The 108,874-nt window shown below is 47.4% G+C and overlaps 1 protein-coding gene across 8 annotated transcripts; it reads left to right on the top strand.

Annotated features, from left to right (window-relative positions):
• The first annotated feature begins 6,745 nt into the window (after nucleotides 1-6,745).
• On the top strand, nucleotides 6,746-101,433 carry SPIN1 (spindlin 1). 8 transcript variants are annotated; one of them, XR_005530101.1, is made up of 8 exons: nucleotides 7,418-7,480; nucleotides 43,132-43,341; nucleotides 57,064-57,112; nucleotides 66,061-66,314; nucleotides 70,638-70,871; nucleotides 75,799-76,995; nucleotides 96,170-96,173; nucleotides 101,410-101,429. XR_005530101.1 is itself a non-coding variant. In XM_039241531.1 (6 exons), exons 2-6 carry the CDS (start codon nucleotides 43,290-43,292, stop codon nucleotides 75,996-75,998), a joined length of 789 nt encoding a protein of 262 aa, XP_039097462.1. In that variant the 5' UTR covers nucleotides 6,746-6,862; nucleotides 43,132-43,289; the 3' UTR covers nucleotides 75,999-79,561. The 8 variants fall into 8 exon arrangements, 4 of the variants coding, with proteins under 4 accessions (XP_039097462.1, XP_039097461.1, XP_039097463.1 ...); XR_005530103.1 differs by lacking the exon at nucleotides 96,170-96,173 and having other exon boundaries at nucleotides 101,410-101,433; XR_005530102.1 differs by lacking the exons at nucleotides 96,170-96,173; nucleotides 101,410-101,429 and adding an exon at nucleotides 84,116-84,123.
• Nucleotides 101,434-108,874: the final 7,441 nt, after the last annotated feature.

Raw genomic sequence — 108,874 nt, 5'->3', positions numbered from 1 at the left:
TAGAGTCCTCTGACTTGCTCATTTTAGCCACTCTGACTGGCGTGAGGTGGTATCTCAGTGTGGTTTCGATTTGTATTTCCCTGATGAGGAGGGATGCTGAGCATTGTTTCATGTGTCTCTTGGCCATCTGGATGTCCTCTTTGGAGAAGTGTCTGTTCATATCTTCTGCCCATTTCTTCACTGGGTTGTTTGTTTTTTGGGTGTGGAGTTTGTGAGTTCCTTATAGATTCTGGATATTAACCCTTTATCTTATATAAAAGACTAATATTCTTCAATGTTTAAAGAGTCTTATAAAGAAGAAAAATTAAAAAACCATCCAAATAGAAAAGTAGACCGAAGCCATAAACAAGAAATAGCTATCCAATGACTTTTTTCTGTTTGATTCTTTTATTTAAAACAATTAAAAAATTTTCGTTAATGTTTTATTTATTTCTGGGAGAGAGACAGCATGAGCAGGGGAGGGTCAGAGAGAGAGAGAGAGAGAGAGAGAGAGACAGAATCTGAAACAGGGTTCAGGCTCTGAGCTAGCTGTCAGCACAGAGCCTGACGTGGGGCTCAAACCCACGAATGGTGAGATCATGACCTGAGCCGAAGCCGGACGCTTAACTGACTGATCCACTCAGGTATCCCTAAAACAAATTTTTAAGTTTATTTATTTTGAGAGAGAGAGAGAGAGAGGAGAGAGCCTTCGCACATGTAGGGGAAGGAGCAGAGAGAGAGGGAGAGAGAATCCCAAGCAGGTTCTGCACTCTCCACACAGAGCCTGAGTGGGACTTGAATTCACAAACCTCGAGATCATGACCTGAGCAGAAGCCAAGAGATGCTTAACCAACTGAGCCACCCGGGCACCCCATGTTTTAAGATATAATTCACATACTAGACACTTCATCCACTTAAGATGTAAAATTCAGTGGCTTTTGGTATATTCATATCATCCATCATGACAATTCTAGAACATCTCATTACCCCTTAACTTCCCCGTCCCCAGTGGTGGGCAGCCATTCATCTACTTTCTGTCTCTGTTGATTTGCCTATTAGGGAAATTTATAGAAATGGAATCATACCAAATATGGCCCTTTTATAGGTGATGACATTGCACATCTTTTCCTGTGCTTACTGGCCATTTGCTTATTGTATTGGGAGAATTATCTACTCTAATCCTTGGTCCATTCTTAACTGAGTTGTTTGTTGCTTTATAATTGTAAGTTCTTGATATGTTCTATACACAAGTCCTCTGTCCCAATCAGGGCTCCACATCGTCAACGTGGAGACAGACACAGGGCTTTAACTCATGACTGTGAGATCATGACCTGAGCCAAAATCAAGAGTCGGACACTCAACCGACTTGAGCCCCCCAGGAGCCCCTGTAGGAAGTTTTAAAATTGAGAAGTGTGATTCCTCAAATTTTATTCTTTTTTTCGAATATTGCTTTGGCTATCCTGGATCCCTTAATTTTGTATTCAAATTTTAGGATCAGTTAGTCAGTTTTTGCAAAAAGAGTCAGCTGGGATTTTGATAGGGATTGCCTTGAACCCATAGATCAATTTGGGGAGGACTGCCATCTATAAACATTGTCTTTTAGTCTGTGACTCAGTTCTTTAATTTCAACACAATATATTTGGCAGTTTTCAGGGTATAAATTTTGCACTTCTTTTATTAAATTTATTCCTATTTTATTATTTTGAGATCTATTATAAAAGGACTATTTTTAAAGTCTTTTTTTTTTTTTTTAGTTTATTTATTTTTGAGAGACAGAGAGAGAGAGCACACACGAACACCAGTCAGGGAAGGGCGGGGAGAGAGAGATAGAGGAATACCAAGCATCCAAAGCAGGCTCTATACTGTCAGCACAGAGCCCAGTGTGGGGCTCAAACTGATGAACCAGGGATCATGACCTGAGCTCAAGTTGATGCTTAACCAACTGAGCTGCCCAGTTGCCCCAGGAATATTTTATTACAAAAATTTTTTTCATTTCTCTAAAATGAAGTGTCGTAGACTCTAGGTCTAAAGTTCTCTCTTGGCCAGCAAGAGAGCAGAAGCAGGATTAAAATGAGAGAGAGGCTAATGTCTGGGAGAAGACAAGAGCCCTGAATAAGTGTTCTTGCCCTGTATTTATTAAGATCAGAAGGCTTACAAATGTGATGGGCATGCACAAAGAGACAATGAATCTGTAAACATTAACTAATGGGCATGAGGGAAAGGGGGTTTTGAAGATATATGGTATTTGGGTCAATATAAAACAAAATCCTGGTGCTGGGCAGATAGGCAGATGTTGGTTAACTGCAGGCAGGAGGCATCATGTCTGTTTATCTTAGTTAGCCTAGTGGGTAAGATGCATAGGACACTAGGACATGTGACCTCAGGGTTAACAAGGCACCTTTCTTTTGTTAATCACCTCCGCTCAGGAAGCTTCACCCCACCCGCAGTTCAGGCAGTTCAGTTCGCTATTGAGCCCTGAGCCTGGCCCTGCACTGACAGCTCAGAGCCTGCTTCAGATTTTCTGTCTTCTCTCTCTCTCTGCCCCTCCCCTGCTTATACGCATGCCATGTATGCTCTCTCAAAAGTGGATGAATATACATCTTTAAAAAAAGATCTACAATTCTGATGTCATTGTATAAGTGTGAAATCTATGAACACATGTACTTCATTCATCAACCCCACTTCCAGGGGTATAACCTATAACAGCTGTCTTTCAGGTTGCACAGAGCACTACTGGCGACGCACAAATGCTACTGAAGGAGTAGGTGGTATGCAGGCACATCTGATTCTGTTTTTGTAATGTTTGAAAACGGGCAAAACTAATCTGCTGAGAGAAATCAGCAGAATGGTATTAGTCTTGTAACAGTTAACCAAGATCTTCAGGATGTGTTTTAAATGAGGAGGATTTTGTTCTTCTTAACCTGACAGTAATGCCACCCAAGGAAGCAGTAACTCCCCACTACGATTGAGTATTCAGTTTGCTGGTGGTTTGGAAGTTATCATTATATTATCCTTCCTGTAAGCACTCTGTTCAGCCCAAATCCTGTCCCCCAGCATTATTACTGGGGCCTTCCACATTGTCTCCTGTATTTCCTGATTCTCTAAATTCTCCTCTCCGTCGCCCCAGACGGACTCGGCAGCCACCCCACAAAGCCGACTGAACATCTCCAGTCATCTCTTCCTGGATGGCTTAACTCCCTTGTGTGTGTGTGCAGCTGTACAGGATTTATTTTGATCCTTGACATAACCTTGTGAGCGTAGGTAATGAGAACTGAAACTTATCAGCGTCCTGGCATTTGAGCCCTTCATAAGCTCTGTGTCCTAATAAATCCACATGATCGGGTATTCCCAGAACAAGTCCTACCTTCACATAATAAACAGCTGTTGGGTGCTTCCTGCTCTGTATAAGGTACACTGATGAGGACAATGGTTCTTGTCCCTGCCATCTGGACTTTATAATGAGAACAGGCAACACACGCGTAAGCCAGTCAGTATGGTACGTGATCACAAACAGGCATCCATGCTCCAAAGAGACCAGAGAGAAAGTTCTACTTGGGCTGGTGGGCATGGAGGCTTCTGAGGAGACGTTTGAAGGCCTTTGTGTGGAAAATGATCTGGAGGGAGGCGGGAGCTGACCAGGTAGGAAGTTGTGCAGTTGACCAGACAGCTGACCTCTGCTCCTGCGGTTTCTCTTGGGGTCACTCTTTCAGCGAACATTTCCCTAGAGCCATGCGAGGTTCCCTCCACCGAGTGTAAATATTCCTGTGGACACAGACATCCTGTCCCTTCTTTCTGGTCCCACTGCTGACTGTTCATGCAGGCTCTGCTCACCTCTGCAGTGAATGACAACTCTAGGGCTCTGCAGAGTGTGGCTTTCAGTCAGAGACCTGGCCCTAGTGCCTTATCAGGAGCAGCGGAGAATAGACAGTTCTGTACTGGCAAGACCACCATCTCATCAGGATTCACACAGTGCTGCCTAGTTAGCATAGTCATAAACCTGTAGCCATAGGTGGGAGTGGAAGGGCTCTGATCTTAAGGACTGATGTGTCAGACATGGAAGAACCCTGAGTGTTCCCAGTTCATCAGCCTCTGTCCTCACTGTCTGGGAGTAACAGGCCATTGGGTCAATTGTGGGGGGGGAGTGACCCAGGTAGCCAATGGGGAGAGAGCATCCTTACCCATAAGGTGACTGGCAGACCATCAAGCTCATCCACCTGGAGGTTACACAAATACAGAGAATTATCCCTGTGTGTGGTGTGCATGATGCACTTAGAATACTTTTTGCTGTGTTCAAAAATCGGATTATTTTATGATAAATATAACCACTCTGAAAAAGCTTCTGACGATTGGTTTCCAACGATCACATCAACATCAGTGGGATAAGTAGACCAACACACCAAGGTTTGCTGTGAGTCTGAGCGTGCCCCACTCTCGCATTACAGATGTGTTCATCTCTGGGGAAGAAATTCCCTTCTCCCCAAGGAGGAGCCCAGGGACTCAGCATTAAGAGACACAGGCCTAGTAGAGGTTTGGAATGGTTAACGTGCCAATTTATCTTTGCCAGAAATAAAGTTCCTGCAGGGGACAAATATGTGTAGGCTCTTGTGGCCAAATCTCCAGAAGTCAAGTGTGGTTTAGAAACTGCAGAAACTAGCTCTGTATTTGAGTTTCTGAAAATGGTTGGACAACAGCAGTGGCTGTTTACTTAGCACACTAGAGGTTTGGGACATAACTGGGGCTCCACCTACTTTTCCAACCTGTTATTTTGAAAAAATTTCAGTTTTCCAGAGACTCAGTTGAATTGGACAATGCACACACTCATTCACAAAATGTTGGCATTTTTGTTACATTTGCTTTATCTGTGAAATACATCTACTTCTTAACCACCTAAAAGTAAGCTGTAGCCACCAGGACTCCTGATTTTTCAAATAATTCAAGACAGATCTTCTAAGAACAGGGCATTCTTGTGAACAGACATCATTACACCAACACATTAAGGATATTTCAGTGATTCTCTCTGACGTATATTCCACACGTAAAATCCTCAAACTGTCCCCCAAATCTCTTTAGTTGCTTCTTTTCCTCAAAGTGGTGTAGATTTGAGGGTTCATGTGACAGATTTGGTTGCAGTCTCCTACATCTGGCTTGATTCCCAGCTTTTCTGGACTTTTTTTTTTTTTAGACATTTTTGGCAGATTTACATGGGTGATGTCGAAGCCCATCTCTGACATGCAGCATGCGATCCTCCTGGCAGTACTGGTGCTCACCTTGAAGTGCCTCTCTGGCCTGTGCGCTGTTGATAGCTTCCAGTGACCATCACTACAGGCAAAATTTAAACCAGGACTTCTGACACATTTGGCTTTGCCTGGAGACATTTCTGGTTGTCAAAATGTTGGAGAAGGTGTGTGCTCCTGACATCTTGTCGGTAGAGGCCAGGGACGCTGCGAAGCGATCCTCTTAAAAAAGAATCACTCGGCCTCAGCTGTCAGTAGTGGGAAGGTGGAGACACCCAGGGGATGCCAGTGCCGTTCCAGCCGGCCCATCGCACTCCTGGGCACCCGCCGCCCTCCCATTCCTCCGTGCTCCTGATGTGCTCCATGCACACCCAACACAGGAGAAAACAACAAACCTTCAACACGTCCTCACTGGTGAGCACAGCGGCACGCTTCTGTGCCTGTGTCTAAACTGGCCCTCTGGTTAGCCGGCGAACTCCCTGTGCTTGCCAAGTGTGTCACCTGAGATGAGCTTTAATTGCTTGAGCAGGCACATATCAATCTTATTTGGGAGGAACGGAGAAGGTGCTAGTAAAATCCCACAGGGCATTGCTAACTAGCAGCTCGGTGGGCCACACATCACAGCCTAATGCGTTCTCCAAGTCCTGCCATCCAACCTGACAGCAGTCCGTGAGGGGTTTACTACAAGGTGGCTGCCCATTTGCGCTCGAGGGACCAAGTCTGCTCGGTGCCCTGCTCGGCGACACCTAGCTAGTGGGGGGCGGGGTGGGGGAGAGGGCCGAGTGCGGAGGGCAGTGCTCACAGACTCCAGGCCGGGGTGCGGGGTTTGGGGCTCAGACCTGGGATTCAGCTTCTGCACTCAACTCATCACGAGTCAAAACTGTCTCTCGCTTCTTCCTCTCCTCAGGGTCCGCACACAACCAAACAACACACTCAAAGGGCATCTTGGGCGAAACTAGTCAAACGAGTTCACGAGCGACCGTGGGAACGCCCGGCTCCCAGTTGCGGAGAACTGGGCGACTTCTCTCGTGTGTGGCGGGGCGGGCTCTTAAGGTCACAGGGGGGCGGACGAGGCCCCCCGGGTTCGCAGGGAGCCCCTCCCCCGCCCGGCGGGGCAGGTGGGCGGGCGAGGTCCGGCGGCCGCGCGCCGGAAGCGGGCCAGCGCTGGGGACGGCGCCCGCCGGGCGTGTGGGCCGTGTCAACGCAGCCGCGGCTCAGCCCGCGGACGCCCCGACCGCACTACCGGTCCTCATCCACGCGGGCGGGGCGCGCGCTGCAGGACGACCTGCCGCCCAGATCCAAGAATGAGGAGGGCCGGTCCGTCCGCGAAAGTCCTCCCACTTGAGAGAAAACGAAACTTCCCAGGAAGCCTGACTTCCGGCGGAGCCCTGGCGCCCCAGGCTCCCGGGGCTCGACGCCCCGAACACCGCCCCTTTCCGGCGCTCACCTGGGGCCCGGCCCCGCCCGCCTCTGGGCCCCGCCCAGCCGCCCGCGGCCCCGCCAGGTGAGATCCCCGCCCGGTCCCGCCCGGCCGCCCACGCCGCCGCCTGCAGACAGCGGCGCCGCTCCCGCCCTGCTCCGTCCCGTCCGCCCGCCGCCAGGTGAGCGGCGCGAGACCTCAGCGCCCACCAGGCCGGGCCCGCCTCCAGGTGAGCGGTTCCCAGCCCTGCTCGGGCGCCGTCCCTTTGCATCCGTCCGGCCGGCAGGCTCGTGACGCCATTCCTCGCCCAGCCTACGGGCCTGGTCCAGCTTCGCCCCACCCACCCTGCCCGCCGCCAGGTGAGCAGCCCCAGGCCCCGCCCTCCAGGCTGCACCCAGCCGCCAGGCCCGGACGCGCTCCGTCCCGCCCCCTCTCCGCCTCGCCTCCCGGGGAGCTGCGCCAGGCGCAGTCCCGCCTCCGCCGACCCGGCTCCCACGCGGTGTACTGCCGCAGCGCCAGGCCCCGCCCCGCCTGCAGGTGAGCTGCCTAGGATGTGGCCGCGGCTCCAGGCCGCGCCCGGACCCTCCAGGCCCCGCCCAGCCGCCAGGCCCTGCCCGCCGTCTGCAGCGCCTGCGCAGTGCCGGCCCGTCGGGCCGGGCCGGGCGGCGCGGCCGGCGCAGTTGGCGAGCGCAGTGCGCGTGCGCCGTTCGGCCGGGGGCGGGCGGCGGCGGCCGCGGAGCGGAGCGGGGGCGGGGCGGCGCCGTCTGGCTCGGTCGGGCCGGGGCGGGAGTGCGGCGCGGGACGGCGGGGCCTGCAGGCTGCGGACGGCAGCCTGGGCGGCCGGCAGGTGAGGTCCGCGTGCCGCGGGTCGGGGGGTGGAGAGCGGGCGCCGCGAGGGAGGCGCGGGCGGGGCGCGCCGCGGGACGGCGGCGGCGGCGGCGCCCGGGGAGCGGCGGCCGGGCCGCGGTGCATTGTCCGGGCGCGGGCGGCGCCTGCACAGCGCCCCCTGCCGGCCGGGCCGCGGGCGGGGGGCCTCGGGCTCGGGCCGCGCGCCTTTGTTCGCCGCCCCCGCCAACATGGCGGCCGCTCGGCCCGCCCGGCCGCGGGCCCCGCGCGCTTTGTTCCGCAGGCCTGGGCGCCGGCGGGCGGGGGGCGGCGGGGGCGGGGCGCAGGAGCGTTGCATAACCGGCCGGGCGGGGCGCGGGACGGGACCCCCCGGGCGGGGGCGGTGCGGGGGGAGGGGAGGGGCGGCGCGGGCCCGGGTCGCTCCCCCTCCCCGCCCCCGCCCGGGGGCCGCCCCTCACGCCGCGCGCCCCCGCCTTCCGAGTGACCTTGAGCGCGCTGCGCCCCGAGCGCCGGGATGGATGGGGCGGCGCGGAAGCTGCGCAGTGCTGGGGGTGGGCTCTGGGGGCCCGGGTGGGAGCGGCCGCGAGCGGGGCGCCCCACGCCTGTTGACGCATTGGGGTCGTGGGGACGCGTTGTCGCGTGCGGTGCGCTGGGGGAACTGGGGTCGGGGTGGGACACGCGGGTGGCGGGGCTGCGCTAGTGGGAGCATCAGGAGGTGGCACAGGGCACACTCGGGCGTGTGACGCCACGGCAGCTGGAGACGACATGCCTTCCCAGACGCGAACACCTGTAACTTTCCTGTGTCGGAATTTTCTGGAAGGAACTCCGCGGTCTGGAAAGGATGGATGGAGAGGGCTGTAACTGCTTTCCACACAGCTTTTGTTAGGAAATGAAAATCCTGCCTGCTCTTGGCGGTGTATCCCGGTGCCGGTTGAGTTTGAGAACGCTCTCAGGTGTGAGCATCCTTACAGAGGTGGTGACATTTCACGCGGGGTCACAGGAAACAGGACCTTCCCCTCAGCGCCTTCCCCTATCCTTGATGGATGGGCAAACACCCCGAAATTGGAAGAGCCAGGAGTTTACAGAGAATGTTCGTTATTAGACTTGATAAAACGTGTAAAGGTCGTAACATTTGTTTATGTCAAAATTATAGATAGTAGTTATTTGTTTCTTGTGAGATAAAAGGATTTTTTTTACTTTTGATCTTGGGTAGTGAAATGGTTACTGTTAAGATGCTGTGAAACGTATAAGGCAGAAAAGGCCTGTAGTCTTCTCTTAATTATTTAACTTAGATTTTTTAAAAGTTTTTTTTTTTTAATGTTTATTTATTATTGAGAGAGCATGAGCAGGGGAGGGCCAGACGGAGGGGGAGACAACAGAATCTGAAACAGGCTTCAGGCTCTGAGCTGTCAGCACAAGAGCCTGTCGCGGGGCTTGAACTCACAAACCACGGGATCATGACCTGAGTCGAAGTGGTATGCTTAACCGACTGAGCCACCCAGGCACCCCAACTTAGATTTTACTTAAAAGCTTTGGGTAGGGGCCCCTGGGTGGCTTAGTCGGTTAAGCGTCCGACTTTCGCTTAGGTCATGATCCCGCGGTTCGTGGGTTCGAGCCCCGCGTCGGGCTCTGTGCTGACAGCTCAGAGCCTGGAGCTTATTTCAGAGTCTGTGACTCCCTCTCTCTCTGACCCTCCCTGCTCACGCTGTCTCTCTCTCATTCCTAGAAATAAATAAAACATTAAAAAAAAAAAAAAAAAAGCTTTGGGTAAATCCCGGAAATTCTGCCACTACTGCTTCTGACAGCGACAGTACCTTTAGTTACCAATTCAAAATATGGTATTTACTTAGTTTTGGAATATCTGAAGCAGTGTTGGTTAAGGTAGTATCTGTGACCCTAGATCTAAGAGATGCTAAAGGAGAAACAGAGTTCTTTGATCAACCATGTTTGGGAAACAGTGCTGTTTTGCCCTCCATTAGGGTCACAGTTCACTTCATCAAATTAAGGGCTTTCTGAAATACTGCAGTACTGTTCCCATGGTTGGCGGCAAAACATTTAACACCCATGAAATCTAGGTGATGAAATGTTGGTCGTTGCTGTCCATAAAGAGCGTCTTAGACAATGGTACCCGTTCCTTAATCGTGAACTGGGAGGTTAATGGGGTGTGTGTGCGCGCCTGTGCATCCTCTGGACAGTATCTCAAATTGGGCCCTTAGTCAAAAGATATGAGAATTATTAATTTGAAGTTTTAAGCGGAGAAATTTGATTATCGTGTTTTCACTTCCTGGTGGTTTACCTGATTGCCCATACAGTTTCAGCTTCACTCACCGTACTTCTTAATTGTTGACGATTTTTTCTTGGTACATTAAACATACGTGGTAGGGATGCTGTATCTGAAGAATTAATCATATGGATTACTTAGAGATTAAAAATAATCCGTTATTTCTTTTGGTTTGGCTGTTTGCAGGATCTTAATTTGCTGAGAAACAGCAGTTAATACATATCTATATAAATACTTATATTTATTGGTGCTTAAATGTTTTCTTTCCCTATTCGTTGAATGAGAACAACTTGGAAGAGGGAATCAACTATTTTGCCCAAATATTTTGTTCAGTTTGGCAGACCATGGTGTTGTGAAAAGGCTGTGGGCTCTGGAGTTGGCCATAGAGATAGCATGGCCTTCAAGTCTGCGGTGTCTGGGTGGAAATCCAGCCCCACACGGTACTGGTCTGAAGCCACACAGCTGATTCCCACCGCCCATCCCCCATCCCTTGCCTTTTGAACTTGACATTTCTGAGTTGTCACGCCAGGCCGTCTTGAGCATGAACTGAATTTGTAGGGTTCCCGTTGCAGTTCTGAAATGCAAGCTGCTGCAAGTCATTGTTGATTAGCTGTGCTCCAGTATTCAGTGTACTTTTTAAATTAAATCTTTACTAGTCATTAAGGTTGCCACAAGTTCTTAATAAGACGAGTCACGTATGGACATGTACATAAAGATGTGTGCCCTTGTAGACCTTACTAGTCTTGTGGGGAAGATCTGCCTGCACGCGGTGAGGGCATGCGATGCTGAGGGCCCCTGGGGAGCAGGCGATGCCCCAGCAGAATCAAGCATATAGCGCAGGAGAGCAGAGATGGACAGCGCAGCAGAGGCAGGCAGAGGGTGTTTGAGACCGTCCTGGATTTGAGTCTCAACCAAAGAGTGCGTTTACTCCTATGCGTGTGTTTATCTGTTAGACGGGATGAGAACACCTACCTCATCAAGTGTAAACGTCTTAAGGCCCAGTGGTAGGTGCCTTGTGGGCACCAGTGCTGGTGATAATGACGTTACCACTGCTGACACCACCTGTAATTTGGCACAGCCATTCTGTGTAGCAAGAATTTGGGGTCAGATTTGACGTAATTCTGCATACCACATCCAGGCAGCTGGGTGTTTACCCTGTAGGTGGGAAAAGCCATTGGAAGGCATTAAGCAGCATGGAAGGTGGACTGATGGGATCTGCCAGCACAGGATCTGTAGTCCAGGCTGTGGGAGGTGGTGGATGAAGTCATTTGGAACAAGGGGAGTCAGTCTGGAGTCTCCAGAATGTTAAATGTGATGAGCTTTTTGGGTGGAGATGGTGGAGGGAGAAGGATACATTCGGTGTAGATGTTATTTTATCCAAGTGTTGAGATTGTAAATGAAGAGACCAGGAAAGCATTTTTTACACCATTTTAGATGTTTTTAGATTACAGTGATGTCTTTTAAAAAAGGGCAGAATGACTTTGTTTAAAAACTTGGATTGTATTTATTTACAGTAAGTTCAGTCTGCTTATAGTTATATTCTTATAGACTGTAATTTTTGGATGTGTCTGTATATGGCCTCATGTTTATCTATAAATCATCTCTGTAGTCACAGGCATGTGACTCTACATGTCCATATGTTTATATATTAATTAGTTCTATATCTTAAATCATAGTAATTAACTTAGGTCCTGATAAGCGATCAGAATGTTCTTTTTCCTGCGTACAGGGTTAGGTTGTTGTGAATTGCTTTCTTTCTGCTTTTTCTCTTTAGACCACTGTGGACCCATGGACTTTGGTATATTCAGTGTTTTTTTCTTTTTTTTTTTTTTAATTTTTTTTAATGTTTTATTTATTTCTGAGAGAGAGAGAGAGAGAGAGAGAGAGACAGCGTGAGCAGGGAAGGGTCAGAGAGAGAGGGAGTCACAGACTCTGAAACAGGCTCCAGGCTCTGAGCTGGCAGTCAGCACAGAGCCCGACGCGGGGCTTGAACCCACGAACCGCGAGATCATGACCTGAGCGAAAGTCGGACGCTTAACCGACTAAGCCACCCGGGCGCCCCTATATTCAGTGTTTTAATCAAATAGTCCTTATTCTTCTGCCTCAGGCTGTCTTAACTTGGGTGTGGTGCAGTCCCTTCATGCTGGGTCTCTTCCCTTGGTGCCACCCCATAATCTTTGAACCATTTCTTTCTTTCTCATACTGGATGCTTAGGACTCACTTTGTGCTCTCCCTTTCAGCCAGTTCTTTCAGCTCCTTTCATTGGCAAGTGGAAGTTCGATACCAAAATCTGGTTCTGTGTTTCCTTATTGCTACTGGGATGCCCCTACTTTCATTAGATGTGAGAAATAATGCAACTTGATTTTGTATTGATATTTTCAATTCATATATAACAATGCAGGGTGTTTCCTTTGAGTTCATCCTTTTTTCTCTAACGTTGGAAATTTGCATTCTTTGCAACATTACTTCTCTTTGTTCTGCAATATAAACAATGTTTGAACACACCAATAACAGCATAGTGTCGGTTTGTATTTCATTATAGTTCTTTCTGTTCATAAAATGTATCCACATAAGGATGCACAGTTGGCATTTGGAATTATGAAATGATTTGAAAATATTTTTCTGATTCTTACCAGTTGGGTTATTAATTTGGGTTATTTTCACAAAATCCTTAGTGCTGAACGATTGCATTCATATTATTTAATGTATTTTTTTCAATTTGTAAAACATGCAGTTCAGAAGTCAAAGCCATGTTACAGAGGTATGGTCACATCATTCTTTTCCTGTCCCCTGCCCTTTTTCCCTCGTGCCCTCTTTTTATTAGTTTCTGGTTTATTCTTCCAGTATTTTGTTTTTGGAGATATAAGCACTGGAATATTTCCTTTCCTTTTTTAAACAAAGGGTAGAACTCAACACCGTTCTGTTTTTTTTCCCTAATTTAATATATCTTGGAGATTGCTTCATATGAGCTCTTTTCCATTCTTTTGTGTTTGTAGTTTCATAATGATGAGCACCGGTTGTTTATATTCTATTGCTGTTACATATCTTGCTTGTGAATATGTTGTTTTGTGTTTTTGTAGGTATAGCTTTAAGATAGTGAGATTGTCGGGTAAAAGGTAAATATATTTGAAGTTTTGTTAGTGTCAAAAAATCCAGTTTGAAAAATCAGTAGATCTGATTATGTCACCTTTTTACTTGAGACTCCCAATGGCTTCCCGTGGCTTTAAGGACAGAACTTCATAACACGACCTCACAGGCATATGTAATTTTTATCCTTTGTGCCTTGCCTCACCGGCATCACATCTCCTTCTGTTTTCCTTGCTCCAGCCATTCCTGTCACTCTTCTGCGCCTGACACCTTCTCCACCAGACCATGCGGCACTGGCTCTTTCCTTCTGCCTAGAATGTTTTATTTTGGTTCTTGTTGCAGTTCTTCCAAGTCTTTTTCACCGCGCTCCCCCCAAGTTTATTGATTTTTGAGAGAGAGAGAGAGAGAGAGAGAGAGAGAGAGAGAGGGGGAGGGAATCCTAAGCAGACTCAGGGCTGTTAGTGCAGAGCCTGATGTGGGGCTTGATCCCTTGAACTTCGAGATCACGACCTGAGCCAAAATCAGGAGTTGACACTCAACCAAATAAGTCACCCAGGCACACCCCCCTGCCCCTGTCTTTCTTTAGAGTTTGTCTTAAGTATCTCTTTTTCACAAAATTCTTTTATGAGTTTGCAGATTTTTATAATAAAGGTAGAATAGTCCAAATAACTCTCTATATCCATTACCTACTACCACAGTCATCAATTTTCTGAAGTTTTTGAGTTTTTTCCTTGACTTCCTTGTAGTTAAGTTGTCCTGTTAGAGACACTGCTGTTCTTACTGCTACTTCTCAAAGTTACACTGTAAATGAATATAATTTAATGACTTCATTTTCCTTAGAATGTTGACTTTCGTGCAAGAGATGGTTCCTGTTTTTGCCCATGCTTAGTTTTCTAGTATTCAGCTCGTGGGTCGTGAGTGCTCAAACCCGCCCCCTGGGCAGCTGTTGGCCAGATGCTTTGTGGGTATGTCTGGTCGGCTGTACAGGATGAACTGAAAGTTGTATCAGTTCTGTTGCCTCTGACCTTGGTGGTGTGAGTGCCCTGCACAAGGTGGGCCCTTGTCCTGGAGCTGACCACACATACGGCCCAGGGGGCAGGACTCTCTGGTACCTGGGGAACAGTGAGCCTTCGCAGCAGCCTTGCAGGGCCAACCCTGCCTGGCATCAGTGGGGGCAACCAGGCTGCACCTCTCTCGAGGCCTGCCCAAACCAGAACTGGGAAAGGAAATTCCGGAGAATGTGGTTCAGTCTAGCCAAGTTAAAACATTCCAGAGCAAAATGATGAGCTCGGGGTTTTAAATTCCCGACTCAGGTTCCACATAAGGGACCTGAAAGTTTCTGTGACTGTCTTAAAAAATTGATCTTGAATTCCAGATTTGTAAGCAAGAGCATTGACTGATAAGGAATGGGATTCTAAGAATTGGGTTAGGGACATATGGTCAGATTCCTATTAAGTTAGAGACCTAAATTCTGCTGGGCTTTCTTTGCCAGTGGAAGCAGCTTTTCTATCCCCTGCGTGAGGAAGTTCCTCTCCCTTTGCCTGGAAAACCTGTACTTTCCTTTCCTCCCCCAAGGATGGCCCTAGCAGGCCCCAAAGTGGGAGGTGCAGACTGTGACCCCAAAGATGATTTGGTTTGCCACTATATAGGTAGGAACCTGGGGATGATTTGTGGGAATGGATCTTAAGCGGGGGAGACTATGGTGGAAGGGACCTGAAGGTGGATTAGGCCGAATTTGTTGATGTGGGCTCATTAGCAATGAGTTTTGGATCAGTGTTGTAGCTCAGGGGGTTAGATTTCTGGTTGATTGCCAAAAACAAAACAAAAGGTGCCCTGTCTAAGCAAAGCCAAGATGCCAAAACTGTTGGTATACCGTGGAGGAAGAAGGCATCCAAAGGCTTAGGGAGACTGGAATGTTGTAAACGGCCTGGCCACCCTCTCTGGGAGGATTCTGTCCTCACACCTTATCCTGCAGTTGCAAGAGGAGCCCCAGTACCCTAGAGGGCCCTGGTCACTCTTTGTCAGTCAGAAATCACAGTGGGAACCGCAGGATCCGTAAATTCGGTGGGGATAGTTGGATCCTGGAGTGGCAGGTCTGTGGAATGTCTTACGTGATGAGTTCAAGCCCCCACCATTGGGTGTAGGGATTACTTATAAAAAATACGTTTTTTTTTTTGAAAAATTTTTAATGTTTATTTACTTTTGCGGGAGAGAGAGAGCACACAAGCAAGGTGGGGGGTGGGGGAGAAAGAGGGAGACACAGAATCCAAAGCAGGCTCCAGGCTCTAAGCTGTCAGCACAGAGCCCCACATGGGGCTTGAACTCACAAACTGAGATCATGAGTGGAACTGAAGTCGGAAGCTTAACCAACTGAGCCACCCAGGCACCCCATAAAAAATTTTTAAAAAAAGAAAGAAAAAAACCCCTAATTTTTGGGTTGTAATTACAGTAATTTCTTTGGTTTACCCTGGTGGTGGTTCATGCACACCAACTGTGGAACTACCATTCATTTAATCATGAATTTTATTTATGTGGTCACTGGAGTTGTTTATTCATGTACGATTTGTACTTTTCATGGCTCTTCATTCTGTTTTTGATGAATATTGGGTTATTCATGGTTTGATACTGTTGGTTCAAGTCTCCCAAGAGCCAGAAGACAGCAAGTTTGGATCATGTTTAGATGTAGCAGAGGAAATACATGCGAGAGTGCTATCAGCACTTTGCAGGGCTGTTGCATGTGGAGGGGGAAGGGATAGAGAGTGTTTAGTAGGCAAAGTCTGGTGTCTGCAGTGTAGTTCTAAGAAAGTTTAAGCAAGGCTAGTGAGGAGTCTTCCAGCCAGAGTTGCGGGGGGTGGGTCACAGGAGTCCCTTGTTTGGCAGGAATAAGGCTGCTTTATTATTTGGCCTGTGGCTGATCTTTGGCTAGAAACAGCCTTTGGGAAATGTGGTCCTGATGGGGAGGGTGATGGTGGGTTCAGAGTGGAGGGTCTCCCCATGGTAGGTGATTCGGGAGGCTTATTTTCATGGCCATCTCAGGACTCAAAAGAGTGGACTTGATGTGAACATTCAGGTATGTGTTTCTTGCAGGCTTTACTGTTGAGTACAGTTAGGAGTAGAATTGCTGGGTCATATGTTCTTTCTGTCCAATGTTAGTAGATAATGCCAGACTTTTCCAAAGTGGGTATACCAGTTTCTATTACTACTGCAGTGAATAAATCCTTGTGGGTTTACATTCTCACCAATATTTGGTATTGTTGGTCTTTGTAACTTTAGACATTTCAATGGTTGTATGGTAGTCTCATTTTGGTTCCTGAGTTAGGTTTGGCCGTGTGTTTATCTTGGTCAGTAAAATGTGAGCAGAAGAGATTCATCACATAAACTTTATGTGCAGTAGTGAGATTTACCACAGTAGTGAGATTTACCACATCCTTTTCCTCCTGCCGGTGATCATGTTTCCAGATGTAGCTTCTTACAGTGCTGGTCTTTTATGTGTCTATAGTGGGCAGAAAGCAGAGGGAAGTACAGGAGGGGTGGGGTGGAGAAAAGAGGAGTCAGAGGTCAGGGGTGGGAAGTGGGAATTATTTTGTGTTAAGTTTTCTTAACTAAGGTTTCTGGGATTTGTAACTAAAGCATACCTAACATATCCTTATAGAGAAATCTTTTTAGAAAGTAGACTTTATTTTTAAAAGCAGTTTTAAGTTCACAGAAAAATTGAGCAGAAAGTACCAAGTTCTGGACCTCCTGATCCCCCAAACTTTCTCCCCAGCCTCCCCCATTATCAACATCCTGCATGAGATTGAACATTTGTTTGTTACCATTACTGAACCTACGTTAGCATATCATCACCATTCTGAGTCCATAGTATATGTTAGGATTTACTGTTGATGGTGTATATTCTAAAAGTTTTGATAAATAAGTGATCTAAGTCCATGATTACAGAGTCATACATAGTAGTTTCACTACTGTGAGAATACTGTGCTCTACCTGTTTTAATTCCATCGTGGTCAGAACACTAAAAGCTTATAAAATTTTAAAGCTTTCTTTATGACCCAACATATGATGAATATTTGTAAATATCCAGTGTGTGCTTGGAAAGAATGTGGTTTTGCATTTGTTGGATGCTGTGCCTGTATTTGTCAGTTAGTTCATCTTGGTTAGTCATGTTAAGTTCTATGCCTTTACTTGTTTTTCCTTTTAATCTACTGGGTGTATTGATTTACAAGAGAAGTGTATCAGTACCCAAATGTATTGCATTTGTTTGTTCTTAGTTCTGATAGTTTTAGGCTTTACATATTTTGAGGATATGTTATTAGGTGCATAGATGTTTACAGTTGTATATATTCCTTATCAGTTGAGTCTTTTAAAAATCATTAAGAGTTCTTTAAGAAAAAAGTATTGTTAGAGATAAAGTTTACTTACCTGAATATTAATGTAGCTGCACTATTTTTCCTCTGGTTAGTATATGCAGTCTCTTTTTACCCTTTATTTTCATACTTTGTGTACTTATACTTTGAATGATTCTTTTGTCAAATGTATAGTTGGAATTTAAAGAATCTAGTCTGACAATATATCTTAGGTTTGGAAAATTTGGTCTTTTGACATTTAACAAAATAATTGATATAGTTGGGTTTAAATCTTAATAACATGCTTTCTCTTTATTAAACCTGTTTAATGTGCATTTTTCTCTCTTGTTTTTCTTCGGTTAGGTTTTTTAATTTTTTTCTTTGTTAACTTAAAAGTTATTTATTTTTTAATGTTTGTTTTTTGGGGGGAAGGGCAGAGAGAGAGAGAGAGAGAGAGAGAGGGTTTGAAGTGGGCTCTGTGCTGACAGCAGAGAGCCCAGTGTGGGGCCCTCCTGAACCATGAGATCATGACCTGAGCTGACGTCCTACGCTTGACCCACTGAGCCACCCAAGTGCCCAGTTAACTTGGAAATTATTTAAAACCCTTCATCTTTGACTTCTCAGTGTATAATATTTGGGTATATCTCTTGTTTCCTGGGCACTTAAACTCTCATTTTCATTGCCACTGTCGTGCTTCTTTAATTCTGTATGTATATTAAAGACATTGTATCATCAGTAACCCTTTTTATAATTTTTCATTCCTTGCTGTAATTCCAGCCTCCCCCCCCATCTTTGAACATTTTCTTTCTTCCTGAAGGACACTCTCTGCATTTTACACCTGTTGTATGATTGCCAAGAGTGAATTCTCTGATTATGTTAGCTAAAAATTTCACATTGATTTTGAAGGATAGTTTTGATGTGTATAGAATATCCTGACTTGTTTTTCTTCTGAGGTGTTGAAAGAAGTTACTGAATTACAGGTTCAGCTTCCATTTTTTCCTATGAGAAGTAAGTTGTCAGTTTAATATTTGCTCTCATGAGTGGAATCGGTCTTTTTTTACTTAAGATTTTTAAGACTTTTTGTCTTTGGTTTTCAACAATTTTACCATGATGTGTATGGGTATATACTTACGTACATTTTGCCTTTGTAGTTCTTATTGAATCTCTTCTAAAGTCTTTTTAATTCGGAAAGTTTGTAGGCACCATCTTTTAAAGTATTCCTGCTGCCTGCCTTCTTCCCTTTCTCAGAATCCATTGAAGGCATATTAGACCTTTTCAGTTTCTTACCCTCTGCTTGCTTCATTCTGGATATTTTCTTATCATCTCTGTTCATTAATTTTTAATAAGATTAGTCTACTGTTAATGTTTTCTGTTGAATTTATTGTACTTTTTTTCACTTCTGGAAAATTGGGTTCTTTGATAATAGCTAAGGTTCAAAATAGCCAGAGTAAGACCAGTGAATAATTGAAGTAGTAATTAGTAAAAGTTGGTGCGCACACACCAAAAAGACCGTTTGCAAGCACTCAAATCAGAACATAGAATGAGGCTTAGGGGTATATTGTTATAGAGAAGCTTATATGGTGAGAGGGCAGTGATTTTATTCACAGAGATTAGTTATAATGTTAGAATTTTCTTAAATGATGTGGAATCAGTCAATGATTACCTCATATCAACCTTGGGAAACCACTCAAGTTTTGTTTGTGATTTTCAGAGACACAAGAAAGTAATGATCAGGTCACGTTACCCTGGCTTGGTAAGCTGGCTTAAGCTTTGGCTGCGTGAGTAAACTGGTTCTGTCTGCTTGGGGAGTCCTCAGTGCTGGTGGTGTTTGCCTATCCTTGATTTTAACAGTTCCAACCTGTTGGTCCTTGGGTTGGCAGGCTGAGTATGACCAACTATAATACTGTTATTCTTGATTACTACTGCCAAAATAGGCAGGAGAATAAGCACATTTGCTGTTTCCAGTAGTTGAGTCATCAGGCTGGAGGCCATGTACAGTCACTATTTTATTATTCATGTAGTGGTGGTTGATATCATCCAGGCATTTGATCCTGATGGATACCATTTGTCATGTAAATGGCTGCCCACAGGATTTAAAACATTTGAGAGAGGGGCGCCTGGGTGGCTCAGTTGGTTAAGCATCTGACCCTTGATCTTGGCTCAGGTCATGATCTCATGGTTCATGAGTTCAAGCCCCACTGTCAGTGTAGAGACTGCTTGGGATTCTCTTTCCCTCTCTCTCTGCCCCTCCCCCATGTGCACGCACTGTAGTGCGCACTCTCAAAAACAAACATTAAAAAATAGCTTTAAAGCCTTCAAGAGAATATAGTGAGGAGAACAAGAGTCAGGGATTGAAAAATTCCCCAGAGCAGGGGATTCCCAGGAGCTAAGATTTAACCAATCAAATAAATGGATTATAATTGGATTCAGGTTTTACCTAAGTCTGTTTACATCCTTTAAAAAATAATTACATAGGCACAACATAACGTCCTAGCAAATACTTATCCTCAAAACATGCAGGGCAGGATGAACAAGAGGATATTGTATTTCAGGGGGTGGTGTTGGAGGCAGGTTTCCACCTAAATTAGGCCTCTGTGAGATGTGAGCAATCAGGTAATTTCACGAGAGGCATTTCTTTGGTAACAAAAGGAAAACAAAGGTTAGTAGTTCAAGCAAATTATAAATTCTGGTTTCTGAGTTCGGTGAGCAGTCAGTTAAGGTTTCTAAATGTTGGGTTCTGAGCATCTTCAGATGGAGTGAGGGAAGGCAGTGGCAGCCTGACGTATTTTCCTGGCTTGCAGCGTGAATGTCCCTGGTGATCTTTCTGAGCAGCCATATAGCAACAGGCATGACGACTGTCCACACGTGAGCAATTGTAGTTACTCCGAACTTTATATCCGATTGTCCAGCTTTAACTTATGCAGCTTTGAGAAAAAGTTAATTTAGATTCATAGTGATTCCATGTCAAAAAAGTGGGAGAAAATTGGAAATGTTAGAGTTCTAGCCTAATAGTGGAGGAAACTAGAATTCTGGAAGCAGGCCGGTTTACAGGTAGAAAACACCACAAAGACAGCAGACTGCAATCTGATACCCATAAAAGGTGTATTATTCAGTATAATTGTTGTCTTTATAATCATTTCCATTTCTCTTGAAAAGAACAGGAAGACTGATTTTTCAAATTAAGTCTAGTTTTGATTAACTTGGTTTGATTACGTAAGTGCAACAAAAAGAGCAATTTGACCATAAAGGCTGTTTTCAAATCCACTTGGCAGAACTGTTCATAAGGAACCTCAGATTGAACTTTGAAAGTCTACTGAGGGGATGGGGCGCCTGGGTGGCTTAGTCGGTTAAGTGTCTGACTTTCGCTTAGGTCATGATCTCGTGGTTTGTGGGTTCGGGCCCCGCGTCGGGCTCTGTGCTGACTGCCAGCTCAGAGCCTGGAGCCTGTTTCAGTCTGTGACTCCCTCTCTCTCTGACCCTCCCCTGCTCACGCTCTCTCTCTCTCTCTCTCTCCTAGAAATAAATAAAAACCTTAAAAAAAGTAAAAAAAAAAGTCTATTGAGGGGAGCCTCGTGGCTCACTTGATTAAGCAACCGACTCTCGGTTTTGGCTCAGGTCATGATCTCATGTTTTGTGGGTTCAAGCCCTGCATCAGGCTCTGTGCTGACAGCATTGAACCTGCTTGCGATTTTCTCTTCCTCTCTCTCTCAAAATAAACTTTTTTAAAAAAAGCTTTTTTAGGCTAAAACATTAAGCCAAGGACTTGTCTAATCGTTTCCTGTTATAAGGAGAAGAGATTCTTGAACTTATGCAGAAATATATATTGTCAACCATTGTTGTAAAGATAAACTTTATGAAGTTGCTGTTAAGCTATAGATAGTTTAAAAGAGAGGAGAAAAGGGAGTCCTTTAAATCAGGAAAACAAAATGTGAAAGAGCCAGCAATGTTTGAAATGAAGTCATAAAAATTAACAAATGTCTTTATCAGCCCATTTAGTCTTCTGTAATTATTGTTCGTCTTTTATTAACAGTTTCATGAATTCATCAGTATTCCTTCAGGATTTTAGAAATTGTTACCCTCAGTTCACTTTTATGATTTTAAGAGTTTCAGGAATCTTTATTGTAGAGTAGTGTCAGGGTCTTTTCTGTGAATTTTCTCAAAGATGAAGCATTATTGCAGGCACAAGTTTCTAAAAGCATCAGAATAAAACAATAACTGCAATAAAAGATTTAAAATTGGGTGATGGTTAAAAACCAGGTGAGGCGCTATAATGCAATTGACGAGAGGTTTTGGTTATTTTTGTGATATGCAGTTTTTAAAGATAATGGCTGGAATTATTACTTATAATATGCCAGGACGTTTCAGATCTTTAAAAATATTTATTTATTTTAGACAGGGAGAGAGGGTTAGTTGGGGAGGGGCAGAGAGAGAGAGAGAGAGAGAGAGAGAGAGAGAGAATCCCAAGCAGGCTCCCAGCCCTGTCAGGGCAGAGCCCCACATAGGGCTTCATCCCACCAACTCTGAGATCATGACCTGAGCGGAAATCAAGAATTGGATGCTTAACTCACTGAGCTGTCCAGGTGCCCCAGGATTACTTTTTATCTGATAACGCTTCCCATGTAATTAAGTATAGCCATTCCTTGTTTTATTGTGATTTGCTTTATTGTGCTTTGCATATACTGTTTTATTTTTAAGTGTGTTTATTTATTTTGAAAGAGAGAGAGAATGAGTTGGGGAGGGCAGAGGATCCAGAGTAGGCTCTGTGCTGATAGTGGAGAGCCTGATGTGTGGCTCGAATTCATGAACCATGAGGTCATGACTTGGGCTGAAGTCAGACACTTAACCGAGTCCAGCACCCAGCTACCCCTGCTTTTGTTGTTGTTGTTTTAACAGATTGAAGATTTGTGGCAACCCTTTTTTGAGCAAGTCTATTGGTGCCTTTTTTTCTCTTTGTTAAACGTTTTACTTATTTTTATGTTTTTTAATGTTTTGTTTATTTTAAGAGCACATGCAAGTGAGTGGGAGAGGGGCCGAGAATGAAGGGGAGAGAAGCTCAAGCCTCTCAGCTGGCAGCACAGAGCCCAGTGAGGGGCTTGATCTCATGAATCATGACATCAAGACCTGAGCTGAAATCAAGAGTTGGATTAACCTTAACCTACTGAGCCACCCAGGCACCCCAGAGATTTTATGTTTTTAAGCAGTCTACACCCAGGGTGAGGCTTGAACCGCCAATCCCAAGATCAGGAGCTGTGTGTGCTCTACTGACTGCAGCAGCCAGGTGCCCTGGCTCCACTCTTCTAACAGTGTTGCTTACTTCATGTCTCTGAGTCACGTTTTGAACATCCTCAGAATACTTCATATGTTTTTGTTAATTGTGGTATTTGTTGTGATGGTGTGTGACCAGTAATCATTGATTTTACATTGTTACTGTTTCGGGCACCATGGACCACGCCCATATAAGATGGTCAGCTTTAAAATGTTTTGTGTGTTCTGACTGCTCTGCTTGCTGGCTTTCCCCGCTCTCTCTTCCTCTGTTTAGGCCTCCCTATTCCTTGAGACATAGCAGTGTTGAAATCAGGCCAATAAATAACTCAACATTGACCCGTGCATGTTCAGTGGAAAGGAAGAGTGACGTGTCTCATTTTCAGTCATAAGCTAGAATTTATTGAGCTGAGTGAGGAAGGCGTGTGAAAGCCCATATGGGCTGAAAGCTAAGCCTCTCGCACCAGCCAAGCTGTGATGGCAAAGGAAGTCCTTGAAGGAAATTAAAAGTGCTACTTCAGTGAACACAGAAATCAAAGTGCAACAGCCTTGCTGCTGATACGGAGGAAGCAGTAGTCGTCTGCATGGATGATCATACTAGCCACAACATTCCATTCAGTCAAACCTTCACCCTGAGCAAGGCCCTGACTCTTCAATTCTGTGAAGGCTGAGGAGGTAAGGGAGCTACAGAAAAAATTTTGAAGCTATTGAAGGTTAACTTCATTCAGTATCAGGAGAGAAGCCATTTCTGTGACTTTCAGAGTGCAAGGTGACGCAGCAAGTGCTGACGTAGAAGCTGCAGCACGTTCTCCAGAGCATCTGGCTGAGAGAATTCATGAAGATCCTTCCACTAAACAGTGGATTTTCAATAGAGACGGAAGAGCCTCCCGGTGGGAGGAGATGCTCCCTGTAACTTTCATGGCTGGAGAGAAGTCACTGGATGGCTTCAAACACCGACTCATTTGAGGCTAATGGCAGGTGGTGACTTTATGTTGAAGCCAGTGTTCATTTACTTTTTGATGATCTTAGGGATCTTAAGAATTATGCTAAATCTACTCGTCCTGTGCTCTTGAAATGGAACAACAGAGCGTGGGGACAGCACATCTATTTGCAGCCCATTTACTAAGTATTTTAAGGCCACCGTTAAGACCTGCTTAGGAAATAAAGTTCCTTTCAAAGTATAACTGCTCACTGACAGTGTACCTGGTCACCCAGGAACTTTGATGGAATGTCCAATAAGATTAATGTTTTCATTCTGGTAATACATCATCCATCCTGGAGCCTGTGGATTAAGGAGTAATTTTGACTTTATTATTGAAGAAATATCTTGGTAAGGTTATTGCTGCTGTATATAGTGATTCCTCTGATGGGACTGGGCAGAAGAGTCAACTGAAAACCTTCTGGAAAGGATTTACCATTCTAGATGCCATTAAAAACGTTTGTGATCCATAGCAAGAGACCAAAATGTCAACATGAACAAGAATTTGGAAGTTCATTCCAGCCCTCATGGATGGCTCTGAGGGGTTCAAGACTTCAGTGGCAGTTGTAGTGGAAACAGCTGGGGAACTAGGATCAGACGTGGGGCCTGATGATGGACGGAGCTGCTGCAATGTCCTAAAACTTGAGCATGTGACAAGTTGCTCATGGATGAGCACAGAGAGTGGTTTCCTGAGATGCAATCTCCTCCTGGTGAAGGTGCTGTGAAGATTGTTCAGTTGACAACGAAAGGTTTAGAATATGACGTGAACTTAGCTGACAGAGCAGTGGCAGGGATTGAGTAGTTGGATTCCAAATTTTGAAAAAAGTTCTATGGGTAAAATGCTAGCAAACCAGCATGACGTGCTGGAGAAATTGTTCCTGAAAGGAGAGTCCATTCAATGTGGCAAATTTCAGAGTTGTCTTATTTTCAGAAATGGCCACAGCCACCACCTCCTATGGGGTCAGCAGCCGTCAACACTGGGGCAAGATCCTCCGCCAGCAGCTGGGAGGGAGAATGGTTTGCTCACTCAGTATGGCTCGGAGAGACAGGAATCCTGGGGAGTAATGATCATAGAGATACTCACTGGACTTGAGAGAAGAGTAGAGGACTTCAGGGAGACCTTTAATGCAGAGAATAAAAAACAAAACAGATCAAGAACACAATAAAAATAAAAATATACTTGGAGTAAATAGGTGAGATGAAGCAGAGGAACAAGTTAATGATCTTGAACACAGAGTAATGGAAAGTAGCGGAGCTGAGCAAAGGAGAACAGAAAATTATGCAACTTGAGAATAGTCTTCGGGAACTCTGACCCTCAATCAGGCATACTATCATCTGCGTTATAGGGATCTGAGAAGAAGAAAAGGAGAAAAGGGAGCAGAAAATAAATTTTGAAGAACTAATGGCTGAAACTTTCCTGAATCTGGGGAAGGAAACAGATACCGGATTGAGGAGGCACAGAGATCCCATCCAAAAATTCAACCGAAGGAGGTCCACACCAAGACACAATTATAGTAATTAAAATGGCAAAAAGCAGTAAAGAAAAAAATTTAAGGGGCACCTGGGTGGCTCAGTTAAGCATCCAACTCTTGATTCTAGCTCAGGTCATGACCTCATGGTTTGTGAGTTTGAGCCCTGTTTTGGGCTCTGTGCTGAAGTGTGGAGCCTGCTTGGGATTCTCTCCCCTCTTTCTGTCCTTCTCACACCCCCTGCATGCACACTCCCTCAAAAAAAAAAAAAAAGTATTAAAAGAGGACAGTTATATACAAGGACACTGCATAAGGCAATGAACAGATTTTTTTTTTCTTTTAGCAGAAACTTCACAGGCCAGAAGGGAGTGGTATGATGTATTCAGAATGCTGAAAGGGAAACATCTGCAGCCAAGAGAACTCTATTCAGCAGGGTCATCATTCAGAATAGAAGGAGAGCTAAAAAGTTTCTCAGACAAAAACTGAAGGAGTTCATGATCATTGAGCCAGTCCTACAAGAAATATTAAAGGAGACTCTTTGGAAAGGAAAGATCATAAGGGAGAGCATGAAAAGTAAAACAAACAAACCCAAAAGCAGTAAAAATGAGTATTTCTCTAAATATCAAAAGAGTCCTAAAAGGATGCAAAATATGACACTATACATGTAAAATGGGGAGAGAGGAGTAAAGAATGGGTTTGAGCTTAAGTGACCAACTTAGTAAAGACTGCTGTATGCAGAAGATACGTACAAGCTTAATGGTAACTACAGATCAACACCAGTAATAGATATGCAAAGACTAAAGAGGTAGGAATCCAAGTATATCACTAAAGAAATCCAGCAAGCCATGACAGAGCAAGAGAAGAATTCTTGGATCAGAGAAAATCTATAGAAGTAACCATAAAATAAGGAAGAAAATGGCAATAAATATGTACCAGTAATTTCTTTGAATATAAGTGGACTAAATGTTCCAGTCAAATGACGTAAGTTGACAGAGTGGATAAAAAATGAAGACCCATCCATATGCTGCCTACAAGAGATTCATTTCAGACCTAAAGTCACCCGAAAATGAAAGTGAGGGGATGGAGAAAGTTATCATGCAAATTGATGTCATAAGAAACTTGGGGTAACAACTGCACACATCAGACAAGATAGATGTGAAAACTAAGACTGTTGTGAGAGACAAAGAGGGACACTATATAATAAAAGGGACAACCCAATAGGAGGATAGAACAGCTCTATGCACCCGACATGGGAGCACCCGAATACATAAAAGTTAATAACAAATGTAAAGAACTAACTGATAATACAGCGATAGTCGGGCACTTTAATACCCAATTACATAATGGACAGGTCATCCAAACAAAATCAACAAGGAACTTTGAGCGACACACTGGGCCAGATGCATTTAACATATTCGGAACATTCTTCAGAATAGGTCACATATTAGGTCACAAAACACATCTCAACAATTTAAAAAAAAAAATTGAAGTCATACCATGCATTTATTTCTGACCACAATGCTATGAAACTAGAAATTAACCACAGGAAGAAATATGGAAAGAGCACAAATAAATGGAGGTTAAATAGCAGGCTACTAGGCAATGAATGGGTTAACCAAGAAATAAGAAAAATAAAAAAATACACGGAAAGAAATGGAAGTGAAAACACACTGGTCTAAAATCTTTGGATCCAGCAAAACTGGTTCTGAGAGGGAAATTTATAGAAATACAGGACTACCTCAAGAAGCAAGAAAAGTGTCAATCTAACCTTACACTAAAAGGAGCTAGAAAAGGAACCAACAAAATGCAAAAGCGGCTAATGAAAGACGGCAAAGATTGGAGCAGAAATGAATGATGTAGAAACTAAAAAGACAATAAAACCATAGAACAGGTAAGTGAAACCAGGAGCAGGTTGTTTGGAAAGATCAATAAGTTTGATAAACCTCTAGCAAGACTCATTAAAGAAGGAAAAAAAAAAAGAGGACCCAAATAAACAGAATCAGTGAGAGAGGAGAAATAGCAGTCATCACCACAGAAATACAAACCATTTTAACAGAATATTATGAAAATATATATGCTAAGAAATTGGACAGTTTAGAAGAAATGAGTAAAAATTTCTAGAAACATATAGTCTACCAATACTAAAGCAGGAAGAAACAGAAAATTTGGACAGACTGATTACCAGCAAGGAGATTGAATCAGTAACCAATGCCTGCCCCCCCCCCCCAAAAAGTCCAGGACCAGATGGCTTCATAGGTGAGTTCTACCATTTTAAATATGAGTTAATATCTATTTTTCTCAAGCTATTTGCAAAAAAAAAAATAGAAGGGGAAGGATAACCTCCACATTCATTCTATGCAGCCAGTATCACCTTGATACCAAAACCAGATAAAGATACCAGATAAAAAGATACTTACAACCCAGTATCTCTCATTAATACAGATGCAAAAATCCCCAACAAAATATTAGCAAACTGAGTCCAACAATACATTAAAAGAATTGTTCACCGTGGTCAAGTGGGATTTACTACCAGGATGCAGGGGTGGTTTTATATTTGCAAAACAGTCCACGTGAAACATCATATCAACAAGAGAAAGAATAAAAGTCATATGATCATTTCAGTAGATGCAGAAAAAGCATTTGACAAAGCATAACATCCATTCGTGATAAAATTCCTCAACAAGGTAGGTCTAGACAGGACATAACCTCAACATAATAAAGGCCACATACGAAAAGCCCACAGCTAATATCATCCTTAGTGGGGAAAACTGAGAGCCTTTCCCCTATGGTAAGGAACAAAACAGGGATGCACTGAAGTCCCAGCCGCAGCAGTCAAACAGAAAGAAATAAAAGACTTCCAGATTGGTGAGGGAGAAGCAAACCTCTTTTTGCAAGTGACATGATATTGTCCCTAAGACTCCACTGAAAAGTACTAGAACTGATAAATGATTTCAGTAAAGTTGCAGGATATAAAAGCTAGATTTCTCTACACCAATAATGAAACATTGGAAAGTGTAGCTAAAAAAACCCCCATCATTTACAGTTGCACCAAGAACAATAAAATATTTAGGAATAGACTTACCCAAAGAGGTGAAACACTTGTATTCTGAAAACTATAAAATACTGATGAAAGAAATGGAAGATAATGTAAAGAAAGAAATGGAAAGACATTCCATGCTTATGAGTTGAAAGAACAAATATTGTTAAAATGTCTAACCTACCCATAAGCAATCTACAGATTCAGTGCAGTGTCTATCAAAACACCAATAGAATTTTTCACAGAACTAGAGCAAACAATCCTAAAATTCGTATGGAACTACAGAAGACCTCAAATAGCCAGAGCAATCTTGAAAAAGGTAAACCAATCTGGAGGTACCACAATTCCAGATTTCAAGGTATATTACAAAGTGTAGTAATTAAATCAGCATGGTACTGGCGTAAAAACAAGTACATAGATTAGGGGAACAGAACAGAAGAGCCAGAAATAAACCCACAAGTACATGGTGAGTTAATTTTCAACAAAGCAGGAAAGAATATCCGTTGGGAAAAAGATAGTCTTTTCAACAAATAGTGTTGGGAAAACTAGATAGGAACATGCAAAGGAATGAAACTGGACCACTTCTGTGCAACAGACACAAAAATAAATGTGACACTTGCAACCATCAAAGTCCTAGAAAAACAGGCAGTAAGTTCTCTGACATTAGCCATAGCAACATTTTTTAGATACATCGCCAGAGGGAAGGGAAACAAAAGCAAAAATAAACTTGTGGGACTACCTCAAGATAAAAAGTTAACGTGCAGTGAAAGAAACAATCAAAACTAAAAGGCATCCTAGGGAATGGGAAAAAATATTTGCAAATGACACCTGGTAAGGATTAGTATCTAAAATATATAAAAGACTGATATAATTCAATACCCAGAAACCAAATAATCCTATTAAAAATTGGGCAGAAGAGCCTGGGTGGCTCAGTCATCTAAGCATCCAACTTCAGCTCACATCATGATCTCAAGGTTTGTGAGTTCAAGCCCCTCACCCTGGTCAGGCTCTTTGCTGACAGCTTGGAGCCTGGAACCTGGAGCCTGCTTTGGATTCTATGTCTCCCTCTCTCTCTGCCCCTCCCCTGCTTGTGCTCTGTCTCTCAAAAATAATGTTTAAAAAAGCTGGGCAGAAGATAAGACAGTTTTCCAAAGAGTACATCCAGGTGGTCAACAGACATGCAGAGATGCTCAAAAAGGAAGTCTCCTGCACTGTTTGTGGGAATACACACTGGTGCAGGCCCTGTGGAAAACAGTATGGCGGTTCCTCAAAAGTTAAATAATAGAATTACCACATGATCCAGTAATTCCACTGCTGGGTGTTTATCCAAAAAGTATGAAAACACTAATTTGAAGGGGTACATGCACCTGATGTTTATAACAGCATTATCAACAATAGCCTAACTGTGGAAGCAGTGCAAATGTCCACCAACAAACTGATGATGTGTAGATCTACAATGGAATATTACTCAGCCACCAAAAAGAATGAAATCTTGCATTTGAACAACATGGAAAGAGAGCTAGAGAGTATTTTAAGTGAAATAAGTCAGAGAAAGACAAAATATATGATTTCACTCATATGTGGAATTTAAGAAACAAAGCAGATGAGCGAAGGGAAAAAAAGAGGCAAACCAAGAAACAGGACTCTTAACTATGGAGAACAAACTGAACAAACTGATGGTGACCAGAGGGGAGGATTGGACGGGATGGGGAGTAAAGGGCACACTTACATGATGAAAGAAAATTGTATATACACACACACACACACAATATTTGTTGACAGTTGCAACTTTATTAGTTCAGATGTTCTCAATTTCCCAAACTTAGGACTTTTTTCTAGAAAAGAAACTTGGAAGGCAGTTTTTACAGAATAATTACAGATTTATTCTTAGAAGATAACAAAAGTGTTTATATATTACACTGATTGAATACAAATTCTTTGTACATAATAGAGGTGAAATGAATCAGCTGGTTTTTGGAAATTGCAGTGTGAGATTCTGTGTGTAGGTTTCCCCCGATGCCGCTCTGCCAGAGTGGTAGTGACAAGGCAGGTCAGGGCCACAGGGTCCCTCCTCATTGCGCATGAAGATTGGAAACGGAGTGGGGGTAGCAGAGCTGTGCATATTTGGAGAGCTATCCCTAGAATTCACAGCCTTGCCAGTTTAGTTGACCCTCGCACAAGTGTGAGCTGTGCAGGTCCTCTTCTGTGCAGCTGTTTTCCGATAAATACAGTGCTGTACTGCGATCATATTTTTTCTCACGACTTTCAGTGACTTTCTTTCCCCTAGTTTACTGTATTATAAGAATATAGCATATGATACGAGTAATGTACAAAACGTGTTAACCAACTGTATGTTATGGGTAAGGCTTCCAGTCAACAGTAGCTATTAGTAGTTAAGTTTTGGGGGAGTCAAAAGTTATATGTGGATTTTCGATGTTGCTGGCATTTGGTGTCCCAGTCCCAGTGTTGAAGGATGAATTGTAATTGTAAGAAACAAGAGGGGCACCTGGTTGGCTCAGTTGGTTAAGCATCTGACTTCAGCTCAGGTCATGATCTTATGGTTCATGAGTTCTAGCCCCGCGTTGGGCTCCCTGCTGACAGCTTGGACCTGGAGCCTTCTTCAGGTTCTGTCTCCCTCTCTCTGCCCCACCCCTGCTCCTGCTCTGTTCCTCTCTCAAAAATAAAGACACATTAAAAACAAATAGGGGACTTGATATTTTTTTATTTTTATTTAAAAAATTTTTTTTAATGTTTTATTTATTTCTAGGAGAGAGAGAGAGAGAGGGAGAGAGAGAGAGACAGCGTGAGCAGGGGAGGGTCAGAGAGAGAGAGGGAGTCACAGACTGAAACAGGCTCCAGGCTCTGAGCTGGCAGTCAGCACGGAGCCCGACGCGGGGCTCGAACCCACGAACCGAGAGATCATGACCTAAGCGAAAGTCGGACGCTTAACCGACTAAGCCACCCAGGCGCCCCAGGGGACTTTCTTTTAAATAAAGATTGTTGCCTGGCTGCAAATCTGGAAACACAAGGCAGGAAAGTCTGAGCCTATCAGAACGTGATTGTTTCCCCGCTTTGGGGATATCACTATGTGTGTATAGGACTGAAAGAGTGGTGGTTCTTGTACTGGTCTTTTCAGCCGACTCTACAGATGCTTTTGTGGCTCAGTGAACTGTGGTATGAGAGTGGTGGCTTTCAAGTAGACTGGGTCATCCATAGCAAAAAATAGAATGTTTGGCTCAGCATGTATATGTATGCATAAATAACTAAAATAAAAGCTTAGTAAACTGACACATATTTCCTTTTTTCAGTGTATGGCATGGCGTGCTTGCAGTTTTTTTTTTTTTAATGTTTATTTTGAGAGGGGGCAGGAAAGAGAGGGAGAGAGAATTCCAAGTAGGTCCCACACTGTCAGCGCAGAGCCCAACACAAGTCTTGAGCCCACAAACCATGAGATCATGACCTAAGCCTAAATCGAGAGCTGGACACTCAACTGACTGAGCCGCCCAGGAACCTCCAAACTCTTGCACTTTTTGAAAGTCTTCTATTTATCCATGGATAAGTGAATTCATAATAAATCTGCTTGTAAGATACAGATAAATTTAATATACGTATTGTCCATTTGTGTGTATAGGTGCTACAATAATGTGTGTATTCTCTGTTTGAATAAGTGTTAATCGCACCAAGGATCTGTGACCGCAGTTTGAGAAACAGGAAGTCACAGATTACTTCACAGGAGGAGGAAGCTCTAGGGAGCCCTACTGCTGGGGGTTGGGGACCCCCTTACACAGGGTGCTTGCTACCTTTTCTGCGTACAGTATGTGCAGAATTAATTTTTGCCATTACTCTGACTGTTGTAATGTTTTGTCTGGTGCACTTTGCATTCTCAGCCCCTCTTCCAATTCTAACAGATCATAACCTTTACTCTCCAGGGAAAGCCGGGACATAGGTTAGCATGCTGTAGTGCATTAGGAAACTGATACATACATTCCAAAATTTCTAGTGTATTCTTCCTCATAACAAATTTCTTTTCAGTGTGGCATAAAAAGCCAGTAGTAGATAAACTTACGCTTAGTATTTAATGTTTATGTAATGTGGAAAACGATTTAGGTATTCAGTGAATATCCAGTATTTAGTTTAACAGTATAAACTTTTATTTACATATAAGTTGCCTGTTTTTAACGATTATCCTTGGAATAGACATTAAATAATTAGCCATCATTTAAAAAAAATGTTTATTTTGAGAGAGAGGAGAGGATGCGAGCAGGGGAGGGTCAGAGAGAGAGAGAGAGAGGGGGAGAGAATCCCAAGCAGTCTCCTCGCTGTTAGTGCAGAGCCCAGCATGGGGTTTCATCCCATGAACTGTGACATCATGACCTGAGCCGAAATCGAATCGGATGCTTAACCAGCTGAGCCCCCCAGGCGCCCCAGTAATTAACCATCCTCTTAAGTGTTTCCTTGTTGGCACATTGTGAGCGTACTGAATCAGTAAACCTGGGGAGCAAGAGTTTTCTGTTTGCGTGATAGCCAGTATTACTAACTCTGAAGACGTGCCTGTGTTTGTTAAACCAAGAAAGTTAAACCAGCTTTTTAAAATTTTTAAGTCAGATCTCAGATCAAGTGAACTTGAAGAACATTTGGGTTAGTATGTGTGTTTCTGAAAGTACACTTAAATGAATGTCTAGTTTTCTTTAAGCCAGTTGAAGAGAAGTTTTTAAAGTCTTTAAAATTCTGGCAGTACCGTTCAGAGGTAAAAATGTATCGCCTCAGTGTCCTATGCAGAGATGTTGTAGACGTGCAGGTAGACAGAGATCTTACTGCTTTGGTTTTGGAAGATTTTAGGTCATGTCTTAGATACAAAAATGAAAAGAATAGTTGAACCCAGATTGTGTCTTTGGCAGCTGGACAAAGTTAAGGTTACTTGCTCAGATGGCCAAAGATTTTACTGAAGATTTTTTATTTGCGCCGTAAGGACCCTTTTAGAACAGTTTCTGGAGTCATTTTTGTTTTAGGAGCTTCTGCCTACCAGTCCAGCACCATTCCATTGCCTCCCAGAAGTTTGGGATCCATTGGCGTCTTTTAAGGGTGCCCCTTACGGTGAACTTCCCTGAAGTAGAGATTTCCAGCATTGGCCGTTAAATTCCAAATTACCCAAAAGCTCACCTGTTTTTCAAGAACAGCCCAAGAGCCTGGTCCAAGGGCTTTTGCCTTTGGCTTCCCTAAAATGTCCTGAGGGCCCCAAGTTTCCAACAGCTGTTCCAGATCACTGGGAATCACTTGTTTCCCCCTTTGACCAGAATGGGTGACATAGAAGTCTCAACAAAGGGAGGTAGAAACCGGAAAGCAACGCCGCAACAGACACAGCTGTGTGCAAGGTGGTTGGAGAGCTCAGAACCCGGAGAGACTTGGCTTAAGATCCTGGGGTGGAAAGCAGGGAACTCTGTGGGCTCCGAGGGCACGGGCACCTCTTTGCTGCCTGGCCTGAGTCACTGGTGGCCCTCTTCGCCTTCACTCCTGACACCTGAGATGTTAAAAGCTCAATCTAGCCCGAGACGACCACTGGTCACAGCAGTAGCAAGTAGTAAAAGTTTATCGTGCAGACACCAGAACTGCAGTTTGCAAACCGGGAGACTCAGACCAGAACATGGTGTGAGCCTTGGAGGCATATTACAGAGATGCTTCTATAGTGATAGAATGTTCTTAAGTGATAGGGAATTGGTCAGTGGTTACCTCATACTAACTTTGGGAAACAGTTCACGTTTTGCTTTTGATTTCCAGAGGCGCAAGTAAGAAATGACCTAGGTCCAGTCCTTGCAAAATAAACTAAACTTTGCACGACTAACTGGTTCTCTCTGCTCTGGGAATCTCCAAGGCTGTTTGCTGTCTGTCCTTGATTTTAACAATAGTTTTCTACCAGTTTTTCTGCTAGTTCTTACCCGTTAGAGCATAATGCTGACAGCTGTTTGAGTTTCCATTTAGTAATTACATTGATTCTGTACCCTACACCCAGTCTACTTTAAAGTATGACATTTGTAGGGCGTCTAGGGGGCTGTCAGTTAAGTGTCTGACTTCGGCTCAGGTCATGATCTCGCGGTTCATGAGTTCGAGCCCCACGTCGGGCTCTGTGCTGACAGCTCAGAGCCTGGAGCCTGCTTTGGATTCTGTGTCTCCCTCTCTCTCTGCCCCACCCCTGCTTGTGCTCTGTCTCTGTTTTTTTAAACATTAAAAAAAATTTAAAGTATGATTTTGCAACTCCAGATACCTGGCAGCTCTGTGGGTTTGCTTTTTTCTTTCTTATTTGTTGTTTCTGCCAGTTTTTGTCTCCTTGCAGGCTAGTTTGTGTGTGTGCACATGCGTGGATTGTTGGCGATAGTGTGGAGTCTGGGCTGGTGTTCTGGGGAAGATTTATGCTCACTTCTTCCAGGCATCTGATGGGGTGGGCAGTGTGGGCTCCCCTCAGCTCAGCGTCAGGAGTGTAGTTGTCTTAGCCTGGAGTCCTGCCATCCCCCAGTTCCTGAGAGCGATTCATGGTCCGAGCTCCCCGCACCCTGGGCGCCCGGCCCTCCTCCTCCTGCTGGCCCCCGGGAGTCGGGAGTCGTTGGGTTCTGGTCTCCGGCTCTTTGCCTTGCAAAGCTGTCAGCCCTTCAGCCTCCCCTCAGCATTCAGCAGTTGCTCTCAGTGATCTAGGCTGTCCCAGATGTGGGGTTTCCGTGCGTACTGCTGTCCAGTCCTTTATTCTGTCCAACATGGGGTGTGTGTGTGTGTGCGTGCGCGTGCGCAGGATGTTGTCATGGAAATCTTCAGTCATACACACAAGTTAAGAAAACTGTGGAAGAGAAGCCCCGTCTCTTGGGTGCCCCTCCAGTGACCGCCTCCTGGCTTCAGGTATGTCCAGGCTCCTCGTGTATTTCCTGCACCTGACCTAGATGTGGCCCTGGATCCTGACTATTCTCATTGGGGAATTCTTCTAAATTTCTTTTTTATTTTCTAGCTTTCAGGAGAATGTTTCTAGTGACTAGCCCCTCCCCACCAGGACCTGTCTGTTCTCTCCACAGCACCTGCACGTGGCCTTTAAGGGGTTCAGAGCTGCTCCGTGCTTCTGGTTTATGCAGGGGGGTCGTGTCATGGGCCTCCTGGCAGTCTGCTGAAGTCTGTGGATAACTTCTTGTAGTACTTCTGAATATGAAAATTAGAGTAAAAGGGGTGGCAATAAAAATCAGTTATATTTATTTATTAAAAAAATTGTTTTTAACGTTTATTTTTGAGACAGAGTGCAAGCAAGGGAGGGGCAGAGAGAGAGGGAGACAGAATCTGAAACTGGCTCCAGGCTCTGAGCTGTCAGCACAGAACCCGACGCGGGGCTCGAACCCACGAACCACAAGATCATGACCTGAGCTGAAGTCGGACGCTTAACCCACTAAGCCACCCAGGCGCTCCAGAAATCAGTTATATTTAAATAGTTATAAAACTATGAAAATAAATGTAAGAATTATATGGTTTCTTTATTGATTAATTATTAAGTGGCAAGGTGATACTGATTTGAGGTGGTCTTTGACATGTCTTCCTTCATATATTGATAAGCAGATAATTGATGAGAAGGAACACTGGAGAGCAGTGTAGACCTGTGTCCCTGCAGCACAGCCTGGCGCACCAGCTGCCTGGGCCGGGCCAGATGGCGCAGGCGAGGTGCTGTCCTCCGCACAGCTGCCCTCACCGCAGCCCCAGCCCCCAGTGCTTCTGACCAGTCTGCTGCAGAATCGTGGGGTCCCAGCATCCTCTCGGGTTTGGTGATTCACTGGAACATCTTGCAGGACTCGGGAAAGCCTTGTGCAGGCATCCTTCATCTTACTGAGTGTCCCTTCCTGTGCTCTGCAGATAGTGTTCTCCATGAATTGAGGGCTTGTGGCCGCTCTGTCGAGTGAGTGATGCCATATTTGCTCACTTCTTGTCTCTGTGTCATATTTTGGTGATTCTTGCAGTATTTCAAATTTTTTCATTGTATTTGTTAACAGTGATGTGACCTGTGTTCAGTGATTATGACTTGCTGAAAGTTCAGATGATGGTTAGCTGTTTCTACCAATAAACTTTTAAAATTAAGGTATTGTTTCTTAGATACAGTGCTGTTACGTGCTGAGTGGACTACAAATGTAGTGTGAATATAGCACTTTGATGCGCTGTGAAACAAAGCATTCCTTTGTCTTCGGGCCATCTGGACCGAGTGTGCAGGACCCCCAAGGCGTGCCTGTTTCTCATTGTGGTTCTGTTAGGTCCGAGCAGGGCCAGCCTTAGGAGGAAACCCACAGGGCGAGGTCTGGGAGGGTCCGAAAGGGAAGCTTATAGTTCTCTTGGGTACAGTCAGGAGCATTGCCTCCCTTGCCTGTGGCCGTGCTAGCGTACAGGGGGTTGGAGCACTGCTGACCAGGGAGTCCAGCTCCACGTCCAGAGTTCTGTTGGGCTTCCAGTATGTAAGCATGGTTGATGAATCGTTGGCCATCAGGTTGGATTCAACACCTAGACTCTGTCCTTGGAAGTTGGGCTGCCATCATGGGATTCAGAGCCTCAGTCCTATGGTGCCACGGTTGGTCTTTCTGGTGTGACCAAACCCATTCTCCATCACCTTGTTTGCATGAATCATCTAGGGGCCACCATGAATCACAGAGACTGAAGAAGCTCTAAAGATTTCAACGATTATTTGAGAGAGAGAGTGCAAGAGCAAGCAAGTGCTTGAGAGGGAGAGAGAGAGAGAGAAAATCCGGAGAATCCGGAGCAGGCTCTGCACTGTCATCATGGGATTACACTTTCAGTGCAGAGCCTGACACAGGGCTCAGTCCCATGAACCGTGAGATCATGACCTGAGCTGAAACTAAGAGTCGGACGCTCCACAGACTGAGCCCCCGGGTGCCCTGAGAATCTCCAAGGATGTAGAGGGACCTCCCTGGAATTTGGATCAGGGCTGCCTGGCTCTTCGTCTTGCAGCATCACTGACTCTGTTTACAGTTTTTGGAGCGCTGACCTGGTGGCCGGTCTACTCTGGTCAGGGCTGGTCTGTGGCAGCCACTTGGCATAATTTGAAGTGTTGATGAGCTTACAGGCTCCTTTGAGATCTGCAGCACATGCAGACAGCTTCCTGCTGAGGAATTCCTGGGTTCTGGTCACACTGTGTTTGTCACATGCATTCAGGGTGGACGGAGGTGCTGTCTTTTTAGGTGAAGGTTAGCAAACATGTTGGTCTTCAGTGACACGTCCCTCATCCGGATTCGTGACACCTGTGCATTTTGTCTGTGCTTGAGAGGTCCTGGATTAGAACGTGGTGTTTAGATGTGTAGTGATCTAGGCTGGTCAGTCATTTTACTTACACTGAAATATGAGAATTTGGGGCTCTGGAGGCCTTCAGATATCCACTGAGGAGTCTAGCCAGACACTGGGTGATTCACAGGGGCTTTCTTCACTTTGAGGCCTCCATCTTAATCTTGAGGTTCGAGTCAAAGGGACAGACAGCCTGCAAGAGAGGCCTTTGTAATGTTGTCTTTAGTGCCATCCATTGAACTATTTAGTAAATTCTAGGAAGTAGATTTCCAGTAAACCTAGGAAGGTTCAGAGTTGTACTCCAGTGGGTTTCTTTCCAGATTTACATGGTCTAAAACTGAAACCACTGATCCTTCTTCTGTCTTAACTTTCTATTGTGAAAATTTCCAGGCATATAGTAAAGTTGACCGAGGTTGAACATCAGTCTGTTTTTAAAAATCACATTTTAGGAAGTAAGTTACAGACCTTTGAGTACATACAGTAAACCTTTGTTGTTGCCAGTTCCAAACTTGGCTTTTCGCCTCTCTCTTCTGTTCTTCCAGACTTTTCAGTTTTCTGACACATGAGTTGAAACTGCAGCTGCGTTAACGTCCGTGTGCACACCCTCCTCTGAGGTCCATTCCCTGTTTTGCTGTACTAACAATTCTGTTGAGCCGTGTGAAAGCTTGGAAGAAATTGCAGATGTCATGATGCTTCATACAATAGGGACATTTTTCCTCGTAACTATATTGTAACTAAGAAAATTATTTTTTTTCAGGGATAGAATTTAGTGATTTATCACTTACACAAAACAGTGATCATCCTAACCAGTGTCCACCTTAATGCTCCTCGCCCTTTGAGCCCATCCCCCCCCAACACCCCGCCGGCAACCCTGTTTGTTCTCTGTGTTACGGTTTGTGTTCCACTCTGTTTTTGTCTTATTTTTGTTTCAAAAATAATTTTTCTTTAATAGTTAGTCTTCAGATTTTAGTGGCATATCATTTTTCGCATAAATATTTGTGGAAATACACATTCCTCCTACCCGTGTTGAACCATTTGTGACAGCAGCTCTAAGACCACTGTATCTTGGCCATTAGTGCTCGTGTCTGCTTTCCCAGTAGTGGGCCAGGCATTGGGACTTCTTTGGGGCCTAACGTCTTGGCTTCTGCAGTTTTGGAGATGTATTTCTTTTTTTATAAATAGCACTGTTGGGTGGTAGCAGCTGGCAGCAAATAATCTGATAATGTAATTTCAATTTTATCTTACTACTACTTTTATATGTGAAATGTTGTAATGGTCATGTTTTTAAAAATATTTTTACTTATTTCTAGGAGAGAGAGAGAGAGAGAGAGAGAGACAGCATGAGCAGGGGAGGGTCAGAGAGAGAGGGTGACACAGACTCTGAAATAGGCTCCAGGCTCTGAGCTGGCAGTCAGCACAGAGCCCGATGCAGGGCTCGAACCCACGAACCGCGAGATCATGACCTAAGCGAAAGTCGGACGCTTAACCGACTAAGCCACCCAGGCGCCCCTGTAATGGTCATTTCTTACCCTTTTTGGAAATAGGATATAGGGTCATTGATTTTTGTGGCGCTTTCTCGTTTATGGGAACAGTCTATGTGTTTATTGTTAAAATAGGAAGTTTATCTCAGCAGTGCCCCTTGCAGTCTGCATGACCATGAGGAAGCTATAACTCCGTGCTGCTGCAGTTTTCAAGTTTCCAGGATAGTGTGGTCACCGTGTGTGCCTCCTGGTGGTCGTGAGGCGTCTGAGCAGGTGCACGGACAGCAGTGTGTTAAGCATGGCATATGCTCTGGGACATTTGTGAGAGTCTTGTGGCCCCCTTTATGATTATTATGGAAGGAGAATTTTGAATTTCAAAACTAAATGGCACATTTTATTTATTAACAAGAATTATTTTAATGTTTGTTTTTAAGAGAGAGAGAGAGAGACACGGAATCTGTGTCTGTTTTTAAGAGAGAGAGTACGAGCGGGGGAGGGACAGAGAGAGAGGGAGACATGGAATCTGAAGCAGCTCCAGGCTCTGAGCTGTCAGCATAGAGCCTGATGTGAGGCTCGAACTCACAAGAGTATGACATCACTACCTGAGCTGATGCTTAACCGACTGAGCCACCCAGGCACCCTCTAATGGCATATTTTAAAGATTGTTTAACAAAATTGCAAGGTTGGATAGTTGGCTGTATTTCCTAGAGATGGATTCAGCAAAAGAAAATTCAGGATTTTGTCGTCCCTAACTTTTTATTACGAAAAATTTCAAATTGAAATAAAAGTTCAAAGAGTAACATTAGTATGCCCGTCACTTAGATTTAGAAATGAGTAGTTGGCTATTTTCACTTGATCCTATGTGTATTTCATTTTCTTTTCCTGAAGCGTGTGTAATTCCCTTGCAGACGTGGCCGTCCACCTCCAGAAATCTCGGCATGGGTTTCCTGAGGGTAACTGTGCTCGGGTGCACAACCTCAGTGTCACTGGTGTGTCCTCCCGTGGTGTCCTCCACTGCTGTTTGCATTTCTCCACTCGCCCTGAGTGTCCTGTACAGCTTTTCCTTCCAGACTGCATCCTCGGGGGGTTACTGTCCCCTGCTGGAGCAGTCCATGGACATTCCGAAGGGTCTGGCCTGCTTGTCTCCGGGGCACTTAGTGTGGCTCCTGTGTCACCTGTTTACTGTATACTGCAGATCGGTCCAGAGGCTCGAGTGACCCCAAGGCTGGGAGGTGTTCCTGCTCACGTTGGGGGACCCGGGCTGCATGGCCCCTCCTGGGACACCCTTCCCCACCGGCCTTCACCTCACGGTGCCAGCATCTGCTGGGCCTCTCCAAACCTAGCACTGCCTTGTCTGTGCCTTTTGACAGCATTTTCTGTAAATACTTGCAAGACACTTTGGTAATTCTCACTCTTCTAGAAATGAGTATTTGCTATATCAGCAGGTAAAGTTTTTTTAAAAAATTCGTCTTCAGTTTGTGTTCTTTACTAAATTAACCATTAGTAGACTAACATAATAAGGTAAAGGTGGCATGTTTAATAAGTCTCCCTCCCTCCCCACCGCCACCAAGTTTTGCCCTTTCCAGTCAAGAGTGAGATTGTGTTTCAGGAAAGTTTTTCGAAGCATCGTACGGCGAGTGTGGGAGCAGCACAGTGTTCATGTCAGTGAGCGCTCGGTAGTGTGTCCCTCTTGCCCGGGCTCCCCGTTTCTCTCCGGATAAGACTCACTGCAACTCAGAAATGGGAAAGGACTTTGATCTAAAATTTTGCTTTCTTATATTATTCAGAGAGCTCCCTTTGCAGCCTCCCCCCACTGCACTGTGCCTTGCACTTTTCAGAAGAGTGACAGGTGGGACACGCTTGTCCGGGGGACTGCAGTGGGGCATAGTACCAGGAGAAGCTTGAACGTGCCTGTGACGAGGGTGCACTCGGAACAGGAGCAGGCTCGGTCTCTCGTGTTGCAGAACCAGTGTAATGCCTGGGGCTCCCACCTGCTGATGTGTGTATGGTGCGGTGTTCCCCGGTCTTTGAAGTGGTTTAGTGAAGAGCAGTGGGGGTGGGGTGCTCTCCGTTTGGGAAGTGGTACATCAGGTGAGGGGGGAGTGGGTAGAGAGGGCAGAAGAGAGCAGGCGGTGCCGGTCAGGGTCGGCCGCTTGCCTGCCCAGGCGGGGACGGGTGTTGGAAGCTCACTCCAGGTAGCAGAGTATAGGTTTGTTGGTCTTGCCTGATGGCTTATGCTGTGCACGCCGTAGGCAGGGGACTGGGTCAGGGTTTTGCCGGGAAAGTGACGGGACAGGAAGAGTAAGAAGATGGAGGAAGGCAGGGGAGGGGCTGTGGTGGTGAATGTCTGAGGAATCAGAGCACTGAGTCCCTGAGGAAGATCGTGTTGCAGAACCAGTGTAATGCCTGGGGCTCCCACCTGCTGATGTGTGTATGGTGCGGTGTTCCCCGGTCTTTGAAGTGGTTTAGTGAAGAGCAGTGGGGGTGGGGTGCTCTCCGTTTGGGAAGTGGTACATCAGGTGAGGGGGGAGTGGGTAGAGAGGGCAGAAGAGAGCAGGCGGTGCCGGTCAGGGTCGGCCGCTTGCCTGCCCAGGCGGGGACGGGTATTGGAAGCTCACTCCAGGTAGCAGAGTATAGGTTTGTTGGTCTTGCCTGATGGCTTATGCTGTGCACGCCGTAGGCAGGGGACTGGGTCAGGGTTTTGCCGGGAAAGTGACGGGACAGGAAGAGTAAGAAGATGGAGGAAGGCAGGGGAGGGGCTGTGGTGGTGAATGTCTGAGGAATCAGAGCACTGAGTCCCTGAGGAAGACCACGGACAGTGGCACGGTGGTGAGGTCACGGAGGGAGGGAAGCGTGGCAGCCGGGAGCTGTGGGGCTGGTGTGGCCGTGTGAGGGAAGGGGACGGTCGAAGGTGGTTGAGTTGACGGTGTTGTGGTCCTGGGTGATGAGAAGGTGCGGGCTGTGGCCCTGGAGGCTGGGGCCGGAGGGGCAGGTGGTTAGAAGCCAGGATGTCCAGGACTTGAGGGCGAGCTGCAGAGTCCTTGGTGCCGAGAACACCGAAGAGGAGAGTGGGCACCGGGTGGGGGGGGGGGGCTGGAGGACCGGCTGGCAGGGGCTTCAACACCCCCCACCCCCACCCCACTGTGTGGTGGAGGCCAAGGGAGGGTCCGGGAGGTCTGGAGGGTCCTGAGGCATTTGGCTTCCTGGAGGCGGGGCCCCGAGGGGCAGGGCTGTCATGTGATGGCTGCCAAGGGAGCTGGGGCTGCTCCCTCAACAGGGGGAGGAAGGTCAGGGAGCGAGGATGAGTGGCCACAGGCGGACTTGGGGAGACGGTTGGCAGCCCCTTGTCAGGCAGCCTTGGGCCGCGAGGCAGGCAGAACCTGAACCTGGAACCTTAGGGGGAAGAGCCGCGTCCAGAGACGTGTTGTGTCCTCACTGTGTGTGCTGCCTCCGTCCTTCCTGAGCCCTGCTCAGCAGGGAGAGCCTGCTGGGTCCCCCAGCGAATTCATTCTCAAATCGGGTTATTTTCAAGTCCATCTTCCTCGAATAATGAAAAAGCTTTATATTAGTTAAGAATTTTTAGTGGTAAAATGCATTATTCTCCGCCCCCTCCCCCATTAGGCTTTTTAATTTTATTCAGTTTTGTTACATTTTTGCCTCTAGAAAATTAATTCAGCGCTGCCTTCAGTTAAACCTGTGAACACAGGGCCGTGGTTGTGCGTACGAGGGCTGCATACGCAGAGCCGAAAGCAGTCCCATGCGTCGTGCGGTTTGCAGTGGACTTTCTCACGGTCTGGGGAGTTCGTGTTGGCACATGAATTACTGTGTGGACTGACCCTGGGGTCACATTTGGCTTGAAGGATAAGCTGCTTCTCTAAGATGACTTGACTGTCACATGGCTGTGGAACTTGCTGGTCTCTTCCTCTGGCTTCTGGAGGCCTGAGGGGCAGAAAGGGCACCGTGATCTCGCGGGCTGTACGGCTCTCTTGCCCCGCTGCCGCCCTGCTGAGTTGGCGCCCAGCTGTGCTTTGGACCTGAGCTTGTCTCCTGTGCTGTCCCTGCTCCAGGCATCCCGGTGCCCTTCCTCCCTGTGACATCCCCCCCCACCCCCCCGCCGGGGGCTCCGTCTTTGTGTCCCGTTGAGATGGGCCATGGCAGCGTCAGTGGTCACTGACGCCCCAGTGTCCGCCCTTTACTGATCCTGGCGACAGGAGGGCTGTCGGGGCAGGGTGAGGGCTAGGCGCCCCTCCCTTTGCCCCCCACTGTGTCCTTGGCACCCGGGTCTGAGGAAATCAGGCTAATTGCTTCTGGGCAGAGCACTTCATAGCTGACATCATGTTTTAAGTTTTCTGTTAGCTGACGGCTCACCCGGGTAGATGCTCTAGTAACGAACTATTCACTGTTTTACAGAGTCCTTATGTTCACACATGTCTCTGCTGAACTTGTAAAAGAGGCACTTGGATGATGGACTAACAGGAACGTTGAGAGTCTGTGAAAAGTTTCAGATCGGAGAGTTTTCAATTTTCACCCTAGTCCGGCAGCTGTGCTGCTCACGTACATACAGATGAATGAAGACCCCATTCGGGAAGACACCTGGCCAGCGGTCCAGAGCGGATGCAGGTAGGCGGTGCGGCCCAGTGTTCTCCATCGTGCCACACTGGGGGCCTCCGGGGGTGCGGCCACACGGCTCCAGGCGCTGGCTGTTCTTCCAGCCCTGTGATTGCCAGTGTTTCATACACATACGTGTGGAAAAACAGGTTCCTTGTTTGACAGGCAGGGACCATGTTAGTGTTTTTCTCTGTGGCCTTTCATCTCCTGCAGGTTAGACCTCCAGCAAATTCACCAAGTGAAGTGTAAATACCTGCTTAATGGGGTTGTAATCAGGGGAGGATTTGTCATTTCTTTTTGAAAGAGTGAAAGGGGTTTGACTAGAGTAGAAGATTTAGGGTATATATTATAGTAGTTTTGAGAAAAAAGCTTTTTGTATGTTTATTTGGAAGAACTTCATTGGAATGAAATGGATGGAAATGAAACAGATATTTAGTAGAAATTACCCCCTCCTTGGGTGGCCCACAGTTCATACAACTAGAATAGAAGGTTACGCTTTGCGTGATTTTTTTTTTTTTTTTCCCTCCCCCCTCTCTCCTCCCCGGAAACTAGGATAATACGGGCCGCACTGTGAAGTAGTTAGGTCCTACTTTCTTTAGGACTGGAAGTCTTCTCCATTCCGGAAATAAAGTCTGTCATAACATTTTAAGATTCTTGGATAAATGAGAATTAGGCTAGCAAAACCAAAAAATCTACAGAATGGGTGCTGTTTGATTTAGAATTGTTCCTTGTATTTAGTAACTACAGTATTTGGAATTCCTTTGTAGAAGAACCACAGGGATTCCGATTTTCCAGTCCCCTTTTTCTTTTATTTTAGCTCCTCTTTTGTAAAGATTATATGGATTCCACTGTTGAACATTTGTCTGTAAGATTACCTTGGGTCAGAGATGACAGACGGAAGTGTAAGCAGTCTGCCAGTGTGTTGTTCCCATCTGGGCCCTCGGCTGCGTAGACACGGGTGCACTTCACCTCTTCTCAAGCCCTGGTTTTTATTGCCTAAACAGGGGTGTGCTGTCGACGGTACCTGCCGAAGTTCTGAGGAAGAATGAACTTGTGTGTCCGGGCTCAGCTCAGTGCCAGGCACACTGTAGCTGTTCTGCAAAAAAGCATTGTTACTGCTGATCATAGTACTTACAATAAAATATTGTTATTTTGTTACTTGTAGAAATTGTTGTCAGGTGTTTTGTTGATCAATGAAACCTCCCATGTTTCTGCCATTTGAAACCGTAATTCATTTTCCAGAGTTCTTTTTATGCACACCATTCCAAATTCAGCACTCCTGTTTTCTTTATTGATTTAAACTTTTTAAAATGTTTCTTTATTTTTGAGAGACAGCCTGAGCTGGGGAGGGTGTTTCAGACACAGAAACTGAAGCAGGCTCCAGGCTCTGAGCTGTTAGCACAGAGCCCCACTTGGGGTTCGAACTCAGGAACTTCGAGATCATGACAAGCTTAAGTCAGACGCTCAACCAACTGAGCCACCCAGGTGCCCCATTTTCTTTGATTTGAATCCTAGTCAGAATCTGTAAACCAACAGATTACAGTGGTGTGTCACGTGGTGTGTCGTGATGTGTCACGTGGTGTAAGTGCCTGAAGGATTTAAACCGAGAGAGGCTGTTGCTCTTAAGGGAGAGATTGTTCATCTTAGCCAGTAATTTGATCTTACATTTTTCTTATTCCTCGACATTTATAAGAGCGTGTGGCATAGGCTGAAGACAGTTGTGTGTTCCGGGTGGCCGGTTGTTAGACACGTTAACATGAGACCATGGAGTCTCTTGTGTTCCGCTGTTGTGTGGTATGTCTGAATTTGCAAAGATTGCTGATCTGATCAGTATTGTTTATAAAGTTGTTTTAAACCATTCTTCCCATTAACATAGATTAAGACTCTGTTGCTTTTAAACTCGTATGTCCATTATGAATGTGCCCATTTACAAATAAAGAAAATTCACCCAAAAGGGGGTTTCTTTCTCATGCAGCATCTACTGTGTTTGATGAAGGGGGTGCCGGGTGAGGAATCTGATACCGCCACAGAGGTAGATAGATCAGCAGCGGTTCCAAGTTCTGCGATCTGTGTTTGACATAGAGCGTAGGTGATCAGTAGCAATTTGAAAGTTGAATATTTGTGTGCTCTTTATTTAGTTTGACATATTAGAGATTTCTAGTTTTTTTTTTTTTAATGTTTATTTTTGAGAGAGAGTGAGAAAGCGAGAACATGAGAGAAGGAGGGGGAGAGAGAGAAGGGGAGACACAGAATCCGAAGCAGCTCCAGGCCCTGAGCTGTCAGTACAGAGCGGGCCTCGAACTCACGAACCTCAAGATCATGACCTGAGCCAAAGTCGGATGCTTAACTGTGCCACTGAACCGCCCCAGAGTTTTCTATTTTAAAGTAACTTATTATTTGTGTAATTCTGTTGAAATTTAATTGGTTACTAAAGTTGTAGTTTATATACATCTAATGACAGGGGACAGCAAGTTCTATTGTAAACTATACTGTTTTATATATATAATTATGTATACACACACACATACACAATATTACACTGCACTATTTTTCATGTATTTCCCCCCCGCTAAAGTGACCTTTTTTTTTGGTTTATCCAAGGTTGCAGTTTTTCTGCTTTGTAATGTACTTTAATCATACTGATAAATACAGGGAATGGTAATGCTGCTTAACCATGTACATAATGCTCAGATTTATTTAGCAGCTACTTTTGCTGTGTTTAATTAAAATAATTTTAAAACTTTGATCTTATTTTTATCCAATTAATAAAAATTCATTGTTGAAAATGTCAAGTAGTGCCAAAGACTTCTAACAAAAAGGCACTCTATTCTGATATTTACCTTCAGTGTTTGTAAATACTTTGTGGTGATACATTTCTCTTGAATCGGATAGCATTGAACCAACTCAGGCAATGCGATGACTTTCTTTTTTTGGGGTACTTTTTATTGTTCCTGGAATTTAGTGATTACTTAATTTTTTTTGTATTTGCTTAAATTTGTTTGCAACTTGAAGTCTCTTAAAGCCTACAACAGCTTTATAAAGCTCCGTGTATTATGCCACGTGGCCAGTGCCACCCATGGCCCATCTGTCTGCGGCTCCCTAGTGACCGCGCCCTTGCCGTCTGAGCCGTGTCCTGTAGCCGCCGCCGCACTGTTGTCCTCGGAACTCCACTTTTCTCGCTGGAGCAGGATTCTCCTGGTTTCTGCTTGCCGTCCCTCCCGGTGTTGGTGTGTGCTCTTGCCTAGGAGGGGCCCGTGCGGCCGCAACAGCTCCCAGAGTGGACCGTGAACGAGTTGGTGGTTAAAGTGGCAGGTGGAACGTGTGGTCGTTGATTTGTACTCTCGACTTTTCTGCACATATGAAATGGTCTCCGATATGGTTTTCCAGAAGTGCACCTTGAAGATGAGATTCTTTCTGAGACCTGCGTCAATGTCATCATCATGCTGCGCACCCCTCCCCCCCCCGGCCGTGCAGGTGGGGCCCATGATTCTAGGTGGAGGCCACTTGTCCTTCAGAATTCTCTAGGCCTTGCTCCATCTGTGGACTTCGACGTCTCAGTGCTGCCATTGGGGAAAGTTGGGTGCTGTTTCCAAACCTGTGTGTGTGTGTCCAGTGGTCTTTGCTTCTCCTCTGGAAACTTCTGGACAGGTGTTTTATGTGCTGTCAACTGTATAGCAGTCAATGTCCAGTTGGGTCTTTTTTTCACTTGGTGACTTTTCCAGTTGGTCTGTCCTGTCCTCGTGGGGGTTCGGAGCTCCTTCCTCGACGGTGCCCATCCGCCTCTCTCTGGACGCATGCTACTTGCATGTTCTGTTTCTCAGGTTGATCATCTTTTTTTTCCTGAACTTTGCCAATTATTCATTCGCATTTTCCCATTCTTAGGAAGTTAATTGACTTTATTTTCCAACCTTTTAAAAAGATTTTAGTATGCATTTTAAATTTCTAGGAGCTCTTTTTTGTTCTGTTATTTCTGCAGGTAGCTTATACTTCTGAGGCTATAAATTGTATTTTTCAAAAACTTATTTTTAAAAATTTATTTATTTTGAGAGAGAACAGGCATGCACGAGAGAGCAGGAGAGTGGCAGAGAGGGAGAGAACGAACCCAAGCAGGCTCCATGCTGTCAGTGTGGAGCTTGATGTGCGGCTCAAACCCATGAATCATGAGATTGTGACCTGAGCCAAAATCAAGAGTTGGTCGCTCAACTGACTGAACCACCCAGGCACCTCATATATATATATATATATTTTTTTTTTTTTAACATTTTGTTTATTTCTGAGAGAGAGAGAGAGAGAGGCAGCATGAGCAGGGGAGGGTCAGAGGAAGAGGGAGACACAGCATGTGAAACAGGCTCCAGGCTCTGAGCTGTCAGCACAGAGCCCGACGTGGGGCTCAAACCAATGAACCGTGAGATCACGACCTGAGTCAAAGTTGGATGCTTAACTGACAGCCACCCAGGCGCCCCGAAATTGCATTTTTAAAAAGACTTTGTTGAACTGGGTTGGTCTGTTAGGAATGTCTTTGTGTCTGTTTACTTTTTAGTCTCTTGTCTGGAAGTTTCCCTTAAAGCTCCTAAGCTCCGAGGCGGGTACTCTGGCAGGCATAGAAAGGCTGTTTGGGAGCTGCAGGTGTTAAGTGACGTGCTCTCTCCTGAGCTCAGCACATTTGCTCAGCAGCAGGGACAGGGTCCTCATGATAGCCTCCTGTGGAGAGCTCACAGGCAGAGCTCCCACAGGGGGAGGAATGAGTGAGGTAGCAGGGCCAGAGGTCCTGAGTGTGGTGTGGACAAGATTGGTGAGGGTCCCTCATCTGAAGAGGTTGCTGGAACAGACATGGGTCTTTGTCTTTGGAAAATCTGCATCCACACGTAGGTGACTGCTGGTTACAGGCACTTGTTGGAGGCGTTGCAGTTCTGATCCAGATGATGGGAACACGGATGTCCCTGCAGCACAAGTCAGGTGAATATTTTGGTTTTCCAGTGCATATGAAGGTTACGTGTACATGGTACAGTAGTCTGTTAAGAGTGCATTATGTCTAAACAGTGCACGTACTGTAATTAAACCACTTTCTTGCTGAAAGCTGCTAACCATCAGTGAGCTTTCAGTGAGTCGTGAGCACTGATCGTTGATCACTGTAACAAATATAAAAATAATGAAAAGTTTTGAAATATAGTGCAAATTACCAAAAGGTGACACGGAGACACAAAGTGAGCAAATACTTTGGACAAAATGCCTCTGATAAGACTTGGTTGAAGCAGGATTGCCACAAACCTCCAGTTTGTAAAAAAAACGGAGTATCCGCAAGCACACTAAAGCAAAGTGTAATAAAGTAGGTGTGAGTGTTTTGGAACATGGGTTCGAATGAGCTTCTGTTAGAACAGTTTGAGTGTATGTAGTTTTGTTACCCATCACGGTTTAGTACAGTTTAAATAACTTTTGTGAGTCATAGAACAGTTATTTTGTAAATTATGCTCTATTTCTTGTCACATTTCAATCAACAAATAGACGTAGTACCTCATAAAGGATCTCCTTCTGTTTTCTCCTGGAAAATCTGTGATCCTCAGATGAGTGATGCCACCCACTTCCAGTGACAAACTGCCATCAGCGCCCAGTGAATGTATACACGCCTACCTGCTCCTCTTGTCACTCTTCTGAGCAGCATGTGGTGACCACTCCCCCGCACGCAGGGCGCCTGCTCACACTCGTTACGACTGCATAGTACCTTGTATTATTTATGCTCAGTTATTTGGACATTAGGTTGTTCCCACTCTTCTGTATTAGAACTGATGGTACTGCAGTGCATAGGCTTGTCTGTTCTGCCCCAGCGTGTCATCACTGGGCTAGGTTTCTAGGAAAACTGAATTCGATCTTAAATGCATATGTAATTGTGTGAGGTGTTCATGGGCTTTGTGCCATTGTGCCTCCTTACCAGCAAGCGGTATATAAATGTGTCTCTCTCCCCCATCTTGTGTTCTTAGTGTAGGAATCTTTGTTCGTCAGATGGGTGAAAAAGGGCTCTCTGTAGTTTCATGTGTGAGGCCTCTGGCCTTTTTCTGTTATTACCTCCCGCAATTTTCTTCTACCTTTAAAAGCTCTTATTTTTTTAAAAAATACTTTATTGTTTGTTTATTTTGAGAGTGAGAGAGAGGGGCCAAATACAAGTGGGGGAGGGGCAGAGAGAGAGGGAGACACAGAACCAAAGCAGGCTCTAGGCTCTGAGCTGTCAGCACAGAGCCCGAAATGGGGCTTGAACTCATGGACCGCAAGATCATGCCTGAGCTGAAGTTGCACGCTCAACGACTGAGTCACTCAGGCGCCCCCAGGTTGTTTTCATATTGTTGAATTTTCAGAGGTCTTGTTATATTTTGGATAACAGTCCTTCAGATATGTTTTCTCCAGGTATTTGCTTCTTCTGGCATGTCTTCTCATGTCTTTCATGGAGCAGAAGTTTTTAATTTCAGTGAAATCCAGCTTATCAGTTAACTACTTTCATGGATTGCCATTGGTGTAGTATCTTATCTAAAAAGTCATTAACATGACCAAGGTCATCTAGATTTTTCTCCCATGTTATATTTTAGGAGTTTTATAGTTTCTCACTTTTCATTTAGGTCTGTAATCCATTTTAAGTTATTTTTTGTGAAGGATGTAAGGTCTGTGTCTAAATCCATTTTTTTGGCACGTGGATCTCTTATTTATTCCAGCACCATTTGTTAAAAAGACTGTCTTTTCTCCATTGTATTGCCTTTGCTCCTTTGTCAAAGATCGGATAACTATATGTGGGTCTTTTTCAGTGTTCTCTGTTTGATCTATTTGTCCTTTCTTTAATGAGTCAGTACCACAAGAATACTACTCTTGATGAGTGTAGTTTTATGGGATGTCTTAAAGTTGGGTAGTGTCCGCTCTCCAACTTTATTCTCCTCCTTCATTATTGTGTTGGCTGTGTTGGATCTTTTGCTTCTCCCTATAAACGTTAGAACCAGTTTGTTGATATCCACAAAATAACTCACTAGGATTTGGATTGGGATTGCACTGAATCTGTAGACCAAGTTGGGAAGAATGGACATCCTGATAATATTGAGTCTTCCTGTCTATGAACATGGAATATCTCTCCATTTAGATAGTTTTTTGATTTCTTTCATCAGTTTTGTAGTTGTCTTCATTTATATCTTCTATATGAGGTTTGTAATGTTGTCTCTTCTTTGATTTCTCATGTTAGTGATTGGTGTCTTCTCTCTTTCTTGTTAGTTATCCTGGCTAGAGATGTGTGAATTTTGATCTTTTCAGAAAATGAGCTTTTGATTTCATTGATTTTTCTCTATTGATTTCCTGTTTAAACTATTAGCAATTTCTGTTCTAATTTTTATAACCTCTTTTATTTTGCATTTAAAATGGTTTACTATTAGAGTTTCCTAAGGGGTAAGCTTAGATTTTTAATTTTAGATCTTACCTCTTTTCCAATACATGCATTCAGTGCTATAGATTTCTCTGTAACCATTGCTTTCTTTGCATCCCACAAATTTTGTAAATTGTAGTTTCATTTTCATTTAGTTCCAAATATTTTTTAATTTGTTTTGTGATTTCTTCCTTGAACAGTATATTGAGAAGTGTGTTGTTTAATCTCTGAATATTTGGGAATTTTCTAGCTATTTTTCTGTCATTGAATCTAGTTTGGTTTTATCATGGTTTGTGAGTGGTCACAGGATTTCTGTTCTTTTAAGTTTAAGGTTTTTTTTAATGTTTTATTTATTTCTGAGAGAGAGACAGAGAGAGAGACAGAGAGAGAGAGAGAGACAGCGTGAGCAGGGGAGGGGCAGAGAGAGAGGGAGACACAGAATCCGAAACAGGCTCCAGGCTCCGAGCTGTCAGCACAGAGCCTGAGGCGGGGCTTGAACCCATGAACCGTGAGATCATGACCTGAGCCGAAGTGGGACGCTTAACCGACTGAGCCAGCCAGGTGCCCCAATTTAAGATGTGTTTTATGCTGGAATGTTGTCTTGGTGAATGCTTCCTAGAATGTTGTCTTGGTGAATGCTTCCTGGGAGCTTGTAAAGAATTTGTATTCTGCCATTGTTGGATGAAGTGATCTGTTGATGTCAGTTATATCCATTTTATCAGTGGTGGTGGTGGGTTTGCGTTTGCTCTCAGGCAGAGCTGCCTGCTGGATCTGTTCATTTCTGATAATGGGGAATTGAAGTGTTCAGCTGTGATAGTGGATCATCTGGTTTTTCTTTGTAGTTCTAACACTTTACCTCCCTTGGTTTGATATTCTGTTGTGAGGTACATACTGTTAAGGATTGATTGCTTTATCATGATGTATCTCTATGATGACCTTCCTTGCTCTGGAATCTGCCTGAAATTTAATAGAGCTGTTCTTGCTTCTTTTGATCAGTGTTAGCATGGTGTGTCTTCTTCCTTCCCGCTAATTTTTTTTTTAGGTTTTTTAACATTTATCTTAGACACAGAGTGTGCGTGGAGGAGGACAGAGAGGGAGACAGAATCTGAAGCAGGCTTCAGGCTCTGAGCCTGACACGGGGCTTGAACTCACAAACTGTGAAATCATGACCTGAGGCAACCGACTGAGCCACCCAGGTGCCCCATACATTGTTAATATTCTGGAAAATATGTTACCATTTCTGTTAAGAAAGATGATCTCTAATCTTTATGTAGATAGATTTGAGTTTTTCAACTCATTTTTCTTCTCTCTGAAGAGTTTCTTTTAACATTTCGTGTAGTGCAGGTCTCCTGGAAACAAATTTTCTTCTCTTTGAGCAAGTCTGTTTCTCCTTTACTCTTGAAGGTTAGCAGAATACAAAATTGTAGGTTTTTAATTTTCTCTCAGCACTTAAGTACTTCACTCCTCTCTGCTTGTGTGCTTCCTGAGGAGAAGGCGGATGTAATTGTTTGCTCTTTGCTCTGCTCCTCTATACATAAGGTGTGTCTTCCTCTGGCTTCTTTCAGGAGATTTTCTTTGTCCTTGATTTGCTGCCGTGTGAACATGATACACTTACATGCGGTTTTTGGGCATTTATCCTGCTTGGCATTCTCTGAACTTCCTGGATCTCTGGTTTAGTGACTGATGTTAATTTGGGGAAATCCTCAGTCATTATTGCTTTAATTATTTCCTCTGTTCCCTCTGTCTCTGTCTTGTCTCCCTGCCTGCCGTTTGTAGTCGTCCCACAGTCCTTGGATATTCAGATTTGTTTTTTCCTTTGTCTGTTTTCTTTCTGCTTTTCAGGTTGGGACGTTTCTGTTGCTCAGAGACTTGTCTCTGCAGCTCAGAGACTCAAATGTCCTGCAGCTCAGAGACTCTTTCCTCAGCCATGTCCAGGGATCACTGGTTAATGTCTGCTGTGTTTCTTACTGTGCCCTGTTGCTTGCCCTGTGTTTTCTTCTATTTTCTCTTCCAGTTCTTCCTATTTTCGCTTCCACTTTTCCTCACTTTTTGTGGTTTTGATTGCACTTTCTCCATCATGAGTCCCTCAACACATCCTTCATTTCTGTTCTGGTGTTTTGACCTCTGCCACATCTTTTTTCCCCTGATAATTTCTACCTTTCTTTTTACATTACTTATTTTCTTTCTTACACGTTGTGTACTTTTTTTTCATTAGAGCCTCTACCTTATTATATTGATAGTTAGAATTCTTGGACTGATCATTCCATCACCTCTGTCATGCCAGAGTCTCTGGTTCCTGTGTTTGTTGTCTCTTCAAACCATGTTGTTTGCTTTTTCATGTGCTTTATAAGTTTTCGACCGTGTTGAACAGGATGTGCTAGGTGAGAGGAGCTCGCAGGCCTTCAGTGCCCCTCGGTGGGGTGTGGGGGGCAGGATACCTCTGCAGTGTCTGACTAGGTGTCCGGTCTTTACTGAGGCTGTGACACTGGCTGGCCCTCCTGTCCTCCTCTTCCCCCCTGTGCGACAGGACATTTAACCTCCCTTCCCTTGGGCCGATCGGGCTCTTGGGGACAGGCCTCGTTAAGAACCAAACGTGTTCTATCTCTGAATGGGTACTTTCTCCTCCCTCTAGTGGGGGCTGGAGGGGCGTTTTCTCTCCCCTTCCCTGGGAGCCAGACGGAGCTGCAGAGCTCCTTTCAGTGTAACCAGGGAGAATGGGACCCTCCATTCCTGCCAGGCCCCAGCTCTCCCACCTGTTCCCCCCAGGCTCTGCCTGAGGCGCACCGGGCGAGTCTGCCGCCTGTCTCTGGTTTGGCGCCTGTCTGTGGTTTGGCGGTGGCCCTTTGCCCTGGGACTCCTTCTCTGTTCACTCAAAGAGGAGTTGCGGGTTCTTGATCTTGTGCAGCTTCTCCCTTGTTCAGGCGGAGGGGGACTCGACTCCTCATGCACAGCGCGATCTCTCTGTGGGTTTCCCAGAGCTCCCGCTCTCCGTGTTCTCGGTGTGGGGACTGTGCCGGGTCAGCGGCCTTGAGGAGAGCCATGCTTCCTCCCTGTCCACCAAGCTCTGAGGTCCTTGCACATGCAGTGGCGCCCCGGGCCTGTGGTGCTTGTGCCCGAGGGGCTGCGTCTCCGTGAGAGTGGAGGGTTGACTGGGCGCGGCTTGCCTCTTCTCCAGGGCTCCCGCTGTGGCCCTCCTGTGGCTGGGAAAGTGAGCCCCGTGGGGACACGTGGTGACAGGTGGGCCCGGGCATTGCCTGGTGCACAGGGGTGGGGGCAGACGGATAAGGCTGGTGGCCCTGTCCTGGTGAACTCTGCATGGGAGGCGAGCTGGCCCTGGCACTGGGGGGAGGAGGGTGAGTGGGGAGGGAGGCCAGGTCCTGTGGGCCCCAAGGGCCCTGGGCAAATCCTGTACTCTGGGTGGCTTATCCACTGTCCTCATCCCATGCACCCCAAGCCTAGAGATGTTCCAGGGGGTTCCAGGGAAGTTTGCTGTCCTCCCAGGCTGTCTTCTGTCATCTGTGAGCTGCCTGCTTGTCTGTGTACAGGTGCCTGGGCTGCCAGGGACAGTGGGGTGGACAGTGCTGGGCACCGTGGACCTGCCTGTCTTACCATCTTCGCTGTGATCCAGGACAGACAGCCCTGCACTGACCAGTTGGCTGTGTGTCTCCATTTGTTCGCTCCACGTTGGAATTGAAAGTGGCCTGCTGATGAGGAAGTGTGTGTTAGCATGCCCGCTCTCAGGGGAGGCCAGGGAGACTTTGCAGATAACCCAGTAGCCTTCCTCCTCCCGCCAGGGGACCGCCTCCTCCCGGGAGACCGTTGGACTGAGCTTGTGGTCAGAGGTTCTTTGTTTTCTTTGTATTTTGCTGCTGAGTGTGAGTTTTGATCACCGCAGCAAGGAGTGCTGCTGTGGTATTATTTTCTTCAAGATAAAATTTCATTGTGATTTTTGTCCTTGCACTGTGGATTAAACAAGATTGTGGTTTAATTTTCAAAAACGGAAGTATTTCCAGATATTAATTTCTGGTTTAATTCTCATGTGGTCAGAGAACAAGCTTCTTAGGATTTCACGTTGTTTCAGGTGTACGGAGGGTTTGTGCCATGAGTAGCAGATGGTGGGTCTGAGTGAACGTCTCACGTGGACTTGGGGGGAAAAAACCAGTGTAGGCTGTTTGTAGTGCTCTGGCTTTCTGTGTCCTGATGTCCTACCCACTCCTTAGTCTATGACCGAGAGAGGAGAGCTCACGTCTGAACGTCTAATTGTGGATGTGTCGCTTTTTCCTGTCCGGGCCATTGGGCCTTGCTTCGTGAACCCCAGTGTTCTGATCTAGTTCACATACCATCAACATGTTAAATGTTCTGGCTTCTTAATTAATTGACTCTTACCATTTTGAAATGTCGTCTTGATCCCTGATAACCTTGTCCTGAAGTTAATATGTGTGGTGCTAGCAATCGTCCCATCCGTTTTTATATAGTCCCTGAATTGGTGTGTTTGGACACTCTTCATTTGATGCCATTATCTGTGCTGTTGAGACTAGAAGCTACCTTGGCCGGATGTAGTGCTCTGAGTCCATGAGTTTTATTCCACTGTCTTCTGTTCTGGCTCATGCTCTTTCTGACCATGAGTCTGGAGCCACTGTTGTCTTTGATTCTCTGTGTTGTTTCTTTTTAAAAATTACTTATTTTTAGAGAGAGAGTGCACGAGCAGGGGAGGGGCAGAGAGACAGGGAGACACAGAATCTGAAGCAGGCTCCAGGCTCTGAGCTGTCAGCACAGAGCCTGTGAGAACATGACCTGAGCTGAAGTCAGTCGCTTCACCCACTGAGCCACCCAGGCGCCCGTGTTTGGCTGTCATGGGCCCTGGTTTTCAGAACTGGGATTAGGATGCACTCTAGTGGGCTCGTCTTTTGTTTTTGTCCCACTTGGGCACAGCTGAGCTCGTTGGCTGTGTGGCTCTGCGCTCAACACATCTGGGGAACTCTCTGCCACTGCTTCTTCTAGCTCTTTTTTTCCTGGTGCACCTCTCTCTCCCTGGGTGCGGTTTACTGTGCATCAGACCTTGTTGACACCAGTTGTGAGGGTCCCCAAGTCTCCTTCTATCCCTACCTTCCATGGGTCTGGTCCCCTATTAACCATGTCCGTTCATCTTCATTTCAGATTATGTGTTCTCATCACTTTCATTTCTTTCTTTTATTCCACACATTTTTCTGTTTTGAGTGTTGTCTGTGTTGTCCCTTAAATATTTGAGCAGATTATAGCTCTTTTAACGTCTTTGCCGTTAATTACTTTCTGGTTGTAACCCACTTGGCATGGGGTATGGTTGGCTATTTTCCTTTGAGCCGAGTGGCCTCTTTTGGGGTGCTGGCCCTTTGAGATGTGTGGTGGCACGTCGGGACTCTGCGGCCATGCTCGGACTTTGTTCTGGCCACCAGGTGCCCGGGTGGGTCTGGAGCAGCCCTCCTGCTGAGAGGTCACCTCTGTGTGGTTTTTACCCATTGCCCCACGGGTTCGAAACAATGGCTGGCTGGGCTTTGAACAACTGCTGTCCCTTTCCACCCCAGATGTTTAGAGTCCCTCTGAGGGAACCCCCCCACCCAGTGCTCTGGCCTCCTGCCCCCCTATTCATCCAGCCCTGCTCTGGCTCTCAGCCTGGGGCATGGTCACCAGCTCTCCTTATTCCCCCGCGGGCCTTCTCGTGTGTCGCTCTCGCACGCGGGCCTGGCTGGCGCACAGCCTCCTGGTGCTGGGGGCCGGTGCCTCTTGTCCTCCGTTGCCTGGGTCCAGACGGCTCAAATCTGCTCGCTTTCTGGTGGCTTGTCGCGGGAAGACAGCTTCTGTAACTTAGTACTTTACTGCTAGATTGTCACTTTTGTTGTTGTGGTTTTTGTTCCATGGGATTTTGGGTTTTTTATGGCTGATCTGGGGAGATGAGCTGTTGTCCTTGTTAGCGTCGTGGAACCCCTTTTATTTCCTTCTTAGCAATTAAATAAACAAATAGCTTCCTACAGGTTGGGTCTTTATGGCTTATTTTCATTTCATGCTTTTTTTTTTTTTTTTTTTTTTAAATGTTTGTTTATATTAGAGAGAGAGGGAGGGAGACACAGAACCCGAAGGAGGCTCCAGGCTCTGAGCTGTCAGCACAGAGCCCGACGCGGGGCTTGAACTCATGAACCGTGAGATTATGACCTGAGCCGGAGTCAGAGACACTTAGCTGATTGAGCCCCCAGATGCCCCCTGTCATTCTTTGTATAGTAGTTTTCAGAAGCTCATTTTTCCCAGGTTCTGCAGTATTTTCTGTCTGGTTTTTATTGATATTGTTATTGACGTGCTCACTTCTCTTTTAGGCCATGCTGGCGTGTCTGCAAGCATGATGAAGAAGAGGACGTCCCACAAGTAAGCAACTCTGAAACTTGCTTTTAGATAGCAGGTTGTGGCCTTAGGTGACATAGGGCTCGAGATGCCAGCGTACTGCCCTCTTTTGTGTGCTGAGCAGGCCGTGACCCGTCCTTGTGGCCTACGGCCGCCTATGCCTGTCCTTCCACCCTTGAAAGCCTCTGGACCATGATCTCCCCCAATCCCCCCCAGGCTGTGCACACGGTGGGAAACCCCGGCAGTGAGGGCGGCACATGGCCCTCCTCTTCCTCTTCCCCCTGGGGAGGGCCGCATGTTGTCAGCACGCAGGGTCTTTGCGGGGCCTTGGATGTGCTGCTGGCAGGGAGGTCCTGGTGGCCAGAGGCCTCAGCTGCTGCTGGAGGGCCTGATGAGCACGCTGACAGCTGCTCTCTCACTGCTTTGTAACTTTTTCAAATAAATGAGAAGCTTGAAATTCAGAGAAAGCATATGCCTGTTGAAAGATCATCTAAAAAGCCGTGTATTTTAAGTGACCAGTATGTTTTAAGTCTTAAACTCTGTAGTACCAGAATGAACAAGCCACTTTTCCCTCCCTTTAATCTTTGTGTGTGACGTAGTTACATTTGTAAAGGAAATTGAGGTGCTGTATTAAATAATGCTGTGCTTGTACTGAGTCACACATCGGACTAGACTGCACAAGTATCCCCTAGGCCCTGGTCCCTGCCGCTGCACCACGGCACTGCTCTGGCAAGTCGGTTCTGATCATTTGAGCCTCGATTGGAGATTGTTAACTATGGACCAGGCCTCTGACCCTCGCTGGCACCTCCCTTGCCTCCCTTCTGAATTGTTCACACCAAAGTCCCCACCCTTTGTGGCCAAAGAGCACGAGGCGCCTTGGCCACTGTGACGGGTCTGGATGCGTACGCGTGCCCTTACATGATGGTCGCTGATCCGGGCACACGTGCCTTCCATGTACATGGGTACGTGCATAGTAGTGTAGGTAATGTGTCAGGTTTGGTCCATGAAATGACCTACCATGTGAAAGTGAAGTTGAGGCCTGGGTGTCCCTGAGGGTTGATAAAGCATTCCCCAGATTTCGTTGATGTGCGCATTACGTTCATGGTTCTGCCATGCCCACTGACCTGGTAATTTATCATTGTGTTGCACCATTACCATAAGTGATCAACTGTCTCTTGGCCCAAGTGAGAGGTAACAAAATGAATATAAGCCGTAATATCCGGTAATGATAAAAATTTAAAGACAGTGGGGAGGAGAAGCAAGTTACATGCTAATTTGTGAGACTGGAACATTTCATGCAAAAGAGATTTTACCAGTTAGTTTAAAATAACTGGTTTTCAGAATGTGGTGTGCATTCAGTTTTACCCATTTTTATACACTCCTGGGTATCTGGTTAGACGTTCCTTTAGTTAGGATTTCAGGCATTCTTGGGTGTGTGTGAGGGTTTCACATGCCTGCTTTTAAGCACTGCTTTCCATGGGCTCGTGGCCCTGATGTGCTAGTAATTCCCTGCCTCCTCTCCCCCCGAAAGCACAAGGAATAAATGCCTACCTGTTAAATCTTCTGAGCGTCTGCTCCCCTATGGTCTGCGATGCAGGGAGCTCGGTCTGGTGTTTGTTTCAGTGAAACACGCCTTCAGTAGATGGCCTTGAACTTGGTACTCTGTAACCGGAGGGCGCCACGGGAAGAGAGGACACTCAGTCCCATTCACCTTGTCTTCTTATCTCTGTGCACATCTGAAGATGATTGGAAACAAAGAGTCGGCACATTTTGTGATGGGTGGTCGCTGCTCGCTGCCCCTGGAGGGGTCTGCTGGCTAGTGAGGCCCCTGCACAGGGGCTGGCTCGGAGCGGGGAGCTGGTTGGCCCTGCTGGGCGCCTCGGCACGTTCCTCTGTCTGCCTGGACTCTGCTTACTGCGCCTAGAAATCCTGGTCGGACTGGAATGGTGGGGCACCAGCTTTTCCATAGACCAGCCTTTCTGCCGGCGAGATGTTTATGGAAACCACGAACTGACCAGCGGACCTGGAGGCTCACTCTGCCCTTGTCTCCACTGTGGCCCAGTAGTGAGCGAGGAAAGGCACGCGGGACCTGCAGCCACTGACCGTGGCCTCCCTCCTCTCACCTCCTGTCTGTCGGGGGGCTGAGCAGTAACCTCACATGCAGAGGGAGTCACAGGAGCACCCGGCAGACGAGCGCGGCAGCCCCGTCTCTGTGGACACTAGTGTGATGCAGGGAGTCGGGTCTGCGGCGTTGGGAGCATGGCTGCAGCAGACCAGAGCGGTTGTGTAGCTGCGTCTCGTCCTGACCTTCACGTGACTGGGGTGCACTTCCATGCCCCCTGCCGCCAGGCCCCTTGCTGCAGTTTGGGAACAGGCTGGTGGACAGGCCTTTCCCAGCTACACAGGACATCGTTTGGGAAATGCATCCGCAGTGAAACTGCACTTGGCCCGTGAACAACACAGGGTTGAGCTGCACAGGGCCACTTGTACCCAGATTTAAATGTGGCACAGAACTATAAGTGTGTTTTTTGTTCCTTATGATTTTCTCCTTCTTTCTTCCTTCCTTCCTCCCTCCCCCTGTCCCTCCCTCCCTTCCTCCCTCCCTCCCATTTTTGAGAGAGCAGGGGAGGGCGGGGGGGGGAGGGGGACAGAGGATCTGAAGACAGCCTGATATGGGGCTTGAAATCATGAACAGTGAGATCATGTCCTGAGCCGAAGTCGGATGCTTAACTGAGCTATGCAGGTGCCCCTGCCTTATGGTTTTCTTAATGTCTGTTCTTTTCTCTGGCTTCCTTTATTGTAAGAGTACAGCATAGGGTCCATACGGCATACAGAGTGTATGGTGTTTATGTAATTGGTAAGGCTTCTGGTCAAGCTATCAAGTTTTGAGGGAGCCAGAAATTACACCCTGGGTTTTGACTGTGTGTGGGTCAGTGCCCCGATCCCTGCTTTAAGGGTTAGCTGTGCATTTTGAGTTTGGGGGTCTCTCAGGCAAGTTTTGCTGTAACAGTTCTTTGTTGCAGTTTTCAGCAAGTCTGGTTCTTTGTCTTCCCTAATTTGAACAGTGGATGCCTTTCCATTTCAAGGCACTGTCAGAAAACACGACTGGGTTTTGGTGTATTTTTAGAAAAATGGACCAGGGCTGTTATACACTAATTAGAGGTATTTTCAGCAAGTGCTTTTCCGTTTGTTAAGTCACAAGTCCCAGTCACTGACCATAACAATGATAGATGCCTCTCCCCTCCTCTCCCTTCTCTTGGAGTCCCTGCTGTGGGCTTGAGCACATTGCATGGCATCCTTATCAAGTAGGAACCATGGGCCCTTTGATGCAAGAGGTTAAGTGAATAGTGGGGTCATAGAGCTGGGAAGCAACTGCGCCAGGGGACGGCAGGGTTCTAGAGCACTCAGCTACCACACCGCGCTTCCTCTGGAATGGTTGCTTGTCTTACGTCGGGAAAATGGGTTATTTCTGTCGTAAACACACGGACTAGATAACAGTGCAGCAGGAGTCTATATAAAGTGTGGTGTGAGTGTCTTAAATTGATCAAAAAGTATAATACCTTTGAATTGACTTGTGAGTAAGTGCTCTTTACACCAAGGAAGTGAATAGCGTTTGGAAGGGCTCGGCATTGGGAGGGTTCCGCGGACAGCTCTGGCATTCTCGGGGCACGGTGTACAGACAGAGTAGTGAAAGAACCCATAGTGTGTGGGTGGAAACCAGATCCCCATTTTGTTTTTATATTGTTGTTTTAAGCCGGCAATAGCAGTGTCAGCTGTACAACTTGTATTATGCAACAGGTACCAGGAAAAGCTTTCTCCTTGCTGGTGTGCATCTTATAAAAAGACCATTATTTTGTAATTTTTTATAGTTTATTTTTATTTTTGAGACAGAGACAGATAACGAGTGGGGGAGGGTCAGAGAGAGAGGAAGACACAGAATCCGAAACAGGCTCCAGGCTCCGAGCTGTCAGCACAGAGCCTGACACGGGGCCTGAACCCACGGACTGTGAGATCATGACCTGAGCCGAAGTCGGACGCTTAACCGACTGAGCCACCCAGGCACCCCAAAAGACAATTATTTTGATTCAGTCAGTAGTTTGTTCTGAAATCTGCTACAACACGATTAAGGGGACTGCTTTTAGAAGACAGTACTAAATAGAATAAGGAACGTGTCAGTAATGAATTCATGCAACATAGTATGCGCTGTGTGAGTGGCATATCCCGGTTCACAGCAGGATGGTGCTAGTTGAAGTTGAAGAAGTGGCCTTTTAAATAATGGCCACCAAAATAAGGTCTTCCAGTCCCGGGGAGGAGGATGCACTTTGAACTCAGAATCTCGTTTCTGGATGACAGAATCGTTAGCCTGGTAGTTTCCGAATTTATATAAAGTGTTGAGCAACATACAGAAATGCCCCCCACAGTCTCAGCTTACCTTTTTGGGACCATGGGTGCATAGAAACTAGTGTCACTTGTGACTCATGCTCCCCAAGGTGTGGTGCATGGGGCAGCGGCGGCCAGGAGCGTGTGCTTGAAGGTCTGGGATCGTGGGACCTGGGGCCGCCACGCCTTTACCATGAGCTCTGGGCAGTCGTTTGCCTGCTAGATTCTCCAGCGAAGCCCATCTGAGAACTAAGATGCTTGTGTGAAATCCGCTCCTGCTGTACAGGGAGAGTGGCTTTCTTCCCAGGATCTGGACGCTCCACATGCGAGTACAGGTAGAGCCCGTCCCAGCCGTGAGGACAGACAGCAGCTTACCCCTCCAGAGGCCAGCGACGGCTTTGGGAGAGGAGCAAGGTAAGTGCTCACAGGTGCTTACCTCCTGTTTCTGTGCTGTCTTCTTGAGTTGTTCCGATCGTGACACAGTGCATCCTTTTAGTTGGGCTTGGCCGCAGGCTCAGCTGTTCTCCCAGATGACGTGTGTGGTGTCCGTCTGTGGCAATGCTGTGTGTGTGCGTGTGTGCGCGCACCTGCGCCTTTGGAGAGTGGGCGTGGAGAGCGCCCTAGACTCTTTGCAGGGACGAACACGAGCTTGAGGGCTGTTAACGAATATGTCTGTCCACGGAGAATGTAAGTCCACATACATTCAGGGAGTATTTTATTTTATTTTATTTTATTTTAAGTTTATTCATTTAGAAAGAGACAGTGAGCCAGGAGGGGGAGGGGGCAGAGAGAGAGAGAGAGAGAGAGAGAGAGAGAGAGAGAGAGAGTCCCAAACAGGTTCTTCTGAGAGCTTGGAGCCTGCTTTGGATTCTGTGTCTCTCTCTCTTTGCCCTTATCCCAGTTGCACTCTGTGTCTCTGTCTCTCTCAAAAGTAAATAAACATTAAAAAAAATTTTTTAGGGGCGCCTGGGTGGCTTAGTCGGTTAAGCGTCCGACTTTCGCTTGGGTCATGATCTCGCGGTTCGTGGGTTCGAGCCCCGCGTCGGGCTCTGTGCTGACTGCCAGAGTCTGTGTCTCCCTCTCTCTCTGACCCTCCCCTGCTCACGCTGTCTCTCTCTCTCCTAGAAATAAATAAAAACATTTAAAAAAATTTTTTTTAAGCACTGAGCTGAGGAGCTCTCTGCCACTTTGAGTTGAAAAGGAAGCCCTCCGATAAGTGGGTATCCAGAGTGGACCCTGGAATTCTGCACAGGTTGGAGTCCCCAAAGGCTGGCCGCAGCCAAGGGGGCCAGAGGAGAAAGCAGCCGCTGAAGAGGTTTGCCTGCCTCTCGTCTCCGTCCCCAGGTCTCTGCTCCCAGCCACTCCACAGCCCCCTGGGTCCCTGCTGCTTCTCAGATCCCACACCTCCTGCTCAGACGTCAGGGTCCGATTGGGCCTGAAGAAGTACATCCCAGCTACAGACGCCGTGGTCTCACCTTGCACCGAACACAGGAGCGCTGGGGACTGTCAGGCACCCCAGGAGCACTGACCGTACGAGAGAGAGTCACACATGACGGGAGAGCTAACCAGAGTCTGCAGACAGTGCCACCACACCCAGACACAGCCGACCTGCAAAGGTCGTAGAGGAATCAGGAAAGGAAGTGAACGTTTACCCCCAATGTTGGAAGGCTTGTTAAATTAAAGAGACGTGGTTCAAGAAAAGGGAAAGAAACAGTTTCTATCTATCGTTTTGATAGATAGGCTGAAATTCACAAGCCTGTCTATTTTACCTAATTCAGGAGAACTTGGTCTGAAGCTTTTTTGGAAGGTGAGCAGTGTCAGGGAAGAGGGTCGTGGAGGAAAGACCAGGAAGTGCTGTGTTTCTCTGCTGAGGAAGGGATGGTGGGTGAAGCGTCAAGAGTAAATGTGGGAACGGGGCACCGGGATGGCTCAGTCGGTTAATCGTCTGTTTGTCTCAGCTCAGGTCATGATAGCACAGTTGGGAGTTCAGGCCCCACACTGGGCTCTGTGCTGGGTGTGAAGTCTACTTCTTAAAAAAATAATAAATGGAGATAATTTTGAACAGCTCTTTTTCGATGGGCCAAGTGCTAGTTGAGGGATTGAGTCCAGGATAGAAGCTTTTCTGGTTGTGGACCCGCAGGGATTGTGTGTACGTATGAGTGTGCACACACACACAGATTAGAAGAGCTGTGTTGCAGCTCCCGTCCGAGAGCAAAATTGCTTCCTGTGAGAACACTTTTTCTTAAGACCTTCAACTGATTGGGTGAGGCCCACCTACATTATGGTGGGCCATCTGCTGATTTACACACTGTTTTTCTAGAAAAATGCCTTCACACAAAACATTTAGAATACTGATTGGCCAGATAGGTGAGTACTGTGGCCCAGCCAGGATGACAGATTTAGATCAAAGATCGTACTGGTGGAGAGGCTGTATTTGCTTACAATTTTGGTAGTTATGGTGGAACGTTTGTATAATTCTGATATGGTGCATGTGACTGTATTCCTTACTCTGTGAGGTTGAGAACTAGTCTCTGCCTTTGCTGTGAAGAAAGCCTGATCCTGTACAAGTGTGCATTGCTAGGATTTCTGCCGAAATCTCACAGATGGGTAATTGGCTGTTTGAGGAGATACATAATGCTGAGATTCCTGTCCTCTTCCAGCGATATGTAGGGGCCTGAGCTTCCCGGTGTCTGGGTGTTAGTGCTGTTGGTAGTTACAGGTGACAGACTCGATAGTGCCCAGTACTTGGCCTTTTCTCTCTGATGAGTTGCACCCTGCTGAGTCCCTGGGTGGGCAGCACGGAGTCAAGCTCTCGGCCCTGCCCCTCTGTCCATCCAAGGGAGGGTGATTGTCCCAAGTGCTTTCTGTACGGCGGGCGGCCTGTAACCTCACAGGCCTCCATGGTCAGTGTAGTGTCCTTGGCTCACATTCCCCTTCCTGAGAACCGTAAACTCTGCTGCCTCGTGGCCCCAATGTCACCGTTACATCCTCCCGTGAAGCGGTCCTTGTGCCCAGAAGCCCACCAGATGTTTTCCTTAAAGGATGTGTTTTACTGGAAGATGTTTGTGTCCGTAGTTGGGGTCTGTTTTCCCAGGACTGCCTTTGCACAGGGACGTCATTTCTTTCAGGGGTTTTTCCAGGAGTTGCGCCAGCGTCCTAATGTCCTTTGACAGCTGGAAGCTGTGTCCTGTCTGCCCAGGCGCACCCCACTGCATCTGGTGGCCATGCTCCTCCGGCTTAGTCCTCGTTTCTGAGATGGCCTGTCTAGTTCTCCCTCCCTGCTCAGGCCTCTAGTGTGTGCCTGGCAGTGGGGAGGATTTCCATCTCCCTTGTGGGCAGATGGCCTTTGGGTGTGCCTCCGACTGGTCTGTGTCGTCCGACGTGCACTTCTGCCTCTGTCCTCCTGGGCCCTGTGCGTGAGAAGAGCTGTGGCTCCCTGCGTGGCCGTCCCTGCAGAGCTCGAGCCCCTCTGTCTCCACACGGCCTGTGGGGTCTTGCCTTGTCATCCTGTGAACCCCTTCCTCCTGGAAGGCAGGTCTGCTGGGAGCCTGCAGAGAATGCCCTCGGAACCCCGGGAGCCCTTTACCAGCCGACGTAAGTGGTCTTCCGTCAGGGATGGCCCCGTCTTGCTGAGGGAGAGGCCTGTGCCAGCAGACATGGACCTCATTGGGCAGCCGCTGAGGTTCCTCGGTGGCACGCTCGCTCTAGATTTCCTAGCTCGCCTCTTTAAAGTATGTACATCATAGTTTAAATATCACAGCCTACAATAAATTGTTTTTTTCTATGTTTGTGCATATGCCAGTTGCTCGTGACTTTGACTTGTGTAGACGAGAGCTCTCTGCCCACCAGATGTTCTTGGCTGAGCGCGTGCAGTGCGCACGGGGCCTGGCTGTCCGCTCTGTCCACGCCCAGCCTGATCCCTTGTCTGCGGACTCCTAGGTGGAGCCCAGATGCCTTCCCTGATACGAGGACCCACGTTTGCTGCTTGTAAATGTTGAATGTAGATTTTCCAATTGTTAATAATCTGGAAAGAATGTGGTTTGGTGTTGCTCCTCCAATAGTTTTAATAATACATTACGTGTTTGTCAAAATTCAAGTGTGTAAGATTGTACATTTTCCAGAGGAGTACTGACTGTGTGATGCCTGGATGCCAGCCGGCCTGGACTGCCAGTTAAGGAGACGTTAAGTGTCTAGTGTTTTCTCCTTGATTAAGGCGGTGGGGGCTCATCATGTGGGCGCCAGAGTGGGTGAGATTGAATGGTTGTGGGTTCATATTCGGTAAAGCCATGTGTCCATATTTTATGCGGTCAGCCCTTCTGTGTGATTAACTGGGATAACTGTGAGTTGACTGCAGTAACAGAAGCTCCGAGAAGGTGATGCTCATACTCCACATCGGGGTGAAGTTGCTACGGGCAAGTGCTGCTCCTCTGCCCGCCCACAGGGTGTGCAGGGAGCAGGGCGCGTGCACATGATGATGTGGAGGGCCCCTGCGGGCACCTGCACCGGGACAGCATGCTAGCTAGCAGTAGGGTTGGGGGTAGGGATGCATACTTCTGAGATGATCCCTTACGTGTGTATATGTGTGAATGCAGAAAACATCGGAGCAGTGTGGGGCCGAGCAAACCCGTTTCCCAGCCCCGGAGGAACATCGTAGGCTGCAGGATTCAGCATGGGTGGAAGGAGGGGAATGGCCCTGTCACCCAGTGGAAAGGAACCGTTCTGGACCAGGTGCCTGTAAATCCTTCTTTGTATCTTATAAAGTACGATGGATTTGACTGTGTTTATGGACTAGAACTTAATAAAGATGAAAGAGTGTCTGCGCTTGAAGTCCTTCCCGATAGAGTTGGTAAGTTCTCTTTACTGTTTGTGTGTTGTATCCTTTACACATGATTATTGAAGTGATTGCTTTGTGATTATTGTTCTGCATTATTGGTATTTGTGTTTTTCCTGGAGTGCAGGCACTCCCCCTACACACCTGAGTAAGTCACCTGAAACCACAGTTCAGGTGAGGGGTGTAAAGATATGTGAAATGATCGCTGAACAAATAAACTGGTAATTTCTAACATGGTTATTTCCCACATTTTGCTCACTGTTCATGTGGACTCTGATGGGTAAGAATATTTTATTAGCTCAAATATCCTGTGTACTTTCATCAGATTATAGTAGCTTATGCACTTATTTTAGAATCCTTACATGAAGCATACTTTCATTGTGTGGTATTACATAAGAGATAATGGCATTTCCAGCTAAAATTCTAGGAGCCAAAAACTGTGGGTTTTACTCTGCATTCTTTAGATGGTTGTTTGCACAATGTGGAAATGAATGGCCCTTTCTTTTTTAAATATCTTACAAATGTGTCCCCTTGTATACCTTAGTTCCTTAGGACTTAAGGTGTCAGTTAAATAATAATGACTGATTTTATTTTTAAGGATAAAGTTAAATACCATTTCTAGGATGAGTAGGATGCACCCATGTTAATGTTACTTCCTTCACGGAGTGTTCACTGTGCAGTTACTTCCTTCACGGAGTGTTCACTGTGCAGTGCTTGCTTCTTACCATGGTGATGCCGCTCGTGCATGAGTGCTGGTTGATGCTTTTGGATTCGTCTTGAAAAGCCTCTGTGTTAACAAACCCAGTCTTAGCAGATGTGGACTTGAGGGTAGAAGTGTGGGCCCAGATTGTCAAGAGGGGAAAATACTCTGTCCCCTTGTCTCCTTTGTTTCTGTCATTGTGTTCTTGGGACACAGGTGCTTCCCCAGCAGGTTAATTCTTTGCCAGAGCAGCAAGTTTTTTGTTCACTTTCCCTTTAGATAATGATGCTAAGTGTGTATTCATCCTGTGTAAATACAGTTCTGTTTTCACAGAAATCTTTAGGTCTTCGTTATTACCAAAGGTAACTACTTGTGTAATGTTACGTCTCTAGCATTTGTCACTTGTTCTCGGTCCCACTGGATCTTCCTGCTTCCTCACGAGGCAGATCCTCTGATTCCTCTTGATTTTGATGTTAGCTCATTTCCAGCGTAAGAAGCTAACAACAAAGAGTCTTTATTACCTTCAGGTTTTAAAAAAATCCAGATCTTCATATCCATTGTTTGTACTAAGTAATTGTCATGTATTCTTTTTCTGAGCTAGATGTTTAGTCTGTCCCTTTTGGGGTGAGACTGCCAGCCTGTGTGAGCTCTTCTGTCATCATAGGACAAAGGAGGTCTTTTTCTCTTGATAAAAACATGATTTGACCAAACGAAGATACCCCTAAATCTATAAGTATCTCTGGTGATGGATTTGAGCTGCTAAATGGTTTTCCTATCCTTTCCAGCAAGGGATCAGGCTTGTTTTTGTAAACGGCAAAGCATTTCAAAAAGGAAATCCAAAGGCGTCTATGCAAACCAGCAGTATTTCACATGCCGAATTTAATGAATAGTTAATTCTGGTACTTCCCGAGATGCTTCAGTCTGGAAGATTCTTTGCCCTTCACTTACATTCCACGTAGGAAAGAAACTGTCTTTCACGATTGGCTTCAGATCATACATCAGACTGTACTTGCACTTTTGTTTTCCATAAGCTAAGGAGGGGACGGAAGAAGTCAGCCAACCTGAAGGCCTGCGGTGGCACAGTTTATGGGTGCCCCACACGCGGTCGGGGAGGTCAGGAGGCTTGTGACATCAGTTAAAACACAGAAAGTGAAATTTACCACTTTGGCCATTTTTAAGTGTTGAATTCAGTTAGTATTAAGTGCATTCATGTTGTTGTGGAACAGATCTCCAGAACGTTTTCATCTTGTAAATCTATTGCTCTGTCCCTGTTAAACAGCAGCTCCCTTCGCCTTCCCCCCCCCAGCTCCCGCCCCCCACCCTTCTACTTCCTGTTTCTGTGAATTGGGTCACCTTAGATACCTCCTAAGTGGAATTGTAGAATATTGTCTTTTGTTGACCACCTCCTTTGTCAGCAGTGTGCTCAGGGCTCACCCACGTAGCACATGACAGCACCTCCTTCTCTTTCGGCTGAGCGACACGTTGTGTCTCCACCACATTCGGTCCACCATCCTTCCGCTTGGTTTCCCTCCACCTTTTGGTTCTTGTGGATAGTGCTGCCATGAACATGGTGGTCAGGCACTTCCGGCCCCTGCTTTTTTCTTTTGAGGACAGTCCTGGAGGCGGAATTGCTGGAGCATGTTCTCCCACCCACAGTGCACGGGGCTCCAGGTTCTCTACATCCTCATCAACACTTGTTGTTCTTGTTGGTTTTGATTTGCATTTCTGTGATGATTAGTGATGTTGAGCACCTTCTCATACACTTTTTGACCACTTGTCTGTCATCTTTGCAGAAATGTCTGTTCGGGTCCTTTGCCTGTTTTTCAGTTAGGTTATTTGATTTTGTTGAATTTTAGGAATTCTTTACATATTTTGGAGATAAGTGAGTTTTAACAGAAGTGACAGCTTTACACTGATAATGATTTCAGATTCTGCATTGCAGTTAACCTTTCAACAATCTCCCACTTGTTGAACTGTGATGTAGCCTCACAGGAGAGTATCTGGAATTATCTGACAAGACTAATAGAACACTCCCCCTTTTCAACAACACGTCTTTGTGAGGCTGGGTTTTATACGTCAACCAGAAGAGCATGTAACAGATTGAATGCGGAAGCCGATAGGAGAATAGCTTTCCTGTTGTAAAATTAGACATTGAGAGATTTAAACAAATGTAAAATCACACTATTACTAAATTTTTGTTAGAAAACATGGTTATTTTTCATTAAAAATGCTTTGTTTCTGTAAGTCTTTAAAATAGTTTTAAACGTCTTATTTATATATTTTTTATAGTTTATTTTTGAGACAGAGCATAAGTGGGGGAGGGGCAGAGAGAGAGGGAGACGCAGAATCTGAAACAGGCTCCAGGCTCTGAGCTGCCAGCACAGAACCTGATGCGGGGCTCAAACCCACAAACCGCGAGATCATGAGAACTTCTGGTCTGAAGAAACTAGTGGGTTTTTAGTGTACAATGGGGAATTTTGTGAAATTTTGGATAATTATCGCATATGTAAGCAAAGAGAAGCACTGTATGTGTTTAGAGTGCCCTTCTGATGAAATCAGCTAACAGTATTTTCAGTAAGAAATTCTAATCTGTGTTCCTTTGAATTTTAACAGAAATAGAAGCACTCCTGAATGAGTAAAATAAAAGTGCTTTTTTTTTAAAGACAGTTGTCTAAAATGCGAGGACCATAGAAGCCTTAAAATCATTAGGATCCTCTAATTTTCCCAGTATTAAAAAAACAGGAAGGTAGTGATTTTCTGCCTGCCTCTTAACAAACACAGAGCAGGGCCGTCAGTCAATTTGTATGGCAGGTGTTGGAGCGCGGTGCTCTTGACATTGGGAAGCAGACAGGAGAAGCCTCTGCTTGCATCCCGGTATCTGGGCTAAGTATGACCACTGTTGTCATTAAGGAATAGAGCCAGAGGAGGTGACAGACAGTCATCTGACAGACAGTGGGGCTTTCAGCCGTGGTTCTGGAGAGCCCCTGGGAGGAGACCTGGAGAAGGAAGAGGCTGTGCAGGCAGGGGCTGGGCAGGAGGCAGAGGGCGGCTGGGCCAGCCCTGAGTAGCAGTTACTCAGATGCTGAAGTGAAAGCCCTGGGGCCTTCCAAGCAGAAGCACAGCAGATGTGGTGTAAGCACCCAGGAACGGTCGGCTTGCTGTAGAAAACAGATGGTGGACACAGGAGTAAGACCTCAGGTCTGGGATAGGGTGACCTCTTAGTTTGAATAACTGGCCCGTGGTCATGTCAAGTGTTACCAGAGGGAAGGTGAGTGAGGAGTGTTTGGGAATGCTCCTATTCTGCAGATCCAAACAAGCCTAGAACGATCTTAAAGTTTAACATAGCTGTTAAGCATACCTAAACCCACCTCATTCCTCGAACGAACCATTCAAAGTTATAATTTCGCTACAGCACCAAGAGCAGATGAGTTTGGAAAACAGAAAAGAAGGAAAGCAGGTTCTCTCAGTAACTGACCTGGGACCCACAGCTTCTGTGGACTCCAGTGTGGCCCGGGCGCCAGCTCGCTGGTTCTCGTGCTGATCACACGTCAGGCCATCACCTCGTGTGAGTTCAGTCTTCACACACAGTACACATTGGTAAGACCCTGTGTGAACCGCTGTCTGCTTCTTGTCCCCAGCGAGCTCTCGAATCAGCGATGCGCACCTGGCCGACACGATGATTGGAAAGGCAGTGGAGCACATGTTTGAGACGGAGGATGGCTCCAAGGACGAGTGGAGGGGGATGGTCTTGGCACGCGCCCCTATCATGAACACGTGGTTCTATATCACCTACGAGAAGGACCCTGTCTTGTACATGTATCAGCTCTTAGATGATTATAAAGAAGGCGACCTTCGCATCATGCCCGATTCAAGTAAGTGTGGATTGTTAGCTTTTATTTTTGGTAATTCCCAAGGAACTTGAATTTTAGAACAAGATATTTGATTAACTATTTTGTAGCTGCCTTTTAAAAATTTTGATTACTAGGGTTAAGTGATGATTCTTTTAGTTCTGCACCAAGCATAGATTGTGAAATTTTGCACTCTTTGCCAAGAGTAACGTGCTTTCTGTATAGATCTGTCCTGGATTGTGGACTTGTGGGTGAATGGAGCATGTAACACGGGCTGCTTTGTGAGTGGCTTCCTTCACTCAGTGTGGTGTTTTCCAGGCTCCTTTGAGTTGTAATGTGTTAGTGCTTTATTCCTTTACTGGCCAAGTACGAGTGCACGGTATTCATGTGTATCTACCCGTCTGTTGGTGGACGTGTGGGCTGTCGCTTGCCTCTTGCTCATTACGAAGGATGCTGCTATAAACCTTTGTGCGCAGGTTTCTGAGTGGATGTTTGTCTTCAGTTCTCCTGGGTGGACACAGAGGCATGGGATTGATGGGTCCGTGGTCACTGCTACGTTGTGTGGGGGACCACCAGACCGATTTTCAAGGCCACTGCACACCCTCACCGCTTTGTGATACCTGACATTCAGCTCTGGCCATCCTCATGGTTGCAAAATGCTAGCTCGTTGTGGGTTTGGTTTGCATCTACCTGATCCCTAGAGGCATTGGGCATCTTTTCATGTGTTATTGACCGTTTCTGTGTCTTCTCTGGAGAAGTATGTTTGCCTTGTCTGCTTATTCAGTCAGGCCGCCCTTCTGACACTGAGTTGTCCAGGTCTGTGTTCTCCGTGCAGGTCTCCCAACACATGTTGGACTTGCAGATACTTTCTCCTGTTCTGTGGGTTTCTTTTTGCTTTCTTGATGGTGTTCTTTGAAGCCCAGAAGTTTTTAATTTTGACAAGGTCCAATTTATTTTTTCTCCTGTAGTTCATGCTTTTGGTGTTTTCTGACAGTTTTTGCCAAGTTCAAGGTTGTGAAGATTTACCTCTGTTTTCTTCTAAGAATCTTATAGGCGTAGCTTTTACTTGTGGGTCTTTTAGCTCTTATATTTAGATCTTTGATAACATTTTGAGTTAACTTTTACGATGTGGTGAGAGGGTCCACCTTCTTTCTCCTGCACGGTGTCTGAGCACCATTACTTGGAAAGACCATTCCCTCCCCTGTTGGGTAGTTTTGCTGCCTCGTTGAGAGGGAGTTGACTGCGGAGTGCTGGTGTGCCGCTGGGCTTCAGTCCCGCTCTGTCACCCCAGGCTGTGCTTGCACACCTGCCATTCCTGGTCACACTGCTCTGGAGTGAGTTGGACATTGGGAAGTGTTGAGCCCTCCTGCTTTGTTCTTTTTCACCATTGTTTTGACTCTTCGGGGTCCCTTGCAATTTCATGAATTTTGGAACCAGTTTGTTAACATCTGCAAAGAAGTCAGCTGGGATTCAGCCGGGGATTGTGTTGAAGCTCTGATCACTTGGGGGACAACTGCCAACTGTCTTTATACCATGAAGCCTTCTGATCCATGAGCATGGACTGCTTTGCCGTTACTGAGATTTAAAGATTCCTATCAACAGTGTTTTGTAGTTTTCAGAGAAGGAGTTTTGTACTTCCTTTGTCAACTTTATTCCTAAATATTTTGCTCTTTTTGATGCTACTATGAATGGAATTATCTTCTTAATATCATTTTTGGGTAGGCCTATTCTTTTTAAAAGTACTCCTTAGCCTTTTGTCCAACACAGGGGTCCCTGGGCCTGAACAGATGGTGCTGGTGGATGCATGAGCCATTAGTGGTGTGACAGCCATCTCTGTTATTGAGTTCTGCTGACAAGCCAGTCAGTGAAACTGTTCTTTCTGATACGTGCTCATCTGGCCCTGACTTTTGCCTTGTGTTCGTTTGTCATAGGTAGTAACAGGAAGTATTTATATAGTAGGAACTTCATTCTCATGAGTGTGTTCTTTAAAAGCATTTCTTCAGCCTGGGTCGACTGGGTGGCTCAGTCTGTTAAGTGACCGACTTCAGCCCAAGTCATGATCTTGCCGTTTGTGAGTTCGAGTCCTGCATAGGGCTCTGTGCTGACAGCTCAGAGCCTGGAGCCTGCTTCAGACTCTGTGTCTCCCTCTCTCTTTGCCCCTCCCACACCTCGTGCTCTGTCTGTCTCTCTCAAAATAAATAAACATTAAATAGTTAAAAACAAATCTCTAGCCTGTATGAGGTTGATTTTTAACTTTTCTGTAGAGAACTATCCCCAGTTAGAGCTGCTGTCTGGCTGCTGGAAAGCATGACGGCGTGTGCACTGTCCCCAATTTCTCCCAGCCCCTCTACTCTCCCGCCATCTCCCCCCAGCCTACTGTGCTTCTGCGAGAGTGGGAGTTCAGTTGCCATTGGAACTCGCCATGGTGCCCTGCTGCAGCGGCCTCTGTGCACGCCCCTCGGCCCCTGGCCCCGTTGCCGTGGCATGTCTGGTGACCACATACTTGGAACTTTGTGAACGCAAAGTGCCCTGAAAGCTTGGTGTGTCGGTGCCGCTGCTGGGGAGGAAAGGACTTCTGTCTCTGGGTCGGTATCACTTCCCTGCCCAGAACGGATTACGACATATTTGGGCCTTCTGTTGCGCTGGGGTCAGAGTAGCAGGGTTAGGATTGTGTCTTTGAGTGAGAGGACCTACCATAGCCAGAGAGGCAGACCGGTGCTCAGGCCTCTAGCAGGCTGCGTGGAGCCCCGGGGGTGCAGTGCTGGCAGGCCTGGGCCAGACCCGAGCTCCTTGCCCGTGGGCTGTCAGGCCCTGGCCCCTGCTGCTGCTTCACGCACCAGGGCTCGCCTTCTTCGGGCCCGAGACAGTTTCTGGAGGCAGAATTGTAACCTCCCAGCCCCATCCCCTGTGTTCTTCCCAGCTGGAGGGGACAGTTTACTCTCCTTCCGAGTGCACTCCAGGGACACCTCGCTGCCTTGGCAGTCCTCGGAGATCCTGTTGTGACTGGGCTGGGGAGGGGCTTCACTCCGCACCTGTTTTCAAAGCACAGAAGGCTCATGTTGAAGCTGGACTAGGAAGACAACGTGTAATGCAATGAGGGATGAGGTGGCGGTGGAGGCCGCTTTAAGGATTCACAGGGAGAGACCAGGGAGCAGCATATTCTCCGTAGTATTGTAGGTGTTGTCTGCTCTGAAGGCCTATTTCAAAGGAACTCCCAACTTTAAAAAGTTTTGTAGGCTTAGGATTCTCCTGGACTTTTCCTTGGTGTGGTTCTCACCTCGTCAGGCAGTCACAGCTATAATTAAACATGAGCCACAGGGATTTCTGGTTACGATTTTCAAAATCCTTTACATGCCTCCAGCCTGGGTGGGCGGGGAGGGGGTGTGTTTTTTGTAAATAAAGTTTTATTGGCACACGGCCACACCTTTCTCTGCCACTGTTCTCACTTGATAAGGCACAGCCAATAGTTGGTGCAGAGACCATATGGCTTAGGTCCTCACATGTTTATTGTCTGGCCCTTGAAGAAAAAGTTTGCTGACTCCTCTTGGGTCTAGATAATTACAATGAATTGGGGATGTTAAATTTTTTTTTTATTTTTAAAATTTATATCCAAGTCAGTTAGCATATTGCAATAATGATTTCAGAAGTAGATTCTACTCATTCATCCTTTATGTATAATACCCAGCGCTCATCCCAATAAATGTCTTCTTTAATGCCCCTTACCCATTTAGTCCATCCCCCCACCCCCAGCTCCTCCAGCAAGCCAGTTTGTTCTCTCTGTGTCTTTTATGTTTTGTCTCCCTCCCTGTTTTTGTATTATTTTTGCTTTCCTTCCTTTATGTTCATCTGCTTTATATCTTAAATTCCACATATGAGTGAAGTCATATGATATTTGTCTTTCTCTAATTTCACTTAGCATAGTACCCTCTAGTTCCATCCACATAGTTGCAAATGGCAAGATTTCATTCTTTTTGATTGCTGAGTAATACTCCATTGTACGTACACACACGCGTGCACACATACACACACACAGACGCACCCCCCCCCCCCCCACATCTTCTTTACCCATTCATCCACTGATGGACATTTAAGCTCTTCCCATACTTTGGCGATTGTTGATAGTTCTGGTATAAACATTGGGATGCATGTGCCCCTTTGAAACAGCACTCTTGTATCCCTTAGATAAATACCTAGTAGTGCAATTGCTGGGTCATAGGGTAGCTCTATTTTTCATTTTTTGAGGAACCTCCATACTGTTTTCTGGAGTGGCTGCACAGTTTGCATTCCCACCAGCAGTACAAATGGGTTCCTCTTTCTCCACATCCTCGCCAACATCTATTGTTCCTGAGTCGTTAATGTTAGTCATTCTGACAGGTGTGAGGTGGTATCTCATCATGGTTTTGATTTGTATTTCCCTGATGATGAATGATGTTGAACATCTTTTCATGTGACTGTTGGCCATCTGGATGTCTATTAATGTCTTTTGCCCATTTCTTCACTGGATTGTTTTTTAGGTGTTGAGTTTGATAAGTTCTTTATAGATTTTGGATGTTAAACCTTCATCTGATATGTTATTTGCAAATATCTTCTCATTCCATTGGTTGCCTTTTAGTTTTGCTGATTGTTTCCTTTGCTGTGCAGAAGCTTTTTATCTTGATGAGGTTCAGATAGTTCACTTTGGCTTTGGTTACCCTTCCCTCCAGAGACCTCTTGAGTAAGAAGTTGCTGTGGCCGAGGTTGAAGAGGTTTTTTTCTGCTTTCTCCTGTAGGATTTTGATGGCTTCTTGTCTGACATTTAAGTGTCTCATCCATTTCGAGTTTATTTTGTGTATGGTGTAAGAAAGTCGGGGGAATGTTAAATTTTTATGAAATTACTATTAAAATAGACATGTGAGTTGGTACATACTGAAAAGTTGACTTCAAATTCTTTTTCCTCCCCTGTTTACTGCAGATGATTCTCCTCCAGCAGAAAGGGAACCAGGAGAAGTTGTGGACAGCCTGGTAGGCAAACAAGTGGAATATGCCAAAGAGGACGGCTCTAAAAGGACTGGCATGGTCATCCACCAAGTGGAGGCCAAACCGTCCGTCTACTTCATCAAGTTTGATGACGACTTCCATATCTACGTGTACGATTTGGTGAAAACATCCTAGATGGCATCATGGACTTCACCAAATTTGTGGAACTATTAAATGTATAATTTGTAGACATAAAGACTTGATTGCTTTCCAGTTTAATGAAAGCTTAAATGTCCCTGCGAACCCACAATCTCTGCCAGCAGAACTGGTTTTGTTCCGAATAGTACAGATTTATGTGAACACAAAGCATTTTGTGTAAGGAACTCCTTCCTCTCAAAAGAAGTCTGTCTGTCTGGAGGGGAGTTAACAGGCAAGTTTGGTACAAGTTAGGCTAGCCCCATAGTCATTTCAAACTGTAGTAGATTTTCCCCACTTCCCCGCCACTGTTTTGCTCGCCGACTCTGCCGCCGCAATGCAAGTATAGTTTGGTATTTTTGTTATTGCCTTCTTTGAGATATATATGTATCTATATCTACCTATCTATATCTGTGTGTGTACATATGTAATATATACACACACACACATAGATCCGTGCGTGCGCACGCACACATACACTTAATTGGCAGTCCTTTCTTTGTGGATTGGGGTGGGGGGTAAATAATATTCTCCAGTTTAACAGGAGTACTTGTCCGAAGTCAGTCATATTTAGCATATTACTGCTGTTTATTTAAAATTAAATGTGGGCACAGGAGACACATAGGGATGTTCAGCTTCTTTTCAAAGTCAGAAGTTCAGACACCTTTTCAATCTGGAGGCTTTAAACTGTGAGTCCAAACATGAATCATTTGTGAACAGTTGCTGGACCCACGTTAGGAATTAACAAAACAGGAATTTGGGGTGAAAAGCTGCCTTTAATTCTAAGCTTTGTAAATTTTTGTTTACATTTTTTTATCATACTTTTTTGTTTTTAAGTGAAGCCCAGGTACTTGGTCCACACAGTGTGATGCAGGCATATTTGGACAGCACACCTGGTCCGTTATTTGTATGAGTCCGCAGTCTGCATTCTAGTATGTGGATTTGAGAGGCAGCAGTACAGCAGTGGTGTGTGTGTGTGTGTGTTTGCGTGTGTGTGGTAAGTTCCTGGAAGAACCTAGTGCTTTTGTATTAGAAGTTCAAGTTGAAGAATGGCATTGCTGCCTTCCGACAAGTTCTGGGACACTTCTTTTTATTACCATTCTTGCTGATCCATGATTGTGGTCAGAAGGCTTTCCCCTCGGCTTTTTCCCACAAAGACTATCCAGACAGACGATAGCTTTGGTCCCCTGACACCTTCTGTGGTGCTGTACGGTTTTGCCCCCGGTATGCTATGGATGTGGATGCTTCCCGTCCTGTGGGCCCTGCTGTGTCAGGGTCCGTCACCGCACCAGCTTTTGTGGTTTATTCCTGCAAGGTTGTTTTAACTGAAGTAGAGCTACAGAAGTGGGGGTAGTGGCGGCATGGCCATCTGTTGCCTTGTGTCGGATGAGCCCTGATGGGCTGGCTGAAAGCTAGGAGAGCAGCAGTATGTGAAGCCAGTCTCCTGTGGAGGGTGGAAATCTTCCCTGTGTTTTGGGCAGAAGGCTGAGTACGCATGTTGTCGGTCCAGTACCAGAAGGCCATGCGGCTTCAGTGTTCGGGATTCCGTAGTTCATGGCCTCCCCACGTGTGGTTCACTTGGTTCCCACTTTTGCCTTTGGGAAGACCATGCGCTGTCGCACTGTTGGATGGTAGCCCCGCGCCTCACCTCAGGCGGCAGCCGGGTGCCTGGTCTCAGACGGTCCTTCTCCTTGGACAGGTGTCTTGCTGCACGTCTTGTCACCTCTTTTCCTGGTGGCCCTTCTGAGAGTCCCTGCATGTGAATCTCAAGGCAGAGCCCGTCTCCCCACGTGCCAGTGGATATGTGTGCCCAGACAGTGGGGGCAGCCGGCATACGCACGATGTGAACGCAGCACAGAGGCATTGGGCTCCAGAACCGGTGTCATTTGGCAGCATCCTGCAGGGTGGGTCAGTGGAGGCATCCCGGCCTCACTCACTGACTTGCATTGTGGTTTTTTTGCAAGTACCTTTAGCACCTTCAGTACCACACGGTCTGCCTCTCTCCAGACGAATGTGACGCGTGGTCATCATCCTCTTTTTAGTCATCGTTCCACGTATCGCCTTTAGGGCGGAAGGAAGGGGAAGGGGTTTTTTGTTATTTTCCTTTTATTTGCCCCATTCTCTTTTCTTTCGGTGGCTTAACTCCCACATCCGCGGTGACTGATCCCACTCCTTCGCCCGGGATTTCAGGCTTCGTTTTAGGCTCACGTTTCTGATCTGCATGCATTGCTTGCCTTTTCCTGGTATTGGGATGTTGGTTCCTTGTTCCGGGAGCCCAACATTAGTTTCCAAAATTATCACGGGACTTGTGACCGCACAAGACCTGAACCTGTATAAAATGTCCCGGCCTTCCTCACTGACCTGCTGTAGTGTTCTTGTGTCGTGTGCGTGTGACGTCTGGCTGCCCACGTGAAGCTTCAGAGGAGAACCTTAAGCGCAGACCATCCTTTTTTGCATGCTCTATTCTAAGTAGGATGTTCAATGTAACTAACTGAACTTGCATGTGAGAGATATTTAGGTTTTTTGTTTTCTATCTTTGTTTTTATTTGTTTTCAGCTGTCTGTATATTTGCTTCCTGTGCTGTTGTAGTGGTCGTAGGATACAGATGCACTGGTGAAGCAGTGTAGTGCCAGCAGAAGGTGATTTTCCAGCCCTGTCTGTCGTGCAGCATTTGAAGGGACTGTGCATTCTTGAAACTCTCACAGTTACTTCTAAGCCAGAGTTCATTCCTATTATTGTTTTACGTGCCAAACCCCGAAGTGCATTGGGCTTGAATCTCTGAACGCTGTGGACCCATTAGAAGACTGTTTTGATTGTCACAAATTGTAGTGCCTGAAAACATTCTTAAGCTGATTGTCTTAAAAAAAAAAAAAATAAAAAAAAGTTCTCCAAAGACAAACAGGAACAATTATTATAACAGAAAATAATTATGGTCGAAATGTCTGTGGTTCCTTGGAAATGCTGCGCTTTTTGTATTTTCCACCGTTAGTGCAGTTTGAACGAATGTGTATAGTTCAGAGGTCTTCGTGTTCGCATTTTAAAATTAGGTAAATGACCTCATCTTTCAAGCTTGAATTCATTTTTAATTTTAATTTTATTTTATACAATGTGTAGACAGTTCCCTGTTCTCTGCATTTAGAAGTATAAACAATATAAATCTGTTAATTCTGTAAGTAATTTTTATAATTATGATGTAACTCTATCCTATCCTTAAAACATTTAAAATAAACCCTTTATGTGCAACTTCCGACTGTAAATTTTGTGCTCATGAGCAAAATGTGATGTGTTAAACCTGCTTCTGAAAAAGTTTTTAAAGTTTTACTTTAAGATCCTTTCACCACATGTAAATGTCAGATATGCAGAGACAGAAATAAGTCCGACTTTACTTAAATGGTAACACTCAGTTATTCCCGAGGGGAGAGGGGCAGTGATCAATATCCCAAATACATTCTCTAGTCCAAAATATTCAAGTTTGTGATTTGCCATTAATGAGAAAATTTATCATAAAATTTTAAACTGAATTGTTTTAAATAGAATTAAATAATATGTATTTTATACCTTCACATCTAGTTCTGCTTTGTATATTGCCTGTAATGCTGTTAATACTTCAGTACCAACTGGTGAGAGTCTGTAGGGGAAAAGCCCCATGTTGATGGCAGGGACGAGGAAGCTTAGGTAATGCTGGAACTGCTTTGTGTGTTGTGTTTTATCTTCCTGGGCGATTGTAATCAGTGAGGAAAAAAGTAGATTCACAATGTGCCTGTAATTAGATTTGTTTTTGATGTTTCGCTGTTGAATTGGGCTTAAGGACCATGTGATTAAGGTCTGGGTGGGACAGGTTGCCTTTTCGCAGCCAGAGTGGCCATAGGAACGCCCCCCACCCCCACCCCGGGCTGGGTGGAGGCACCCGCCTGCCCTCTAGAGTCCTGATCTCATGTCCTCATCCTGCTGAACATCAGCCCTTGTGCAACTGCACATGCGGCTCAGGATGCGTTTTCCCTAAAAATGACAGCAAGTCTTCATTGGAAGGTTGGTGGTAGCTGGCCACTGTCGATAGGCCAGCGAGTGGGTCTGCACGGCTTGGAGAATCATAGGTGGGCCTGGCTGTTTGACCATTCTCGGCAGGGCCACAGTGCTGGCGGTGAGTAAAGCTTGGCAGATGCTCCGAAGCCCTTGGCCATCACCACGTGGGACTCCTGATGCAGGGGAGGGGGTGGCGCACCTTGTCTCTCTGGTGTTGATGAGGCTGCATATCTGGTCCAGGGGGATTGCCGGCCTCAGTGCAGGGACCCCAGCCATCTCTGTGGCTAGTTTTGTAACCTTCCTTCCTAAGTTGAGGGCAGAAAGTGTTTGCTTATTTTCGAATTATGCTGAAGAGATCTAAATTTCCCTCACAAGGTTGTAGAAATATTTTATATTTCAAAGATTTTTAAACATGTCATTACGTTCATATTTTTGTAAAAGCTGGACTTCTTACGTCCACAGTACATAGCCTCATGCCTAATTTTTACAGTAATTGGTGTGTCCTCTGTCATGTATTTGTAAGGTCTTAGGCTGCCGTGTCTTAGAGAATTGGGTGAGTCTTTGAGTTATTTCTGCGGACTTTCTCAGATGGGTTCTGTCTGCCCTCTTACTGGCTGTGGAGCTCTCCAGCTTAGTGACTCCGCACATCATTTTGCATAGAAATGACCTTGCATTCTTTCTGCTTAGTTTTTACGCGAGGACGTGGACCAGGTGGCGTGTTGATCCTTGCCAGTCCAGGCGGCGGTGACACTGGAGTGCGGGCCCTGGCTCGCGTTTCGTTTTTGTGCTGGCTGTTCCCATCGGGTGAGTAGGCTGCCGACGGCAATGTGGGTGCATCCTGCTGCCTCTTACCTCCCTCCTCCGTCACCTTCAGACTGTGCTCCAGACTTGGGTCCTCCAGGAGCACAGCTCGAAGCAGTGCGTGAACTACCCGGAGCCCTTCACCGGATCAGACCTGCACATAACTTCAAAGCTGTGTGTGTTGGAACCACTGCAGCAGGTATGATGTGAACAATGTGGGTGCAGGCCTCCCACAAGTGTTGGTAGGTCCAGGTTGAAGTTCATACTCGGAATGGACTTCTGTGTGTACACCGCATAAGTGGCTTTAGAGCTTTGCCTTGAGTTTGTTCCTGAAGGGTGTGCGAACCATGTGGTAGCTTCTGTCCAGGAGTGTGTGTGTGTAGACATATGTGTGACAGGTGCTGGGCGTCCCCCGCCAGGGAGATGCAGAGAGCGGCTCTGTCCCTGGAGGTGGTTCTTTGGTGGGGACTCTGTGCCATGTACTGGGGACCTTATTTTATCAGACATGGCTTTGGGTCATCCTGTAGGGCTAAGGTCCTGTGGTTTGAAGCCCTGGGTTTGTGTCATCTTCAGAAGAGCCCTACAGGGGAGCAGGTGTTAGGGACTGAAAGATCAGAGGGGATGGAGCCCACGTTCTGCATCGTCCTGCAGCTCGAGGGGAGACTGACTCCTGTTATCGGGGGTCCCTTTGCTTGACTCACGTTCCCAAGGATCCCGATGTGTGTTACGTCCTCACTGGCCCTCTCTCTGTTTTACTTAGCCATTGTCTACTTTTAAAAGGGTCATGCCCTGAGTCATCACGCATGTGGTGGGCCCCTGAGGGAGTGTTTGTGAGGACACTGCATGCTTGTATGTTCGTTGGCTCTGGTGGCTGCAACAGACACCAGACGGAGCAGGGGCACTTAAACCGCAGACACTGTCCTCATGCTGGAGGCTGGAAGTCTGGGATGCAAGCATGGGTGGGGCTGGCTTCTCCTGAGGCCTGTGTCCTGGCGTGTGGACACCGTCATCCCCTGATGACCTCACGGGGTTGTCTCTCCGTGTGTATCTGTCCTGACCTCCTCTGCTTATAAGGACACTGGTTACCCTGTGTCAGGTCCCTCCCATATAAACTCATTTAATGCAGTCCTATGCTGAGGTCCTGGTGGTTAGGGCTCCAGCAGGTGGTTCAGGGGACACACTGCAGCCCACAGCTCCATATTCAAATTTAGGTGGGCTTTCTGACTGTTAACTAGGAAAAGAAATATTATTGGTAGGGCATTATTTTTTATTATTATTACTTTTTTATGTAGAGAGTGAGTGGGGAAGAGGGAGAGAGGGAATCCCAAGTGGGCACCATGCTCAGCACAGAGCCTCGATCTCACGATCCTGGGATCATGACCTGAGCCAAAATCAAAGAGTCAGATGCTCAACTGAGCCACCCAGGTGCCCTGGCAGGGCATTATTTTTGACACACTGATTGTTTTCAAAGTGACACTAATGTTCCCTTCGGTATAAAAGGGACAGGTAAATCTCAAGCCCTGGAAGGTGGGAAATCACAAGAGTTGTAGGTGTGACAGCCCCTCCCCCAGTGCACTCAGGCACATCAGCTCGCCCCTTCCCTTGATCTCAGGTGTGAGCAGGGAGAGCCCTGAAGACACGTCTGTGTCCAGTGCAGTGCAGACCGGAGCTTGACGTGGAGGGGACACACCGAGCTGTGCCGGGCCTGTCTTACACAGATGGCTTTGTCCCTCAGGCCTTGCTGTGTTTGTTGTCCTTTGTTGACTTCCGTTCATACTTTGTGGATCCTGTGATGTCAGCAGGGAGGTTCTCGGTCCTTTTCCTGGAACACTGGCATCTCCCAGCATCCCCACACGTTGTTGTCATAAAGCACTGTTGAGGTATTAGCGGGGTGTTCTACAGTTTTCGTTGGATCATACTGAGAAGTAGACTGTGACCCTGACCTTTGTGAATAAAAGTGTGCATGTGAGTCTTGCTTTTGTTCTCAACATTGTCGTGGGGGTCCTGCACACCACACTGCCTCCTTCCTGCTTTCGAGAAACGTGGTGTGGAGGTTCATCGTCCACTGGTGGCCTGGTCGGTTGTAACGTAGCAAGCAGGTCTTCTCTCAGAGCCTCCTGCGGCCACACAGGGAAGCTGTGTTCTTTAGAAAAGGCCAGCAATGGGGCGCCTGGGTGGCTTAGTTGGTTAGGCGTCCGACTTTCGCCTAGGTCATGATCTCATGGTTCGTGGGTTCGAGCCCCGCGTCGGGCTCTGCGCTGACTGCCACCTCAGAGCCTGGAGCCTGTTTCAGTCTCTGACTCCCTCTCTCTCTGACCCTCCCCTGCTCACGCTGTCTCTCTGTCTCCTAGAAATAAATAAAACATTAAAAAAAAAAGAAAGAAAGAAAAGGCCAGCGATGTCCTGGGAAGAGTAGCTGTGCTGTGCAGGGGCGGGGGAAGGGGGTGATCCTTGCCTCATCCACCTGGAGGTGGGCTTGATGCACCATGAATTCCATTTCCACTTTTCTTCTCCTTTCTACTATAATCTGAAATTGCCCCCCACCTCCCAAATTGGAGCTTTTAAAAGTTGATTAGGTTTCTAGGGGAAGAAAAATTTGCAGGTGTTAAAATTCACGTTAGTGTTTGATCTCCATCATGAAGTTTCTAGTGTGGACAGTTAACATTGGTCCTCACACGCTTCCTAAGTGAAGCCAGCTGCTTTGCTTAAAGTGCCACAGATTCTTACTTCGCTTTAATGTGTGCCCCAAAGAAACAGCTAGCCAGATTCTCAAAGGAGAGACTGGAGGCTGGTGCATCTCTTCTGTGCAGTGCAGGGAGGGTGGGGGCTGTGGGCTCCAAGAGCACATTCTTGTCCTGAGGAAACAGATACCGGAATGTTCTAGACTTCCGGTCTCCATCGTAACTGGAAGAGAGGGTTTAATTGAACTTCTTAAGAGGGGAGTTTCAAATGTTGCAGCCCTGTAAGTCTTTATCACAACTTAGAAGAAACAAGTTAGTTCTGACCTAATTGAGCTTTAATGCTGTTCAGATAGTGGTAAAAACGTACGTTTTCTCTAGTCTGTTTTGTAAATGTGGACATACGCCAACAATTGTGTAAGGAACAAAACAGGTGTATTTTAGTCCTCAAAAGTGCCGATTCTTTAGTTGTGCATTTTTAAGCGGTGCTGTGGAACATGGCTATTCTTCTGGATGATGTGGGTATGGTGTGCCGCTACCCCAGAGCTGTGACCCCCGAGGGACATTGACCAAAACTGACCTTGTGGTCACTGGTCTGTGATTAAGATGCTCCAGTGTGTCTGGTGACACAGTGTTGTGATTGGGGGACTGGAGGAAACGGCACTGTGGCCGCTGGACTTTGTGGGACAAGTTCACAAGGCCCCAAGAGACCAGCCTGGCAGGGTTTGGGGTCTGGTCTCTTTTTTTCTGTTTGAAAATGTCTCTGAGCCCCAGTGTCTCTCCCAATACGATTTATTTTAACCTCCAAACTTCTCATTTGTTTATCCAGAATAATACTACAATTTCCTGTTTCTTTAAAGCACTTAGGAAAGAAGATTATTGTTTGCAAAAATGCCTTATCAGTAAGTGATGGTGTTGTGTGCACAATGGTCAAGCTCATGCCTGCCCTGAGGATCCCTGCATCAGGCTATCTGCTGCTCACCTGGTCAGTGAGCTGCCTCACATCCCATTACGTCAGGGCACTGGCCGAGGAGCCTGGGGCCATGACCGCATTTGTTACTAACCAGTGTCCTCCCCGCTGCTCCGTGCTCCTGAGGGAGCTCCCATCCTCTGGCCATTGCTGGGGCATCTTACTCTCTGCATAAGCAGAGAGCGGCTTGGGACACAACGCAAAGCATAGATTGTTGCGAGTTCTGGGTTTGCACCATTTCCAGCTGCCCAGTAGCTGAGCGAGAGAGTGTTCAGAGCACGGAGTCCACCAGGGCCGCTGGAGCAGGGCTGAGGCCCGGGCCTTCTGCCGGCCACCTCTCAGGGCACGTACACACCCCTGCAGCTTCAGTGTGGATGCCAAAGAGCTGTCATGTTGTTTCCCTTTTACCATCAGAAAAGTCCGAACCTTTCTCTCCTAGTTTTCTATGTCTACGTTATTCAGGACATCCTAAAAGTGTGTGTCTTTGTGTTTTCCTGTTTATTAGTGGTTTACATAGTTGCTGCATCGAGCTGGCCTTGGGGGGAAGAGCTGTGTTGTGTGATTTCTGCTGGACTTCCATCCTGATAGCAGCTGCTGAGTTAGCAGGGCTCCGTGGTGTTACTTTCACCTCCTTTGGAAAAAAGACCAGCCTTCCTCTTCTGATGGTATATTGTTTGATTTGGTGGATTTCAAAAACATTTAAATGTTTCGAAGAAAGAAAATGGGACTTTTGAAAACCAAGGCACTTTGATGTTTTCCTGATACTGTGGAAAGAATCCTAGGTTTTACTTAATAGTTTACATGCCAGTTTAGCCCTGAAGTGGAAGTAGAAATTAGAAAGTTTTTGAAATTGACATTATAATCATCTGCTTTGTTCTGAGACTAGTTGTTAATTATTCTAAGAAAATGAAGTTCCTTTTATGACTAAACATACTGCCAGAATTCCTTTGCAATTTGTGAAAATACAGTCTGCAAATAAAGTAAAATTGTCATGCCTTTTTTAGGGATATTTTTAAAGAATCATGTTATTACAATTTTGCACTTGATTTATTTGTATTTTATGATGTTTAAGGGCAAGATTTTAAGAATCTTGTGTCTTGGATATTTTCAGATGGGTTAAGACCTAGTTCACTGGGAAGTGAACTCTATATAGTTATAGAGTATCCTTTTGAAACAGTTCTGGGTTCGAGTGATTTGAGAAGAAAATCCTCCCAAAGGAATGTAGATGGAACTTTGCTGGAAGAAAGAAAGTCGTTTATGCAGCACTGGGGCACCTGTGAGTGTTGAACAAATTCTCGGAACATGTGCTTCCCAGGCTCCCCTGAGGTCCCATCCTTAGTGCTCCCTGCTCCGTTTGGCTGGGTGCTCAGCCAAGACTGTGTTGGATTGGGAAGCGCCCCTGCTGTCCCATTCTCTTGCAGGGGGTCTGGCCACCAGCCAGCATTCTCGTAACATTGTGGTGGGCGTCCCGGGCCACTTGAGTGCTGGTGCTGCTGCCCAGCACTGCCTCTGTGATGTCTGAGGCACGGCCCAGGCTGCCAGTGTGAGTGTAGTCCTTGGCGAAGATGGCCATGTGGTCTTTGGGGCACAGAGACAGAAGGTGGGAGATCCACCTTCCCTGGCCGCCCGGCCTCCCCTCAGGCCACTTGGCAGAGGGAAGGCAGTCAGAGAACTGCTTCCTGTGTGTAGAGATGTTGTGTAGATATGCTCCCAGTGACGCCCTTGCTGTGGGCGGTCGGGGCCCACAGGAAAGGGCTTCACAGAAGCACCAAGTCTGAGTCCCAAGTTAACGTGCTGGATTCATAGCTTCAGGCCGTGGCCATCTGTGCCTGTTGCTGCAGAACATCGGTGTGTGCAGGCGGGGCTCACTGTGGCCCTTGGGAGTAGTACTTCTGTCGTGTAACGTGGGCTTCTTTCTGAGTGGTTCCTGGGAGGCTAGGCACCTCATCGCCATGCACTGTGACCAGGGCAGAGAGAGTGGTGATGGGCCCCAGGTTGCATGTTGGAGCCGGCGTCTGAGCAGCACCACGTGAGGCAGCAACATGCCGGTGGATGGGACTCTCCTTGCATAGGTGGCCCTTGGTCTTCATATCCTTATCCCCCTCATGCTGTCAGCACTGAACACACTTCATATGAAGGCGACTAAAATGGTCATCACAAGCCCGAATAAGCCTTTCCAGAAAACTTAGTTGCTACCTCTTTCTCTGAAAAGTGGCTTTTGTGTGCTTTTTCCTTAGTGTCTGACATGGTGCTTTAACTGTGGACTCCTGGGGCAGACAGGTTCAAGAGCCAAGATCTAGGAATTTACTGTACATAGATTTTGTTAGTCGTTAGAAGTGGCTGGTCGTTAAAAATGATCAGCAAGGAGATGCTAACCTACCTGGGACCAGTGTTCCCGATCACAGTGTGAGGATCAGCCTCGGGATCTTGTGAGATCTGGGTGAGGGAGGAATAGTGAACATGCAGATCCCTGGGCTTCACGCACACAGACATTGGGGCCCAGGAAACTGCAGCGTAATAAAACTCCTGAAACCCAGAATAATTTGATGCACACTAACATTTGAGACTTGCCATCATGGGTCTCAGGGCCACTTAAAAGTCATGGGTTTGGTTTTTTAATATTTGCAGAGCTGTATCTCTGGGATGATGAGGCAATGCTTTTACGTCTCTAATGACTGCAACCTGACTCTTCCTCTGTTTTAAACCTCCAGATTACGTTTTACATCAATACAAGAATCTTATTCTTAAAGGACATTGGAACTCTGGAAATGGTTCAAGTTGCAAATGCTCTCCATGGTTGCTCAGATTATCAGCTCATGGCATTCCTGTGTTAAGCCGTCCACGAGCCAGGCTGTGGGTTCCCCTGTGACCTCAGCCAGGTGGCCCTGGTCTACTGTTGGCCTTTAGGAAAGACTTCTGGATGGAGAACGACCCTCCGGCATTGGCACCCTGATGATGTTGATGGCTCCATCCTAACTGCTGAGTTTTAGAGCAACACAGGAAGAAAACCTGAAGGGCCGGACAGAAGGAACCCCGCACCAGAATGATGTTTACCTGTGGATGCTCTTGCATCCATCCTGTGTTAACATAACTCTGGAAAATTGATTGATGTTGCTTTATAACTTTGGAAGATATGTATTATTTAGTATAAGAAACAACTGCTTTATTAAAGGAACAAAAAACAGTATTTATCACAGTCCATTTGTCACGTATACCTGGATTTCTGTGAGTAACCACCTTATATGTGTGTTTCACAGAATTCATGTTTGTCCTTAAGCTGGAACTCGACCCACAGACCTCCCAGTTATGACTTCGGGGTGTGTGTGCAGTGGCTTAGTACCACATGCATCCATGTTTACTCTCATGGAGAGCTCACAGCAGCCTGCTTCCTTAACTGTATGCAGAGAAAGAGAGATTGTAATATGCTTCATGTGACTTTCCAGTATATGTGATACAGAGTTGAATTAGTTAAGTAACAACTTATGTTTTATATTAAATTCTTTGTTATTTTCCTGGGAGTTTGTAGCAAAAACTGTAACAAGTGATTATCAAATAAGTGTTTGTAAATTGATTATTACTTCCTAGTAAGCATTAGTCACAACATGGTACCTCAAAACCTATGAGATGGAGCTATACTGTGCTTAGGAATTTATAGCTGCAAATAATGCTATTAAAAGAGATTTTAAATCAATAGTCTAAGATTCTACCTTAAAAAAAAAAAAACAAAACTAGAAAAAGGAGCAATATAAGTCCAAAGGAAACAGAGGGAAAGAATAGATTAGTATGGAAATCAGTGAAATAGGAAACAAAAACAATCCAGAAGAATCAACAAAACCAATAGTTGGGTCTTCAAAAAGATCCATAAGTTTGGCACTGAGCTACAATGACAGAGAAGACACAAATTACCATTATCAAGAACGAAAGAAGGGACATTACCAACAACCTTACAGAAGTTAGGGTTGTAAGGAAATGCTGTGTACAACTTCATGCCAACACACTGAACAAGTCAAGTGAGATGGAAAAATCTTAGACACAAGCTACCGAGATGTAGTCATGAAGAAATGGAAGGTTCTAGTAGAAGGTTCTAGTAGGCCTTTAACAAATTGAAACAAAGCCAAGGGCCAGATGCTTCGCTGGTGAATGCCACCAGATACTGACAGAAGAAATCATGCCAATCTTTTCACAGATTCAGAAAATAGAGGAGGGGAATACTTAGTAGCTGTGTGCTCTGAGGCCCCTATTACCCTGATACTATGGCCAGACAAAAACCTAATGAGAATACTGTGGACCAGTATCCTTACATGAATTCTGAGTATAGATGCAGAAACTTCCTCAAATCCAGTGACGCACAGGCACATCTTGAGATACTGCAGGTTTCTTTCCAGACCACCCTGGTGAAGCCAGTATTACAATAAAGTGAATCAAATGAATTTTTTGGTTTCCCAGTACATAAAAAAGTTTTTACACTATAGTCTGTTAACTGTGTAATAGCATTATATCTAAAAATAGGTACATACCTTAAATAAAAAATACTGCTAAAAATGCTAACCATTATCTCAGGTTTTCAGGGAGTTCTAATCACTGATCCCAGATAGCCATAACAAATAAAATAATAATGAAGGTTGAAACATTGTGAGAATTACCAAAATGTGATACACAGATTAGAAGTGAGTAGATGCTGTTGAAAATGCCGATAGACCTTTCATGCAGGGTTGCCACAAACCTTCGATCTTAAAAAAAAAGCAGTATTTGTGAAGAGCTATAAAACGAGGTGTCCCTGTATAGAATGAGGTTAAGGTATATGACCAAGTGAGGTTTAATATGAGAAACCAAATGTATTTATGCTACCACATTAACAGGTGGAAGGACAGAAGGCACAAACCAGCTCAACAGGTTGGGAAAAAACATTTGACAAAATGTAATACCCATTCACAATAAAAACATAAAATGTGGGATAGGAGGGAATTTTCTCAACCTGATGAAGGGCCTCCATAAGAAATCTATAGCTGAGGCGCTAGTTGGCTCAGTCCCTCGAGCGTGTGAATCTTGGTTTCAGTGTTGTGAGTTCAAACCTCATGGTGGGCATAGAGATTTATTAAAAAAAAAAAAAATCTTAGAAAAAAATGTACAGCTAACATCGTACCTAATGATGGGAGGACTGTCTTTCTCCTAGGATCAGGAATGTCAAGGGCATCCATGCTCCTCCTTTCTACTCAACGTTGTACTGGAGTCAAATGAGAACAAAATAATAAGCATCTAGGGAGAAAAAGAAGAAAAAGCTGTTTTTATTGCAGATGACATGATTCTGTGTGAAAAATCTTAAAGGATACACACAAAAAATGTTTAGAACTAATGAATTCAGCAAGGTGGCAACCTACATCTATATACAGAAGTCAACCACATTTCTATATATACTAGTGAAATTTCTGAAATGAAATTCTATCTGCAACAGCATCAAAAATAGTAAAGTGCTTGTGAATAAATTTAATAAAAGTGAGATTGTACACTGAAGACTACAAACACAAGGAGTTTCATGTTCATGGATCCGAAGACTCATTATTGTTTGTTAATATGGAGGTGGTTCTGAGAATCCCTGCAGGCTTTGTTGCAGAAATTAACAAGCTGATCCTAAAATTTTTATGGACATACAAAAGACCCCCAATAGCCAAAGGAATGTTGAAAAATAAAAAAATTGGAGAAGTTCTTGATTTCAGAACTTCCTACAAATGTACTATAGTGAAGACAGTGTGGAAGTGGTATAAGGATCTGTCTAGATTGGTCTCAGTGGAACAAATGAGAATCCTGAAATCAGCACCTAACATTCATGGTCAGTTGGTTTTCCTCAGAGGCACCAAGGTAGCTCACTGGGGAGAAAACTGCCCTTTCAGTACATGAGGCTGGAAGAATTTGATATCCTCGTGCAAAAAGATGAAGTTTGTCTCTTTTTACAAATACTCAGAATGCACCATGGATAAACCCAAAGGTAAGAGCTAACACTGTGAAACTCGGAAGAAATCCAGAGAGTCTTCATGACCCTGGGTTGGCAGAGACTTTTCCCTATACGACTCCCAAAAGCAAATCTGTAAAAGGCAAGGCTGACACATTAGATGTCACCAAAGCCAAAAAATTGTCTCAGAAGCCACTGAATGAGAGAAACTACATGTTGGCAGATCATGTTAATAAAGGACCAGTATCCAGAATCTAGTAGGAACGCTAACAAGAAGACCCAAGTAAAGATGGAAAGGAGTTGAGTAGATGCTGCTCTAAAGAAAGTGTATGAGCATGGGAAAGAGGTTCTCAGCGTCCTCAGTTCCTGGGGAAAGACAGAAGAGAGCCGGGCTGCCACTTCCACCCCTTGGGATGGCTCTCCTGCTCAGGACAGGCAGTGACGTGTTGAACATGGGGAAGACAATGTCACCATTTCCTAAAAAGTCACAAGGCTAACCCGAGACCTAGTTCCTAGGGGCGTACATGTGCGGACTGAACCGTCTATGGAAAACCCGTGAACCAGTACTGGTGGTGCATTTACAGTAGCCCCAGGGTGGACGCGGGGCAGCTTCCTGGCAGCCAGTGTGCAGGGCGCAGCACGCCTGTCTGGGGTGGAGCCTGCTCAGGGACTGCCGGCCGCAGGTGGAGGGGCCTCAGAGATACAGGAACGGGAGCAGGCGGGAAGCCGCCGGTGATTCCGGTTAAGCGTAAGGGCTTGAGGACGCAGCGCGGACTCTGGGCCGCGGGGCGGAGCCGGGAAGGCAGAGCACCTGCGGTGGGCGCGGCAGTTTCGGGGTGCGGGAAGGGTCTCCAGTTAGATCCCAGGGACGGTCGTGCGGCTCTGTGAGGTCAGGGAAGGGACGTTCGCTTAAAATGGGCGATCGTGCGATGCACGTGTGAACCGCACCTTGGTGAAGCTGTTGCAGGACTGGGATGGGGGCGGTGTCCTGACACGTGACGGTTTCCCATTTCAGGGTGACAGCCGCGGAGCCAGGGGGTTGGGGGAGGCTGCGGGAGAGGCGGGCTGCCCGGGGTGCTGGGGGCGTCGTGCCGGGCGGCGCGCGGGAAGCAGAAAACCCGGCAGGAAGAGCAGCCGAGGGGGACCCGCTCGAGCACCCGCTGTCCACCCCGGCGCTGGGCCCGGAGTCCCCCTCCCCTCCCCCCCGTGCGGGGCTCCTGCCGCCGCGTGTGCCGGGGACCCCGGCCCGCTCTCCTCACGAGAAGACGGCGGGCGGAGGAGGCACACAAGCGGGAGACGCGAGCCCACGGGCCAGAAGGAGCGGCGGGACAGCTGGGTCCCCAGGGTGGCTTAACGTCGTCTGCCCACAGCGGCGCGTGCTTGTCCGCTGGGCGGGAGGCGGCGTCTCCTCACCCGGCCGGCGGGGCCTCCCCGCAGGGCGCCGCCATCTTGCGCGGGGCCGGCGGTCCCGTCTTTCGGCGAAGCGCTGACCTTACTGGGCCGGCGCCGGCAGCCCGCCTTCGCGCGGGAACACAGCCTGGAGCGTCCCCGGGCGGCCGCCGCCGAGCGGCCCCTGCGCATGCGCGCCGCGGGCCCGCGCCGTTTTGTGGAAGCGAGGTCTGTCAGGCGCCGCTGCGGCCGGCGCCGTCACGGGGACAGCGACGCCGCCGTTTAAAGTCCGCCTTTGCCACCCGTCCCGGAAGGAGTCCCTAGAGATGCGGCAGCTCAGAGGTTGCTGTGAAGACGCCGGACGTGGCTGTGCGTTTCTGAGTGAGTATCTGTCTCAGGTGAAAGTGGTTCGGCCGCGGCCCTGGAGAGACCAGCGTGGTGCCCGGGCTTGGGGGAGACCGCGGTGGAGGGGCCTGGGCCTCGGGCACTGTCACCACGGGTCACCTGCCAGTGGTCTCTTGCGGGAGTCCAGCCCAGAGTGCCTTTCAAGCGAGGGAGAGTTCAGTCCTGACCCGCCGGCGACCCTGGCCTTGGGTTTCGGGCAGGGGAACACTTGTGAGGGACAGGGACGTGGCCGGTGTCCCTGAGCCGACAGTCTCCCTTGGGTTTTGGGTGGGGGTGACACCATGTGAGCGACAGGGACATGGCCTGCGACCCCGAGCCGACGGTCTCCCTTGGGTTTCAGGCTGAGGAACGCTGTGTGAGGGACAGACGTGGCTGGTGACCCTGAGCCAATGGTCTTCCCTGGGTTTCAGGTGGGGGGGACGCCGTATGAGGGACAGGGACGTGGCCGGTGTCCCCGAGTTTATAGTCTCCCCTTTCCTGGCACAGACGTCTCACCAGCCCTGGACAAAGTAAGTTCCCGGAGAGAAGTAGGCCTTGTGCATCTGCCCCAGGTCATGGACGCTGATCTGTGTGGCCGGTGGGGGGTTAGCTCTAGAGGCTGGAGCTCCCGAAGGATTAGTGTCTTTATAAGTCTCCCCAGGGAGCACCCTTGCTCACCCACCATGTGGGGACAGAGGACACCGTCCGTGAACCTGGAAGAGGCCACACTTGATGTGGACCTCAGCCTGCAGAGGCATTGTCACTGCTGCTTGCCTGGGTGAGGATGCACTTGGGCGCCGTGTGTACCCGCCTTTGTCATGTGCCCCTCATAGAATCTCATGGTGACTCCCAGGTGGCCATGGACCCCCAGAATGTCTTGTAGGAGATCCAGACCCATAGGGAAGGTCTTGCTCCGAGCCCCTGTTAAAGGGCTCTGCCCCGAACCTTCTGTGATGAGTGGGGTGTGCCAGGTACAACGGCCACGCTGACTTCTGGGCCCCTGCATGAGGCTGATGAATGTTCTTCCTTTGTTCTGTCATTACTGTCCTTGTGGTGTGCGGCTCAGAGTGGCTGTGGTGGGTGAGGCCCTGGCAGTAATTGGCGGTCATCTGTCTCATTGCTGTTTGGAGTCGCACAGGTGGGTGTCACGTACTCGCTGGCGTGGGTGGTCAACTCCACGCCTTAAAAAGGCAGGCATCTGTCTCCTTCCCATTTCTCTCTTTGGGTTCAGCAAGACTTTTTCAGGGGCTTTGGTTCAGGCTTGAAAGGTCCTTGTTCTGTGAGCTATGAGGCCCCCCATTTCTGCCTATGAGCCAGCAGCCACCCCAGCAGACACAGCACCGAGGGACGGTTCTGGCCGCAGCCTGCAGCAGAGGCAGTGCATTCTCAACGCCTGGGTAGTGGGCCAGCTCAGGGCCACCCTCACCTGCCCACTGGCTGCGCCCCAGCAACCTTGAGCCCCGAGACCACCCGAGGCCAGGCTCCCAGGGCCCCAGCCCTACAGTGAAGAATGATCCTCTTACTATCTGTACCTGACTTCCCTCTGACTTCCCACGTCCACGTGGAAGGGGACTCATGGAGAGGGGCTCTGTGGCTCTGTCAGGCACAGCATTAGACCCAGATCAAACATCAGTACAATCCGGGAGGAAATGGCATCCCATCCATGCTGTTCAGCCCCTGACCTAGCTGTGTTTGGGTCTGAGCAGTGTGCAAGTGCCCTGGGAAGCCTTGGTTTTCCCAGGGCCTACCTGTGGCAGTCGTGCTAAACCCGCCCCCCAGGATGTCTACCTTCAGGGCAAGGTGACAGTGGCGGGGTCCTCACAGGACTTGGGCCTCAGGGAGTGTCCACCATAAGGGACTGACCTCAAGGGTATCAGCTGCTGCCCTCATGCCCTCTGCTTCCCCAGCTGTGAGCGTGTACCCTGTGTTCATGGTTTAGAGAGACAAATGGTGGGGGGTCGGGGGATGCCTCTTGCCGATGAAGAAGTGCACACATGAGGTCAAGGGTCTGTCCAGTTGGGGACCTGCCTCTGAAGGGCAGTTCAGGGGTTGGTTTCTGGCCTCTGCATGTGCTCACACCTGCCTGCCATTGTAACCTGATGTCTATCACTGTCCGTGCAGCTGACCCTCGTTACTGTGTCTTATGTACAGATTTACAAAACAAGCTCGAACAGACAGGCTGAAGACTCTTGATCTCTCCATGAGGAGAGGATGGTGTCCTTTACCCCCAGGTTGTACAGTTGACGCATGTTAGAATCAATCCTATTTTTTCCTGTTCTCTGCCAGTCCCAGAGATTGAGGACAAGTGTGGGTGCTCATGTGAGCATACGTGTGTGCAAGAGGTGTGCAGCTATGTGTTTAAGTGTGCGTGCATATGTGTTCATGTGCATGTGCACCAGCAGGTGAATGCATGAGTGTGTGAGCATGTGTGGGTAAGTGTGCCCGGGTGAGTATGTGTGTGCATGTGCAGTGGGGGCCTGCCTCTGAGGACTGGGGGGTGAGAACACGGAGGGAGAGCAGGCTGGTGAGGAGGAGGACAGGGTGCAGGCTGAGATACACGGCTTGGGACCAGGCACCCAGAGAACGGATTGTTCCCATCTAGGCCTTTGTTGAGACAGAGTATGTGTGCCCAGGGGGCTCTGGATTTGTTGGCTGGATGCTAGGGGTGGTGCATGCAATGCTCCTGGAGGCTGACGTGCAGGTTCGGATTCGGCGGGTCTGTTGCAGTATTTCTAACCAGCTGCAGGGGTGGCTGCCGTCCTGGGGATGGCCGGGTGTGTAGAGGAGGGGCCGCAGTCAGGCCTGTTGAGTGAGACTCTTGCAGGCCAAAACAGCCTGTGGAAGAGGGTGGGGAGGCTGGGCCTCCAGTCCACCAGGACATCGGGACCACTGGAGCTGGGTGGGTGAGCCTCTGTGGAGTAGAACTGCACAGTCACCAAGACGGACACCAGCTCACCAACGACATTAATTAGTGAGCACATGACTGCTTAGAAACCAGTCACCAGGCCTGGAGGACAAACAGCCTCTACCTGGAGGGCACAGCCTCATAGGAGGAGGCCAGAGCCTGAGGAAAGGGCTATGGAAAGGCCCTTCCCCTGAGCATATTTTCTGGGCAGCCCCTGCCTGCCAGCCTCAGGCCCTGGGAATGCTGTGGGATGAGTGTGCATCCCTGGGCCTCACAGTCAGCAGTCAGAACCTGGAACGCCACAACCAGAGGTCAAGCACACGTATGAGGGCCTCCCCTGGACCTGCACCCAGCCTTACAGGGGTGTCGCTGGGTAATGGGGCACTTGGCTGGATCACTGTGTTCTCTGCTGTGACAAATGGAGTCACTGTCACTCATGGGAGCCTGATAATATCAAAGTTATAAGAAAAAGAAAACAGAATATCTTACTATTTGCCAGATACTTTTCTAGACACGTTACATATTTTCTCATGAAATCTTCTCAGTAGACGTTACCTTCTCCCTTTCACATATGTAGAAACTGAAGCAGAGAGCCAAGAGGTAACTTACCCAAGGTCACACTGGCAGGACGTGGTTTGTCACTCACCTCCATGGATGCAGCTCTCGTGCCACAGCCCCAAGGGACATGCAGCCACATGTGTGATGACAGGTTGTGACTGTGTGTCCTTGGCACCATGCTCACATTGTGCTGTGGTGATGAGAGAGGGGAACTTACTCAATACAGCATATTCATACTTGCTTCACACTCACTTCACACATGCCACAATGGCATGGCTAAAAACGACACAAGAGTTGGTGTGGATGTGGAGGTGGCGAGCCTCATCCACCACTCCCAGGATGCGGGGCTGCTGCAAAGGAGTCCCTGTGAGACCCAGCATCCTGCCCTGACAGGCATCAGCCCAGCAGAAGTGAAACATGGGTCTATACGCAAGTCCATACAGTCACGGTCAGAGTGTATTCACAGGCGCCGGGAAGCAGGCCAGTCCCCGTGTCTGTCAGCTGATGCATGAGCAGTGTGGTCCCTCTACACAGTGACTGGTGCACAGCCACAAGAGGAATGACATAGGGGTACTGGCTGCCATGGGGATGAACCCTGAAATGTTGCACAGTGTGAGAGAAGCCAGACCAAGGGCCACATGTCCTGTGCTTCCATTTCTGGAATGGCTTGGAACCGGCAGAGCCATAGAGACTGGGAGCTTGGTGAGATGTAGGTCTGGGATTCCTTGGGGACCCTGGAGACAAATGAAAGGACACAATGGTCATGGTTGCACAACCAGCCCACATAATTGCACTTCTACGGGGTGGACTTTATGGTCTATGAACTGTGTCTCCATTTTTAAAAGATCTGCAAGGGGACCCGGGGAAGACAGAGGCTGCAGCCCCACTCACTGAGTGGAGCCCACGGGTCCACATGAAGAGCCGGGGGACAACAGCTGAGATGGCACCACCCTGACCCAGATTCACTATAGTGTCCTCCCTGGGCCTGAAGACGTAGGTGACCCATTGGGTGTTGTACTCAAGTTTTACACTGCAGTGTGGCATGAGGAGGAGTTAGTGGAAAGCTGGCATCGGCGTGGGAACGTCTGGAGCACTAGCCCCAGAGAAAAGAGAGCCGTGACAGGTCTAACTCCACACACGGCCCCCTGGGACTCCCCAGAGCAACAGCCTTACCCTGAAACTTGCCAAGACAGGCTGTAGCCTGGGGGAGAGTCGGCATGTGCCAGAAAGAGGAGAAATTGGAACAGAAGCAGTCTGAATGAGACCATAAAATAATCATCATGGTCATTGCTCATGTTCACTAAAGGCTAGCATAAGCCACTGCTCTAAGCAGTTTGTTAAAGTAGGTTTAAACGATTTGGTAGAGTAAGACACTCTGAAGAAACAGCGGGCAGATTTGAACTAAAGAAATAGGATTCTGGACGTGGAAGATCGAGTCACAGAAATAAGTGTCCAGTGAAATTGTTAGTAGAGCAGACATCTGGGGGAGAGAGTTAACTGGACGGCAGGTCTGAGATGTCTGGGGTGGGGGTGGGGGTGGGGGCCCGCAGACGGAACACAGGACATGTCCCTCAGTGGTTCTGAAAGAAGAGTGTGAAGGGTGTAGGTGCAGGGCCAGTTTCTCAGTCAGTGGCTCAGAAATCTCCAGGCTTCAGGAGACCTGGGCCTTAGGCTGATGAAGCACAATCAGACCCAGGCAGGTAAACAGATCGATAAACCTGCAGCAGAGCCATCAAAACAGAAGACTGAAAGCTGGAAGGCAAGGAAAAGCAGACCACTTACCTGCCCAGATTATTCGAGAAGGAGGGAGAAGAGAATATTTTCAGAAAAGCAGGAATAAGTGTATTTCCTATTCTAAATACTTGTAACCACTGGTGAACGTCAGTAAGTGGCAGACTGTAGGTAGCACAGTGAAGACAGTGGAAATAAATCTTGGTTTGTGGTGATCAGAATGCATGCAAGGAGGCTGAACCCATTGTTCAGAAGTGAAAGGTCCTAAGGCTGGCGTAAGAAGTCCAGGTAAGAGGTTCCTTTCTGTTTGCAAAACACTCCCAGAAAAACGAATGTCACGAAAAAGGGATTTAAACTAACAGGATAAAACAGGCCATTGCTCCCCAGAAAAGGATGATACAGCTGTGTGAACATCAGCATTCCTGAAGGTGAAACGCATCAACAAGGATAAAACAATGAATGAAATCATGACTGTTACTTGATGACACAAAGGAGGAGTCTGTGAAGTATGCACAATCATCTTGTGTGCAGAAACCACACACGTGCTCACAGTACATCAAAGAGGGTACACGGGATTATAAGGAGGTTGACAAACAGCTATCACAGCAGGAAAATGAGATGTGCTTCTGTGAGTAACTGGTAGATTTGTGACACAGAAATGAATACTGGCAGAGAAGGTCTGAATCATAACAGTAGGAGAGCTTAGATCCCTGCACCAGAAGGGGTAAAGTATCCTTGTTTTCCAAGCATACTTGGTGCCGTTACACACACCAGCCAGGTGGGAGGCTTGCAGATAAACCCTAGCAGACCTCACCACGGGCTGTGTCATACAGATCCCTTGCTCTGAGCACAGCGTGATGAAATTAGAAATCTGTAACAAAAGCACCAACATTGGATAGTAAAACCATCTTTCTAAATATCAAACGAGTAGAAGAATCCATAATAAAAATTATAGTGTATTTTGAATTTAAGAAAAATTGCCTGTCAAAATTTATGGGATGATCTTAAAAAACTATTTCAATGGACGTTCAGTGGGAGTTTATGTGGCCTTAAATCCATCTATGAAAGAAAGAATAATGATTGAAAATCGATAAATGGACAAGAAGGTAAACCCGAGGGAAGTAGAGAGACAGATGGAGACACCAAGCCACACAGCTGGAGCGAGGGAGGACTCATGTGAGAAGGGAGAAGCCACAGTTTTTAAAATACCTGATTATGGACAGAGTTGATATTTTTAGAGTTACGAGATAAGATTATGATGGATGCCTCTGAGTGAAGCCCTTAGACAAAATGAACAGTTTTCTAGAAAAATAATCAAAACTCACCGAATAAAATAGGAAATCCGAATAAACTTATAGCCACTAGAGAAACCAAATGAATAACCCATGATCTGTGTGCATAAATAAAACCAGGAAGGCAAGCCACGGTGATTTTGTTGGACCTTTGGGGAATGGGTCCTCTGTAGTTTTCGTGCAGCTATCCCTGAGGACGATGGGAGACAGGCCCTGTGTCCATCCCGCCAGGCTCAGATGCTCCTGGAGCAGGTGAGCAGGGGTCTCGGGTCCTGTCTCTTTCCCCGCTGGCTGTAAACAGGGACGAGCATCCCAGGTGGGCCCCAGCACCTCTGCTCCCCAACGATGAGCACATGCCACCTGACAGTTGAAGGAAGGTGTCGGAGAGCCAAAGAAATGAGTAAGAACATTGCAAGGTTTTCATTTTAGTTGGGTGGAACACTTAAAAAAATTTTTTTTAATGTTTATTTTTCTTTGAGATAGAGACAGAGCATGAGGAAGGGAGGGACAGAGAGAGACACAGAATCTGAAGCAGATTCCAGGTGCCGAGCTGTTATCACAGAGCCCGACTCAGGGCTCTAACTTGGGAACAGCAAGATCATGACCTGAGCTGAAGTCGGATGCTTAACTGACTGAGCCACCCAGGTGCCCTGGTTGGGAACATTTTTTGAAGAAGTAAAATATTTTTAAATGTCTTATTTCTTGAAAACAATATTTTGATCCCCAGTGAGATGGGTCCTAAGGAAAAAGAACCACAAGGACCTCTTAAACTGTGTTCGGGTGACTTCTTTTAAGTAGCAATATTGTCATTGTTATTTTGAAGCTATTATATTTTTAAGTATAATGTCAGTCATTTTGAATTATTTGGAATAAAACTTTATTATGCGAAGATGACAGATACAAGTATAAAATTAGGAATATCAGCATGAATTTAGGATTTATTTTTCTCTTTTCACAACATCCGTACCCCTGGCTGTGTCCATGACCGCAGAGCAGCATAGCCCTGCAGTGGCCAGTCCCTCTCCCGCAGTGCGCTCACAGGCACCCCCCGGGAAGGGCGGACTCTGGAGAAATGTCTCCTCCTGCATCTTGGGCAGGAAACGCACCCAGTGAACTGATGAACTGGGCCCTCCTTTTTGCCCGAGAACAAAGACTACAAGGCTCACTTAAAAAGGACACACAGGTGTCAACTTGAAAGGAGTCCTAGCGGTCAAGGAAGTGATAATTTGAGCAGTAGAGAGAAAAATGACTACAGTGGATCAGAATCCACGAAATTTATAAAAATCTACCCATTCGTTATGATACTTGATAAAACGCACTGGTGGTCTTCCTGGGTTGCTAGGCACCAGCTCACTGTGAAAACTGGTAAGAATCGTGTATTGATCCAGCTTTTTCTGCACGAACTGCACCTCAGGGTAACCACTGTGGAGAAAGGATAGACATTTTTACAGGATAATTCTGGCACCTGAAGCCAAAATTGGGGATGGAAGTAAGAAATTGCCATTTTTCAACACGATGAAGCAGTGGGTCGAGATGGGAGTCCCTGGTAGATGCTAAGACCAGTCAGGGAAGGTCTGGTGGAGACCTCTATATGGGGGATGGGGTGTCCACACCGTCCACACCGACAGATCCATCCGTGTCAGCAGAGGTGAGGTAGGAAAACTGTGGCATCACCTAGGGAATTGTCCTACCAAAGTCACCCTCTAGTTCAAAGCAACCTTTTCTGGAAACCAGGGCAGAAGAATAAACTTGGTGTTACCACCAGAAGGCAGTCAACTGGCTTCCATAAATAGTGTGGACCATAAATAGATAGTGTGGACAGGAGTGGGGTGACCCAGGGATGGAACTTATATAGATTGAAACAGACTTAAGGGACTGACCATATTTGTAAGGGTGACTCTTCTGTAGATCCTGATCTGAGCAAAACACATGTAAGATGATGTTTGTTTTTTAACCATTGGGAGGTCTGAACATGGCTTGCTGTTCGAAGGCTTCAGTTTTATTAGGTGTGCGGGTGGCATAGCAGTTGAATGGTGTGAGAGGACTTATGTGTTTAGAGACACACGTTGAAGTTTGCATGGTACACACAATGTCTGGTGGCACAGACAAGTCTCGGTCCCTTGTTTGGGTCTAAGAGTTGAGAAGCGTGGGTTTGACCTGAGGGTCAGGAGAGGCACCACAGAACCTTCCAGAACATGTCTACTTTCTGATGACAGGAAGTCCAGGCCAAGGGTTCCCCAGCCCTGGCCCAATCACGATCTCCAGGAGGTGCCTGCAGATGAAGCAGGGTGGGGACTGGGACCCTGGTGTGTCCCCTGTGGGGTGCTGTTCTCCTTCCAGCAGTGTTCAGTTGCACAGGAAATAAAGTGGGTTGAGGCTGTTGGGCACCCTTGGCCAAGGTGGGCCCTCCTCCCTAGTGAGGCCGTGCCCATGCCGAGATTTGGCTGGTGCCTGGCTGTCCCCCCAGGACCTGGTGGAGGTGCCTCAGCCATGTGCCCGCCAGGCCTCACCTGTGGTCTGGCCCCCACACCGCCGGAAGGCCAGCTCCTTAGTTTTCTGAACCTAAAAGCGTCCGCTGCTTGTCAGTTGAGCTCACGAAATTGCGTGTTTCATTTGGCAGCACACAGGCAGCCATTCCTGGGTTTTCATGCTTTTTATCCTGACAAGGAGGCCCTTCCCCTCGCAGACACTACTCGCAACGCGCTTTCTCAGAGCAGAGGGATTGCGGGCGAGTGTGTGTGTGCGCGTGTGTGCGTGCGTGAGCCTGTGTGGGGAGCAGATCCGAGAAGAGACACGGGAGACCCAGTGGGAGGGAGAAGGTCCAGTACTGCTTTCTGGAAGAGAGGTGGGTTTTCCCTTTGACCTGCATTCCCTGTTTTTCTTGGGGTCCTGTCTGGGCTGCTCAGGGGGACTGGGGACTAGGCTAGAAGCAGCTTGAAGTGAGCAAGTCAGCAGCCCTGGCTGCCGGCAATGACACATAGGGGCCACTGTCTGATGGTGACACAGCCTCTGGCCCATGCTTGTCGCACCTGCAGGCTCCATGGGTGAAGTCTGAGGCAGATGCACGCCATTTCTCTTTAAAAAGGAAACCCAGGAGCAGTTTTTAACAGCTATAATTGGGGATAAAGAAGTGTCCAGGCAGATCCTCTCATTGGGAAGCTTGGAAGGAGGGGAAAATGGGGCGCCTCCCGACATCAGGCCTGCCCCAGCAGGCGGGAGCCCGGCAGAGCCCCGGGTCAGGCCTGGATACGACCCACAGTGACTCCCGTTCTCACATGAGTTAGGGCAGAGCAAGTTGTATGCCATGTATTTTCGGGTTTGTAGCCCTTGTCCTTCCAGTGTCCGTTGTGAGGCCATCCACCCCTCCAGGGGCCATGGCCCCCCTTTTCCTCACCGCACCCCAAGAACCGCCCTCTCTGAGTGTGCCCAGCCGTGTGCTTGCACTGAGGCCTGAAATCACGTCTGTTCAGGCAGGGACTTGCCTCATCCCTTCTCGTGTGGACGGTGGGGAGAAGGACCCTGGGCACCCCATGGGCCTGGCCCACACTAGGGGGCTGGAAGGGAGCCCCCACCCAGCAAGCAGCCCCTGGGGCCAGCAGGTTGGCAGGTCCCGAGGCTGGAGGGCACCCCTGGGCTATGGGGGCAAAGCCACTCCGCTCAGGGACCTGGGTGGGCTTGCAGAGCTGTTTGTCCTAAGGGAGCTCAGGGAGCTGCACATTCGTTTTGTGTGGTTTTCGGGATTTCTCATTTTACGAGAAGCTCACCCACGGGTAAGGTATGAGAACAAACCCACAGCGGCCAGAGAAAGTAGCAGGAGCCATGCATCTATGGGCCACTGGACCAGATGTCTGGGAGGCATTTCAGGCTGACAAGGCTTTGCATAGAACACACTTGCCTTTGTCTGCGGCCTCATTAATTAGGACTTGGAAGCAATGTTCCTTGAAGGTGGGTTCCACCCCAGGCCGCCAGGTGCAGTTGCTTTGGGCTGGGCATGGCTAAAAGGATGAGCGGGCCCAGTAGTGTTCCGGTCTTCTCAGTGTCCAGATGCTTTCACTCGAGGCCTCCAAGCTGGTTCCGGGTGCGTGTGGGACCGAGGTCAGTGCTCCCTGCCAGCGCTGGAGGCTCAGCCAGGTCACCAGTGGCACACCTCAGTCACCCCACCCGCCCATTCTTTCCCAGAAGGGACTCACAGCAACAAGCACCAGAGACGGTAAAAGAATATAACACTTTTTGCGAAAGAGAAAGGATTGTGGGCCTGACTCTGTGCCCTGGGGGCCAGGGGGACCCTCTAGTCTGGCTGGCGCTTAGGAATTTATGGAGCCTCTGAATCAAGTACCTGGGGATGGGGAAGGAGGAGACACAGGCAAACACCCTGACAAAATGACAGAACAATGAGGTTCTCAAAAGTTGTGTAATTCTGGGTTACCCTCCAGGCACATGAGTAAGGAGGAAAAGTGTTTCAGGATCCAAAGCTGTGTGGGTCCATGGAGCCCCCATTGCACCCATGCAGAATTCTTGTGTGGCTCCTTGTTTCCCCAAATTTGCCCTTGTGTGAAGTGCTGGTTTTGCAGATGGTTTTGCTCTGGAATAGCAGTAGGTTTCACGCTATTGAAATAGGATGGATGCAGTGGGACGTGGGGCGCTAACGTCCCCAAGTTCATCAGGCAGGGGCTGTCCCCATTGTCTGGGGTGGGGTCGCCCCAGGCGGACAGGGAGGAGCACACATGAAGGAGGTGCCTGGCACGTGGGCCTGGATCCGTTGGTTTGCACCCAGGCTGTCCTTCCCTCTCTAAGCAGTCGCTAGCCCTGGGCAGGGGGCTGTCTCTGCAGGTCAGCGAGGCCTAATGTCACGCATCAGAAACTCATGGTTGATACACTCTCATGCACACCCTCCCCCTACAAATGTCTGTTAGCTTAAGACCTGGGTCCTAAACCTTGCTCTGGACTGAAGGCAGCTGTGATTTCATGATGCGGTTCCATGGATGACCTCTGCTGCCCGTGCGGTGTTCTGTTGGGGAATGGGAGCCTGCCCATTCTGTGGGTCACTGCTGTCCCGCGTCTCGCTGAGAAGCAACTTGCAGGTCCCCCATTAGGCTTTTCTGAAGAACGGGCAAAATTGCTAACTCCTACGGGCTCATCATGAACAGTAAGTAAAGCTGGACTTTCCACCATGATCGCAGAGAAGCAAGGAATGTGCTGACCACCGAGTGCATGTGGTGTCCCCGGCTTGGTTCCAGTTGTGTCAGCTTTTCCGCTGTTCCTCGTGCACCTTCAGGGCAAAGGTCAACACCCCAAGGAAGGCAGCTACTGTCTTAGTGTTACCATGAAAACAGTTTCGACCTGCAAGTCATCTGAGAGGATCCTGTGTCACCCAGCGTTCTGCAGAACATGCTTTGAGAACTGCTGAAATAAGGGCTTATTTTTCTCATGAGTCACCTGTAAGCCTCCTGGAGATTGGTAATTGCTGGTTTGGGTTCAGTGGTTCATGACGTCAGAGGACTAGGCAGGTATCTCTGAAATTCTCTAGACCTATTCCTCACAGCCTCAGGGTGGCTGCAGCAGCTCCAGACATCACGTCCTCACTTGGGGTAGCACCAGGCCGGGGGTTCTCATTCCAGGAAGAGCCTCACTGCTCACTGGGCAGGCACTGGGGAGGAGGTGTTGGCATTGTCCTACCACGTGCGGGTGGCAGGTGGGGAGACGAAGTTAGCAACGGAACGCACAGACCTGAACAAGTACAGCACTCTGGGACTTCACTGTCCCTCATTTTAATAAAACCAGAGTCCACATTTCCGATTTCATAGTTTGTTTTCAAAGGGAGGAGCTACATTTATTACTTTGTTTTTGCAACACCTCGTGAGCCTCTCCTGAGGATTAGATAACACCAAGCAGGTTAAAGTGCCCAACACAGTGCCTGGCACATCGCATGAATGGACACCACCATCCTTACCAGGTACCGGGCGCCGGCCTCCACGAGCTGCCGCAGCCTGCCTTCCCTTGCCCTCTGTGTCACCCTCCTGCACACGGCCGCTGCAGCCACGTGGAGACGCTTGCTCCCCCCGTCCCTGCCCCACCTGTTCCCGGGCCTGTCTTCCTACGCCGCCTTCCAGTCCTGCCCTGGAGTAACCGTCCGTCCTCAGCGCTGCTGTTAGGGGTCGACTTGTGTCCCTCCAGCACAGGTATGCCGACATCCTGGCCCCCAGAACTGCAGAATTACTTGGAAATCGGTTGTTGTGGATGTAAGTGGTTAAATGAGGCCAGTGTCACCTGGACGTCCAGTCGTGTCAGGAGCAGGCCCAGCGTCAGGGCAACCACCTGCAGCCTCTGGCTTAGACCTCAGCTCGCGCGTGCTCCCACTCCCACTGCCCCGGAGCCTCGCAAGGATGGCTTCCAGGCTGCGCCATCCTCCTCTGTTGCTGTCCCTTAGTGTCCCGGCTCCACCTGGGTGTGCGGTGCAGAGGGTCCCCTTGGAACATGTGAGGCCCACCTGGTCTCAGCGTGGGCACAGTGCGGGGAGCAGCTGGCAGGACAGAACCCAACGGCTGCTGGCCACTCGTGGGCCATCTCGTAGGCCCGGCCCCTGGGCTGGTGTGAAGGTCCCGTTCACCCTGTGCCCAAGACAACAGGACATTCAACCATGATGGGACAAGTGAGAGCCACGGAAGAAAGGGAGGAGCTTGCACACTTGAGTATGTCTGCCAGCCCCGCGTTTTCATTTTGCGTGGGCCAGCAGCTGCTGTGGCCAGCCCTGGTTGGGGGCTGCAGAGAGGTGCCCCGATGCAGAAATGACGCACTGGTCCATTCGCTGCAGCGGGGCCGGTTCTGGTGGCTTGGAGCCTGGGCAGGCAGCCTCATGACAACACAGGTGTCCGGGAGGAGTCCCCTATGAGGTGAACATGCTCCTTGGGGCGGGGTGGTCTGGCCGCCAGACCTCACACCCCCAATGCAGGTCGGCCTGGCTGCTCCTGCAGAGATAGGGCAGGGGTGTAAGCATGCACTTGTCAGATTCCACAGCCCTTGGCAAGGGCACCCCCAGCCTGGTGCGACCCCCGCCTCACTGGGTGCATTTCTGAGGACTGTTTGGTGGGATATGGGGGTGAGCTTCAAGAAGAGAAAATGAAGCCGTATCCTGAATGGCACGGAGCGTGGTAACCATGTGATTAAAGTTTCTCCAGATCCCGGTGCATAGAAGCTGTTGTGTAGCTGTTGAACCCCTACCCCCACCCCCAGCTGCCTGCAGTGCCATCACCCCCTGCTGGGTTTGCTGTTGACCTGGGCCACCCACAGGGCTGCTCTTTCCCTCCACGCCTCACTCCCCTCGTACAGAGGGCACTGAGCTCCAGGATTTCTGTCACACTGGACTTAAACCTTTGGGGTTGGGGACACAGACTGCCTGTGCCTTAGCCTTACCCTGCAGTGCTGTGTGTGGGTGGAGCCATGTCCCCCAAGCCCACATACTGAAACCCTAACCCCCAACGGGGCTTTATCTAGAAGTAGGGTTTTTAGGAGGTAATGATGCGTAAACAAGGTCCCGAGCATGGAGTCCTGATTTGATAGGATGTAGCTTTAAAGAAGAGGAAGAGATCTTCTCCGCCGTGTGGGGACACAGGGACAAGTTGGTGGTCTGCAAACCAGAACCTCCATCTCCGACTTCCTGCCCCCAGAGCTGTGAGATGACGTCTCTGCTCTTGCAGCCGTCTGTTGTGTTAGGGCAGCAGAGGGGCCCCAGGCACACCGCCATCTTCTCTCTGTGCCTACGTTTTGTGTTTCAGGCCATCTGCTGGAGCAGCACAAATGCTTCTAGAATCATCTAAGACATTACTGGGAGAAGCTGGGGAGGTGGGGCTGGGGAGTACTTCCTCAGCGCAAAACCATATCTGTTTTGACCACTTCTAAACATGAAGTTGTCCCTGGGAAGCCAGGCCCTTGGGGTGACTTGCCTGTGGTCCCATAGCTGGTCACTGAGAAAGCCAGGCCTCTGTTCGTTTGTCACTTTGCCATACGTTCCCTGTGGTGGGTCAACCACCATTTTGCAAGTGAGTCATGAAGTCCTCATGATGTCATTCCCTGGGAACAAATACTTAAATACAGGAAAATAAGTAACTCCAGCACGAATATTGAAAACCAGGAAATTTGGAATATGATTGTTGCACACTGGGAGGTCTAATTTGCTGTGTGCTGATCAGAGCAGAAAAAGTTCCCATGAGAATATTGGTGTATTCATGAGTAGCGGTGGAAATAAATGAATCATCATGTGCATATCTTGTAGTGAAAAAGAAGTCAATTTCATGGCAAGTGGCCTAGGGACCTGTTTCTTCAGTGTCTCCCTTCTGGAACATAGAAGCAACTGGTATGCAGTGTCCAAAGGCAGGGCAGGGAAGAGGCGCACTGGCTGGGGACTTCCCAAATGTTCCCACTCAGAAAAATACTTCCTCGGGGAAACAGCCTCGGTCAGAAGTGAGGAGAGCCTGAACACAGGCAGAGCTGTGATCATACCACACTGTTTCTCCCCAGAGAGGCTTTGAGGTCTCCTATACCAGCCAGCCAGCGTTAGCTCCAGGAACATTCTGCCCCGCGGCCAGTGCCCTGGCCATGAGCCAGCCAAGGTATCAGAGCCCTTGATAGCTGTTCGGGAGAAACAGAGCTGGACACCAGTTAAAGGTGATGGACAGATTTCATTCAGTAGCACTGCAGTGGTGAAGAAGCTGAGCTCAACTCTGAACATAGGCCAAGTGGGAGTTTACAGCCAAGGGAGAGGGTGGGGTGGGGTTGGTGGGTGGAAGTGGATGGAAAACCACTTAGGGGAGACACCAAGGGCAGGGGATTGTTGCTGAGGGCAGGCAGGGTAATCAAGGATGGGGGCCGACTTAGTGGGAGTCTTGGCAGGGAGGGGACAGGGCCCAGTGACCAGCCCTAGGTAAGAGGAGTGTCCGTGGAGCCTCAGGGGGGTTTGATCATCAGGGGATGCAGTTTGGGTGAGGAGTGGATGATAGGGCAGAATCTAGGTCACAAACTGTGTAGGTGGTGGCAGGGGTCTGGGAGGGGGCTCGGAGAGGGGGACAGACCAAGAAGGCCTTTCTGGAGCTGCTCACAAGCGCCAGGAGTAGGAGCTGTCCAGCCCGGCTGGCGTTATCCGGGGCGAGTAAAGCTGATTAGTGGATGCCCTGCTCAGCGCACCCTCACGTGCCCAGAAGGAAGTCCATTCTGAACCGACGTTGAGCGTCCCAGCGGGGACTGGGGGACAGCAAGTCCTGTTTCTAGGACTGCATTTGTGGCTGCTCCTGCGCTGGGTGGAGGGAGTTGTGTAGGACACTTGCAGCAGGGACAGGAGAGGGCCCTGGGTTTCCTTCTGCCTCTGGGCACCGGTAGCCCCTCCCACCTAAGCAGTGGCCAGTGAGGTGGGATGGTGGTCTGATGACACAGGCTCATGCCCCAGGAAGGGCCCTGGGGAGTCCCTTCACGCCGGGTGGAGGAGGCGAATGAGTGAAACAAAACTGGTGTCCCTTGTTCCCTGGAGCAGCTCTGGAGAGTGGGACACACACACACACACACACACACACACACACACAGGCCTGCAGGGCAGCCAAAGGAGGGTCCTCTGGTGAGGAGGGGTGCTGCCCCACGCCTCTCCCTGGAAGGCTGCCTAGGCTTCACCCCGGCTGCAGGAAGGCACCTGCCTCAGCACCCAGTATTTATACAAATAACTGGAAATTTCCCCTGTAGGAGGGTGTCCCTGTTGAGATAAAAGAAAAAAAAAAAGCCAAACAGATCAAAACAGTCTTGGTAACATTCACAGTTTTAGCTGCATTCCACTCATCCTATTTCTGAGTTTTAACAGAAGTCGGACCTCCACCTGCAAGGGCTCCCTCTCCACTTTTTTCTGCCGTTTTCACCGTTTTTCGCCTACGATTTCCCCAGGCCTTACAAGCTGGGGGCGCTGAGTCAGCCCGGGGCGGCGGGCGGCGCGCGTTTCCGCGGAATCCTGCCCTTATTTAGATGTTTGATGCTTTGTTCATGGTGAGGTTTTTTTGCACTGATCTTGAAGTTTTAAAATACTGCATCAGAATGTGATTCATCTTGATCGCTGAGTTTTTTTTGCGGCAAATTCCTTCAATCTGTAGTCACCAGAGCGTCTTACCCGCCGTTTCCCTTGCTGGGTCCCTGGGGCCTACAGCGCGCCTCGGGGCGCTAGTCCTGG

The sequence above is a fragment of the Hyaena hyaena genome, unplaced genomic scaffold (genome assembly GCF_003009895.1).
Source record: "Hyaena hyaena isolate Hyena2069 unplaced genomic scaffold, ASM300989v1 scaffold_194, whole genome shotgun sequence".
NCBI classification, from domain to species: domain Eukaryota; kingdom Metazoa; phylum Chordata; class Mammalia; order Carnivora; family Hyaenidae; genus Hyaena; species Hyaena hyaena.
The sequence above is the reverse complement of the archived record's forward strand: the minus strand, read 5'-3'. Positions and strand labels throughout refer to the sequence as shown.

What these genes read in the sequence shown, in the direction of transcription:
- SPIN1 (XM_039241531.1), top strand. Translation starts at nt 43,290, where the DNA reads ATGAAGACCCCATTCGGGAAGACACCTGGCCAGCGGTCCAGAGCGGAT. An exon ending in AGTCCTTCCCGATAGAGTTG is followed by an intron (nt 66,315 to 70,637) that starts GTAAGTTCTCTT and finishes TCTTGTCCCCAG; the next exon opens with CGAGCTCTCGAATCAGCGAT. An exon ending in TCGCATCATGCCCGATTCAA is followed by an intron (nt 70,872 to 75,798) that starts GTAAGTGTGGAT and finishes TGTTTACTGCAG; the next exon opens with ATGATTCTCCTCCAGCAGAA.